Source organism: Staurois parvus, unplaced genomic scaffold (genome assembly GCF_062004578.1).
Source record: "Staurois parvus isolate SC_StPar_1 unplaced genomic scaffold, SC_StPar_1.0 ptg000132l, whole genome shotgun sequence".
NCBI lineage: Eukaryota > Metazoa > Chordata > Amphibia > Anura > Ranidae > Staurois > Staurois parvus.
Window position 1 is genome coordinate 2,657,579 of NW_028317928.1, and position 144,179 is coordinate 2,801,757.

Here is a 144,179-nt window from a genome sequence, read left to right on the forward strand (position 1 = left end):
ATCACCATGTACAATACATAAGGGGGGATATGATCTTCATGTACAATACATAAGGGGGGATATGATCTTCATGTACAATACATAAGGGGGGATATGATCTCCATGTATAATACATAAGGGGGATATGATCTCCATGTATAATACATAAGGGGGGATATGATCTCCATGTACAATACATAAGGGGGGATATGATCTCCATGTATAATACATAAGGGGGGATATGATCTCCATGTATAATACATAAGGGGGATATGATCACCATGTATAATACATAAGGGGGATATGATCACCATGTATAATACATAAGGGGGATATGATCACCATGTATAATACATAAGGGGGATATGATCTCCATGTATAATACATAAGGGGGGATATGATCTCCGTGTATAATACATAAGGGGGGATATGATCTCCATGTATAAATACATCAGTGGTTCATATAGTGAACTCAATGTAGAGTTATTCACCCTGAGGTCATCACAGAGGACAAGGGGGCGTTCTTTACGTCTGGAGGAAAAGAAATGTAATCTCCAAACACGGAAAGGTTTCTTCACAGTAAGAGCTCTGAAAATGTGGAATAGACTCCCTCAAGAGTTGGTTCTGGCCAGCTCAGTGGATTGCTGTAGGAAAGTCCTGGAATCTTTCTTGGATACACAGAATATAACTGGTAAAGTTGATCCAGGGAATATCTGATTGCCTCTCGGGGGATCAGGAAGGAATATTTTTCCCTGCAGGAACAAATTGGATCGTGCTTTGCTGGGTTTTTTGCCTTCCTCTGGATAAACTGTGGATGTAGGATTATATTTTTTTTTTTAATGGTTAAAGTGGATGGACTTTTGTCTTTTTTCATCCAGACTAACTATGTAATAAGTAAAGTACTGGCGGTGCTGGTTCACTCCCTCTCCCCATGCTGAAACAGTTTTTTTGGTGCTGGTGCTGTTGGTGGAAAGGGGGGGAGCAAGTACTTGCTTCCACTACTGCAATCCAATCCTCGATTAGGTGACTACGATGCCGCTTGACCTGCCCTCTCTTGCCACAGGTGACATGTCCCAGGAGGCAGCAGAACCAATCACAGAGCACCATGTGGGCTGGTGGCAGTGGTGAGCTGGCTCCCATATCCAAGATGGCGGCACCGGGAACTTGCAACCAGCTGTGGAAGACAGTGCTGGACTCCAGGCACTGGTGATTATCTGTCAGCAGCTACATTGTTTGTGTAAAAAAAAAAAAAAGAAACCACGCCGCAAATCCGGCAAAGTATCTCTTGTAGTATTTTGCCGCACTGAGCCTCGCGCATGTTAACCTCTTGCCAACCGTCTCGTGTAGGAGTACAGCAGCAAAGCCGCCTCCCTGTGCCGGATCATGTATCTAATGTGTGATCCGGCTCTTCTGGGTAGTGGGCACGTGCGACCACATGCGTCCCGCCCCAGCTGCGCTCTGATTAGTTACAGCACAAGCCGATCAGTGGGTCCCAGCCAATGATTGATGGCCATTGAACCGCCGATTGTAAACAACACAGGGCTTTGTCCTGTCCTGGTTTTTGTTTCCTTGCAAAGCAGGAATGGACCCCCTGACTCAACAGTAGATCCCTTCCAACAACACTCGACCCCGCAACAATAGATCCCACACCAGCAACAATAGATCTCTCCAGCAGCAATAGACAGCCACATAAAATGGATGCCTTTCAGCAACAAGACATGCCCAGTAGCCAGCAACAGTAGCCCCTCAACAATAGATCCCTTCCAGCAACAATTTACCTCCCCCAGCAAATTCTCCCCTCCCCCCAGCAAACAATAGATGCCACCCACAGCAACAATAGACCCCTGGCAGCAACAGATTTCCCAGCAGCCAGCAACAGTAGACCCATAACTCAACATTAGATCCCTACCAGCAAGAAATGACTCTCCCAGCAACAATAGATCCTACTCCAGCAACAACAGATCTTTCCAGCAACAATAGACAGCCACACGAAACAGATGCCTTCCAGCAGCAACAGACCCCCAGCAGCTAGCAAACATAGACCCACATCAACAGTAGATCCCTTCCAGCAAAATAACCTCTCCCCCAGCAACAACAGATCCCCCACTGCAACAATAGACCCCTAGCAGAGACAGATTTCCCAGCAGCCAGCAACAATAGACCTCTAACTGAACAGTAGATCCTTTCCTGCAACAAATGACTCCCCCAGCAACAACAGATCTTTCCAGTTGACAACCGTACAACAATAGACCCTCAGCAGCCAGAAACAGTAGACCCCCCTCAACAGTAGATCCCTTCCAGCAACAATTGCCCCATCCAGCAAAATAACCTATCCCCCAGCAACAATAGATCCCCCATTGCAACAATAGACCCCTGGCAGAAACAGATTTCCCAGCAGCCAACATCTCTAGACTCTCCAGCAGCCAGAAACAATAGACCCCTAATGCAACAGTAGATCCTTACCGGCAACAAATGACTTCTCCCCCTCAGCAACAATAGATCCTACACCAGCAACAACAGATCTTTCCAGCAACAATAGACAGACGTACAAAATAGATGCCTTTCAGCAACAATGGACCCCCGGCATACAGCAACAGTAGAACCCCCTTAATAGTAGATCCCTTCCAGCAAAAATTGCCCCCCCTCCAGCAAAATAACACCTCCCCACTGCAACAATAGATCCTCCACTGCAACAATAGACGCCTGGCAGAAACAGATTTCCCAGCGGCCAGCATCAATAGACTCTCCAACAGCCAGCAACAATGGACCCCTAACTCAACAGTAGATTCCTTCCAGAAACAAATGAATCCCCCCCAATAAACAATAGATCCAACACCAGCAATAATAGACAGCCGCACAAAACAGATGCCTTCCAGCAACAATAGACCCCCAGCATCCAGCAACAGTAGACCCCCCTCAACAATAGATCCCCACTGCAACAATAGACCCCTGGCAGAAACAGATTTCCCAGCAGCCAGCATCAATAGACTCTCCAGCAGCCAGCAACAATAGACCCCTAACCCAACAGTAGATCCCTTCCAAAAACAAATGACTCCTCACAGAAACAATAGATCCCACACCAGCAACAATAGACAGCCGCAAAAAACAGATGCCTTCCACCAATAATAGACCCCCAGCAGCTAGCAACAGCAGACCCCCTCAACATTAGATCCCTTCCAGCAACAATTGACCCCCCCAGCAAAAGAACTCATCCCCCCAGCAACAATAGACCCTGGTAGCAACAGATTTCGCAGCAGCCAGCATCAATAGACTCTCCAGCAGCCAGCAACAATAGACCTCTAATGCAACAGTAGATCCCTACCAGCAAGAAATGACTCTCCCAGAAAAAGTAGATGCCTTCCAGCAACAATAGACCCTCAGCAGCCAGCAACAGTAGACCCTCCTCAACAGTAGATCCATTCCAGCAACAATTGAGCCCCCCCCCCGCAAAATAACCCCTCCCCCAGCAACAATAGACCCTTGGCAGCAACAGATTTCCCAGCAGCCAGCAAGAATAGACTTTCCAGCAGCCAGCAACAATAGACCCCTAACTCAACAGTAGATCCCTTCCAGCAAGAAATGATTCCCCCCAGAAACAATAGATCCCACACCAGCATCAACAGATCTTTCCAGCAACTATAGACAGCCACACAAAATAGATGCCTTCCAGCAACAAAAGACCCTCAGCCGCCAGCAACAGTAGACCCCCCCTCAACAGTAGATTCCCTTCCAGAAACAATTGACCCCCTCCCCAGCAAAATAACCTCTCCCCCAGCAACAGTAGATTCTACCCCCAGCAACAATAGACCCCTGGCAGCAACAGAATTCCCAGCAGCCAGCATCAATAGACTCTCCAGCAGCCAGCAACAATAGACCCCTAACTCAATAGTAGATCCCTTCCAAAAACAAATGACTCCCCCCAACAAAATAAGCCCTCCCACCAGCAACAATAGATACTCTCCAGCAACAATAGAATACCCAGCAGCCAGCATTAACAGATCTTCCAGCACCCCTTGCCATTACATACATTCAGTGCTGGAGGTGCTGGAACCTCGTTCCCACTGAAAAAATGCCCTGGTTTTATCGCGGAAAGTAAAAAAATATATTTTTCCCCAAAATTTTCAGTTTTTTTTCATTTATATAATAAAAAAAATTCAAATAAACACCAGCAGGGATCAAATGCCACCAAGAGATAGCTCTATTTGTGTGAAAAAACGATATGCATTTTGTTAGGGTACAGCGTCGCATGACCGCACAATTGCCAGGTAAAGTAGCGCAGTGCCAAATAGCGAAAAAAATGGCCATAGTCACGAAGGGAGTAAAACATCAACACTTGATCCCATAACTCCCTGGGCTGCCCCACCTCCACTATATGTACTCCCAATTCTATAGGTAGGGGGGCACACCCAGACCCCACCTTCCTCTGCCCCCCCCACCTCATGAATATTCATCAGTTCCTATTAAAATACGGCAGAAGGAAAGCTCCGACCTGCGCCCTCTGCTGGCCAGAGACCGCTCACTGCAAGTTCTGGCTGCCTACAGAACGTCTGCCTTGGTTGGTACCAAAGAGGACCCGTAGCAGAGTAAGCGGCCATTTTCTTGTAGCACAGAAGGCAAGGGCAGGAAGTAGAGCAGACGCCATTTTGTTGTGGCTCAATTGGAATTTTTAGAGAATTGATAGAAGGGCGCAGGTGCCAGATTCCCCTGCTCTGTCCATTGTGTACTTACTGTCACAGTGCAAGCTGGGACAGGTAGGTTGGTTCAATGTATATAGTCCTGATATTATTAATATTAGTTTAATCTGGGCAATATGGGGACTGAAATGGAGTGATGTTGGGGTGTATAGAAAGTGCAGCAGTGCAAAATATAAAATGCATGGCGTTGTGTATTCTCTACTAGGAACCCAAAATTCACACAAATTTTGCATTACAGAAAAACAGAGGGGGGTGCTCCCCTAATGGCATACACATACGATCATCGAATCTTAAGAGCTGAGAGCCCTATGTAACGTCCAATGAATGTATCCGGTTCGGTGCGTAGAATTCACCTTCAGCTATTGCGCTCTGTAGACGCTGGGCCTTTTTCAACAAGGTAACTTGCTCAACTTTGACCAATTCAATACCGGGCACCCCCTTCCTGCCCAGGCCAATTTTCAGCTGTCGCACTTTGAATGACAATTGCACGGTCATGAAACACTGTACCAAAATTAAATTCTTTTTTTTTTTTTTTTTTTTTTTTTTGAGACAGTTTTCTTTTGGTGGTATTTAATCACCACTGGGGTTTTTAATTTTTTGCTTACTGTGGTAGTAAACCACAACTTAAAGTGTTACTAAACCCCAGGGGCGGACTGATAACTCATGGGGCCCCCGGGCAATAGGGGATCATGGGGCCCCTGTGTCCTTGCCCAAACTCAAAAAAGCCTTTGAAAAAGGTACCAGGGGCATCTCATGGGGCTCCCTACTGACCCCGGGCCCTCGGGAAGTGCCGAGTTTCCAAATGGTCAGTCTGCCCCTGCTAAACACAACAGTACAATCAGTCTGTAGATGCAGTAAAGCATGCTTGTTATACTCACTGTGGAACCTAAGGGGTTAATCCTCTGCATTGTGTGAAAAGGCTGTTTAATCCTGGCTTCTCTGCCCCTCCTCTTGTTGAAATGACCACCTGATACAGAACGAGCCCGTGGTCACATGCACATGCCCAATTCAGTGTGTATTGCTAGAGAGGTTGTTTTTTTTTTTCTTAGGAGGGTGCATGTAATCAGCGCAGGATCAATCAACACTGTCCAAACTGAGGTCAGGGGTTCTGCATCCTCCTAAAAGAGAAAGAAAACTCCTACAAGCTTCAACCAGTGCTCAGCTGAAATCACAAGACTGCTATATACTGCTGATGAGAAAAGGTATTTAGCAGTTTATATTTACTAAAATAATTGCATTTCCATGTTGTGTGTACTATGGGAGACCAGATATAGTGAATGCAGGGTCCAGGGAGAGCGGATATAGTGAATGCAGGGTCCAGGGACACCAGATATAGTGAATGCGGGGTCCGGGGAGAGCGGATATAGTGAATGCAGGGTTCGGGGAGAGCGGATATAGTGAATGCAGGGTCCGGGGAGAGTGGATGTAGTGAATGCAGGGTCCAGGGAGACCAGATATAGTGAACGCGGGGTCCGGGGAGAGTGGATGTAGTGAATGCAGGGTCCGGGGAGACCAGATATAGTGAATGCGGGGTCCAGGGAGAGTGGATATAGTGAATGCAGGGTCCGGGGAGAGGGGATATAGTGAATGCGGGGTCCGGGGAGACCGGATGTAGTGAATGCAGGGTCCAGGGATACCAGATATAGTGAATGCGGGGTCCGGGGAGAGTGGATATAATGAATGCAGGGTCCGGGGAGAGCGGATATAATGAATGCAGGGTCCGGGGAGAGCGGATATAGTGAATGCAGGGTCCGGGGAGAGCGGATATAGTGAATGCAGGGTCCGGGGAGAGCGGATATAGTGAATGCAGGGTCCGGGGAGAGCGGATATAGTGAATGCAGGGTACGGGGAGAGCGGATATAGTGAATGCAGGGTCCGGGGAGAGCGGATGTAGTGAATGCAGGGTCCAGGGAGACCGGATATAGTGATTGCAGGGTCCAGGGAGACCAGATATAGTGAATGCAGGGTCCGGGGAGAGCGGATATAGTGAACGCAGGGTCCAGGGAGACCAGATATAGTGAATGCGGGGTCCAGGGAGAGTGGATATAGTGAATGCGGGGTCCAGGGAGAACGGATATAGTGAATGCGGGGTCCAGGGAGAGCGGATATAGTGAATGCGGGGTCCAGGGAGAGCGGATATAGTGAATGCGGGGTCCGGAAAGAGCGGATATAGTGAATGCGGGGTCCGGAGAGAGCGGATATAGTGAATGCAGGGTCCTGGGTTTAGGAACAATTTAAAAAAAATCCTCTGCAAGGTAATGTCATATTCTGCATCGCGTACTAGCACATTATGAAGGACTTACCTTAGAAGGAAGCCCTCCAGCGGCACGCTGTCTCCACTGCAGAGGCTTCCATCTTCACCCGGTCTTCCTTCTGGGTTTGTGAGCTCCGGCCATCTGACTGGCTGAGACGCGATGACGTCACTCTCCCACAAGCGCGTGGGAGTCCCTGGCCAGTGCACAGTGCTCTGAAGGAACGGTACGGGTATGCTATTCTTTCAGAGTGCATGTGCCGAATATCAAAAAGAGAGTATCCCCTAAACGGTGCATTATTATAAGCTTACCTGAAGGTAAAAGTATTAAAAAAGAGTTTACTACCACTTTAACAAACAAAAAAGACCAAAAATTTGGGAAAAAAAGTTTTTCTTAGTTTCTGTTATAAAATTTTGCAAATAAGTAATTATTCTCCTTCCCTGATGACGCTGCACTAATGACCACTGATAGGCAGCACTGATGGGCTATGATGAGGAGGCACTGATAGGCTGCACTGATGGGCACTAATAGGCGGCACTGATGACCACATAGGAGGCACTGATAGGCGGCACTGATGAGCACATAGGAGGCACTGATGGGCACTAATAGGGGCACTGATGGGCACATATGAGAAGGCACTGATGGGCACTAATAGGTGGCACTGATAGGCACATATGAGGAGGCACAATAGGCGGCACATATGAGGAGTTATTGATGGGCTATGATGAGGAGACACTGATGGGCACATATGAGAAGGCACTGATGGGCACATATGAGAAGGCACTGATAGGTGGCACTGATGGGCACTAATAGGTGGCACTGATGGGCACATATGAGAAGGCACTGATAGGTGGCACTGGTGGGCACTAATAGGTGGCACTGATGGGCACATATGAGGAGGCACTGATAGGTGGCACTGATGGGCACTAATAGGTGGCACTGATGGGCACATATGAGGAGGCACTGATGGGCTATTATGAGGAGGCAATGATGGGCACATATGAGGAGTTCTCGATGGGCTATGATGAGGAGACACTGATGGGCACATATGAGAAGGCACTGATGGGCACATATGAGGAGGCACTGATGGCATGTATGAGAGGACATTGATGGGCTATTAGGCACTGATGGGGCTGCACTTATTATCAGGGCACTGATTATCAGTGTAAACATCTGCTGTTTGAATTGGAGGCACTGATAGGCGGCACTGATGAGCACATAGGAGGCACTGATGGGCACTAATAGGGGCACTGATGGGCACATATGAGAAGGCACTGATGGGCACTAATAGGTGGCACTGATGGGCACATATGAGAAGGCACTGATGGGCACTAATAGGTGGCACTGATAGACACATATGAGGAGGCACAATAGGCGGCACATATGAGGAGTTATCGATGGGCTATGATGAGGAGACACTGATGGGCACATATGAGAAGGCACTGATGGGCACATATGAGAAGGCACTGATAGGTGGCACTGATGGGCACTAATAGGTGGCACTGATGGGCGCATATGAGAAGGCACTGATAGGTGGCACTGGTGGGCACTAATAGGTGGCACTGATGGGCACATATGAGGAGGCACTGATAGGTACTAATAGGTGGCACTGATGGGCACATATGAGGAGGCACTGATGGCACATATGAAAAGACATTGATGGGCTATTATGAGGAGGCAATGATGGGCACATATGAGGAGTTCTCGATGGGCTATGATGAGGAGACACTGATGGGCACATATGAGAAGGCACTGATGGGCACATATGAGGAGGCACTGATGGCACATATGAGAGGACATTGATGGGCTATTAGGAGGCACTGATGGGCACTGATGAGGAGGCACTGATTATCAGTGTAAACATCTGCTGTTTGAATTGTCGGGTTACGGGCTCTCCTCTCCTCAAGCTGTGACAGTGCGTGAGGAAAAGACTGCCGATAACCTGTGGTTGGGTACAGCTGATCACTTGGTAAAGGGCCATTGTGATTGGCCCTTTACCGCAATCCGTGATCAGCTGTGTCTGAAGAACAGAGCACTCTGGGTGCACGCCCCAGGGTGTGGTTCTGTTAGTCACTTAGAAGATTGTCCTTTACTTTGATGACTGGATGGCAGAATGTTCCGCTTACAGACGGCCAAAAAGATATTCGGTGTCTTTGGTTACCTCCTGAGAGTTGAGAAGAAAAGCTCCATTGAACCCACTCTGATGGTCCTGCCATGTGATATCGATCCCAGAACAGTGCAGTCACCAACAGGGGGGAGATCACTTCATCACTGCTCAGTGAACCCCCAGTAATCTTTGGAGGGACCATAGGATTCCATGGAACCCTGGCGGGGAAAGGCTGCTCTAGAGCTGTCAATAGGATCTCTGGGTCCAAGGAAAGTTCTTACTGCAAGAGGAACGTGCTTGTGTCTGAGATGTATGGAGGACTGTGACTGACCAGAATTTCACCCTTATTAATTAAAGTATTTTTTTTTTAAGTTTACTGCATTACAAAGTTCCCTGCTGAAATCTCATTGGAAGGCTCTTCCATGTGAACCAGACATAATTTCTTCAGTCATGACTGATCCACATGATACGGATAAAGAGAGGAAGAAGACGACCCAGAGGATCTTAAACCTCACCCTTGAGGTCATGTACCTGCTGACTAGAGAGGTGAGGAGGATTCTGGGAGGTCACATGACATCACTCTTATCTCTAATAATAAAACACAGACCTGACCGGAGAGGTGAGGAGGATTCTGGGAGGTCACATGACAGCACTCTGATCTCTATTAATAAACACAGACCTGACCGGAGAGGTGAGGAGGATTCTGGGAGGTCACATGACATCACTCTGATCTCTATTAATAAAACACAGACATCACCGGAGAGGTGAGGAGGATTCTGGGAGGTCACATGACATCATTCATCTCTAATGATAAAACACAGACCTGACCGGAGAGGTGAGGAGGATTCTGGGAGGTCACATAACATTACTCTTATCTCTTAATAAAACACAGACCTGAACAGATAGGTGAGGATGATTCTGGGAGGCCACATGACATCACTCTGATCTCTATTAATAAAACACAGATCTGACCGGAGAGGTGAGGCGGATTCTGGGAGGTCACATGACATCACTCCTATCTCTATTAAAACACAGACCTGACCGGAGAGGTGAGGAGGATTCTGGGAGGTCACATGACATCACTCTCATCTCTATTAATAAAACACAGACCTGACCGGAGAGGTGAGGAGGATTCTGGTAGGTCACATGACATCACTCCTATCTCTATTAATAAAACGCAGACCTGACCAGAGAGGTGAGGCAGATTCTGGGAGGTCACATGAGGTTAGTATAACTTGTACTAAGTAGAGATGATTGGAGAGCTGAGGGAATCTAAGTTGCACTATTTATCTATATTGAGGAAGCTAGGTGGGAGACATGAAGGATTCTGGGAATGTCACATATGTCAGGGTTACCTTTATTAATAGAACAGAGACGTGAACTATTAGGTAAGGGTTTTTTGTCACGAGCACACAGATTTAATGCCAGATCTGGTAATACAATATATATTCCTTAATACACAGGATTACATGTTAGTGAAGAAGACATCTGGTGACCATGTGACACCCAACCTTAATATGGATCCTCCAAGTCCCTCCATGATACCTGACCAAATCAATGTCAAGAGAATTCTGGATGTCACATATGAGATCATTGAGCTGCTAACTGGAGAGGTGAGCTGTGCCAGGAAATAATGGACAGTATTCAGTAACCAAAGGGATGTGTCTGGATGGTGACGGTATCATTGTGTGTGTAGGTATCACTGTCTGTTTCTCCATGTAGGAGTGGGAGTATTTGGAGGGACACAAAGATATATACGAGGACATCATGATGGAGAACCAATCGCCCCTCACATCACCGGGTAAGAGGAGACTTTCATTTCTTGTATTGAGGATCCACCTAGATACACACATCCTCTGATATAAAGACATAGAAACAATAGATTCAGTCAGTGTGTGTGTTTCCTACAGATGGATCCAGTAATGGGAACCCACAAGAGAGATGTCCCCGTCCTCTGTATTCCCGGGACTCCACACAGGAACATCAGGAGATCCCTCAGGAGGATCAGGAGATCCCTCTGGAGGACCAGGTAGATTAGACTGATGTTCTTCATCAATTCCATGTTAAATTGCACACAATCTTGTTGGATGAAAAGGCTGTAATGTGTTTTGCAAAGTCTTGATTATAATGGTATTATCCATTTTTCTATTATTCAGGATGATGATCTAATTGCTATTAAGGTTGAAGTTAAAGAAGAATCAGAAGAGGCATATGTGAAGGATGATGAAACATGTAAAGAAGGAGGTCCTCCACAAATCGGCACAGGTGAGTAATAAACACTAAATCCAGAGAAGAGTCCCAGATCCCAGTGCCAAAAAAGCTACTTTTGGTACCAAACGCGTTGCGTCCTTCAAGTGTGCATGCAACCTTAACCCAGAGAAGAGTCCCAGATCCCCCTTGTTAAGTCATTACAACAATCTCTTCTCCTTCCCCCTCCTCTGTCAGTAGACAGTAATGGGTGGACAGTATGTGCCCAATGGGGGAGTCAGGAGCCATCAGCCGCTATTAGACTCTGGCTCTCCTCCTCACATCATGTCATTGTGTGTTGATGATTATGTATGCCACTATGCTTGCATGTCCTCCTTACTGGACAAAGTAGTGATTTCAGGAGTCGTGGTGTGCAGCGAGGGGCCAGGCATCTAATGCTGGATAATTCTTCAGCAGGCTTAGCTCTTCAAGAGAGCAAAACTTGGCCATAAGACAGGTAATGAATAATTCTTCTCTTTATAGGGAGACTTGACTCAATTTAATTGCTGGCTGCATCATCAATATGGTGGCCCTCAAAGAGCCTGTTGCATCCGTAAGACTAGATGTCCAGAGCACCCCATCCCCCCTTACATCAGATGTCATGAGCCTCCTCACCATCAGAAGTCTAGAGTTCCCAACCCTCCCTTACATTACAGTGCAACCCCTATAACCTGGTGCTGCTGCCTGGAAATAGGGAAGCTGAAAGTGCAGGGCCTGGAAGAGGTCCAGAGGAGACTGGAGTTGGCTGCTGGAGACTGCTGAATGCTAAGACCAGGCGAGGCAGAGACAAGGGGGTGCTGCTGCTGCACAGAGAGGTGCAGGATCTGTCGGAGAAGTTTTGTCTTCCTCACTGCTGAGTTGGGGGCGGAGACAAGGGGGTGCCGCAGCTGCTTGAAAGGTGTAAGGGCAAAATGGTGGGCCAGATTTGCCCCGAGGTCCTTGTGTTCGACACATGTGCCTTAAAAGAAGTGTGGGCAATGCTTTCTTTAGCCATACTTCTCTTGTGGGTCACAGGAGTGTACTTTCTTTTGCTCTCCTGTGACCCGCATATCACAGAGCTGCTCCAGGGTCTGGAAGGATCCTGACAATATTGTCAGGATCCACCCAGCTGACAGATTAACAGCTACCTCTGATTCTCAGTGTGCCGATGAGAACCAAAGCGAGCTGCACCATCCCCTCTCCAACCTGGCTCTCTAGTGAGCACTGGAGGGGCAAAGCGGAGAACGGTGACTGACAGTCACCACTCCCCACTCTGAGAAGACCAAGAACTGAGCAATCAGTGGTCATCTGATCGCTCAGTTCTCGGCTTAGAGCTGTTGGGGGCAAATCTGCAGCATCAGACTAATGCTGCAGGACAGTAGTGAATATACAGTATTTGTTTGTTTTTTTTATCAACCCCATACATCTCCTTTAGATTCATGCAAGACAAAATTCTTCTCACATTTTATTCTTGTTTTACTCAGATGGCCGACCCAGCAGGAAAAACTCAGAGAAATGTCCCATTATCTCTACATATGGTGAAATAGAACATGATGACATCACATCCTGTTCCTCAAAAGAAAACCCCATTGCTTCAGATCTTGATCCTGTACTTCATAGTTCAGATGTATTGGCTGATCTCTCTACACAAAGGGGGAGTTTTGATGATCGTTCACCTTCCATCTCCCATCGGATAGCTCATGCCGGATGTGAATTGTTTGCATGTGCTGAATGTCTCACAAAGAGAGCTGAACTTAGCACACACCAGAGATCTCACACTAGGGAGAAACCTTTTTCATGTTTAAAGTGCGGGAAATGTTTTCCTTGGAAATCACATCTCACCGCACATGAAAAAATCCACACAGGGGAGAAGTCCTATTCCTGTTCTGAATGTGGAAAGTGTTTTTCCTGGAGAAGAAACCTCACCATACATAAACGAGTTCACACAGGAGAACGGCCGTATGCATGTTCTGCGTGCGGAAAATGCTTTAGACAGAAGTCAGTTCTCGACATCCACGAACGAACTCATAGGCCAGAAAAGCCGTTCTCCTGTTCTGAGTGCGGGAAATGTTTTACTCAGAAAGGACAACTTGTTTCCCATCAGAAGACTCACACGGGAGAGAAGCCGTTCTCGTGTTCTGAATGCAGCAAGTGCTTCGGCTCAAAGTCAGATCTTATACGACATCAGAGAAGCCACACGGGGGAGAAGCCATTTTCGTGTCCCGAATGTGGGAAGTGTTTTTCTTACAGAGCCAATCTGGTTCAGCACCAGAGAGGCCACACGGGCATTAAACCCTATCCATGTCCCGAGTGCGGGAGAGGTTTTAAACGAAAGTCCCATCTGAACGAGCACCGAAAGATTCACAGCAGCGAGCGCCCCTTCTCATGTTTGGAGTGCAGGAGAGAGTTTGCCAATAGAGCTGCTCTGGCTAGGCACGAGAGACTCCACACTGGCGATTGTCCATATTTCTGTTCAGAGTGTGATAGAGGCTTTAATAATAAATCAGACTTGGTAATACACGAGAGAGTCCACTCCGGCGATCGCCCCTATTCGTGTTCAGCATGCGGGAGAAGCTTCTCCAGCAAATCGGCGCTGGGTAGACATGAGAGAGCTCACACTGGTGATCACCCGTATTTGTGTATTGAGTGTGGACAACAGTTTTCACATAAATCCTCCCTTATGTCACATCTCAGTTCCCATGAAAGACAAGAGGTTCCTGTGCCAAGAGGCAGCAGCTGAGTAACTTAAAGCTTGCATAAATGGGTACTGAGTGGGCAGTCACCCATACTCAGTAGAGCGGGAATGAAAGTCTCAACTGACCACTACCCTCTTTTTCCTGACGGGCTTTGTAGTCAGCCAACTGAACCTCCAGTTGCCTGTCCTATGTTGCCTTGTCTTGCTGGCTTCCAGTCCTGCCTTGCCCTATCTTGTCTGCTTTTAGTCTGCTCTGCAGGCTTCCAGTGCTCTCCTGCTATGCCATGCTTGCTGCCTTATTCTATCCTGCTGGCTTCCAGTCTTGACTTGCCCTACATTGCCGACCCGACTTCCAGCCATGCTCTGCTCTGCAGGCTCCTAGTGCTCTCCTGCTATGTCCTGCTCACTGCCTTACTCTATCTTGCTGGCTTCCAGTCTTGTCTTGCCATACCTTACCAACTTTCAGTCATTCTCTGCTGGCTCCCAGTGCTCTCTTGCTATGCCCTGCTTGCTGCCTTACTCTATCATGCTGGCTTCAAGTCTTGACTTGTCCTAACTTGCTGACTTCCAGCCATGCTCTTCTGACTCCCAGCGCTCTCTTGCCATGTCCTGCTCACTGCCTTACTCTATCCTCCTGGCTTCAAGTCCTGTCTTGCCATACCTTACCGACTTCCAGTCTTGCTCTGCTGGCTTCCAGTGCTCTCTTGCTATGTCCTGCTCACTGCCTTACTCTATTGTGCTGGCTTCAAGTCTTGACTTGCACTATCTTGCTGGCTTCCAGTCCCGACTTACCCTACCTTACTGACTTCCAGCCATGCTCTGCTCTGTAGGCTCCTAGTGCTCTCCTACTATGTCCTGCTCGCTGCCTTACTCTATCCTCCTGGCTTCAAGTCCTGTCTTGCCATACCTTACCGACTTCCAGTCATGCTCTGCTCTGCTGGCTGCCAGTGCTCTCTTGCTATGCCCTGCTCACTGCCGTACACTATCCTGCTGGCTTCAAGTCTTGGCTTGCCCTACCTTGCTGGCTTCCAGTCCTGTCTTGCCCTATCTTGCTGACTTCCAGCCATGCTCTGCTCTGCTGGCTCCTAGTGCTCTCCTGCTATGTCCTGCTTACTGCCTTACTCTATCTTCCTGGCTTCCAGACCTGTCTTGCCCTACCTTACCAACTTCCAGTCATGCTCTGCTCTGCTGGCTGCCAGTGCTCTCTTGCTATGCCCTGCTCACTGCCATACGCTATCCTGCTGGCTTCCAGTCCTGTCTTGCCCTTTCTTGCTGACTTCCAGCCATGCTCTGCTCTGCAGGCTCCTAGTGCTCTCCTGCCAAGTCCTGCTCACTGCCTTATTCTATCCTCCTGGCTTCCAATCCCATCTTGCCCTACCTTGCCGACTTCCAGTCATGCTCTGCTGGCTCCCTTGCTATGCCCTGTTTGCTGCCTTAGTCTATCCTGCTGGCTTCAAGTCTTGACTTGCCTACCTTGCTGGCTTCCAGTTCTGTCTTGCCCTACCTTGCTGACTTCCAGCCATGCTCTGCTCTGCAGGCTACTAGTGCTCTCTTGCTATGTCCTGCTCACTGCCTTACTTTATTTTGCTGGCTTCCAGTCCTATCATGCCCTACCTTGCCAACTTCCAGTCTTGCGCTGCTCTGCAGGCTCCCAGTGCTCTCTTGCTATGTCCTGCTCACTGCCTTACTTTATCTTGCTGGCTTCCAGTCCTATTGTGCCCTGCCTTACCGACTTCCAGTCCTGCTCTGCTCTGCTGGCTCCCAGTGCTCTCTTGCCGTGCCCTGCTTGCTGCCTTACTCTATCCTTCAGACTTCCAGTCTTGCCTTGTGCTGTTTTGCTCTCTCCCAAGCCTGTCTTTCCATGTCTTTCTACCTCTCTGTCTTGCCATGCTAGTAGTTTCTACTTCTTTCTTCTTTTGCTCTGCAAGTATTTAATCCAGGTTTGGCCTTCCTTGCTAGTTCCTAATCCTACCTGTGGTGTGTCTAAATTGCTCTTGCACTTAAAGGGTCAGTTGCCTTTTCTGGTTTACTTGTATTAGTGTCATTATAGCAGAACTAAACCCCCACAATTTATTTCCCAAAACATATACATTTAACGCAGGCCGTGAATGATGATTGTTGCTGCTTTTGTTAGCTCTCAACTGAACTTTCAAGTCATCCAATGGCTGGTGTCACACATGAAACACTATGGCAACTGTAGATCAAACAGAGACTAAGATGGCAGCTTCCTTGGCTTGGAGAGTTTAGTTCCTCTTTAAGCTGATCGTTATTGTTATTTGTCCACTTGCTCACCATTATTGCACATTTTTTTCCCCGCAATAAAATATTTTATTCATCCTGGAGTCATTGTTTCACTTTGGTAGTTTACCATTGTGGTTACATCGTTCTTACAGGAATCCCACATAGGTAGCCTGACATACGAGATGTAACAATTTTATTCCTGGAATTCGGTGGCGTAGCACTGGTGTTGGTGAGTCACACAGTCATTCGCACTCGAGCGTGTTCTATGTTCTAACATGCACTCTCCTGGGTCGCAGACCAGTTGACTTTACAGAGTAGTAGAAGATATAATGTGTGTGTGTGTGTTGGCAGAATATAAGTGACAGGAATCTGGAGTAGCAGATTAACATCTAATTTCACATGAAAATTGGTAAAGGTGCAAGCAAAACTTGAGCTCAGTTATAACAGGGTTATGGTGAACATTCCATGAAGAAATCAAGTGTTTTTGAATGGCGTAGGCGGTTTAAGGAGGAGCAGGAAGAGGTCCATGATGACACAAGTGGGCAGCCAAAAACGCAAAGGAGAGACAGTGTAGACAGAGTGTGAAACCTTATACACTCATGTTGGTGTTTTGTTTTTTTCATCACTAGGGGATAGTTTACTACAAGTCCATAGAACATGGTACAATGGTCAACCAACATTGTTACTTGGAAAATCTGAAAAAGTTTATGGGAAACTATTTGGAGAAAAAAACGGAAACTCTGGCCTGACAATTAAATTGTCACACTGTACTAAGGCCCAATAGACAAGGTGATGTATTGGAGAACACAACTGTTTATCCTGCCTCTACTGAACACTGCTGCAGTGGCTCTATGCCCTGACACATCCAAAATGCAGACATGGAAGACCCACATTCTAAGTCTGCTCCAAAAGATGCACACCATGAGTTAGCTTCAGAAGACCCACACCCTGAGCTTGCTTCAGAAGACCCACACCCTGAGCAAGCTCCAGAATATCTACACTCTGAGTTTGCTCCAGAAGACCCACAACCTGAGTCTGCTCCAGAAGACCCACAACCTGAGTCTGCTCCAGAAGACCCACACCATGAGTTTGCTGCAAAGAACCCGCACCCTGAGTTTGCTCCAAAAGACCCGCATCCAGAGTTTGCTCCAAAAGACGCACACCCTGAGTTTGCTCCAAAAGACCCGCACCTAGAGTTTGCTCCAGAAGACCCACACCCTGAGTTTGCTCCAGAAGACCCACACCCTGAGGTTTCTGCAGAAGACCCATACCCTGAGTTTGCTCCAGAAGACCCACATCCTCATTCTGCCTCAGAAGACCCACAACCTGAGTCTGCTTCAGAAGACTCACAACCTGAGTTTGCTCCATAAGTCCTGCATCCTGAGTTTGCTCCAGAATACATTCACTTTGAGTCCATTCAAAAGTTGTCTACTGACCAGATCTGATGGTAACTTCATGATGCCAGTCTCACCAAAGATTCATAGTGTTGCCACTCTAAAAAATACTCTTATATTTAAGTTATCAGTCTCCCTAGATACTGCCTGAGTTGCTTGTCTCACTTAAGAAAAACCCATTGGTCATATCTCTTGCCCATGATAATCCTCTCTTTGTTGCTGGTCCCACTCAAGACTATTCTATCAGAATTGCCAGCCTCTCTGAAAACTATGCAGAGTAGTCAATGTCAGGATGATCTGGTCACAGTTGCATGTCTTGCCTAAGCTGCCTATACCCTTTGAGACAACCTTGCCAGAGCTTCTAGACTCTATAGAGACTGACCAAATTAAAAAAGACTATGTGAATAGAATATATGTTTGAGCTATCAGTCTGTCCTGAGATTGTCTTGCCTAAACCACCATATTCTCCTGTGAAATATCTTGACTGAGTTGCCTTTCTTTCCTGACACTGTCCTGTGTGAACCAACTCACTCTCTAGACTGTCCTGTATGAGCCTTCTACAGTATATCTCCCCCATCTGTCCTGGCTAAGCTGAAGGGTTTCTGAGGTGCCAATTGTCTTTAAAGGCAGGGAATTTTATTTTCTCAGACACTGGTAGTTGGGTACCCAGCCTTCTGCCAGACACGTGTGGTGAAGTACCCAATTTTTGCCAGACCTTCTGGCTGAATCTTATTTCTAGGAGGCATTACTTTCCTACCTTTCCCAAAGGTGACATCTTAGAAGTCTGTTTTACCATGTAGTGTTGGCTACCTGGTATCTCAGTGCTATCCTGTTTTGTTAGTTCCTAGTCCTGTCCTAACCAGTCAGTCCTAAGCCTTGTCCTGCTCTTCTAGTTCTTGGTCCTGTACTGCCCAGTCAATCCTCAGCCTTGTCCTGCTCTGCTAGTTCTTGGTCCTGTACTGCCCAGTCAAGCCTCAGCCTTGTCCTGCTCTGCTAGTTCTTGGTTCTGTATTGCCCAGTCAATCCTCAGTCTTGTCCTGCTCTGCTAGTTCTTGGTCCTGTACTGTCCAGTCAATCCTCAGCCTCGTCCTGCTCTGCTAGTTCTTGGTCCTGTACTGCCCAGTCAAGCCTCAGCCTCGTCCTGCTCTGCTAGTTCTTGGTCCTGTACTGCCCAGTCAATCCTCAGCCTTGTCCTGCTTTGCTAGTTCTTAATCCTGTATTGCCCAGTCAATCCTCAGCCTTGCCCTGCCACTTACCAATCTTGTCCTGCCCACTCATCATTAGTCTAGTCCTGTCCAGTCAGCCCCAAATCCTGTCCTGTTGAGGAAAGTGGAAAGATAGTGCAGGATCTGTAGGGCTACCTGGTTTTGACAGGTACCATCTCCCACTTCCGGCAACAAACTGAGCTGGAAGTTCAGCCCCCTCCTTCTCCCTGCAGCCCTCTGGGATTCTTCACAGATCCCAGAAGACTGCGGCCCATTCACAAAGCACAGTGCTCTTCACGTATTCACAGCAGGAAACTGACTGTGAAGCCACAACGCTTCACTGCTGGTTTCCCTTAGTCAAGATGGCCGTGCCTACACCCCGGAGGATCTCCAGTCTCCTTGGCTTGTAGTGTAATGTAAAGACAATGGAAATTGAAGTGCCACAACACTGTTAAGAAGTCCAGATACAACTTTATTCCATTAAATGTCAGGGGTACAATCTAAAAAGTAGAGAATGTGTTTCAGGGGCCCCCTTCATCAGGGCTTGACTGACTACAAAGTGACCACACCAGAAGTGAACTGGACCTTCAATAGTATTTTTTCCAGTATGACTTTTTCAGCGTTTGGTCTTTTCAGCATCTTGTTTGGCAGCCATGCCCTGATGAAAGGGGGCGTTTGGACCCCTGAAACGCGTTTGATACTTTTTGGATTGTTCCCCTATCTTGTAATGGAATAAAGTTGTATCTGGACCTCTTAATAGTGGTGTGGCTCTTCAGCTCCTAATCCTGTCCTGCTTGTCTCTAGTCCTGGCTTGCCCAGTCCCTCCCCAATCCTTGCCTTCCTAGTTACCAGTATTGTTTTCCTTAATCCTGTCCTGCCAGTTCCCAATCAGTCTCCAGTCCTGACCTGCCCAGTCAATCCTTAGTCCTTTTTTTGTCAATACTTAGTCCTTTTCAGCCCAATCAGTTTTCAGTCCTACCTTTCTCTGTCCTCACTAATAAAGAGTGTATATATTATACTCTTACACTGCCTAATAGTCTGGTCTGCTTGAACTAGTGTTGGTATTTCTGCATCTCATAGTGTCTCAATTGTTGCTTTGATATATGTTTGTATTTTGCATGACCACGCAATTGTCAGTTGCATTAAAGCAGCGCCGTATCGTAAAAAAAATGGTCAGGAAGGGGGTTAATCCACAGGAGGGCGAGGGGTTAAAGTGTATTTTTTGCATAAAAATTGCGTTTGAAAAAAAAAAAACGATGCACAAATACTGCGTGACATCATTTTAACGACCGCCATTTTATTCCCTAGGGATTCTGCTAAACAAATATATAATATAAGACAGGTGGACAGAAGTCCATACCATAGAGATCAATAGACACACAAAAAAACAATGGACAAGGAAAATACATAGAAGACCGAATCCTTTCTTTTAACAATTGTTTGCCCTTTCACTGGTTCATTGTTTTCATATTATTCCAATGTCTTCTTTGTGACATCTGAGGAGAGGAGAACCAGAAAACTGAAATGACAGTGCTAGAGATGGTGGGTGTTCTGTAGTGTCACATGGATTGCAGGCATATCATGGAAGCTGCTATCAAGCGGGGCTGATGTGTACTTGGCTATACTAGACATACCGCACAATGCAAACATGCGGTCACATAGTAGACATAAGGCTCAGCTCACTGCAGGGAAATATCCATATATCACTCTGTGCAGTATAACCCATATACAACTTTCTATATAACAGCAGTTGCTTTCAGATCGTCTCTCTCTAATTGACACTGTATAGAGGCATGGACAGTGTATATAGGGGAAGGATACTCTAACCCATCTGGCCCTTGGGGCACTTATCCTTCCACTGATACCAACGATGGAGCACTGAACTAACACTGACCCCAATGATGGGGCACTATTCCCCCCTTTGACACCAATGATAGGCACTATTCCTCCCTCTTAAACCAACGATGAGGCACTATATCTCCTACTGACAACAATAATGGGGCACTATTCCTCGCACTGACACCAATAATGGGGCACTATTCCTTCCACTGACACCAATGATGGGACACTATTCCTCCCACTGACACCAATGATGGGACATTATTCCTCCCACTGACGCCAATGATGAGACACTATACCTCCCACTGACACCAATGATGAGACACTATACCTCCCACTGACACCAATGATGAGGCACTATACACCCATTGACACCAGTGATGGGACACTATTCCTCCCCTGCTACCAATGATGGGGCACTATTCCTCCCACTGACACCAATGATGGGGCACTATTCCTCCCCCTTACACCAACGATGGGGCACTATACCTCCTACTGACACCAATAATGGGGCACTATTCCCCCCACTGACACCAAAAATGGGGCACTGTTTCTCCCACTGACATCAATGATGGGACACTATTCCGATACTGTCCCATAATAGTGCCCCACTGACACCAATGATGGGACACTATTCCTCCCACTGATACCAATAATGGGGTACTATTCCTCCCCCTTACACCAATGATGGGACACTATTCCTCCTACCGACACCAATAATGGGGCACTATTCCTCCAACTGACACCAATAAAGGGGCACTATTCCTCCAACTGACACCAATAAAGGGGCACTATTCCTCCAACTGACACCAATAATGGGGCACTATTCCTCCCCCTGCCACCAATGATGGGACAGTATTCCTCCCCTTAATACCAAATATCCCACTAGCACCAGGCCACAGTCCAGCCCCCCTAAAGTCTGAAGGCCAGTAAACTGGCCCTTTGTTTAGAAAGTGTGGAGACCCCTGCTCTAACCGCAGGCCTGCATACATCCTACAGAACAGATTATATGATGTAGCACAGCACACTAAATGTGCACCGTCTATCTCCATTGATATGTTCTCCCCTCCATATGACAACTAAGGGCCGGTTTACACCACGACCTGCAGAAAGTACAGCCGGCACGACTTTTCGAATCGCTGCACACCAAACTTTTTGTTGCTGCACTACCACGCAATTCTTCGGGCAAAAATGAATGAACATTTCCTAGATGCATTGCGGTGTCATTAGCAATTAATAGCACCCCGTGTGCATCAAAAGTGGGGAGCGTGTTCCTGAGCAGTTCGGGAACCGAGCACAGAAACGTGTAGCCCCCACACCGCAGATGGTGTGAATGGGGCCCGACGACAGCACCCTGCAATAAATCATATATACTTTTTTTTTTTAACATGCATTTTTTTCCCTTCATCTGCACTACAAACTGGTACACTTTTGCATTGACTCCTTTGCAGTAAATCCTTAAAGTGATATTAACCCCTTCCAGTCCGGACACTTTTACCCCCTTCCTGCCCAGGCCAATTTTCAGCTTTCAGTGCTATCACACTTTGAATGACAATTGCGCGGTCATGCAACACTGTACCCATATGAATTTTTTAGCATTTTTTTGAGACAGATAAAGCTTTATTTTGGTGGTGTTTATTCACCACTCGGATTTTTTTTTTTTTTTTGCAATGTAAATGAAAAAGTCCAAAAATTTTGAAAAAAAAGTGTTTTTCTTATAAAATTTTGTAAATAAATAATATTTCATCATAAATCTTGGCCAAAATTTATTTTTGTAAAAAAAAAAAACAAATTAGTTTATAACTAAAAATTATAATTTTTAAAAAATGTTTTTACATTTTTATTTTATTTTTTTATATTATTATTTATGGGTTTTTTTACATACTGTCACCCTAGCAGTACAGTGTCACCATGGTGACACTGTACTACTTGTAGGGGGTGATGAAGACACCTATAAAGGCTGTAAAAGCAATCATTTATCCTCTCTGGCTGCATTCTTGCAGCCATTGAGAAATACTGTGTGAGCTGTGATTGGTCACAGCTTGTCACATGGTACGAGACTGTTGTGAATAGCCCTGTACCATGTGAACTCTATGATCATTCACAGATTTCACACGTAGTAAGCAATGATGTCAGAAGTGACATCTTGCTTACTACTCTGCATGTGATCACTGATTGGCCAATCGGTGATCACATGATCGGGACCTCGCACAGAGGTCCTGTCCGACGATCTTCCGGACACAGCAGGCACTGGATCGCGGTGCTGCGCGCTCCAAGGGAGCGCGCACAAGCAGGGGGCGGGGAGGCCGTTTATAAACAGCCACCTGACCCTGCACTGCCACCGTCCAGCCGTTTATATACAACTGCCGGATGGGAGGTGGTTAAAGGCCACATTTTTATTTCTTAAAAACAGAAAATATTTCATATAATGGTGTTGCACAGAGCAGCCCCAGTCCTCCGCTTCTCAGTTCCCCTGCCAGCTCTACTGGCCCCTCCCCCCGCTCAGTACCCCCATAGTGCTATGGGCACTCGTGCATGCTCGCTCCTGAGCCCCGCTCTGTGTATCCACTGACACATAAAATGGGGCTCAGCCCCCGCCCACTCCCTCCTCACTATGATTGACAGCAGCGGGAGCCAATGCGAGGTGGCCGCTGCTCCTGTGGGCATCGCTGGATCGAGATCGGGCTCAGGTATTAGGCAGCAGGAACATGGAGGACGTAGTTCCAGCACCTCCAGCACTAAATGTGTGTAAAGGCAAGGGGGGCTGAAAGGTCTATTGATGTTGGCTGATGGGTGTATCTAATGTCACTGGAGGGGATCTATTTTTGCATGGTGGTCTTCTGTTTCAGGGAGGGGGTCTGTTGTTGCTGGCCCTTGAATTGTTGTTGAATGGGATCTACTGTTGAGGGAGGGGTCTATTGGATGCAGAAGCCCTGACCTCTGTCTGCACAGTGCTGTTTGGCCCTGTGCTGATCACGTGCACTCTCCCAGAAAAAAAAGCAGATGGATTGGGGACAGTAGAAGAAAGGGAGGATCAGAGAAGCCAGGATCAAACAGCCTTTTGAAAAAAAAACCTCCCAAGCAATACACACCAAACTGAGCATGTGCAGAGTGTCTCCACACGATATGTCTTATCGGGAGATAAGAGGGGGACACTGGAAGAAGGGGAGGATCAAAGAAGACAGGATCAAATGGCATTTTTACACAATGCAGAGGATTAACCCATTAGGTTCCACAGTGAGTATAACAAGCATGCTTTACAGACTGATTGCACTGTTGTGGGTTTAGGGATACTTTAAGGTCAGTTGGGAAGCTTTTGATGAAAAAAAGGGCAGGGGTAGCTAAGCACTGCTAAGGGGAACATGTCCTAATGATTAAAAGATTTTTTTGAAAAATTGTCCTGTGGGAAGAGGGACTTTTAATGCGGTTTAAAGGGCAACGTAAAAATGACACAATTTCTTTTAATAACATGCTTGGGGGATGACTTAGTCCTGCATGTAAAGTGCAAAAGTGACATAAAAAAGAAAACCTACTGCTGCTAAATAGCAGCTCAGACAGTTCAGAGTTCCACCTGTGTCCAATTACAGCTAATCACATTGTATACAGACTTACCGGTTATCAGCAGTCATTTCCTCACACGCTGTCACAGCTTGAGGAGAGGAGATCCTGAGAATTCTGACAAAGGGACATTTATGGTGATAATCAGGGCACTGATCATCATTATCAGTGCAGCCTATTAGTGCCCATCAGTGCAGCCCCATCATTGCAGCCTATCAGTGCCCATCAGTGCAGCCTATCACTGCCCATCAGTGCAGCCTCGTCAGTGCAGCCTATCACTGCCCATCAGTGCATCCTCGTCAGTGTACATCAGTGAAGGAGAAAAATTACTCATTTGCAAAATTTTATACCCAAAAATATTTTTTTTTCATGATTTTCGTTCTCTTTTAATTTGTTTAGCAAAAAATAAAAACCGCAGTGGTAATAAAATACCACCAAAAGAAAGTTCCATCTCTCTCAATTAATGAAAGCCTTCATGGAATGAAATTGCATACTGAAAATTATCTTGTAAAATTATTTGTATTCAAATCAGTGGGGTCTAGTTAACCCTCCTCCTGCTGCGATCTGCCATATTGTCAGCCTGATATAAATGATCTAGAATAATTTGTTACAGGGCTCGACAAATCCCAGGCTCCAGGTCGCCATGCCATGGTGATTAGAAATGACATCCTCGTGCCTGGGTTCATACACTGCCTCCCATTGACTTTAATGGGAAGTCGCACCCCATAGACTTCAATGGGAAGTCGCACCCCATAGACTTCAATGGGAAGTCGTGCCCCATAGACTTTAATGGGAAGTCGCTCCTCATAGATTTCAACGGGAAGTTGTGCTCCACAGACCTCAACTAGTTAACCCTCCTCCTGCTGCAATCTGCCATTTTGTCAGCCTGATATAAATGATCTAGAATAATTTGTTACAGGGCTCAACAAATCCCAGGCGCAAGGTCGCCATGGTGATTAAAAATTACGTCCTAGCAACTAGGTTCACACACTGCCTCCCATTGACTTCAATGGGAAGTCGTGCTCCACAGACTTCAACGGGAAGTCGCGCCCCATAGACTTCAATGGGAAGTCACACCCCATAAACTTCAATGGGAAGTCACGCTCCATAGACTTTAATACTAAAATGCCTCCCATTGACTTCAATGGGAAGTCGCGACCCATAGACTTTAACAGGAAGTCGCTCCTCATAGACTTCAATGGGAAGTTGACCCATAGACTTCAGTGGGAAGTCACGGCCCATAAACTTCAATGGGAAGTCACGCTCCATAGACTTTAACGGGAAGTCACTCCTCATAGACTTCAATGGGAAGTCGCGCCCCATAGACTTCAATGGGAAGTCAAGCCCCATAAACTTCAATGGGAAGTCACGCTCCATAGACTTTAATGCTAAAATGCCTCCCATAGACTTCAATGGGAAGTCATGCCCCATAGACTTTAACGGGAAGTCACTCCTCATAGACTTCAATGGGAAGTCGCGCACCATAGACTTCAATGGGAAGTCAAGCCCCTAAACTTCAATGGGAAGTCAAGCTCCTTAGACTTTAATGCTAAAATGCCTCCCATAGACTTCAATGCAAAAACGCCTCCAATAGACTTCAATGTGAAAACGCATCTCATAGACTTCAATGCAAAACCTGCAATAGATTTTAATGCAAAATTGTCTCCCATAGACTTCAATGCAAAACCTCCTGTCCATAGCAATCCTATGTGAACACTTATCTCCGCATGCCACTCTACTCTATCACTTGCGAGTCTGGAACGCACAGGTACAAACTCTCACAGGTCCCTTTTTCATAAGGGCACTCAAAACACAATACGTGTGGACCGCATCTGTGTGAACCACCTCAATAGTAACACAAAATATCTAGCCTGTCATGCGATTCTGTGAGTTTCAAAACAAATCCCATACTTGTGAACCAGGGTGGCTCCATTCACACCCGGGCATTTTGGGATTGCGGGTTCGCCAAACACAGGTTCAGGTGCCATTATTTTTCAATGAAGAAACACAAGGCCCTCGGGCCGAATTCCACCTGAATGAAAAGTACTGCAGTTGTGGTGGTTGATAGACATCCCTGTATTACAAAGAAAGATATCCAAACACAACAAAATGTAATAAACAAAATAATAATGTCTACATTTTAACATGCATGTACTTAAATAGTTAGTCTGGCTGAAAAAAGACAGTTCAACCATAAAAAAAAAAAGTTATAATCCTACACCCACAGTTGATCCAGAGGAAGGCAAAAAAAAACACAGCTTGATAAAAAAAAATAATCATTGCCTGTAATTTAGCATTTTATCAGGTATATATTAAAGGTTTCCTCTGAAAATGTCATAATTACCACTTTCAGTCAGCAGGTGGCACTCTCTAAGCCATTGCTTGTCAACTTATAAGCAAATGTAGCCAATACCACCACAAAAGGGCCGCACACAATGTTCAATATACAGTATGTAATGCTTGAGAGGACTGTACAAAACTGCAGACCTAATAGAGGAAATGAGGGTCAGAGACCGGGCCGCTGATAAGGGGGTACCACCGGGCCTCCTGTAGGGGGGTCACAGAATGGGGGGGCCCAGATAGCAGCTTCAGGCTTCATGTAGGGTCATGTGTACAGTCAGTGCATACATACTGTTCCCCTGTGTACATGACTCCTGGGCAGGGGCGGACTGACCAATCGGGAACTTGGGCACTGCTTGAGGGCCCAGGGTCAGGACAGGGGCCCCATGAGATGCCCCTGGTATTTTTCTTAGGCTTTTTTGGGTGTGGTTTGAGTGTGGGTGAGGACACAGGGGCCCCATGATCCCCTATTGCCCGGGGGAACCATGAGTTGTTAGTCCGCCCCTGCTCCTGGGTGGTGGTCACATTATTCCCGGGCTGGGGGGGGCCCATCAGTTCACCCCGGGGGGGTCTAGGGATTTTTTTTTCTTTTTTGGGTACCTGCGGACTTCCACTATCCTGTACCAGTGGGGGAATTGAGCGATTTTTATAAAATTTGCATCATGTATGGCCTGCCTATAACAGGCTGGGGAAAGATAACAAAGCTGCATTTTTTTTTTTTTAATTGGGTAAGCAGGGTCAGGGGGGTGGGGTTTTGAGGGCCCCATCAGGTAGGCTGTATGGGGCCCCATGATTTCTAACAGCAGCCCCGGTCAGAGATTGTGGACAAGATACATTGTTGCTGGGGATATGCTGCAGATGATACAAAACTGGGAACATATTACATTAGAGATCAATGCCATTACCCTTATCAAGGTTTCTACTACGGACTGCCGCTCAGGTCCGAGCGCCACATACAGTATATACCAAAGGGCCACATGTGGCCCTCCGGCCGCAGAGGTCTAAGCAATTCCAGCTGCATTTGCAGGCTCATAGTACAACCATTGCACAAAGAAAAACCATTGCTTCTGCATAATCTGATCTCCCCTGCTCTCCCTCCCGCAAGCAATATTGACCTCCTTTCTTAACCACAGTACAAAGTAGCGTGCTTACAGTAGAAAGGGAATATCCGATTACCTCTCGGGGGATCAGGAAGGAATTTTTTCCCCTGCAGGAGTAAATTGGATCATGCTTTGCTGTTTTTTTTTGCCTACCTCTGGATCAACTGTGGGTGTAGGATTATAACTTTTTTTTTTTTGATGGTTGAACTGAATGGACTTTTGTCTTTTTTCAGCCAGATTAACTATGTAACTATGAAAGCATACACAGTTTACTGTGAAACCGCACACAGTTAACCCTTCGATCGCCCCAAATGTTAACCCATCCTGATCAGTGTGCTTACAGTGAAGCACACACCCCTGCCCCCTAGTAAAACACTTTTTACACAGTTAACCCCTTGTTCGCCCCTCACATTAACCCCTTCCTGCCCAGTGTCTCTAGTACAGTGTCAGTGTTTTTTATTAGCACTGATCACTGTATTGGTGTCACTGGGGATGTCAGTGACACCAAGTCAGTTCCCCCCAGTGTATGAATGCCCGTCGCAGTCCCGCTATAAGTCGCTGATCGCTGCCATTACTAGTAAAGGGGAAAAAAAAATCCCATTATCTATACCGCCATTTGTAGACGCTATAACTTTCACGTAAACCCATTAATTTACATGTATTGGGATTTATTTTTTTAGCGAAGACACGGAGCAGAATACATTTTGGCCTAATTTATGACGAAATTAGATTTTTTACATTTTCTTTTACTGGACATGTTTAATAGCAAAAAGTTCAAAATATTGTTTTTTTCTCAAAATTGTTTTTTTTTTTTTGTTTATAGCACAAAAAATAAAAAACGCAGAAGCGATCAAATACCACCGAAAGAAAGCTGTATTTGTGGGAAAAAAAGGACGTAAATTTCATTTGGGAGCAGTGTTGCATGACCATGCAATTGTCAGTTAAAGTGACACAGCACCGTATCCCAAAAAATGGCCTGGTCAGGAAGGGGGATAAATCCTCTGGAGGGCGAGGGGTTAATATGATTTTTGAATCTTCTGCAGAAGAGCAGGGGAGACTACACTTCAGGAGGGTCCTGTTTCAGAAATGCCATACTCCCTGCACCTATATCCTCAAGGCAGTGTTTCTCAATTCCAGTCCTCATGGACCCCCAACAGGTCATGTTTTCAGGATTTCCATTATTTTGCACAGGTGATTTGATCAGTTTCACTGCCTTAGTAATTACCACAGCTGTTTCATCTGAGGGAAATCCTGAAAACATGACCTGTTGGGGGTCCATGAGGACTGGAGTTGAGAAACACTTCCTCAAGGGGATAAACCAGACAGAATATCAATAATCTTCAAGAGTTTGTGTGGGAACTGTGATGTCTTAAAAGATGGCCCCTCTGTGAAAAACATTTCCCACACTCAGAACAGGAATACGGCTTCTCCCCTGTGTGAGTCCTCCGGTGTATATCAAGATCTGGTTTCCGCACAAAACATTTCCCGCACTCAGGGCAGGAATGTGGCTTCTCTGCTGCATGATATTTTTGATGTATGAGAAGCGTGGATTTTTGTGAATAACATTTCCCACATTCGGGGCAGGAATACGGCTTCTCACCCGTGTGGCAGATCTGATGCTGAGAAAGATGGGCCTTCCGTGAAAAACATTTCCCGCACTTAGGACAGGAATAAGGCTTTTCCCCTTGGTGAGATTTTTGGTGTGTAAAAAATTCTGTTTTCGACTGATAACACTTCCCGCACTCAGCGCAGAAAAATGGCATCTTGCGCTTGTGGTTCCTTTGATGTCTTAAAAGTTGGGATTTCCACAAAAAACCCTCCCCGCACTCCGGGCAGAAATATGGCTTCTCGCCCATGTGAGAATTCTGATGTTTGGTAAGATTGGACTTATCCAAGAAACATTTCCCGCACTCCAGGCAGAAATAAGGTTTCTCACCCGCGTGGCCGCTTTGATGTCCATCCAAATGGAGTTTTGAGATAAAAAATTTCTCACACTCGGGACAGAAATACAACCGTTGGCCCATGTGAGATCTTCTATGGACATGACCACCAGTACAGGAACACCTCTTATCTGTGTGAAGGACAGCACCGCCCGTTACATTCAGAGGTTCCTCAGGATGGGAGTTTGGGGAAGCGGGGTTTTCTCCTAGACAATACTGTGTGATGTCCTCATCTTCTGATTTACAGTCTGGAGTCAAAATGAGGCAGTCCTCTGAGGTTCTCTTGTAGCCCCGCCCATGCACTGAAAAAATAAAGATTATTATTTGACATGAAAAGGTTGATTCACCTAAGCCGGGACTTAAGCAGACCATAGATTATCTACTTCCGGACCAGAGACGTACCCGTACGTCGCTGGACTTCCAGTGGTTATACTGGAGTGATGCCTGCAGTGACAGTGTAAAAATAAAAAAAATACAGCGGGGAAAATAATGATTTTTTTTTTTTTATATTTTTTTGGCCCAACAGTTTTTTTTTTTTTTTTTTTTAATTTAAATATTTATTAATTTTTCATATTATTACAAATTTCACCAAGAAGAAAAACAATAGCACAGATAAATATCCGAAACATTTCTACATTACTCCCTATAAAAACTGTTTCCTCTCCCCACCCCTCTGCATGTTAAACCACTCTTTCCTCTTTAAAGCAAGGAGACATTTTCTATTATCCTAACTTATACTTTCCTATATTTCTCTTTCATTTCAGATTTTTCCCATTTTTCCCATATCGTATAGTAAATCCTCAAATTGTCTTCATGTATATGGTAAAGTTTTTCCATCCTACCAGTCTGGTTCACTCTATTAACCCAATCCTCCTCCTTCGGCACCTCTGTTTTCTGCCAGAACTTGGGTATCAAACCTTTAGCAGCATTTAAATAGTACCATATACCTGTTTCTTTATATTTAATTACTGATAACTCGATATTATGTAAGAGGCATATCGTTGGGTCTAACCCTGTGTCAATCCCAGTTATTATCTCAATCAGTTTAACTATTGACTTCCAAAAAGCCTGAATTTTCGGACACTCCCACCACATGTGAAAAACTGTGCCAATCTCTCCACATCCCCTCCAACACCACATTGAATTCTCACCACTCATCTTATGCTCAACACTCGGTGTAATGTGCCATCTTGTCAAACACTTATAATTTAATTCCACCTCTCTCATACTTACATTTTCGTGAATCAGTCTAAACATCTTTTTCTGTTTATCCTCATCTAAGACCTCACCCATATCATTTTCCCATTTTGTTATAAAAATTAACTTTGTGTTCGTGTCTAATTCAGTGAGTATTCTATATACTTTGGCAATACCGTGCTTCCCATCCCTTCGTGTCTCCAGCAACCTCTCAAACAATCCTTTTTTAATCTCAGTGGTTTCGGGAGATTCCCAATGAAACGTTTCAATTGATGATATTTCCACTCATCTATCCTAGTAAAATAATGATTTGATCCCCTACAGATTTCGTAAGTTGGCCCGCTTACAAAGAAATGAAGGTTCTATCATTTTTATCATCAGTGTATTTTAAATGATAGGGACAGAATATCAACCAAAAATCCAGAAAAAAAAAAACATGATACAAATGTTATAAATGGAGTTGCTGAACAACAAAACTACCTGCAAATGGGTCCTCTGAATCATCCAACATTCTACCCCTCCCCCATATAAATTAACCGCTTGCAGAGTGGGCCAATGGGTGGCACAGTGGCTTAGTGGTTAGCACATCTGCCTTGCAGTAAATGGGTCATGGGTTCGATTACCGACCATGGCGCCTCCTGCATACAGTTTGCATGTTCTGCCTTAGTCTGTGTGGGTTTTCTCCCACACTCCAAAGACATGCTGGTAGGTTAATTGTATTCTGTCTAAATTTTCCCTGTGTATGTATGAATGTGAGTTAGGATCCTTAGATTGTACACCCCTTGAGGGTTAGGGACTGATGTGAATGTACAATATATATGTAAAGCGCTGCGTAAATTGACAGCGATATATAAGTACCTGAAATAAAGAAATAATGTTGACACTCCTCTTATACATGTAAAAATCAGTATTTTATTTTGCTAGAAAAATTCTTAGAACCCTAAAATATGATAATTTTTTTAGCAGAGGCTCTAGAGAATAAAATGGTGGTCGTTGCAATTTTTTATGTCACACCGGTATTTGCGCAACGTTTTTTTGCAAACGAAATTTAAAAAAAAAAACTTTATTGAATTTTAATGCAAAAAACCCACCATATATAATGATGATGTCACGCCGCTTAAATAGATACCTAACATGTCATGCTTTAAAATTGCGCATGCTTGCGGGATGGCCACAAACTATGATGCTTCAAAGTCTCCATATGCCATGCTTTCAACATTTTTACCATAGTTACCAGTTTAGAATTACAAAGGAGGTCTACAGCTAGAATTTTTGCTCTCGCTATAACGTTTGTGGCGATACCTCACATGTGTGATGCAAACACCACACAGCACAGGGGGACAGGGGCGCTTTAACCCCTTCCCGCCGGCGCCTCCTGGCCCTTTAAGAGTTTCAGAAGCTGGGAGGCAGGGTGGGGTTTAGGGTCATGTGACCGGTGTGACACGCCGTCACGGCGGTCACATGATCGGGAAAGGTCCCGATCGAAAGAGGAGATCGGGACCTTTCTGTGAGTACCGGACGTGTGCTGGGAGCGGGCAGGGCGTGCACTCTCAGCACATATGTCCGTTTTTAATAGAACGCAAATGTGCGGCCGCTCAGCGTCTAGGCATAGATGCCGAGAGGCCGCACATTTGCGTTCGGCCGGCATGAAGAGGTTACATTTTTTTTTTATTATTCTATTCAATTTTTTTTCATACTGTCCATTTAATTTTTTTAATCACTTTTATTGCTATCACAAGAAATGTACAACATCAATAAAGCATGGCAGATCCCTACAGCTCTCCTCTACCATTGAAAGTATAAGATACGATGGCATGTATGAAGGACCTTTTTCTTGAATTTGGCATCATAAGAGGCTTTGACATCGATCTGGTACAGGAGTAGGCAACCTGCGACTCTCCAGCTGTTGCAGGACTACAAGTTCCATCATGCCTCTGCAAGTCATAGCTGTAACTGTCAGTTTTGTAATGTTGCAATGCCTCATGGGAAATGTAGTTCCACAACAGCTAGAGAGCCAAAGGTTGCCTACCCCTGATTCTGGTAGAACTTACAGAATGTTTCAGGACAAGTAACACAGTTCAGGAAAGTGATCATTGCCAGCTTATGACAGGACATTTGTTCTCAGTATCCCCCACAAACTCTAGACCACGTGTCAAACATAAGGACCGCGGGCCAAATCTGGCTGCTAGGCCATTTCATGTGGCCCTAGAACCTCTGTTGCAGCTGCGGCACCCCTCGTCTCCAGTCAGTCGCAGCGAGGAGGACAGAACTCCTCCTACAGACCCTGCACCTCTCTGTGCTGCCGTAGCACCCCCTCAGAGGACCAGAGGATGACTGGAGTCTGTTGAATGCTGAGACCAGGGGAGGTAGATACCTCCCCTGGTCTCAGCATTCAGCAGACTCCAGCCCTCCTCTGGTCCTCCTCCAGACCCTGAACTTTCTGCCTCCCAGCTCCATCCCCAGCAGCAGCACAAGGTAAGGGGCGTACACTGTGATGTAAGGGAAGGTGGGGGACTCTTGACTTTTGATGAGAAGGGGGCTGTTGACATCTGATGAGGGTGAGAGGGATTAGGTAATCTGGACATCTAGTCTTACAGATACAACAGGCCCTCAGAGGGCAACCATAATGCTGATGTGGCTCGTGATAAAATTCAATTTGACACCCCTGTCTAGACCAATCAGTGAGTAGTATTTGTTTAAATGGTTGAACTGGATGGACTTTTGTCTTTTTTTCAGCCAGACTAACTATGTAACTATAGTATGAAGAGAGGAATGTATGTAATGTTTCTGACCCACCTGTGCTGATCTCTATAGGAGTGTCCTCCTCTATAAATGTCCCTGTAATTCCATCCTCCTTCATAGACCGCTGATCATCCTTTACATACGTCCCGTCTTCTTCTGCCTTAATCTCAACCTTTGTATCTCTCAGATCTTCACCCTAAACCAACAAAATGGTTGGAAAATACAAGATTTAAAAATGTGAGACCACATATAAATTATCACCGTGTGGGGTCTTGCATTGCTGAGTCGTTTCTTCGGCTTAGGTGCTCCATTCCACCAACCTGATCATGGTGTGTAGAATTGTGATCTTTTTGGGTGCAATCCTGTGAATTCAGAGGACGGGGACATCTCTCTCGTGTGTTTCTGGTACTGCATGGCTCCATCTTAACGTGGAGATCCTTGGACTCCTCCATCACACCATCTTCATTATACTCCTCTTTTACCCCTTCCTTCACAATAAAATGACCATAGTTCAGGTTTCCTTTCTGAATAAATAACAAAAAGATATTTAAAGTGTAAAATGGAACCAATGCAGTGGTGGAACTACCAGGGTCGCAAAGGTCGCACTTGCAACCGGGCCCTGCCGTTTTGCCACTGTGGAAGGAACGGACACTTTCTCACACCACTGTTCCCAAGAAGGAAAGAATCGTGTGGAAGGAAAGGCCACTTTCCCACACCACTCTTCCCAAGAAGGAAAAAATCCTGCTGCCGGAGTTAAAGGTTCCAGGATCAGTGGAAGCTCTACTTCTAATTGCCAAATAGGATTGCTGAGAACAGCACATGCAGCCTTTGCAGAGCCCCCTCCATTCAGACCCTCCTCAGTTCAGAACCCCCTTACCATAGTTTAGGTTTCCTTTCTGAATAAATAACAAAAAGATATTTAAAGTGTAAAATGGAACCAATGCAGTGGCGGAACTACCAGGGTCGCAAAGGTCACACTTGCGACCGGGCCCTGACGTTTTGCCACTGTGGAAAGAAAGGCTACTTTCCCACACCACTGTTCCCAAGAAGGAAAGAATCCTGCTGCCGGAGTTAAGGGTTCCAAGATCAGTGGAAGCTCCCCTGCTAATTGCCGAATAGGATTGCTGAGAACAGCACATGCAGCCTTTGCAGAGCCCCCTCCGTGCAGACCCTCCTCCGTGCAGAACCCCCTTATCATAGTTTAGGTTTCCTTTCTGAATAAATAACAAAAAGATATTTAAAGTGTAAAATGGAACCAATGCAGTGGTGGAACTACCAGGGTCGCAAAGGTCGCACTTGCGACCGGGCCCTGACATTCTGCCACTGTGGAAAGAAAAGTCACTTTCCCACACCACTGTTCCCAAGAAAGAAAGAATCCTGCTGCCGTAGTTAAGGGTTCCAGGATCAGTGGAGGCTCTCGGTGGAGGCGAGCCCTGTGTGTGATATTAGTGGAGGCTCTCGGTGGAGGAGAGCCCTGTGTGTGAGATCAGTGGAGGCTCTCGGTGGAGGCGAGTCTTGTGTGTGAGATCAGTGGAGGCTCTCGGTGGAGGTGACCCCTGTGTGTGTGCGATCATTGGAGGTGAGACAGTGGCGGAACTACCAGGTCACAAGGGTCATACTTGCAACCAGGCCCTGATGTTTCACAATCTGTGGAGGGTCCAAGACAGCAGGAAAGGGTCCCACTGCAAGAGTATTGGGCCATGGAATCATTGGGAAGGGCCCAGGGACCGATGGAAAGGGCCCAGTGGGTCAGGGGAGCCCTTAATGGTTTCTTGCATCAGGGCCCTGAAGGTTCTAGTTACACCTCTGAACCAATGTACAGAATAGGATATACTGTAGCTACCATTAATTGTTAATGATTTACCTGATTATGAGGAGGGATTATGAGATTGTCACATCTCCCTGGCTGGTTCCTGTTATTAGATGGCTCTATTGTGACATCCTTGTGTCTTTCTGAAAACTCGCTCATAGCACCGAACTTCTCATCCTGCTCTTTATATTCTTCTTTACCAAAAATATTATAATTCCCGCTCTGAATATATAATAAAACATTTTAGGTATGAAACAAGCTCGTCTGTAAATGTCCCAGAATTCCCAGCATGCTCACCTCTCTCATAAGCAATTTAATGATCTTGTTAGTGACTCCTAAGATCTTCTGCATGTTGTCCTTCTCAAGTTTTAGGGTGTCACATGGAGGCACTGTGATGGTCACATGATCCTCTGATTTCACAGGACGAAAACTCTGTTAAAAACAATAGTAATATCATGTTAGAATGACAGAATCCTCCTCACCTCTCCAGTCAGGTCTGTTTTATTAATAGAGAGGAGTGGTGTCATGTGACCTCCCAGAATCCTCCTCACCTCTCCGGTCAGGTCTGTGTTTTATTACGAGATGAGAGTGATGTCATGTGACCTCCCAGAATCCTCCTCACCTCTCCGGACAGGTCTGTATTTTATTAATAGAGATGAGAGTGATGTCATGTGACCTCCCAGAATCCTCCTCACCTCTCCCGTCAGGTCTGTATTTTATTAATAGAGATGAGAGGGATGTCATGTGACCTCCCAGAATCCTCCTCACCTCTCCGGTCAGGTCTGTGTTTTATTAAAAGAGATGAGAGGGATGTCATGTGACCTGCCAGAATCCTCCTCACCTCTCCGGTCAGGTCTGTGTTTTATTAATAGAGATAAGACTGATGTCATGTGATCTCCCAGAATCCTCCTCACCTCTCCGGTCAGGTCTGTGTTTTATTAATAGAGATAAGAGTGATGTCATGTGACTTCCCAGAATCCTCCTCACCTCTCCGGTCAGGTCAGTGTTTTATTAATAGAGATAAGACTGATGTCATGTGATCTCCCAGAATCCTTCTCACCTCTCCGGTCAGGTCTGTGTTTCATTAGTAGAGATAGGAGTGATGTCATGTGACCTCCCAGAATCCTCCTCACCTCTCTGGTCAGGTCTGTTTTATTAATAGAGATAAGAGGGATGTCATCTGACTTCCCAGAATCCTCCTCACCTCTCTGGTCAGGTCTGTGTTTTATTAATAGAGATAAGAGTATGTCATGTGATCTCCCAGAATCCTCACCTCTCCGGTCAGGTCTGTATTTTATTAATAGAGATGAGAGGGATGTCATGTGACCTCCCAGAATCCTCCTCACCTCTCCGGTCAGATCTGTGTTTTATTAATAGCGATAAGAGTGATGTCATGTGACCTCCCATAATCCTTCTCACCTCTCCGGTCAGGTTTGAGTTTTATTAATAGAGATAAGAGTGATGTCATGTGACCTCCCAGAATCCTCCTCACCTCTCCGGTCAGCTTTGTGTTTTATTAATAGAGATAAGAGTGATGTCATGTGACCTCCCAGAATCCTCCTCACCTCTCCGGTCAGGTCTGTTTTATTAATAGAGATAAGTGATGTCATTTGACCTCCCAGAATCCTCCTCACCTCTCCGGTCAGGTCTGTGTTTTAATAATAGAGATAAGACTGATGTCATGTAACTTCTCAGAATCCTCCTCACCTCTCCGGTCAGGTCTGTGTTTTATTAATAGAGATAGGAGTGATGTCATGTGACCTCCCAGAATCCTCCTCACCTCTCTGGTCAGGTCTGTGTTTTATTGACAGAGATAAGACTGATGTCATGTGATCTCCCAGAATCCTCCTCACCTCTCCGGTCAGGTCTGTGTTTTATTAATAGAGATAAGAGTGATGTCATGTGACTTCCCAGAATCCTTCTCACCTCTCCGGTCAGGTCTGTGTTTCATTAGTAGAGATAGGAGTGATGTCATGTGACCTCCCAGAATCCTCCTCACCTCTCTGGTCAGGTCTGTTTTATTAATAGAGATAAGAGGGATGTCATCTGACTTCCCAGAATCCTCCTCACCTCTCTGGTCAGGTCTGTGTTTTATTAATAGAGATAAGAGTATGTCATGTAATCTCCCAGAATCCTCCTCACCTATCTGGTCAGGTCTGTATTTTATTAATAGAGATGAGAGGGATGTCATGTGACCTCCCAGAATCCTCCTCACCTCTCCGGTCAGATCTGTGTTTTATTAATAGCGATAAGAGTGATGTCATGTGACCTCCCAGAATCCTTCTCACCTCTTTGGTCAGGTTTGAGTTTTATTAATAGAGATAAGAGTGATGTCATGTGACCTCCCAGAATCCTCCTCACCTCTCCGGTCAGGTCTGTTTTATTAATAGAGATAAGTGATGTCATGTGACCTCCCAGAATCCTCCTCACCTCTCCGGTCAGCTTTGTGTTTTATTAATAGAGATAAGAGTGATGTCATGTGACCTCTCAGAATCCTCCTCACCTCTCCGGTCAGGTCTGTTTTATTAATAGAGATAAGTGTGGTGTCATGTAACCTCCCAGAATCCTCCTCACCTCTCCGGTCAGGTCTGTTTTATTAATAGAGATAAGTGTGGTGTCATGTGACCTCCCAGAATCCTCCTCACCTCTCTGGTCAGGTCTGTGTTTTATTGACAGAGATAAGAGGGATGTCATGTGACCTCCCAGAATCCTCCTCACCTCTCCGGTCAGGTCTGTGTTTTATTAATAGAGATAAGAGTGATGTCATGTGACTTCCCAGAATCCTCCTCACCTCTCCGGTCAGGTCTGTGTTTTATTAATAGAGATAAGACTGATGTCATGTGATCTCCCAGAATCCTTCTCACCTCTCCGGTCAGGTCTGTGTTTTATTAGTAGAGATAGGAGTGATGTCATGTGACCTCCCAGAATCCTCCTCACCTCTCTGGTCAGGTCTGTTTTATTAATAGAGATAAGAGGGATGTCATCTGACTTCCCAGAATCCTCCTCACCTCTCTGGTCAGGTCTGTGTTTTATTAATAGAGATAAGAGTATGTCATGTGATCTCCCAGAATCCTCCTCACCTCTCCGGTCAGGTCTGTATTTTATTAATAGAGATGAGAGGGATGTCATGTGACCTCCCAGAATCCTCCTCACCTCTCCGGTCAGATCTGTGTTTTATTAATAGCGATAAGAGTGATGTCATGTGACCTCCCATAATCCTTCTCACCTCTCCGGTCAGGTTTGAGTTTTATTAATAGAGATAAGAGTGATGTCATGTGACCTCCCAGAATCCTCCTCACCTCTCCGGTCAGGTCTGTGTTTTAATAATAGAGATAAGACTGATGTCATGTAACTTCTCAGAATCCTCCTCACCTCTCCGGTCAGGTCTGTGTTTTATTAATAGAGATAGGAGTGATGTCATGTGACCTCCCAGAATCCTCCTCCCCTCTCCGGTCAGGTCTGTGTTTTATTAATAGAGATAGGAGTGATGTCATGTGACCTCCCAGAATCCTCCTCACCTCTCTGGTCAGGTCTGTTTTATTAATAGAGATAAGAGGGATGTCATCTGACTTCCCAGAATCCTCCTCACCTCTCTGGTCAGGTCTGTGTTTTATTAATAGAGATAAGAGTATGTCATGTAATCTCCCAGAATCCTCCTCACCTATCTGGTCAGGTCTGTGTTTTATTAATAGAGATAAGAGTATGTCATGTGATCTCCCAGAATCCTCCTCACCTCTCCGGTCAGATCTGTATTTTATTAATAGAGATGAGAGGGATGTCATGTGACCTCCCAGAATCCTCCTCACCTCTCCGGTCAGATCTGTGTTTTATTAATAGCAATAAGAGTGATGTCATGTGACCTCCCAGAATCCTTCTCACCTCTTTGGTCAGGTTTGAGTTTTATTAATAGAGATAAGAGTGATGTCATGTGACCTTCCAGAATCCTCCTCACCTCTCCGGTCAGGTCTGTTTTATTAATAGAGATAAGTGATGTCATGTGAGCTCCCAGAATCCTCCTCACCTCTCCGGTCAGCTTTGTGTTTTATTAATAGAGATAAGAGTGATGTCATGTGACCCCTCAGAATCCTCCTCACCTCTCCGGTCAGGTCTGTTTTATTAATAGAGATAAGTGTGGTGTCATGTAACCTCCCAGAATCCTCCTCACCTCTCTGGTCAGGTCTGTGTTTTATTGACAGAGATAAGAGGGATGTCATGTGACCTCCCAGAAGCCTCCTCACCTCTCCAGTCAGCAGGTACATGATCTCCAGGGTAAATCCTAATATCTTCTCAGTCATGTGTCTTGGATCCCCCTCCATCTTCATTCATGCAGTCACGTCATCTGTGATAGTTTCTGTGTAGACAGACAACATTGATAACAGAGAATTATTTGGTTTGTATTATTTGTAAGAAGTAGGGAGGGTAATATGAAGGTCCCCAGTGAGAACACATCATCTGGACTGCTTAGTGTTTGCTATGATTCTTGGGGTCAGGGAATCTCCTACCCTTTGGCCTCCTGGATCACAAGATCCATTTTCCATGTTGGGTGTGTTGTGTCTCAGGACTCATTTGGTTTAGTATTAGATTATCGGACAGGAAAAAATAACAAGGATTCCTCCTTTGGCTTCTTAAATGGATTTGCTCTTGGATACAGCTGTGAGGTAATTGTGATGTCATTGGTCACCCTGATTCTGGATGGAGGAGAAGATCTGAAGAGCATTGGAAATCTTCAGGGTCACTTATGGGGCATTTTCACTTTTCAACCAATGACCTCTGAAAGAGATTAAAAGAGAAGAGAAATTATACTTACCTAGGTGGATGCAGTAGTCCGATGCTGCATCTGTTCCTTGCCAGCTCAAAGTGTGAAAATGCAGCGATCGCATGACCTCTGAGTTCTCATCGCTGCTCTGAGATGAGAGTGGTGACTGTCAGTCACCGCTCTCTGCTCTGCACTCACTGGAGTGCTGGGCTGTGGAGGAGGAGGGAGCGGCTGGTTTAGGTTCTCAGTGACTCCCTGAGAGGCTCAGCCAGGTGCAGCTCCAGACTCTGTTGTGGATTCCAATCCTCGATCCTGGACCAGCTGAGTGATGTCAGCTAGAATTGTGTCGTGGGAGTGCAGAACGAACTGCCCTCCTGTGATCCACGGGAGAAGTACAGCTAAAAGAGCTTAGTCCATACTTCTCCTTCAAGCCTTAGCAGTCTATCCTAATGGATTAGACAGCTTTTATTGGGTTTCAACAGATGTTAGATTCGTTTACATGTGGATCGGAATATACATGTCTTATTGTTATAAACGTAGATTAGGGAGAGCATAAAAAACTATGACACCTTATACAGTTGTGTTCAAAATAATAGCAGTGTGTTCAAAAAAGTGAATAAAGCTCAAAATCCTTCTAATAGCTTTTATTTCCATACACACAAATGCATTGGGAACACTACACATTCTATTCCAAATCAAAACATGAAGAAAAATAGATCAAATTTGTGTTGTTTCTCTAAAAAAATTGAAGAAAAGTGAATATTAGACTGTTCAAAAAAATAGCAGTGTTTGTATTCTTCTTTACAAACTCAAACATTCACTATATAGACTGAAAAATGTTTGAAGATTTTGCTTTCCTTTGAATCACTTAATGAATATTTAGTTGTATAAGCACTGTTTCTGAGAACTGCTGTACATCTGTGTTGCATGGAGTCAACCAACTTCTGGCACCTGTGAACAGGTATTCCAGCCCAGGATGATTGGACTACATTCCACAGTTCTCTATTTCTTGGTTTTGCTTTAGAAACTGCATTTTTGATGTCACCCAACAAGTTTTCTATTGGATTAAGATCCGAGGATTGGGCTGGCCACTCCATAACGTCAATCTTGTTGGTCTGGAGCCAAGATGTTGCACGTTTACTGGTGTGTTTGGGGTCGTTGTCTTGTTGGAACACCCATTTCAAGGGCATTTCCTCTTCAGCATAAGGCAGCATGACCTCTTCAAGTATTCTGATGTATTCAAACTGATCCATGATCCCTGGTATGCGATAAATAGGCCCAACACCGTAGTATGAGAAACATCCCCATATCATGATGCTTGCACCACCATGCTTCACTGTCTTCACAGTGTACTGTGGCTTGAATTCAGTGTTTGGGGGTCGTCTGACAAACTGTTTCTGGCCACTAGACCCAAAAAGAACAATCTTACTTTCATCAGTCCACAAAATGTTGCGCCATTTCTCTTTAGGCCAGTCAATGTGCTCTTTGGCAAATTGTAACCTCTTCAGCACGTCTTTTTTTCAACAGTGGGACTTTGGGGGGGCTTCTTGCAGATAGCTTGGCTTCACATAGGCGTCTTCTAATTGTAACAGTACTCACAGGTAACTTTACACCTTCTTTGATCTTCCTGGAGCTGATTGCTGGCTGAGTCCTTGCCATTTTGGCTATTCTTCTATCCATTCGAATGGTAGTTTTTTGCTTTCTTCCACGTCTTTCAGGTTTTGGTTGCCATTTTAAAGCATTTGCGATCATTTTAGCTGAGCAGCCTATCATTTTCTGCACTTCTTTACATGTTTTCCACTCTCCAATCAACTTTTTAATCAAGGTAATGCACTGTAACCAGCATGTACAACATTTGCTGCCTTCCTTCCTTAAATAAGGGCAATAATTGCCACCTGTTTTTCAAAGAATGAATGACCTCACTGATAGAACTCCACACTGCTATTATTTTGAACATGCCCCTTTCAATTAGTGATTCAATGACACAGAATCAGCAGCATGCATGTCATGACTGTTGGGTCTGTTGGATTTCTATTACTCTACTACACCTGCTAGTAAATTATTTGCCATGTAGAAATATCATTTCTACCAAAAACAGTGATTGATCAGGTTAGTGATGTCTGACTGCTATTATTTTGAACACTACTGTATATGTGTATCTGCTCCCCCGAGATGTGTCCCTTGTGCTGATGTGTCCGCTTTTAGGAGGAACCTGCTCCCCCGAGATGTGCCCCTTGTGCTGATGTGTCCGCTTTTAGCAGAAACATGCTCCCCCAAGATGTGTCCCTTGTGCTGATGTGTCCGCTTTTAGCAGAAACATGTCCCCCCCCCCAGATGTGTCCCTTGTGCTGATGTGTCCGCTTTTAGCAGAAACATGTCCCCCCCCCAGATGTGTCCCTTGTGCTGATGTGTCTGCTTTTAGGCAAAACCTATCCCCCCCCCCCCGAGATGTGTCCCTTGTGCTGATGTGTCCGCTTTTAGCAGAAACCTATAACCCCAAGATGTGTCCCTTGTGCTGATGTGTCCACTTTTAGCAGAATCCTGGCCCCCCCCCCCCCCCCGAGATGTGTCCCTTGTGCTGATGTGTCCACTTTTAGCAGAAACCTGCCCCCTGAGATGTGTCCGCTTTTAGCAGAAACCTGCCCCCCCTGGAGATGTGTCCCTTGTGCTGATGTGACCACTTTTAGCAGAAACATGCCTCCCCCCCCAGATGTGTCCCTTGTGCTGATGTGTCCGCTTTTAGCAAAAACCTGCTTCCCGATGCCCCTCCCACTGTAATCTTCTGGTGTGGCAAGGGTTAACAGAAGTAAGCAGCTGTCATCAAGAGTGCCCAACTACGCACTCCCTTTCTGCTCAGCTCCTCCATTAATGGCTGTAGCATGTAAACTATGAATGTAGGATGCACAGATGGTTGAAATGTCTGCCTCATCCATTGAAAGATGTTACATTCATCGAGGCTGTAGTATGACTTCTATGAATGGAGGAGATGGGTGGAATAAGTGGGAATAGCCAGGCACTCTTGATGACAACCTGTCACTGCTCCCTCAGTTCCATTAATCCCCACTGCAGGGGAAGATTGCAGGGGGGACATCGAAGGAGGAAGATCTCTGCTAAAGGAGGACACAGCAGCACAAGGGACACATCACAATGAAAATAAGTAATGTCCCTTATGCCTATTCTTTTTGTAAAAAACTAAACTAACGCCGGCCACACACGGGTCAAACTCCAAAAGAATATTCTTTTGAAAATCTTTTCTAAGAATTTTTGTTCAAATTTCACACTATTAATGGGCCATGGTAACGGCCAATTTTCAAGCGACCATCGAATCTGAGTGATCGGACATGTTGGAAATTTTTTGAAAAATGAATGCATTTCTAATCCATGATGGGAGAATCATGCGAGAAATGCAATGAAAAAAGAAATGAGAATGCGCTGACTTGGAAAGAAAATAAAATTCTTGGCCATGAAAATTCTTTTCTGTAGCAACATGACGTGAAATTAAAGGCTTGGTTGGTCAAATTTTGAAATCCATGCTGGCAGCATCAGATTACAAAATGCACAAAATTTCGAAATTCATTGTGACGGCATCGGATTACAAAATGCATGAAATTTCTGATTTTCTAAAGAAAATTTGTTTGGAATTTGACCCGTGTATGGCCTGCATAAGGCTTTAACCACTAGTCTACAGGGCACTTCTAGCCCCTTCCTGCCCAGGCCAATTTCCAGCTTTCAGCGCTGTTGCACTTTGAATGACAATTGCACTGTCATACCACACTGTACCCATATGAAATTTTTATCATTTTTTTGTAACATATAGAGCTTTATTTTAGTGGTATTTTTGGCTGAGTTTTTTTCTTTTTTCTTAAACAAAAAAAAACAGTGAAAATTTTGAAAAAAAAAGTTTTTTTTTCTTAGTTTTTGTTGCGCTAATGAGGCTGCACTGATGGACACTGATGAGGAGGCACTGGTAGGTGGCACTGATGGGCATTGACAGGTAGGTGGCACTTATGAGCATTGACAGGCATCACTGATGGGCACTGAAAGGCAGCACTCATATATGGCACTGCTAGGTGGCACTGCCTGGCACTGTTAGGCAGCACTGATTCGCACTGATAGGCAGCACTGACTGGCACTGATAGGGGGCACTGACTGGCATTGATAGGTGGCACTGACACTGAAAGGCAGCTCAGATGGGCACTGATATGTGACATTGATGTGGCACTGATGGGCAATGGCAGGTGGCATGGACGAGCACTGAGAGCTGGCACTGATGGACACTGACAGGTGGCGCTGCTGGGGCTACACAGATCATCAGGGCACACTGATCATCAGTGCTCTGATGATCTGTGTACATGTCCCCTCCGAGGAATGCCGATTACCGGCTCTCCTCTCCTCTGTCAGCGTGACAGCTTGTGGAGATAGAAATGCCGATAACCGGCATTTCCCTGTTTACATGCGATCAGCTGTGATTGGACACAGCTGATCACATGACCGAGTCGACATCTTCGGCTCTTTCCGTGGATCGATGATCCGCTGTGTCCGAGGGACACAGCGCACCGCCGATCGCCGCGCACTCCGGGAGCCGTGCATGCGCGGTTAGAATTGGGAGAATGTCATATGACATCCTCCCAGAACGAGAGAACCGCCTTGCGTCTTTCATAATACTATATGGCGGGCGGGAGGCGGTTAAGGACAGCACAGTGACTATGGAGGACAACAACAACCAACAACCATGCCACGTTCAAAGTCACTTAAACATCCTTTCTTCCCCATTCTGATGGTCAGTTTGAACTTTAGCAAGTCGTCTTCACCACGTCCAGATACCTAAATGCAGTTGCTGCCATGTGATTGGCTGATTAGCAATTTGTGTTACGAGGCAATTGAACAGAACAGGTGTACCTAATAAAGTGGCAGGTGAGTGTAAGTTGGGCTAATGGAAGCCAGTGAAGGGATTGGCAGAGTTGAGCAGCAGCCACGGACTAGTTAGTAAGGTAGATGAGCCTGGCGGGTCCCATTCACATCTGAGCGACGCTACTGCATCCCATTTTTTGTAGCACGGCTATTCATTTGAATAGGCTCCACTCCAAAAACATGACAAAGAATCGTATGTACTATATTTTGGCGCTGAGCCAAGTGCGTTTTGCGACATCCATTTTTCTGCTACCCGCCTATGGGGTGCCATTAACCACTTCCAGTCTGGACATTTTTAACCCCTTCCTGTCCAGGCCAATTTTCAGATTTCAGTGCTGTCACACTTTGAATGACAATTGCGTGGTCATGCAACACTGTACCCATATGAATTTTTTTAGCATTTTTTTGAGACAGATAAAGCTTTATTTTGGTGGTATTTATTCACCACTGGGATTTTTATTTTTTTTTGCTATGTAAATTAAAATGTCCAAAAATTTTGAAAAAAAGTGTTTTTCTTATAAAATTTTGCAAATAAATAGTATTTCATCATAAATCTTGGCCAAAATGTATTCCGTTATATTTTTAGTAAAAAAAAGAAAAAAATCCTGCAGCCATTAAGAACTCGTACAGAGGTCCTGTCCGACGATTGGTGTTCCACTGTGTACGGAGGACACAGCGGGTACCGGATAGCGGTGCTGCGCGCTCCCAGGGAGCGTGCACAAGCAGGGTGCGGGGAGGCCGTTTATAAACGGCCACCCGACCCTGCACTGCCACCGTCCGGCCATTTATATACAACGGCCGGACGGGAGGTGGTTAAATAACGTTGGCACTGCAAAGGCATTGTGCATTTTTTTTTTGCATGTTTGTGCCCGCGTTTGCACATCAGCCAAATGTGAACGAGGCTGCAGCGGCATTCATGATGGACCGAAGGGTGGATATCCTGTATAGATTCATGCCAGAAAGAAGAGGGTTGCAGTAGTCAAGGCCAGAGATAACCAAGGCATGAATGAAGTCTCATTACCTCCTCTGATAACAGTTCCAGCAATGTCTCCTCTCTACTTCCTCCTGGCTCGCCTCTCACCTGGAACTTCCTGTCTACAATTTACACCACTTCCTGTCTACACCCTACATCACTTCCTGTCTACGTCCTACATCTCTTCCTGTCTACACCCTACGTCTCTGTCTACACTTTACATCACTTCCTGTCTACACGCTACATCACTTCCTTTCTACACCCTACAATGACTTCCTGTCTATACTTTACATCACTTCTTGTCTACACCCTACATGACTTCCTATCTACACTTACATCACTTCCTGTCTACACCCTACATGACTTCCTATCTACCCTTACATCACTTCCTGTTACACCCTACATCCCTTCCTGTCTACACCTTACATTACTTCCTGTCTGTAGAGGCTGCACAGACATCTACATCCTGTCCAACTATATTCCATATTACCACCATGTGCATTTTAGTAGAAATGCCCCTCTGAGAAACATTTTATAACATGAACATGAAAGCCGATCTCCATGTCTCCTGTATATGCTCTCCTACTAACGGTTATCCGACTGCTAGATTATAAAACTGACAGACGAAGTGCTGTTTCATTCCAAAACTGAATTTACTTCTGTGAATAGTTCTGTAAAACGGCAATACAATCACATGAACTGAAGTTACAATATGCTCGTATACGTCTCTTAATACAATGAACACATTTCTTGCAAACAGCTACCTACAAATCACATTGAATGCATTGAAATACGATCTAGATATACAGTGGGTATAGAAAAGAATCCCCCCCCTTTAACCTCTTTGCGCCAGCCGCAGGAAAAAGTGTGGCCTCCCAGCGTCTGGGCCTTGACACCGAGTAGCCGCACATTTGCTTGCAATTAAGAAAAACGTGCTGAGAGCGTGCGCCCTTCGTGCACCCAGCATACATGTCTAGTACTCACGGAAAGGACCTGGTCTCTTTCGATCGGGACCTTTCCCGATCATGTAGCGGCGAATCACGGTGGTCACATAACCCTAAAACCCCACCTCCCAAAACCCTTAAAGGGCTGGGAGGCACCAGCACCAAGGGGTTAAAATAATCACATTTCGTTGCTTTTGCAGCCTGAAATGAAGACACCATTTTTGTTTTATCTAGCTGTATTTACTACTTACAACATCCAAGTGAAGAATAGAACATCAACATAGCAGAAAGAAAATAAAATTGAAAAAAAAAAAATGACTGAGTTGGAAAAGGTTTAACCCCCCATTGTGTCAGTATTTTCTCGAACCCCCTTTGGCTTGAATTCCAGCCTTAAATCTGTTGGGATGTCTCTACTATCTTTGCATATCTAGACTTTGTGATATTTGCCCGCTCTTCTTTGCAGAGCTGCTCAGGTTCAGTTACATTTGATGGTGACTGTGGACTGCCGGCTTCAGGTCATTCCACAGATTTTCAATGGGGTTGAAGTCTGAGCTCTGAATAGGCCATGTATGGACATTCACCTTTTTCTCGTCCAACCACTAGGGGCACTCATTGTCGCCGTGTGCTTTGGGTCATTGTCATGTTGGAAGGTAAACTTTCTTCCCATTGGCAACTTTCTGGCAGAGGGCAGCAGATTGTCCCCATCCATTCTTTTCCTTTGCTAATGTAAGTGCATCTTTTAACCCTTTTATTGTTTTTAATGAAGTCTACACTTAGATGGTGGCGCTCCTTGTTCCTTTTGTTTTCACTTTTAATTTTTTCTTGCACATGGAAATAAAAATCATTTTAAGGCCTTAAAGCGATTCCAAGGGTTCTTTTTTTTTTTTTTCTATAACAAACATTATACTTACCTGCTGTGTGTAGTGGTTTTGCACAGAGCAGCCTGGATCTTCCTCTTCTCAGGTTCCCCGCATTTGTGCTAGGAGGGAGGATTTGTAGGGGGTTGTGCTAGGGGGGATTGAGGGGAATTTGTTTTGAGGGGGGAAGGATTGTGCAAGAAGGAAGGTGTGGGAATTAGGACAAAAAGGGGGGATTGGGAGGAATGTATGTGCTGAGGGGTTTTTACTAAGGGGGTATTGGGGGAGATTTATGCTAGGAGGGGGGGCTGGGGGGATTTAGGTAGGGAGGGAGGATTTGACCTGGGAAGGTTCATTTGGAGGGATTGTGCTAGGGGGAGGAACTGGGGAGAATTTGTTCTAGATGGGGGGAACTTTTTGTGCTGGGAGGTTGTGGTAAGATGGGGGGATTGGCGGGGGCGGGATTTTTGCTAGGAGGGGGGATTTGTCCTGGGAAAGGTAATTTGTAAGGGGTTGTGCTAGATGAAGGGATTGGTGGGAACTGGGGGGGTGTTGTGCAAGAAGGGGAGGGGGATTTGGGCTAAAAGAAGGGATGGTGGGATGATATGTGCTAGGAGGGGGTTTGGGGGAATTGAGCCAGAAGGGTTTGGGAGAAATCTTTGCTCAGGGGGTTTGTACTAAATGGGTATTGGAGAGGATTTGTGCTATTGGGAGGGATTGGGGAGAATGTGTTCTAGAAGGGGGGATTGGGGGGAAAGTATTTGTGCTGTGATGGGGGGACCTTTGTGCCAGGAGGGGGTGGGGGAATTTGGGCTAATAGGGGTGACTGGGGGGGGATTTATGATAGGAGGGGGGAATTTGCGGGAGATGATTTGTACTAGGATGGGAAATTTGAGAAGAAAGAAAATGTGTACTAGGAGGGGTGATTTTTGGGGGTGATGGAGATTTGTGCTAGGAGGGGGAAATTGGTGTGAGATTTGAGCTGGAAGGCAGGATTGGAGGGCAATTGTACTGGGAGGGTGGATTTGAACCTGAGAGGAGGGGGATTTTAGCATGTTTTGGGTGAAAGAATTTTAGCTTGCAGATGGAATTAATGCTTAGGGGGAGAGTCTACTAATTAGTGCAGTCTTTTTTTTTTTGATGGTTAGGAATTTATGCTAAGACAGGATGTTCACACTTCACAGGAGCAGTTTGTCGTCTTCACTCTAGGCGCTAGGTGACCTTGTCCAAGCATTGCCTGAACTACACACCGGGCACTCAACACATCTCCTCCACCCCACACAGTACATAACTTAGATCGGATCCCTTACAGATATAGCCTCAATCTGCACAGTGTATAGCTGACTGTTATGTTGCAGTTCTGACCTGTGAAATTCCCAGATCTGAATGGCAGCACAGCTGCAGTAGCCAGCTACACACTGCACATCTAGGCTATGTCTGTAAGGGAATCCGATCCGAGCTGTGTCCTGTGTGGGGAGGAAGAGATTGGCTGAGTGCCCAGGCTATGTGCAGTGTGGGGATGGGAGTAGAAGCTCTGCAAAGTGATCTGCCACCAGTAAACCCAATCCTCTTCTCTGCTGACCCGTCTTCTGCCCTGATAACACCTCAATCCTGCTGACCCCTGTCTTCTACCTTGATAACACCTATTCTCCATCCTGCTGACCTCTGTCATTTGCTCTGTTGACCCGTTCTCTGCCCTGCTGACCCCTGTCCTACAGACCACCTGTACACTGCCCTTTTGTACACTCCGCTGCTGACCTCTGTCCACTGCCCTTCTAAATTCGTGCACTGCCTTGATAACCCACTGTACACTGCCCTTCAAACTAATGGTCTCTGTACTCTGTCCTAAAAACTGCTGACCCTATTTTCTGCCCTGCTGACCCCTGTACACTGACTTCAATATCCTGCCCTGCTGACGTCACATCCTCTGCCCCCCTGACATTTTTTACTGCACCCCCACATCGGACAGGCTAGATCTGGCTGATTCAGAGTATGAATCATTAACCACTACTCTCTGAATACCATCTTTTAGCCAGTTTTCAATCCATTTACATACAAATTTTTCCACGCCCATAGACTGTACCTTACACATTAGCTGTGTGTGGGAAACTGTGTCAAATGCTTTTGCAAAATCCAAGTATACCACTTCCACCGCCACCCCTCTGTCCAAGTATACCACGTCCACCGCCAGCCCTCCGTCAAAGTATACCACGTCCACCGCCAGCCCTCCATCCAAGTATACCACGTCCAACGCAACCCCTCTGTCCAAGTATACCACCGCCACCCCCTCCGTCCATGTATAACACTTCCACCGCCACCTCTCCGTCCAAGTATACCACTTCCACCCCCACCCCTCCGCCCAAGTATACCATGTTCACCACCACCTCTCCGTCCAAGTATACCACTTCCACCACCACCTCTCCGTCCAAGTATACCACTTCCACCGTCACCCCTCTGTCCAAGTATACCACGTCCACCTTCACCCCTCTGTCCAAGTATACCACGTCCACCGTCACCCCTCTGTCCAAGTATACCACGTCCACCGCCATCCCTCTGTCCAAGTATACCATGTCCACCGCCACCCCTCCGTCCAAGTATACCACGTCCACCGCCACCCCTCTGTCCAAGGTTTTGCTCACCTCCTCATAAAAAGAAATCAGATTTGTTTAACAACTTCTGTCTTTCATGAATCCATGCTGTCTGTTGCTTAAAATACTTTTTTTTGAAGCAAGAACTCATCTATGTGGTCTTTTATTAAACATTCCAGTATCTTCCCAACTATAGAGGTTACACTAACAGGTCTGTAATTAGTTGGTAAAGATTTTGACCCCTTTTTAAATACTGGCCCCACGTTGGCCTTATACCAATCCAGTGGAACTATGCCAGTCATTAAAGAGTCCCTAAAAATTAGAAACAATGGCTTTGAAATGACAGAGCTCAATTCTTTAAGGCCCCGTGGGTGTATGCCATCCGGTCCAGGCGCTTTATTCACCTTTATTCTGTCTAATTATTTTTGGATCATATCAATTGTGAGCCAATGTGGATCATCTGGAGCTGTGTCAGTACCACGCCCATTATGGACAAGAGCTCCCCCATGCTCATTTGTATATACAGAGCTGAAGAAAGTATTAAATAAATTTGCCTTCTCTTTGTCCCCAGTCACCCCCTCTAGATTTTTTTGTAAAGGGCCTACATGCTCGGACCGGACCTTTTTACTATTAACATATTTGAAGAATTTTTTTGGGTTGGTCCTGCTATCTTTTGCAATCTGTCGTTCATTTTCTATTTTTGCGCCTTTATTTCCTTTTTGCATATTCTCTTATAATCTTTGTAATGTTTAAACAATGATAATGTTCCTAAATTTTTATATTGAATAAAAGCTCTTTTCTTATTATCTATAACCTTATTAACTTTGGCCATAAGCCACATAGGTTTGATTTTTACCCTTTTAAACTTGTTGCCCATGGGCATATATTTTGCAGTGTGTTCACATACAGTCTTTTTGAAGAACTCCCATTTCTGTGTTGTGTTCATCGATGCCAATATTCCCTCCCAGTCTAAGTCTTGGAGAGCGGCTCTCAGCCTTAGAAAATTATCTCTCTTAAAATTTTTATTTTTCCTGTATGTGCTCACTGTTTACAGCTAACAATAATTGAAATCATGTTATGGTCACTGTTACCCAGATGTTATTTTATGTGGACATTCGTAATAAGCTCTGCATGGTTTGAGATTACCAGGTCCAGCAGAGCATCATTCCTAGTTGGGGCCTCTATAAACTGTACCATAAAATTGTCCTGTAGTAGGTTTAAAAATGTTTGCCCTTCAACTGTTCCTGCAATACAAAATAATAAAATGAGAATGCAGCGCTAAGATGTACAGATAAAAATGCATAAATAAGTAGAAGTCTTAAAGGTAATAATCAAAAAGGTGCAATGTGATAATCGTGGTTCACTAGATGGCTGTTGAGTTATCGTGACTTCCGTGGCTTGGGAAGAATGAGTATACAATGCACTAACCAGATAGCACAAAGTTATGTGCGTTGGAGTAAATAAGACCTACTCCAAAGGGCCCTGTGAAAATGTGTTATTACACGAAACGCGTCAGAGAGACTCCCCTGTCAATGGATTACTGACTTGCCATACTCTGCTTTATTCATGGATGTAAGTGTCCGTTTTTTACTGTGTTTTTTGATTGTTACTCCCCATATTTAATAAATACTACACTATTGGAGCTTTTTCTCTTTTCTGGGCTCATTTTTTGGGATACTCTGAGCCCCCCTTCCTTCAAGGTGCACCATAGTAGGCGACTCACACTTAAGTGTATCATTCCCCCGGTGGCTGAAATCGGTACTACAAGATGCATCCAATCTGATGAATATACATTATACTGGAAAGAGGAAATCTGCCCTGGTCTGATGACATCTAGCGACTCAACTCCACCTGACAACTTCACCTGTTTTCAGAGTTCCCGCTTCCAGAGCACCTTGGAGTAGGTCTTATTTACTCCAACGCACATAATTTTGTGCTATCTGGTTAGTGCATTGTATACTCATTCTTCACAAGCCACGGAAGTCACGATAACTCAACAGCCATCTAGTGAACCACGATTATCACATTGCACCTTTTTGATTATTACCTTTAAGACTTCTACTTATTTATGCATTTTTATCTGTACATCTTAGCGCTGCATTCTCATTTGATTATTTTGTATATTATTGGAGGATTCAATGTATTCCCTCTTTTTTTGCTGGCTGCTTATTTTGCTTGATGTTTTACACTATACTCAGCGCTCGCATATCACTGTTTCACATTGTTCCTGCAATACCATTACTCTAGTCAATTTCCGGGTAGTTAAAATCTCCCATTATTATCACTGTCACAGCCCTTGCAGCCCTCCTGTGCAAGGATCTGAGTCTCCGCCTCCTCATTAACACTGGGAGGCCTATAACAAACTCCAATGAATACCTTTGTAGCACGCACCCCCATGTGCAGTTTCACCCATAATGCTTCAGGCTCATCACACTCTCCATCAACTATGTCCTCTTTCACACTTGCTCTGAGATCACTTCTCACATAAAGACAAACACCACCACCTTTCCTATTTACTCTGTCTCTCCGAAAGAGAACATAGCCAGTCATGTGAAGAATGAAGCCACGATTCAGAAATACCAATTCAATCATAGTTTTCTTCATGCACCAAAACTTCCAACGCACCTACTTTGCTTGGCAGACTTCTGGCATTGGTGAACAAACACTTTAATTCATTGACACCTTGTTCACACGTAGTTTTCATATTTTTTATTTTCATACAAATGGTACCAATACCACTGGTTGTTTGTAACATGGGAACCTTCTTATCATCTGCCATAGCCCTCCCCCCATCTTTCCCCATTCCACCCACCAATAAATACTGACCTCTGTCTGATCTAACTACCCCATTATAGTCTAATTCTCCCTCCCCCCTCGATCCTAGTTTAAATACTTCTCCAGCCTCCCCATAAACCTCTCCCCCAGCACAGCAGATCCCCTTCCATTTAGGTGCAGACCATCTCTAGCACCCCAATGAAAAGTCAGCCCAGTGCTCTAGAAACCCAAATACTTCCCTCTTACACCAGGTCTTCAGCCATGCATTGAGTTCTCTAATCTCCCCCTGTCTTTCCTGAGTTGAGCATGGCACAGGTAATATTTCAGAGAATATCACCTTGGAGCTCCTTACCTTCAACTTGCAGCCTAGTTCTTTAAATTGATTCTTAAGGAGCCTCCACCTTCCATGTAGTCTGTCATTGGTTCCAACATGAACCAAGACAGCTGGGTCATGCCCAGTCCCTCCCAGTAATTTATCAACCTGGTCCACCACATGCCGAACCCTGGCACCAGGGAGACAGCAAACCATTCGGATGAGGCAATCCTGGCGACAAATTATTCTGTCTAGGCCTTCCTGCACTATCCTCACCACCCCTTCCAGATAGACTGCCCTCCTGACTGTTAGGGATAGCAGTGACATCCAGGGCTGCCATACATACACACACACACATTATATATATATATATATATATATATATATATATATACACACACACACATACAGTATCTCCCAGAAGTGAGCCCACCCCTCACATTTTTGTAAATATTTGATTCTCTCTTTTCATGTGACAACACTGAAGAAATGACACTTTGCTACAATGTGACGTAGTCAGTGTACAGCTTGTATAACATGTAAATTTGCTGTCTCCTCAAAATAACTCAACACACCGCCATTAATGTCTAAACCGCTGGCAACAAAAGTGAGTTCATCCCTAAGTGACAAGGTCTAAATTGGGCCCAATTTGCTATTTTCCCTCCCGGGTGTCATGTGACTCGTTAGTGTTACAAGGTCTCAGGTGTGAATGGGGAGCGGGTGTGTTACATTTGGTGTTATCGCTCTCACTCTCTCATACTGGTCACTGGAAGTTCAACATGGCACCTCATGGCAAAGAACACTCTGAGGATCTGAAAAAAAGAATTGTTACTCTACATAAAGATGGCCTAGGCTATAAAAAGATTGCCAAGATCCTGAAACTGAGCTGCAGCACAGTGGCCAAGACCATACAGCGGTTTAACAGGACAGGTACCACTCAGAACAGGCCTCGCCATGGTCCACCAAAGAAGTGAAGTGCACGTGCTCAGCGTCATATCCAGAGGTTGTCTTTGGGAAATAGAAATATGAGTGCTGCCAGCATTGCTGCAGAGGTTGAAGGGGTGGGGGGTCAGCCTGTCAGTGCTCAGACCATACGCCGCACACTTCCGTTAGTGTTAGCGCCCCTCCCAGATAGTGCCAGATTGCCCGCTAATACACCAGTAATCCCGTCTAACCACCCCTTGATCACCCCCCCCTGAGTTGACCCCTTCACTGCCCTGTCACCAGTGTCACTGATCAGTGAACCAATTTTTACTGATCACTGTATCAGTGTCGCTGGCGACTTCCAATAGTGTTAGCGCCCCTCCCAGATAGCGCCAGTTTGCCCGCCAGTACATCAGTAATCCCATTTAACCCCTTGATCGCCCCCCCCAGTTAACCCCTTCACTGCCTTGTCACCAGTGTCATTGATTACAGTGAACAGATTTTTACTGATCACTGTATTAGTGCCATTGGTGACTTCCGATAGTTTTAGCGCCCCTCCCAGATAGCGCCAGTTTGCCCGCTAGTACACAAATAATCACATTTGACCCCCTGATTGCCAGGAACACGCTTACATTTTGGCTTAAATTTATGACTAACTTTGAGTTTACGATATATTTTTTATAGCTGAAAGTAGAAAATATTGGTTTTTTTTCAACATTTTCGTGTTTTTTTTGTTTATAGCGCAGAAAATAAAAAGCACACAGGTGATCAAATACCACCAAAAGAAAGCTCTATTTGTGTGAAAAAAAGGACGTAAATTTCGTTTGGGTACAGCATTGCATGACCGCGCAATTATCATTTGAATTAGTGCAGCGCTGTATAGCAAAAAAAGGCATAAATTACAGTATCTATACCATAGTTTGTAGACGCTATAACTTTCACACAAAGCAATCACTATACACTTATTGGGATTTTTTTTACCAAAAACATGTAGCAGAATACATTTTGGCTTAAATTTATGACTAACTTTGAGTTTACGATATATTTTTTATAGCTGAAAGTAGAAAATATTGTTTTTTTTCAAAATTTTCGTGTTTTTTTTGTTTATAGCGCAGAAAATAAAAAGTGCACAGGTGATCAAATACCACCAAAAGAAAGCTCTATTTGTATGAAAAAAAGGACGTAAATTTTGTTTGGGTACAGCATTGCATGACCGCGCAATTATCATTTGAATTAGTGCAGCGCCAAACAGCAAAAAAAGGCCTGGTCATTAAGCGATAGCATCTACAAATGGCGGTATAGATACTTGAATTTTTTTTTTATACTAGTAATGGCATTCTGACTTTGGGGGGGAACTGTCACTGACATCCCCAGTGACACCGATACAGTGATCAGTGCTAATAAAAAGCACTGACACTGTACTAATGGCACTGGGCAGGAAGGGGTTAACATCTGGGGGGGGGGGGGGGTGTTTCAAAGGGTTAACTGTGTGTGCTTTACTGTGTAAGCATGCTGCTTTGTATTGCTCTGCTATGCTATGCGGGGAATCACCAGCCAGGACCCGGTGATCAATAGCTGAAGCTGCAAATGGCAATGCGGGTAGGGCGTCCCCTACCTGGAAATGAAAAATCACGTATAAATACGTGATTTTGCGCAGCCCTGCCGCCCTGTAGCAGTATTTCTGCTATAGAGAAGCGGGAAAGTGGTTAATTAGTCTTTTGATGCAATAGCAGCTCACAAGGGTTTGGCAACTTTAACCGAAGGGATTTTAACAGGCTGAAAGCTCTGGGCCAAGGACTACCAGTGCTGGGTTTCCAGGGCCGAAAACCACAGTGCCCTGACATGGTGACACCTCAGCTGGGTGCGTATTTACATGTTTAATAAGGTCTGCTTTATTCCTGTAACATTTTCCACATTCCGAACAAGAATGGGGTTTTTCGGCCGTATGAGTCCTCCAGTGCATGGTGAGATCCGATTTCTGTATAAAACTTTTCCCGCATTCTGAGCAAGAAAATGGTTTCTCCCCCGTGTGAACTTTTTCATGGGTGAGCAAAGATGATTTCGAGTAAAAACATTTGCCACATTCGGAGCAGGAGAACGGCTTCACCCCGGTGTGGCTTCTCTGGTGTAAAGTAAGGTGGGTTCTCTGGGTAAAAGATTTCCCACATTCCGGACACAGAAATGGTTTCTCTCCCGTATGAATCCTCCGATGCCTCATAAAAGCTTCTCCCCTTGAGAAATTTTTTCCGCATTCGGAGCATGAATATGGCTTCTCACCAGTGTGGATTCTCCGGTGCCTAATGAAGGCTTCCCTCCTGGCAAAACATTTCCCGCAATCTGAACAGGAATACGGCTTTTCATTGGTGTGAATCCTCTGATGTATGTTGAGCTGGCTCTTCCTAGAGAAGCATTTGTCGCACTCTGAACAAGGATATATGTTCTCCCCCGTGTGAGTTCTCTTATGCTCGGCAAGGCCTGATTTGTGCCTAAAACATTTCCCACATTCCGAGCAAGAAAACGGCTTTTCGCCAGTGTGGATCCTCTGGTGTGCGAGAAGATTAACCTTCCCAGACAGACATTTGCCACATTCAGAACATGTATATGGCTTCTCAGGCACATGTGACTGCTGACGAAAAGCAAGTCCTGCTTCCTGAGTAATACCTTCCCCAGACACTGGATATGGGGATGTCTCATTGCCTCCATGAGCTGCCTGATGAGTGACAGGATGGGGGTGACCATGGAAATCAAAAGAGAGATGCATTTCCTCTAAATAATTGGTTGTTATGTCATCATCCTCTATTTCACCAACTGAAGAGAGCATGGAAAGCTTGTCCTTATTGCCCCCTCTGTACGGTTCATCTGGGGGAAAAAAGAAAGTAAAGAATCTTTGATTAACTCCTGTCTATTAAAACAGCAAGATACTATATTACCCAATTTAAAAAATCTGTATTTTTTGCTAGAAAATGACTTACAACCCCCAAACATTATATATTTTTCTAAAGCAGGGGCCTTAGAGAATAAAATGGTGGGTGTTGGCATCAGGACAGGGATGCTTTAACTGGTTCTGTGCCACCCTAGAACAGAAATACTGTTACAGGGTGGCAAGGTGCGCAAAATCACGTATATATACATGTGATTTTGCAGTTCCGGGTAGTCAATCACCGCGACCCGGGTCCTGGACAGTGAATACGCGCCGGCACCCAATGATCGCCAAGTATGTCCGACGGGGGAGAGGCCTGTGTATAAGCAACACAGATCTATTCCCTGTCAGCTCCTGCACACTGCTTTGTATTGGACAGTGCTGTTGTTTGTGATGTGCCTTTGACATTTATGTCAATTGTGAGTACGATACCTATTTTTTATTATTTCAATAAATGTTTTTTACGATAATGCACTAGGCTGGTGCACCCTCTGTTTGTTTTCTTTATATACACTGCTTTGTATGGCTCTGCATAGCACAGCTATGCAAAGCAGTGTGCTTACAGTGGAAAGCAGACACAGCACACAGTTAACCCTTTGATCGCCCCACATGTTAACCCCTTCCTACGCAGTGCCATTAGTACAGTGTCAGTGCTTTTTATTAGCACTGATCACTGTATTGGTGTCACTGGGGATGTCAGTGACACCAAGTCAGTTCCCCCACAGTGTCAAAATGCCCACCGCAGTCCTGCTATAAGGTCGCTGATCGCTGCCATTACTAGTAAAAAAAAAAATTCTAGTATATATACCGCCATTTTGTAAATGCTATAACTTTCACGTAAACCAATTAATTTACACGTATTGGGATTTTATTTTACCGCAGACATAGAGCAGAATACATTTTGACCTAAATCTATGCTGAAATTTGATTTTTAAAATTTTTTTACTGGACATGTTTAAGAGCAAAAAGTCAAAAATTGTTTTTTTTCTTAAAATTGTCGGTCTTTTTTTGTTTATAGCACAAAAAATAAAAACCGCACAGGCGATCAAATACCACTGAAAGAAAGCTCTATTTGGGGGAAAAAAAGGACGTAAATTTTATTTGGGTGCAGAATTGCATGACTGCGCAATTGCCAGTTAAAGTAATGCAGCGCCGTATCACAAAAAATGGCCTGGTCAGGAAGGGGGGAGGGAATCCTCTGTAGGTCAAGTGGTTAATTTGTTTTTTATACTTTTTGTTTTTTAATTATCACAGAGAATATAAATATCCCCTGTGATACTGTCACGGTATAGGGGCCCCTGCCAATTATTGATTTTGCCTAATCCCCTTATTAATTTCCTGTACCAAACATCCCTCAGAATCAATCACTGTATGTCCTCTGTGTCACCCTGCCAAATGGCCAAATTCGATTACTTCCCCCCTCCCTGCCAGTTTGCTACATGTCCCCAAATTGCATTAAATAATTTCCTGCACCAGGTCCTTCTGATGTCACCAGGGGGCCCAGTGTCATCCTGGCCCCCCTCACTGTGTCCCCTGTCTCCAAGCATGATTTCTCCCTGTTGTCCATTGACCCCCCTCTACTTCTCATCCTGCTGCAGATGGACAGGAGGTGCGGCTTTCATCACCCCTGCCACTATCTTCTCCCCCTCCGACTTGGCCGGAAAGGAGAAGGTGGCGAGGTTCACACCTCTCCGTGGAGAAGAGCAAACCTCCTGCAGGGATGTTCCTGGCTGCGGAGTCTCACTGATGCCACCCCAGCCCTGTCATCCGCAGTGCGGGCACGGGAAGTTCCCTGGACAAAGGTCGTGCTCATGAGAAGCGCGGCCCGTGTCCAGGGGGCGTGCCTCGTTGAACTCCAGCCCGCCCCGGTTACCAAGATGACCAGGGAGCGTCCTGCATCAGCTTAAGAAGCTGATTCCGGGCGCTCCGGTTATCTTCTCCATCTTCTCCGCTGCGCAGCCAAAGGAGGGAGCCCAGCTGCGGCGGGACCCTCGTGGTTAGACTCTGCCAAGACCCCCAGCCAAGGGGGGGGGGAACCACACCCAAGCCTGCCGGAGACCCCAATCCAGAAGATTGCCTGCCAGTGCCTGAGACCCCCAGTCCAGGGGGATTGCCTACCAATGCCTGAAACCCCAGTCCAAGGGGATTGCCTTCCAGCTTCCTATACAGTTAGGTCCATATATATTTGGACCAAGGCACAATTTTAGTTTTTTTCAGGTATACAAAACATATTCAAGCTATAGTTCTATAATGGATATGGGCGGACACTGTGCACTCTCAGGTGTAATTTGAGGGTAAGTACATCCAAATTAGAGGAAGGGTTTAGGAATTACAGCTCTTAAGAGTAGCCACCCCCCCTTTTTCAAGGAACCAAAAGTAATTGGACAATTGAATCAAAAACTGTTTCATGGCCAGGTGTGGGCTACTCCATTATTTCTTCATCAATTAAGCAGATAAAAGGTCTGGAGTTGATTCTAATTGTGGTATTTGCATTTGGAATCTATTGCTGTGAACCATCATGCATTCAAAAGAAGCTGTCCATGCAAGTGAAACAGGCCATTGTAAGGCTTCAAAAATTAAACAAATCCATCAGAGATCGCAGAAACATTAGAAGTAGCCAAATCAACAGTTTGGTACATTCTGAGGAAAGAAGAACGCACTGGTGAGCTCAGCAACATAAAAAGGCATGGATGTCCATGGGAGACAACAGTGGTGGATGAACACAGGATCCTCTCTATGGTAAAAAAAACAAAACATTCACAACATCCAGACAAGTGAAGGACACCCTCCAGGAGGTGGTCGTATCATTGTCAAAGTCTACAATCAAGAGAAGACTTCATGAGAGCAAATACAGAGGGTTCACCACAAGGTGCAAACCATTTATAAGCCTGAAGAATAGAAAAGCCAGATTTGACTTTGCCGAAAAATATCTAAAAAAGCCAGACCAGTTCTGGAAAAGCATTCTTTGGGCGGATGAAACTAAGATGAATCTGTACCAGAATGATGGGAAGAAAAAAGTGTGGAGAAGGCTTGGAACAGCTCATGATCCAAAGCACACAACGTCCTCTTTAAAACATGGTGGAGGCAGTATGATGGCATGGGCATGCATGGCTTCCAGTGGCACTGGGTCATTGGTGTTTATTGATGATGTGACAGAAGACAGAAGCAGCCGGATGAATTCTGCCGTGTTTACGGTTACTATTAGCCCAGATTCAGCCAAATGCAGCAAAGGTGATTAGATGGTGCTTCACAATACAGATGGACAATGATCCAAAACACACTGCAAAAGCAACCCAGGAGTGGAATATTCTGCAATGGCCGAGTCAGTCACCTGATCTCAACCCAATTGAGCATGCATTTCACTTGCTGAAGGCAAGACTAAAGGCAGAAAGACCCACAAACAAAGAACAACTGAAGACAGCTGCAGTTAGAGCTTGGCAAAGCATCAGAAAGGAGGAAACCCAGTATTTGGTCATGTCCATGGGTTCCAGACTTCAGGCAAAGCATCAGAAAGGAGGAATCCTAGTCTTTGGTAATGTCCATGGGTTCCAGACTTCAGGCAAAGCATCAGAAAGGAGGAAACCCAGTCTTTGGTAATGTCCATGGGTTCCAGACTTCAGGCAAAGCATCAGAAAGGAGGAAACCCAGTCTTTGGTAATGACATGGATTCCAGACTTCAGGCAAAGCATCAGAAAGGAGGAAACCCAGTCTTTGGTCATGTCCATGGGTTCCAGATTTCAGGCAGTCATTGCCAGTAAAGGATTCTCAACAAGATATTAAAAATGAACATTTTATTTATGGATTATAATCATTTGTCCAATTACATTTGAGCCCCTGAAAATTGAGGGTCTGTGTATAAAAATGGTTGCAGTTCCTAAATTTGTACTTGATATTTATGTTCAACCCCTTGAATTAAAGCTGAAAGTCTGCACTTCAGATTCATTTGGATTGTTTTGTTTTAATTTATTCTGGTGGCATACAGAGCCAAAAGTATGAAAATTGTGCCTGTGTCCAAATATATATGGACCTAACTGTACCAGAAAAGGTGTTTGGAGCAATTCTGATCCCTGGTTATCTCTATGGTCATCCGGCGGAAGCACCGGCTGGTCGTTTGGGTCTCCTGGTGGGATGGGAGAGCCCAAAAAAGCCAGGGGACGTCTCCTCCCACTGCTTGAAAAAGTAGTCCAGCGGCTAATTAGCCGCTAGGGTTGCTTTTACGAGAACGCTGAACATCAGCTCTAAGAAACAATACCGTTATGATGCCTGCAGCATCCCGAGTACAGGTAGGCCTGCTTGCCTTATAGGAACGGGGGCTGCTATAGGTGAAGAACACAGAGCCAGGGTTAGTGACCATCAATGCTAGGGATAGGCATGACAGTACAAATTATCAGCACCAAACCCCTTAGAAGCTTCCTATTCCTGCCACTGCCATCTCCTACAGCTCTGTTGCTCATATCAACAGAATCAGGAGTCACTGTTCTGCATAATACCCTTCTGTAGAGTGTCAGTGCCATTATCCTCCATTGGCAGCAATTTGGCATGCTATTCAACAAACCTTGATGTCCACAGAAGCCAACTCAAAAATGCAGCATCCCAAGAATTCTTGTCTCGAATGAGCCATTGCAGCAGTGACTCATCCTAAATCAGAATGCTTACTAGAAGATTTTCGTCAGACAAAGAAAGCTGTGACACAATCTTTGCCTGATGTACTGTTTCTTTGGTTTGTCTCTTTGGCTAACCCATTGTGCCCTGGGAATCCTTTGGCATGTATTATCTGTTTATTTGAAAAACAAAAACTGTTTATTCAGTACAAATAGATATAAAACGAAAGTTTAAACATTGAAAAAAAAACAAACAACAACTATAATAAGGGTCTGAAAAACACTACTTCAAAACTGTGACCTCTCAATACGTTCTGCTGTACTGGTAAAATGTTCACCAGACTAGGAACAAAGAACTGCTTCACCATCTCTACCAGCTGAGTGATGGATGACAGTAAGAGAATATTCAGGAAAACACCTTTCCACCTGATGATAGCTACGGATGAAGATTTTGAGTACCAGAGTTTTCTTCTGATGGATTGGATGTCATGTCCTTCTCTTCTGTTTTACCATCTGGAGATACTGAGGGACATTTGTCCGTATTATATTGCCTGTATCGTCCATCTAGAGCAGAAGAACAATTCAATGGAAATGGAGATGATTAAAGAGACTGTTGCTAATATCAAAGTGCTAATAAAGTTTGTTTTCTGATCTATACACATCAAAAACCTAAAATAGATTTGAAATCTAGGGAGATCATGCAACCGCAATTTGTGCCGCTGACGCAAATCTACAGCCGAAATGTGAACATGTGAAATATTCTGTCTGCCAAAAAAGTTTGTTACTCTTACACCTTTTGAGACCCCTGATCCTCTCTAGGGTTTGCATCTCTCCGTCAGGCAATTTAATTCACCTAAGGCACACAGTCAGTGCTCTGTAACCCGAGGGGCAGACAGGTCATGTCTGTTGGAGCTAAAGGTTGGTGCAAACTGCAAAACATTGGGGTTTATTTGCTAAAACTGGAGAGGATTGAAGGATCAGGCATTTCGGTGACCAAACAAGGACCATGTGAGACTCTTTTCTGGATTTAGTGTTTATTACTGACCTCTGCTGATCTCTATAGAAATATCCTCCTCTTTAATCCTCATATGTCTTTCTTCCTTCTCCTCAGCTTTGACTTTTCCCCAAATGGGTCTGGTGTCTCCTGGGTCTGTGAATAAAGATGATAGTGAAGCCCCCTGTACTGAGATATATGACAGACCCCAGAGAGTGTGTGTGGGGGGAGACTGGTCACATCTCAATGACATTATTATTATTATAATACAGTATTTATAAAGCACCAACAGTTCACTCAGTGCTGTACATTACAATGGGGGACAGAACATGCGACAGTACAGTAACAATACAATGCAATACACGAGGGGTTCGAGGGCCCTGCTTTTTCGAGTTTACAATCTAGGAGGGAGGGGATAGTGGTACAGGAGGAGATAGCTGTGGGGGATGGAGTGGTAGGAAGAGTGGAGGAGGTCGGCAAATTAGCAGGGGGTGGGGTAGGCTTCCCTGAAGAGGTGGGTTTTCAGGGTACACCTAAAGGAGAGGAGAGTAGGTGATGACATGATGTGAGGAGGAGAGCTGGAGTCTAATAGAGGCTGATGGCTCCTGACCCCCGACCCCCCCACTGGGCACATACTGTCCCCCCATTACTGTCTACTGACAGAGGAGGAGGGCAGAAGAAGAGATTGTTGTAGTGACGGAACAAGGAGGATGGGACTCTTCTCTGGATATCGTGTTTATTCCTCACCTGGGCTGATCTCTGGAGGATCTTCCTCCTCCTTACACAGATCATCACCGCTCAAATATGACTCTTCTGCCTCCTCTTTAACTTCAATTTTTATTACATTTTTGTCCTGAATAACAAAGAAAGATACAGAGTGAATATTCTCATTCTCAAAGAACTGCTGACCCCCTTCCTTTTAGTTCCTCCAGAGTCATGCAACTATTTCCCACCCCACCTCCATGATCTCTAGGGCCATAGTTTGTGGTATAGGCCCGATGACTAACGATGTCTACTTACAGCAGCCTGGTATAACTGTAGCCATTTAAGCCCCTCATTCAGATCTACATGTGATCAGTTTCCTGCCATTCTGTAGGGAAGCAGGAGAGACAGCAGCTTCTTTGACTGGCTTGATAAAGGATTGCGGATGGTCTGAAATGCGTAGCCAAGTTTTATCCTGCTGCTGTGACATCATCTCTACCAGTGTGTGTTCCAACGTGGTTTCTGGAAATGTTTGAGGTGCCACCTTTCCACCACCTATCTGGATATACAAGGCCAGCCAGTACACAGAGGGATGTAGACATCTATTGATGAGACTGTTGACTTTTAACAATGTGAGTTGCCACATTTGGCATTCCTTATGCTACACGCAGTAGGAGCTTCCTTCTCTCCCTTCTTTAATTAGAGACTGCTTCTGCTCTGGGGACAGCTGCCACAAGTGTTATGGACTATTGCCAGATCATTTTATGGACTCATTTATAATATATGTTCAAGGAGTCAGCTAGATTGGATTGGGCACCTTTTGTTTCCTTTTATTACATGCCTTCCCTGCATGCTGTAATTTAACAGAAAAGTCACATGACACAGAAGCCCAGAGGAATCCATCTGCGGTGTCACAATCAGGGGTCAGGCTCGGAGACTGGTAGCTATAGCAATAGAGAGGCTCTTACCCACCAGCTGGATAAGTACAAAAGCAGGTCACAAGCAAGACGCAGGCTCACCAGAGGTGTGAAGTCTAGGTCTAACCAGTCTTCACCAGAGCTCCTGATGGTGGAGAGGGGTTTTGCTGCATTTTTGTACCAGGTTGTGGTCTTCAGGATCTCCCCACTATGAGGTGAGAGATCTGGAGTCCAGTAGCAGTTATACCAAGTGGGGATCAAGCAGAAGCATAGTCAGTAAACAAGCTAAAGGTCAGTAACAAGTGGTTGCAGGTTGGGACCAAGCAGAAACGTAGTTGAGGAAGAAGCCAAAGGTTGGTAACAAGTGGTTGCAGGTTGGGACCAAGCAGAAATGTAGTTGAGGAACAAGCCAAAAGTCAGTAACAAGTGGTTGCAGGTTGGGACCAAGCAGAAACGTAGTTGAGGAACAAGCCAAAGGTCAGTAACACGTGGTTGCAGGTTGGGACCAAGCAGAAACGTAGTTGAGGAACAAGCTAAAGGTCAGTAACAAGTGGTTGCAGGTTGTAACCAAGCTGAAACGTAGTTGAGGAAGAAGCCAAAGGTTGGTAAGAAGTAGTAGTAGACATAAGGACAACTGCAGATACGCAAATAAGCAAGATATTGGCTGGAGAGAGTTCATGGGAGGAGCAAAGAGTTCGACTTTCATCAGAAACAAGAGACAAGGCATGAAAGTGCAAAGGATCATAGAGTGAACTGTCCAGCATCTCAAGTGCCTCAGCAAGAAGAGCAACTGCCAAATGCAGCAGAGGTTGTGGGTTAAGATCCTGGTCCTAACATGCAGCTTGTCAGTAGGGCTCCCAGTGCAGCTGATCACCCAGCTGAAGGGAAGATCCCAGAGGGGGAGCTGAAAAAGAGGATGTGCTGGTCACCAGGGAAGTTGTCCTATTTGCCACTACAGTCTAGATATGTCCAACTCTGAACTAATCTACTACTATGATAGGCTTTTGTGTATTTACACTGATTTGCCGTACAAATATACAAAGATTCGCTTGGGAGATTTACATGAACAGCGTGTCACAAATTTCCCATCCCTGATGATGCAAGAAAAAAGAAAGCCACATGTGAAAATTTGTAGAAAACTCCTAGTTCCATCTACCTGATTATCACTTGGGATCCTGTGATGTTCCTGTGTGGAGTCCCTGGAATACAGAGGACGGGGACATCTCTCTGGGGTATTTCTGGATCCATCTGTAGGAAACACAAATGGTCACATAAGTAGTACATATATATGTATGTATATACAGTGGATAGCACTTCCACCTGGCAACACTACGGTCGTTGGTTCAAATCACAACCATGGCACTACTGGCACAGAGTTTGCATGTTCCCCCTGTGCCTGTATGGGTTTCCTACAGGTACTCCAGTTTCCTCCAACACTCCAAAGACATGCTGGTAGGTTAATTGGCTCCTGTCTAAATTGTCCCTAGTATGTATGAACGTGAGTTAGGGACCTTAGACTGTACACCCCTTGAGGGTTAGGGACTGATATGAATGTACAATATACTGTATAAGTAAAGCACTGCATATATTGATGGTGCTATAGAAGTACCTGTATTAAAAAAAATATATATATATATATACATACACACACACTGTGAGAGCAGCTCTGGGTTGTTAATAATAATTGGGAATCAATCACAATGGCCTGTGATGCCTTTTTTTACATGTGAATAAGGGAGATGCTGGTAAAAACATCTGTTCTTTCATAGTTCTCAATCATGTGATTTCTATATTGGTTATGGTACATCTGTGTACTGGCTATGGTACGTCTCTATGTTGGTTATGGTACGTCTGTGTACTGGCTATGGTACGTCTGTGTACTGGCTATGGTACGTCTCTGTATCGGTTATGGTACGTCTCTGTATCAGTTATGGTACGTCCCTGTATCAGATATAGTACATCACTGTAATGGCTATGGTACAACTCTGTATTGGCTATGGTACATCTCTATATTGGCTACGGTACCTCTCTGTATTGGCTACAGTACCTCTCTGTATTGGCCACGGTACCTCTCTGTATTGGCCACGGTACCTCTCTGTTTTAGCTATGGTACATCTCTGTATTGGCTATGGTACAACTCTGTATTGGCTATGGTACATCTCTGTATTGGCTATGGTACATCTCTATACTGGCTATGGTACATCTCTATATTGGCTATGGTACAACTCTATATTGGCTATGGTACATCTCTATATTGGTTATGGTACATCTGTGTATTGGTTATGGTACATCTGTGTATTGGTTTTGGTACATCTGTGTATTGGCTATAGTACATCTCTGTATTGGTTATGGTACATCTGTGTATTAGCTATGGTACATCTCTGTATTGGTTATGGTACATCTGTGTATTGGCTATGGTACATCTCTATATTGGCACAGTGGTACAGTGATCCCACACTTTGAAGGCCTTATTTAGACAGATATAGTTTTAGCCTGCAAAGAGCCACTGTAGTCTGTGGACACCCCTGGTTAACACTACAATTAAGATAATTATAGTATTAAAAAAGAAGAAGATACATAAAAAAAATAGCTTGCCGCCCATGGTAATTTTCAACATTTTCACATACATGTTAAAATCAGCATTTTTTTCCTTAGAAAACTACTTAGAATCCCCAAATAGTATATATTTTCTGAAAGCAGAGATCCTGGAGAATAAAATGGTGGCTGTTGTAAATTTTTCTATGTTCCACAATATTTGCGCAGCCGTTTATCAAACACAAATTTGCAGTAAAAATACATTTAAATGAATATTAGTGCACAAAAACACAATATAATACCCAATTTAAAAAAATACATATAAATGATGATGTTGTGTCAAGTAAATAGATGCCAAATATGTCAAAATTTTACATTGTGCATGCCTATGAAATGGTGACAAACTACGATATCCAAAATTTTCCATAGGAGACGCTTTAAAAACCTTTACAGTTAAACGTGAGCTCTGGTGCTACAATGATTGCTCTCACTCCGATACCTCACACTGGAGATACCGCACATGTGTGGTGAGCTCACCACTTACATATGCATCTAAGTGCGTGTTTGCCAATCTGTAAAAATAATAAAATACAGTCTCATGGCTGCAGCTATGATCCTGGTATAACCACTTGCCACCCAGGCCTTTTATATACATTTAGGTCCATATATATTTGGACACAGGCACAATTTTCATACTTTTGGCTCTGTATGCCACCAGAATAAATTAAAACGAAACAATCCAAATGAATTTGAAGTGAAGACTTTCATCTTTAATTCAAGGGGTTGAACATAAATATCAAGTACAAATTTAGGAACTCCAACCATTTTTACACACAGTCCCACCATTTTCAGGGGCTCAAATGTAAATGGACAAATGAATATAATCATAAATAAAATGTTCATTTTTAATATTTTGTTGAGAATCCTTTACTGGCAATGACTGCCTGAAGTCTGGAACCCATGGACATGACCAAAGACTGGGTTTCCTTCTTTCTGATGCTTTGCCTGAAGTCTGGAACCCATGGACATGACCAAAGACTGGGTTTCCTCTTTTCTGATGCTTTGCCTGAAGTCCGGAACCCATGGACATGACCAAAGACTAGGTTTCCTCCTTTCTGATGCTTTTCCAGGCTCTAATTGCAGCTGTCTTCAGTTGTTCTTTGTTTGTGATTCTTTCTGCCTTTAGTCTTGCCTTCGGCAAGTGAAATGCATGCTCAATTGCGCTGAGATCAGGTTAATGTCTCAGCCATTGCAGAATATTCTATTTCTTTTCCTTCAAAAGCTCCTGGGTTGCTTTTGCAGTGTGTTTTGGATCATTGTCCATCTGTATTGTGAAGCACCATCTAATCAACTTTGCTGCATTTGGCTGAATCTGGGCTGACAGTATATCTGTAAACACTGCAGAATTCATCCGGCTGCTTCTGTCTTCTGTCACATCATCAATAAACACCAATAACGCAGTGCCACTGGAAGCCATGCATGCCCATGCCATCACACTGTCTCCACCATGTTTTACAGATGACATTGTGTGCTTTGGATCATGAGCTGTTCCAAGCCTTCTCCACACTTTTTTCTTCCCATCATTCTGGTACAGATTCATCTTAGTTTCATCCGTCCAAAAAATGCTTTTCCAGAACTGGTCCGGCTTTTTTAGATGTTTTTTGGCAAAGTCTAATCTGGCTTTTTCATTCTTCAGGCTTATGAATGGTTTTCACCTTGTGGTGAACCCTCTGTATTTGCTCTCGTGAAGTCTTCTCTTGATTGTAGACTTTGACAATGATACGCCCACCTCCTGGAGAGTGTCCTTCACTTGTCTGGATGTTGTGAATGGGTTTTTCTTTACCATAGAGAGGATCCTGCGATCACCCACCATTGTTGTCTTCCATGGACGTCCATGCCTTTTTCTGTTGCTGAGCTCACCAGTGCGTTCTTTCCTCAGAATGTACCAAACTGTTGATTTGGCCACTCCTAATATTGCTGCGATCTCTCTGATGGATTTGTTTAATTTTTGAAGCCTTACAATGGCCTGTTTCACTTGCATGGACAGCTCTTTTGAACGCATGATGTAGGTTCACAGCAATAGATTCCAAATGCAAATACCACACTTAGAATCAACTCCAGACCTGCTTAATGATAAAGAAATAACAAAGGAGTAGCCCACACCTTGCCATGAAACAGCTTTTGATTCAATTGTCCAATAAATTTTGATCCCTTGAAAAAGGGGGGGGGTGGCTACTCTTAAGAACTGTAGTTCCTAAACCCATCCTCCAATTTGGATGTACATACCCTCAAATTAAACCTGAGGGTGTGTACTTTCAGCCCATATCCATTATATAATTATAGCTTGAATATGTTTTGGTAAATACCTGAAAATAAAACTAAAATTGTGCCTGTGTCCAAATATATATGGACCTAACTGTATATACCCTGCACGGTAAGTGGTAAATAAACAATTTACTTGGGCAATCTAGTTAGAAAGTTTTAGTCAAGTTAACAGAAGCATAATGACACTGCTAAATTTGGCCAGGGCACCCAAGCACCAATTTACCTGCGCTGATCTCTGTATTATCTTCCTCCTTTTTAATCCTCATATGGCCTTCTTCTTCCATCGCGACACTGATGCTTCTCTGAGAGGCTCCAGTTTCTTTGGCATCTGTTAATAAAGAAAAAACTTAAGCCCCCTGTACTGATTTGTATTCAAGACACCATTGGTATCTCCAATATACATTGGGGTCTGGGATATGAATTATTAAAGAGATTTGTGGCCTGGGATCACCACTGATGATCACTGTTTCCTAAAAAAAAAAAAACCTGCATTACAATATGCAAAAAAAGTTACTTTGGCCATCTCCTAATACTGCTTACCTCCGTTAAGTGGCCAGGCAGCTGCAGATGGCATGTGTACCGCATGCTTTTGAGCCCACACTGGCCGACTTTCCCATCTAAAACTTTCATGGCCAGTGGAGCACAATCCAGTAACGAGCAAACGTGTCCCTTGAACTACTTTCTGGAGGACAAGAGTCTTCTCTCCACAAGCACAAGGCACTTGCTTGAGAATGTTGTCCAAGCAAGACTCGAACACGATAAATTTCCGTTCAGAAACCAGTCCTTTGGGTCTCTGGGCCCTTTCCTCTGCTGTAAGAGTGTTGCAGTTCGATGATTCGTCAGACGTATAGTTAGGATCGCTTCCATAAGCAGGATTTCGGTAGGAGGTGCTCATAATCTCACCAAACCGGCCTTGCATATGTAATGGCTTTGAACAGATAACTTGATTCAGAATCGTTGAAGACCTTCGAGGGTAAACGTTATCTCCTCGGACTTTCCAAGGTTCACTACCATAGTGATCTGGAAACTGACTTGATTTGTCCAAACTGAAAGGGGCATCAATACTACTCCAAGATACATCTTCATTATCTCCAAATACCGCCCTTGCTTTTTTAGGAGGAGGTGGCGGGTTCATGTCTCTGTCTGGGAATATGGTAGGCAAGGCATTGTCCCTTAGGATTTTTCTCGACAAGTTTGCAACGTAACAGTCTGGTGTAAAGTGCTCGGAGCAAATTCTGTAGGTATTGTTTTTCTTGCCATCAAAGACTTTCTGGGCAAATGTGTCAAGATTTCCAAAGTCTTGTTCTATTTGCTGCAGCCAATATTTTATTCTGTCGATGCTGCAAGGGAAAGAGTGTAAAATAATCCCTTTGCAATAGGTGGTTCTGTTGGCCTTGCTGGAGCAGCCCGAGACAATGCAATATGGCATAGCTGATTCCTAAAAGGATAATATAAATGCGTGAGAAAAACCAGATCAGTGGTTGACAAGAGGCACATCAACATAGGAAAAACAAAGTATTGCATCATAAAAAATGATCCCCCGATCCCCCACTCATGACCTTACCATTAAGATCAACAGCACAACCATTGGTCCTTCCGCTCATGCCAGGGTGCTAGGCGTAATCCTAGACTCTGACCTCTCCTTTGAGGCCCACATCCACTCACTGGCTAAATCCTGCCGCCTCAACCTCCGGAACATTTCCAAAATCCGCCCCTTCCTGACCAATGACACCACAATACAACTTATCCATGCCTTGGTTATATCCCGTCTCAATTACTGCAACTCCCTCCTCACTGGTCTACTGTTACACAGCCTATCCCCCCTTCAGTCTATTATGAATGAGGCTGCTAGACTCATACGCCTGACCAACCGATCAGCGACTGCTGCCCCTCTCTGCCAATCCCTCCACTGGCTTCCACTAACCCAGCGTATAAAATTCAAAATACTAACCACAGCTTACAAAGCCATCCACAACACTGCCCCTAGGTACATCACCAACCTTATCTACAGATACCGCCCAAATCGCCCACTCCGCTCCTCCCATGATATCCTCCTCTCTAGCTCCCTCATCACCTCCTCCCACGCTCGCCTCGAGGACTTCTCCAGAGCCTCTCCCATCCTCTGGAATTCCCTACCACAGCATGTCTGGTCAGCCCCCACCCTGTTTGCCTTTAGGCGATCTTTGAAAACTCACTTCTTCAGGGAAGCCTACTCCACCTCCACCTAAGAACTGTACTTGAATCACCTCCGTTAGATCATCCCCCGCAGCTATCACGTTTTGTATCACCTCCCTCTTCCTTTAGATTGTAAGCTCCACGAGCCGGGCCCTCCTATTCCTTCTGTACTGAAATGTATTGTAATTGTACTGTCTCCCATTATATTTTAAAGCGCTGCGCAAACTGTTGGCGCTATATAAATCCTGTATAATAATAATAATAATAAAAAAATGGATATAGTAATGATTTTTCTTTTTCCCTTTGGAAGAAGTCACAGAAAGTGATGAAATGCGTCAGCACAGGGCTATCACGCTATGAGGAAGGAGTTCGTACATGGATACGAGGGCTTGGTGATCTTATTTTAAAGGGGATGTCACACTGTTTTACAGCGATCTGCTTCTTAAAGTGGCGCACTACTGTCTGTTAGTGCACAGGCTTTGCGTTTGTATTTTACATTGGTCTGATAAACGTTTATGGTGCTTTTAAATGGTGAAACACTATGTGCAGTTATTTAACCCCTTGCCTACCGGGATCTGTCACCCCCTTCCTGCCCAGGCCAATTTTCAGCTTTAAGCGCTGTCGCACTTTGAATGACAATTGCAGGATTTAATGATGTAGCGCAGCACTTGGTTTTTAATACAGATGGATAGTTTGCAATAAGCCAGCCTTTTAGGAAGGCTACCTGTAGCAGCTATAATTATTTGGTCCGTTAACCACGCATATTCGTAATGCAAGGTAAGAGAAGCAACGGGAAGCTGGTTTGGCTATGAAAGGGAGTTATATGTCTGCCACTGAGAGTAACAGTCAGTGATCTGTTTAACTGTTACTAAACCCCCAACAGTACAATCAGTCTGTAGATGCAGTAAAGCATGCTTGTTATACTCACTGTAGAACCTAAGGGGTTAATAACTGCATCGTGTAAAAAGGCTGTTTTCTCTTATCCTCCCCTTCTTCTACTGACCCCAATCCATCTGCTGATAGTACAGAGCCCTAGGAGGCACTCTGAACATGCTCAGTTTGGTGTGTCTTGTGAGAGTTTTTTTTTTGGGGGGGAGAGTGCATGTGATCAGCACAGGGCCAATCAGAAATGTCCAGACAGAGGTCAGGGGTCCTGCAGCCTCATAGGGGAGAATGACAACTCCTCTTACAAGCTTTAACCAGTGCTCTGCTGGACACTGATAGAAGTCACAAGACTGCTATATACTGCTGATGAGAAAAGGGATTTAGCCGTTTATATTTACTAAAATAATTGCATTTCCATGTTGTGTGTACTGTGGGAGGCCAGATATAGTGAACGCAGGGTCCGGGGAGAGCGGATATAATGAACGCCGGGTCTGGGGAGAGCAGGTATAGTGAACGCCGGGTCCGGGGAGAGCGGATATAGTGAACGCAGGGTCCGGGGACAGCGGATATAGTGAACGCAGGGTCCGGGGAGAGCGGATATAGTGAACGCAGGGTCCGGGGAGAGCGGATATAGTGAACGCAGGGTCCGGGGAGAGCGGATATAGTGAACGCAGGGTCCGGGGAGAGCGGATATAGTGAACGCAGGGTCCGGGGAGAGCGGATATAGTGAACGCCGGGTCCGGGGAGAGCGGATATAGTGAACGCCGGGTCCGGGGAGAGCGGATATAGTGAACGCCGGGTCCGGGGAGAGCGGATATAGTGAACGCCGGGTCCGGGGAGAGCGGATATAGTGAACGCCGGGTCCGGGGAGAGCGGATATAGTGAACGCCGAGTCCGGGGAGAGCGGATATAGTGAACGTCGGGTCCGGGGAGAACGGATATAGTGAACGCCGGGTCCGGGGAGAGCGGATATAGTGAACGCCGGGTCCGGGGAGAGCGGATATAGTGAACGCCGGGTCCGGGGAGAGCGGATATAGTAAACGCCGGGTCCGGGGAGAGCGGATATAGTGAAGGCGGGGTCCGGGGAGAACGGATATAGTGAAGGCGGGGTCCGGGGAGAGCGGATATAGTGAAGGCGAGGTCCGGGGAGAGCGGATATAGTGAACGTGTGGTTCGGGGAGAGCGGATATAGTGAACACGGGGTCCGGGGAGAGCGGATATAGAGCGCGGGGTCCGGGAGAGCGGATATAGGGAATGCGGGGTCCGGGGACACCGGATACAGCGAATGCAGGGTCTGGGGAGGCCGGATACAGCGAATGCAGGGTCTGGGGAGACTGGATATAGCAAATGCAGGGTCCGGGGAGAGCAGATATAGTGAATGCAGGGTCCGGGATTTAGTAGACCAAAAACCAAATAATAATGGGTACTGTGCGAAAGCCGCTACCTGGTATCTCAGCCAATGTTTGCAGGTTATGGTTCGGTTGAGTATTGACTCGTCAGAAATATCCAGGACTACAACAAAATGGCACCCAACCGCACACTGCTTCAGCAGATAGTGAACTCCTCTTAGTTAAAAATGGTTTATATTTACTAAAATAATTGCATTTCCATGTTGTGTGTACTGTGGGAGGCCAGATATAGTGAACGCAGGGTCCGGGGAGAGTGGATATAATGAACGCCGGGTTCGGTGAGAGCGGATATAGTGAATGCGGGGTCCGGGGAGAGCGGATATAGTGAACGCGGGGTCAGAGGAGAGCGGATATAGTGAACGCGGGGTCCAAGGAGAGCGGATATAGTGAACACGGGGTCCGAGGAGAGCGGATATAGTGAACGCGGGGTCCGGGGAGAGCGGATATAGTGAACGCGGGGTCCGAGGAGAGCGGATATAGTGAACGCGGGGTCTGGGGAGAGCGGATATAGTGAACGCGGGGTCTGGGGAGAGCGGATATAGTGAATGCGGGGTCCGAGGAGAGCGGATATAGTGAAGGCGGGGTCCGGGGAGAGCGGATATAGTGAAGGCGGGGTCCGGGGAGAGCGGATATAGTGAAGGCAGGGTCCGAGTAGAGCGGATATAGTGAAGGCGGGGTCCGGGGAGAGCGGATATAGTGAAGGCGGGGTCCGGGGAGAGCGGATATAGTGAAGGCGGGGTCCGGGGAAAGCGGATATAGTGAAGGCGGGGTCCGGGGAGAGGGGATATAGTGAAGGCGGGGTCCGGTGAGAGCGGATATACGGAAGGCGGGGTCCGGGGAGAGCAGATATAGTGAACGCGGGGTCCGGGGAGAGGGGATATAGTGAACGCGGGGTCCGGGGAGAGCGGATATAGGGAATGCGGGGTCCGGGGAGACCAGATACAGCGAATGCGGGGTCTGGGGAGACCGGATACAGCGAATGCAGGGTCTGGGGAGACCGGATACAGCGAATGCAGGGTCTGGGGAGACCAGATATAGCGAATGCAGGGTCCGGGGAGAGCGGATATAGCGAATGCAGGGTCCGGGGAGAGCGGATATAGTGAATGCAGGGTCCAGGATTTAGTAGACCAAAAACCAAATATTAATGGTTACTGTGCGAAAGCCGATACCTGGTATCTCAGCCAATGTTTGCAGGTTATGGTTCGGTTGAGTATTGACTCGTCAGCCATATCCAGGACTACAACAAAATGCCAACCGCACACTGCTTCAGCAGATAGTGAACTCCTCTTAGTTAAAAATGGTTTCCGTTTGGTCTCCTACCCATGGAAAAAAAAACCCTATAAAGGTCCTCCCATAGGAAGGAGACCAAGCTGAAGCCATTTTTAACTAAGAGGAGTTCACTATCCGCCGAAGCAGTGTGCAGACGGGCGCCATTTCGTTGTAGTCTGCTGCGCAGCAGTGGAACCAAACCCTCCTATCCTTAACAGCCAAGGAAGCCACCATCTTAGCTTCTGTTACCATTGCCATGGTGCTGCAGATGTGACCAGTAATGGCACCAGCCATTGGATGGTTTGACAGTTTGGTTGAGAGCACAAGCAAATGTGACGGTTGGCTCCCAGCATGCCGGGAATGTAAATGTTGTTTGAAACCGTTAAACGGATAGGTGTAGTTCCCCTTTAACTGCAAATCTGTGTGTGATGTCCTTCTTCATTGACAGCCATATTACTATACGATGGGGGTTGTGGCTTTCCAAATAATAAGCCCCCCCCCTAATATTCTACACATCTGAAGAATTAAAGGTAACATGGTCACCCCACCCCCATCCAGTCCACACACAGTGCTGGGACCCCCTTCTCTCATAATAAGAAGACATTATTACCTTCTCACTGGGATCACACTCTCCAGCCACAGAACACAGGACAACAGAAGAAAATCTTGGTAGATTTTTCTTTTTTTTCCTAGGCGTCCCACTTGAGCTACAACAAAATGGCCGCGGGCCTTCTTGATTAACTATTCCTTCACGCCGCGCACGTCTCCATGGTAGCAACACACAGCTGGAAAGCGCACAGGAGCCACAGAGCTAAACGAGTGGCTGCCTCTCGCGCTGGCCGCTTGTAAACCCCGCCCACTGATGTAAACGCTAGAGGTCGGTCTTTCGCAGGAGAGTTCCTTCGCGGCCATTTTCCTGTAGACCAAAGCCAGTTTTTTTTTTATTACCATAATCGGTTTCCTTATAACAAACTGCTGTTGTCGTTTTTATGTGTTTTTATTTTATATTTATGTATTATTTTAACATGCCATACAGCATGAACTCGTCCTGCAGCTATTATTTGAGCTCTCCCTTGCGAAGTCACAGGAAAGTTTTCTATCAGAATAGGCCTAAAGATTACATAAAACCCCCAAAACATTATATATTTTCTTAATCCCTCACCCTTCGGAGGATTCTCCCCCCCCCCCTTCCTGACCAGGCCCTTTTTTGCGATATGGCGTTGCCTTACTTTGACAATTGCGCGGTAATGCAATGCCGCACCCAAATTAAATTTATGTCCCTTTTTCCCACAAATTGAGCTTTCTATCGGTGGTATTTGATCGCCTGTGCGTCTTTTAATTTTTGCGCTATAAACAAAAAAAAACGACAATTTTGAGAAAAAAAACTATATTTTTTTACTTTTTGCTATTAAACAGGTCCAGTAAAAAAAATCAAAAAATTTCTTTACAAATTTAAGCCAAAATGTATTCTGCTCCGTGTCTTTGCTGAAAAAAAATCACAATACGTGGAAATTAATTGGTTTATGTGAAAGTTATAGCGTTTACAAATGGCGGTATAGATACTGGGATTTTTATTTATTTTTATACTAGTAATGGCGGCGATCAGCGACCAGGGGTGGACTGACAACTCATGGGGCCCTCGGGCAATAGGGGATCATGGGACCCCTGTATCCTTGCCCAAACTCAAAAAAGCCTATGAAAAAGGTACCAGGGGCATCTCATGGGGCCCCCTACTGACCCCAGGCCCTCAGGCAGTGCCCGAGTTTCCAAATGGTCAGTCCATCCCTGCTTCTAGTGAACGGTCCTTCTGGAAAACTTCCATTCGATAAGTGCCTACAGCCAATCCGCTGCAGCCACTGATCAGTGTATTCTCAGAGCAGCCAGAATACAATGACACATTGGGGAGGATAGCCCCATCCACATTGAATGTGTGGATGGAGTAATCAAGTCAGTTTTTTTCATTCAACAGATTGGTTGAACAATAAAACAACAAAAAACTGACTAATGTACAGGCAGCTTAAAGTGTTACTAAACCCCCAACAGTACAATCAGTCTGTAGATGCAGTAAAGCATGCTTGTTATACTCACTGTGGGATCTAAGGGGTTAAACATCCATATTGTGGAAAACCGCTGTTTGATCTTGTCTTCTCTGATCCTCCACTTCTTCCAGTGTCCTCCTTTTATTCCGATAAGACATATCACGTGGAGTCACTGTGCACATGCTCAGAGGTTGTTTTTTTCATGGGAGAGTGCATGTGATCAGCACAGGGCCAATCAGCACTGTCCAGACAGAGGTCAGGGATCCTGCATCCTCCTAGAGCAGAATGAAAACTCCTCCTACAAGCTTTAACCAGTGCTCAGCTGGACACTGATAAAAGTCACAAGACTGCTATATACTGCTGATGAGAAAAGGGATTTAGCAGTTTATATTTACTAAAATATTTGCACTTCCATGTTCTGTGTACTGTGGGAGACCGGATATAGTGAATGCAGGGTCTGGGGAGACCGGATATAGTGAATGCAGGGTCCGGGGAGACCGGACATCGTGAATAAAGGGTCCAGGGAGACCGGTTATGGTGAATGCAGGGTCCGGGGAGACCGGATATAATGAATGCAGGGTTCGGGGAGACCAGATATAGTAAATTCAGGGTCCGGGGAGACCAGATATAGTGAATGCAGGGTCCGGGGAGACCAGATATACTGAATGCAGAGTCGGGGGAGAGCAGATATAGTAAATTCAGGGTCCGGGGAGACCAGATATAGTGAATTCAGGGTCCGGGGAGACCAGATATAGTGAATTTAGTGTCCGGGGCACCCAGATATAGTGAATGCGGGGTCCGGGGAGAGCGGATATAGCAAATTCAGGGTCCGGGGGAGCGGATATAGTGAATTCAGGGTCCGGGGAGCCCAGATATAGTGAATGCAGGGTCCGGGGAGAGCGGATATAGTGAATTCAGGGTCCGGGGAGCCCAGATATAGTGAATGCGGGGTCCGGGAAGAGCAGATACAGTGAATGCAGGGTCTAGTGAGAGCGGATTTAGTGAATGCAGAGTATGGGATTTAGGAAGACTTTAAGTCTAGCCATAGATACCTCATTTTTTGGATCAACCAGAGGGCTGATCAGAAAAAACCCCAAACCGATTCCCTTTTCCACACAAACAAGCTGGATGGAGGAATCCTCCCCGTATTCTGACACCTGGGACTCCTCTGCTGTCAGAATACAGTGATCAGCAGCGGCAGCCGGCTGATCAACAAAGGTTTTCCAACAAACCCGTTCAACAATAGTCAAGTGTTAGATTGTTTTCTGTCGAGCAGGAACTGCCATAGACAGATAAAAATGCAGCTGGTCCCTTCTGAATCAGCTAATTTCAATCCAATTTATGACCAGCTTTACTATCACAGATGTAGTGGACCCCCTGTAGTTGATTTAGTAAAGGCAAACAGGCCTTCATGCATGAGGTGAACTCCTCCAATCATTCCATGATCCAATTATGTACAAGAAAAAATATTGTTTTGATAATGTTCCTTGCACGTGATTGGGAATTTTTTTTACAATAACTGTCCTAAGGGAAAATTCCCTTGCAAAGTGAACAGCCTAGTTGCCTTTAGTAAATCAATCCCAGAGGTCAACAGGCAAAAGCAGGCCCTCAGCGGGCCAAGGCACAGGGTCCAACAATAGCCTGCCATATACGAGGCTGACGGCTCTCAGAATACCACAGCAGGCAGGGGAGGTTCTAAACACATGGACAGCAAAAGACCTAGGGCAGCATTCTGGCGAGTTCAAAAACACAGATGAACAAGAATCAACCGGGTGCAAAACAACAGACTGATCCTGCAAGAGCTGCAACATGAACATCTACGGATAGTGACACAAGTTGTTTTGGAGACAATGAACTATGTGTGTTACCTCAGCTATAGGTGATTTTTTCAGACCTTACTTTGACAAGATTGTATCCCGTTTCTCAAAAGTACTGGTTTTCCTTTTGGTGCCTTGGTTGGTATGCTAAAACCAAATGTACATTATCCATAAGACTGTCCCTTGGTCTTCAGGGGGCAGCTGAATAGGAGGAGGACAGTTAATAGACTGTGCATCTCCATGGGGTCATTTGGCTTTGGTATGCTAGACTGACAGTTTATCCAAATGTCCAGGTATGATGGCAAATAGATTTAGACTTACCAAGGTACACTTGCTACAGATGTCATGACTCAGAATAACGATGAGAGATAGTAAATTATATTGGATAGTCATCACATCAAAAATGGTTTGAATTCCATCCAATCACTTTCTTGAGAAAGATATTATTGTGCAGTTTGGGCCAACCAGATTCCTCAATGATTTCGGATAGAAGGAACTAGGATAAAAAAAAATAAAGACATCCAGAAGACCTGGGTAAAAGGAAGGATGTTTCATAACACTAAAGAAGGTCTGTGCCATAGGGGGCACCATAACTCCCAGAGGACATGGGTAGAAGGAAGGAGACTCCATTAAACCAAAGGTTTGTGCCAGAGAGGGCTCCAAAACACCTAAAAGACATGGGTAGAAGGAAGGATGCGCCATAACATCAAGGAAGGTTTGTGCCAGACGGGGCTCCATAACACCTAGAAGACATGGGTAGAAGGAAGGATGCTCCATAACATCAAGGAAGGTTTGTGCCAGAGAGGGCTCCATAACACGTAGAAGACATAGGTAGAAGGAAGAAGGCTCAATAATACCAAAGCAAATCTGTGCCAGAAAGGGCTCCGCTATCCATTTCACCAAGAAGACCTGTGTAAAAGGAAGGAAGCTCCATAACACCAAAGAAGATCTTAGCCAGAGGGGGCTCCATAACACTGTGAAGACCTGGGTAGAAGGAAGGAGGCTCCAAAACACCAAGGAACGTTTGTGCCAGTAGGGGCTCCATAACACCAAGAAGACCTGTGTGTAAGGAAGGAGGCTCCATAACATCAAAGAAGGTCTGTGCCAGAGGGGGCTCCATAACACCGAAGAGACCTGGGTAGAAGGAAGCAGGCTTCATAACACCAAGGAAGGTCTGTGCCAGAGAGCTATCCATTCACCAAGAAGACCTGGGTAAAAGGAAGGAGGCTCCATAACATCAAGGAAGATATTAGCCAGAGGGGGCTCAATAACACTGTGAAGACCTGGGTAGAAGGAAGGAGGCTCCAAAACACCAAGGTACGTTTGTGCCAGTAGGGGCTCCATAACACCTAGGAACGTTTGTGCCAGTAGGGGCTCCATAACACCAAGATGACCTGTGTGTAAGGAAGGAGGCTCCATAACATCAAAGAAGGTCTGTGCCAGAGGGAGCTCGAGAACACCGAGGAGACCTGGGTAGAAGGAAGGAGACTCCATAACATCAAGGAAGATCTATGCCAGAGGGGACTTCACAAGACCAAAAGAAGGGACTTCACCTGGGGATGACACTAAATCTACACTATGAGAGCACCTGGTTTCCTGCAATTACTTGAGTGGCCTAGAGTTTTGTTTGTTACAGAAATAAAGCTAAGTAACTTTTTCGTGTAACCCTGTCACATACAGACCATTGTCAATGCCCATTTGCTAGGAAGGTTAAGTAGCGTGTGCATGTGTGTTGTATGCAGATTTGTAATGCTCTGTATGCCTTGTGTTGTTTACATACAATTGTAAGTATTTTGTATGTACAGCATTCTTGTGTCGTAAAAGCACATTAATACACTATAGAGGTTTCTGCTTCCTTGCTTTGCCACAAAGTGGCCTAAAAGGTACAAGCAAAACATTATGACACTTGCATTGTAAAAAGGAGCATTTAAGCACAACCACTATGTACTGCTACAAAGCAGAGGGCAAAACATATATATGTATGAGCACATATGGCTACCCTTAGTTACATACACAATTACAAATGATACAAGGTTTTAAAAACATTAAAACTTTTTATAGGTTGTATATATTAAGCCAATCTCTTTAACATGTAAAAAAAACCAAAAACAAATAGACATCTCCTTTATTGTTTCTCATGACAGCATTTTTCACATTTGGAACGTGCATACGGTTTCTCTCCTCTGTGAATTCTACCATGAGCTGTTAAAGATGATCTCCGGGTAAAACATTTCCCGCATTCAGAACAGGAATAAGGCTTCACCCCCGTGTGAATCCTCTGATGGCAAGTGAGGTGTGATAACTGAGCAAAGCACTTCCCACATTCCGAACAGGAAAATGGCTTCTCCCCCGTATGGACTCGCTGGTGCCTCACGAGCACCTCCTTCCAAGTAAAACATTTGCCGCATTCCAAGCAGGAGTACGGCCTCTCCAATGTGTGAATTCTATGGTGGATGGCAAGTTTGTATTTTGTGAAAAAAACTTTGCCGCATTCTGAACACGTGTACGTGGGTTCAATTTTTTGGGTTAAAGAGTTGTTCTCCGAACCCTGCAATATTTTATTCCCTTCATAAGGAGTGAGATGGGGGTGGTCAGGCAAACTCCTACCAAGTGTAGAGGGATCAGTATGGGCACTGTGAAGTGAATGGAGAAGATTTGGGCTAATGCGGTTTTCCTCTGAAGAACCAGATGTGATGTTATCTTCTACTTCACCCTCTGGAGAGATAGGAAGAGGTCTCTTTATCTGGTACCTTCTATACTGTCCATCTGTAAGACATGAACAAGAGCAGGAATTATTAATGAACTTCAGTATAATGATTCAGCAGGCAACCCATCCAGAGCTGATTAACCACTTGCTGCCCAGCCTATGGTCAAATGATGACCGGGCAAACACTATGTCCCTTCAGGAGAGCGTCATATGACGTCCTTCCCGGATTGCGCTTTGCGCGTGCCCGCAGTGCCACGCTGTAGCGAGATCTGCCACCGACCATGTACCTCGGACACGGCCGATGACAGATCTGTTTACCAGCCCCGTTGCCAGTACCATGTGACCTGCTGTGACCGATCACAGCAGGTCACGACAGTTGTATACAATGGATGGCTTCCTTTCATGCCATCCATTGCATACTAGTGTGTCTAGCTGTGAATGTTCACAGCAATCACATGCACAGGCTGGGCCAATCACAGCCCATCTGTATCATGTGATTAGCCGTGGCCAATCACAGCTAATTACAACCAAAAAACCCTGAATGTATCAATTTCATTCAGTTAAATGGTTGCTTAAATGCTTGCTTATAGTTAAGAAATTGTTTGCTATAAGCAATCAATGAAACAAAATACTGATCACTTCCCCAAAGTAGTACAATGTTACTATTGTAACATTATACTACTTTGGGCATAGTGCAATATGAAAAAAAAAATCTTAAAAAATGTAATAAAAAAAATAATAAAAAAAATTAAAAAAAATTGAAAAACAATATATATTTTTTTTTCATACTGTCACCAGTCAGTGTTCCTCATCACTGCCACACCAGTTATATGATAATGCTGTACTGCACTGGTGACAGTAAAAAAAAAAAAATTGAAAAAAAAAAATTGTGAAAATAATTTTTTTTAATTTCTTCATTTTCCGACAAATTATGAGAAAAAAATTACAAAAATTAAAAAAACTCACCATGCTTCTTGTGAAATACGTCGGACTGTCTACTTTGCAAAAAGGGGTCATTTGGGGGATATCTGTCCTGACATTTGGGGGATATCTATACTGTTCTGACATTTGTGGGATATCTGTACTGTTCTGACATTTGGGGGGGATATCTGTCCTGTCCTGACATTTGGGGGATATCTGTACCGTTCTGACATTTGGGGGATATCTGTACTGTACTGACATTTGGGGGATATCTGTACTGTCCTGATATTTGGGGGATATCTGTACCGTTCTGCCATTTGGGGGATATCTGTACTGTCCTGCCATTTGGGGGATATCTGTCCTGCCATTTGGGGGATATCTGTCCTGTCCTGCCATTTGGGGGATATCTGTACTGTCCTGCCATTTGGGGGATATCTGTACTGTGCTGACATTTGGGGGATATCTGTACTGTTCTGACATTAGGGGGGATATGTGTACTGTTCTGACATTTGGGGGATATCTGTACTGTCCTGACATGTGGGGGATATCTGTACTGTACTGCCATTTGGGGGATATCTGTACTGTACTGCCATTTGGGGGATATCTGTACCGTTCTGACATTTTTGGGCCTCAAGAAATTAGATTGGCTGTCAGTACTTCAGGATTGATCAATTTTCAGATATATCCCATAGTTTTCTATAACTTTCCTACAGACTAAATAATAAACACTGATTTGGGTTATTTTCACCAAAGACATGTAGCAGAATACATCTAAGCCTAAATTTATGAAAAACAATTATTTATTTGCAAACTTTTATAACAAAAACAAAGAAAAACTTGTTTTTTTTTCAAAATGTTCTGTCTTTTTTTGTTAATTTAGCAAAACATAAAAACCCCAGCGGTGATTAAATACCACCAAAAGAAAGCTCTAGTTGTGTGAACAAAATGATAAAATTTTAGTTTGTGTACAGTGTTGCATGACCACGCAATTGTTATTTAAAGTGTGAGAGCGCTGAAGCCTGAAAATTTGCCTGGGCAGGAAGGGGGTAAAAGTGCCCGGTATGGAAGGGGTTAAAAAGGATGGTGGCTAGAACAGTTATGCCTATGAGTTTTGAGACACCTGACCTTCACATCTATGTGAGCTTGCTGGACATCCTATTCCGAAACCATGGGTATGAATATAGAGTAGGGAATGTAAATAGGTTTAGTACATATTTTGTCTTTATTATGGCCAAGGCTATAATAACAAATTGAAAAAAAAACATATTAATGTACTATCTGGTTGTGGGCATTCCATTCCAAAACCATGGGAGTGCCCTGAGAATATATGCCAGTGAAGGCACCCAAGGGCTGGATTCTGGGGAATCCTGCTATTCCGGGACAGAAGTGTAGCTGTGTGGTTTTGCTAAGGAAACTGCAGACCTTTTTTAATTTTTTTTAACTCTTGTTTACCTGTAAAAGAGTTTTTATTTTGTTAAACTAAAGTGTACTAAAGTGTGTCAAATAGTCCCCTCCTGAAGAGGAAAGACCTCCTCACTGCCCCCCCCCCCCCCCCCGGGAAGCAGGACTGCAGATGGGGATAAAGCACACTCAGGTCCAGGCCCGGTCTGGGACAAAAAAAATAGGTCTTGGCATTTTAGACTGAGCAGACTAGTTTTTTTCATTATCATGACTTGCTAGAGAGGTTACTGCACATCCTTACCGCTCACTGACTAGTTGCTAGAGGTTACTGCACATACTTAACAGAGGATAACAGTAGGTAAAGTGAAGGCAGCATGCCAGCATCAGACATAGAGCTCTTTATCAGCACGCCAAAGAGTTGAAAAATTCACAAATTGTCTTTTTTCTAACAGCAGTCTGGCACTCGCTTTTTCTCGTCAGCTCCTGGTGTCTGCGACAGGCAGCAGCAATGACACCAATCCCCGACCACAGGCCATGGGGTCTCCTCCCCCTTCATGGTCACGGGTCAGCAGACCTGTAGATTCCACCCCCCGGCCCTGACAGCTGAACTGAATGGGTGGCCAGCCAGCCACAGAGAGACTGGCTCAAGGAGCAGCCCAGCTACCCCTGCTGCTTTGAGCTCCGAGGACATGTGACCTGGCAGCCCCAGCACACCTGGCAAATGCCCAGTGTGCCCTATGGCCAGTCTGGGCCTGCTCAGGTCCACCTAGCCAAAAGGCTCTTTGGACCCACTCCTCATGATCAGCTAAAGCAAACTAATGAGCACTGGGTGGGGGACTCTCCCAAAAAGAGACCCCTCAAGGCAGGGGAAGAAGGAACCACACATTGGCCACACATACTCCCCCTAGACTTCAGGGTATACCCGAAACGCCACACCCTACAATTCTTGAGTGAAAGGTGACAGAAAAAAAAAACGACGACAGCGAGAAAAATAAAGTGCCAAAGTTAAATACTATGATCAGGCCTTGTGGCCTAGTAACAAAAATTGGCCCAGTCTCAGCCAAAAGGCCTAGGCCATGAGGTGATGAGTAGAAAAAAATCTTAGATGTCATGGTCTAGGGCTTTTTCACACGGCGGGGTCCCAAACCCACAGTGCCCACAGTACTCACAGAATACCACTCGAAGGGGACAGTTGACACCTCACGCTCACTGCCTTCCCTTCCCATAGCCAGACAAGGTAGCACAGTTCAAATCAGGAGGCACTGGGCCCCCCAGAACCATTCACATTAGGGAAATACTTGCGATCCTCACCTTGCCCAGTGAACACTTAATTCAGTTTCCTTTCCCATGAGGAAGATCCCTCAGGGACCCCATTATACCAGCAAGGATACTATACAGCCAGCCATCCCAGCAAGAAGGCCAGAATGATGGCAGAGCACCCCACTGGACACCGATAAGAAGAGATATAATGATCTTAGCCAAAAGGCTGTGATCTGTAAAATAGCTTTGCTCATAACAAGCAAGATTGTTTATTTGTGGCAAAATTAAAAGGTAGCTAAAGACAACAGTAATCCAGCTGGTTAGTTAAATCTGACATTGGTGGACATCACACAAAGTTTTTTCCTTTATTTCTTATAAATGTGGGTGAAACCTGCAAAGCCTTCCTTGAATTTAATGTTTATTACTCACCTGTGCTGATCTCTATAGGAATGTCCTCTTCTTTGATTTTCACTTCAGTTATTTCCTCCTCCTCTGTGCTGATGTTTCTCTGAGTGTCTCCGGGGTCTGTGAATAAAGAGGAGAGTGAAGCCCCCTGTACTGAGTTGTATGAGAGACCCCAGAGAGTGTCTGTGGGGGGAGACTGGTCACGTCTCAATGACATGATGTGAGGAGGAGAGCCAGAGTCTAATAGAGGCTGATGGCTCCTGACCCCCCCACTGGGCACATACTGTCCCTCCATTACTGTCTACTGACAGAGGAGGGGGGAGAAGAAGAGATTGTTGTAGTGACTGAACAAGGAGGATCCGGGACTCTTCTCTGGATTTAGTGTTTATTACTCACCTGTGCTGATCTCTAGAGGGATCTCCTCCTCCTCACATGGATCATCACACATCACATATGGTTCTTCTTCATCCTCAGTTTTAACTATAATGTTAATTCCATCTTCATTCTGGAAACACAATATATCATCGTATTTCACCATTTTGCTAGATACACTAAGACTCTACAGCTCATACAGAATAGATTTCTATACTTTTTGATAAGACCCACAATCTTCTCTACCTGATCCTCTTGAGGGATCTCCTGATGTTCCTGTGTGGAGTCCCGGGAATACAGAGGACGGGGACATCTCTCTGGTGGGTTCCCATTACTGGATCCATCTGTAGGAAACACACACACTGACTGAATCCAATGTTTCTATGTCTTTCTATCAGAGGATGTGTGTATCTAGGTGGATTCTCAATACAAGAAATTAAAGTCTCCTCTTACCCGGTGATGTGAGGGGCAGCCGGTTCTCCATCATGATGCTCTTGTGTCCTTCTAAATGCTCCCATTCCTACTAGAAGAAATAGTGACATTCCGACACACACAATGATACACTACACCATCCCCATTCCTTATGTCACAATAAATGTCCCAGAATTCCCAGCACCACTCACCTCTCCAGTCAGCAGCTCAGAAATCTTGTTGGTGACCTGTAATATCTTCTTCTTGTTTCTCTCAGGAATGAGGCAGTAAAATGGCTGTATGATGGGGTTCTTGCTCAAACTGTAACTTCCTGACGCATGTAAATGGTTGCAGGATGTAACATGACTAGTAGATATCTTCTTCACTACTGTGTAATCCTGTGCATTAAAAAATACATACATTTACCTTTAACAGTGGCAAAAGTATATCTGTCAGTGGTTTAATTTAACATTGATGTCATGTGATCTCCCAGAATCCTCCTCATCTTTCCGGTCAGGTCTGGGTTTTATTAATAGAGATAAGAGGGATGTCATGTGATTTCCCAGAATCCTCCTCACCTCTCTGGTCAGGCCTGTGTTTATTACCAGAAATAAAAGTGATGTCACGTGACCTCCCAGAATCCCCCTTACCTTTCCGGTCTGGTCTGTGTTTTATCATTAGAGAGAAGAGTCATGATATTGGACTTCACAGAATCCTCCTCACCTCTGGCCAGGTCTGTGTTTTATTAATAGAGATAAGAGTCATGTCATGTGACCTCCCAGAATCCTCCTCACCTCTCAGGTTAGGTCTGTGTTTTATTACTAGAGATAGGAGTGATGTCATGTGATCTCCCAAAATGCTCCTCACCTCTATGGCCAGGTCTGTGTTTTATTAATAGAGATAAGAGTGATGTCATGTGACCTCCCAGAATCCTCCTCACCTCTCCAGTCAGCTCTGTTTTATTAATAGAGATAGGAGTGATGTCATGGGACCTCCCATATTCCTCCTCACCTCTCCAGTCAGGTCCGTGTTTTATTAATAGAGATAAGAGGGATGTCATGTGACCTCCCAGAATCCTCCTCACCTCTCCGGTCAGGTCTGTGTTTTATTAATAGAGATAAGAGGGATGTCATGTGACCTCCCAGAATCCTCCTCACCTCTCCGGTCAGCTCTGTGTTTTATTAATAGAGATAAGAATGATGTCATGTGACCTCCCAGAATCCTCCTCACCTCTCCGGTCAGGTCTGTGTTTTATTAATAGAGATAAGAGGGATGTCATGTGACCTCCCAGAATCCTCCTCACCTCTCCGGTCAGCTCTGTGTTTTATTAATAGAGATAAGAATGATGTCATGTGACCTCCCAGAATCCTCCTCACCTCTCCGGTCAGGTCTGTGTTTTATTAATAGAGATAAGAGGGATGTCATGTGACCTCCCAGAATCCTCCTCACCTCTCCGGTCAGCTCTGTGTTTTATTAATAGAGATAAGAATGATGTCATGTGACCTCCCAGAATCCTCCTCACCTCTCCGGTCAGGTCTGTGTTTTATTAATAGAGATAAGAGGAATGTCATGTGACCTCCCAGAATCCTCCTCACCTCTCCGATCAGCTCTGTGTTTTATTAATAGAGATAAGAATGATGCCTTATAACCTCCCAGAATCCTCCTCACCTCCCCGGTCAGTAGGTAGATGATCTCCAAGGTGAGGTCCAATATCCTTTCTGCTATTCTCTTCCTTCCCCATGGTTCAGTCATGACTGGTTAAAAAAGACTCTGTCTCTTGCCAAAACACCTTCCAATGAGCGGATTTACTTAGCGATCCTGTAATATAGAATATACAACCACAAATGAAAAGTCCTTTACCTATAAATAAAAATATCCAGTTGTGTAGGAGCTCTAATTCTCCATTCCTCTCTGTAGACTGGCAAGAGACAAGCCAGCACCAAATGTAATGGAAAGGGGATCACTAATGTGTATTATCCAATAATTGTGCCTTGTCAAGAGTTTCTCGTAATTCCTAATGGAACTATCAGAATCATCTGCATAAAGGCAGTTCACAGCTTGCAAACACAAATGCTGAAGGACTGAAAATATGGACTGTAAATATCAACATTTTCAATAGTTTTTATGATTGGCCAAGACATAAGATAACGTAAAGTACAATTCCGTGCTAAACCTAACTAGTCTTAAAAAATGATCCCTCCCCCCTCCTAATACCCATGCTGACTAACCTGTGCAAGAAAGATTGATATACTTACCTTCAGCCTGCTCAGGTTCGGTCATATGATCCCCAGCCAGTGATGGTTTCAGGGGGACAGAAGAGAGCACTGGACAATGGCTAGTAATGCAATGACTCACCCATGGGACTGTGACATTATTAAGTGTTCTTGCATGGCAAGACCACTTATTGTTAACTCACATATATATTCTTATTATAGCCAAATTTACCACCCTAACTCCTCCCACAGTTTTTACACTACATAGACATGTAATAAACCAAAACGTGCGGACTGTTCCTGATTGGTGTGCTATTACTTTGTGGAATGTTTCGCCGAATGGTTCACGAAATATCGCCATTTTTGTGGTGAAATTGGTCCCATAGGAATGAATGGCGGAATGTTCAAAACTAGAGTGGGAGCTGACAAAAGCTAGAGTGTGAGCTGAAAAATCAGGACATGATTTCTAAACTGCCATCACTCCCTCATTTTCAAGCCCACCTACACAAATCTTATATCAAAACGTTCAGCTATCCCTGCTGCCACTAAAAAGGTCCACGGCTAAGCCATAGTCCTGATAGTTTTCACAATATGACCATTTGCTTGCAACTCACGCCGCCCATTGACATTCATTGAAAATCCACTCTAGACACCTGAAATTTGAAGGGCAATTTCTAAACTGCGACTATGCCTTCATTTTTAATATTTCAGAGACATGCTATGCATCAAAATGTAGGTCTGGGTATTGTGATTCTCACAATATAAAGCTCTTCAATGTAGGATTTACAGTTTTCAAACTACAACCGTTTGAAGATGGCAACCGCCAGTGAAGTAAGCAACTTGGAGCAGTTTGTTTTTAACTGCTCCTCTGCTCTTGTGAGTTGCCATAGGAACCCAGGTGTGTGAGCAGGCAGCAGAGTGACAAAAGCTACTCTGCCCACTCCAGTTGTAGACTACTGGTGGAGGCAAGAACACTTCACACAATTTCCCCAGAAATTTTAGCATTTCTAGTTATTATTATACAGTATTTATAAAGCACCAACAGTTCGCTCAGCGCTGTACATTACAATGGGAGACAGAACATCCGACAGTACAATAACTATACAATGCAATACACGAGGGGTTCGAGGGCCCTGCTCCTTGGAGCTTACAATCTAGGAGGGAGGAGATGGTGGCACAGGAGGAAATAGCTGTGGGGGATGGAGTGGTAGGAAGAGTGGAGGAGGTCGGTCAAGTTAGCAGGGGGCGGGGTAGGCTTCCCTAAAGAGATGGGTTTTCAGGGTGCGCCTAAAGGAGAGGAGAGTAGGTGATAGTCTGATGGATTGAGGTAGGGAGTTCCAGAGTATGGGTGACGCCCTGGAGAAGTCCTGGAGGCGGGCATGGGAGTAAGAGACTAGGGAACTAGAGAGAAGGAGGTCTTGTGAGAAGCGGAGAGTGCGTGTTGGGTGGTATTTGGATATTAGGTCGGTGATGTAGTTTGGGGCAGTATGATGGACAGCTTTGTACGTCAGTGTTAGGGAGTTGCAGTAATCGAGTCGTGATATGATTAATGAGTAGATGAGCTGTTTATTGGTTATTGGGTATGGGCGTATTTTGGCGATGTCGCGGAGGTGGAGTCTGCATGAGTTTGTTAGTGATTGGACTTGGGGCTGGAAGGATAGATTGGAGTCACGAATGACACCAAGTACTCTGGCCTGCGGGGTGGGCCTGATGGTGGCAGTGTTGGATGTGATGAAGAAGTCAGTAGGGGGGGGTGCGCGGGCTGGGGGGAAGACTAGGAGCCCGGTTTTGGAGAGGTTCAGTTTAAGGAAGTGGAGCGACATCCAATCTGATATGTCGTTCAGTAGGCTTGTGATTCGGGCGGAGACTGAGGGGGTGAGGCGAGGGGTCGAGAGATATATTTGCGTGTCATCGGCATAGAGGTGGTAGTTGAAGCCGTGGGAGTGTATGGGTTGGCCAAGGGAAGAGGTGTAGATGGAGAAGAGAAGGGGCCCAAGGACAGAGCCTTGAGGGACCCCAACAAAGAGGGGGAGTGAGGGGGAGGTGGTAGCCTTATAGGTATTGCTGAAGGAGCTTTGTAATAGGTAGGGCGAGAGCCAGGAGAGAGCGGAATCTCTGAGGTCAAGGGATTGTAGTTTTTTGAGGAGGAGTTTTTCGACTGTGTCGAAAGCCGCGGAGAGGTCGAGAAGTAGGAGCACTGAATAGTGGCCATTAGCTTTGGCGGTTAGCAGGTCGTTGGAGAGTTTGAGTAAGGCGGTTTCAGTGGAGTGTAGGGGATGGAAGCCGGACTGTAGGGGATCGAGGAGGTTGTTGTCGTTGAGGTGGGAGCTTAGGCGAATGTAGACTAAGCGCTCGAGGAGTTCGGATGTGAATGGCAGCAGGGAGATGGGTCTGAGGACCCATCACCCATAGGAGCGGTGACGTCACGAATAGGACATCACCCATAGGAGTAGTGATATCACACATAGGAGCAGGGACGTCATCCACAGGAATGGTGAGGTCACATATAGGACACCACCCATAGGACATCACCCATAGGAGCGGTGACATCACCCATAGGTTAACCCACTGGCTGACACAGAAGAGTTGGGTCAGGTTCAGCCCGCTGCGGGGGCAGCAGGACATAAGGGGGGCAACAGGACAGGAGGGGGCAGGGAGACAGGTGGTGGAAGTGTCATGGGAGGGGGACAGTGGGACAGGTGGAGGGCAGCGTCATAGGAGGGGGGTAGCGGGACAGGTGGAGGGCAGCCTCACAGGATGGGGGCAGCGGGACAGGTGGAGGGCAGCAGGATAGGTGGGAGGGGCAGCATTACAGGAGGGGGGCAGCGGGACAGGTGGAGGGCAGCAGGACAGGCGGAGGGGCCAGCATCACAGGAGGGGGGTAGTGGGACAGGTGGGGGGCAGCAGGACAGGCGGGGGGGCAGAATCACAGGAGGGAGGTAGCGGGACAGGTGGGGGGCAGCAGGACAGGCGGAGGGCCAGCATCACAGGAAGGGGGTAGCAGGACAGGTGGGGGGGCAGCAGGACAGGCGGGGAGCCAGCATCACAGGAGGGGGGTAGCAGGACAGGTGGGGGGGCAACATCACAGGAGGGGGGCAGCGGGACAGGTGGAGGGCAGCATCACAGGAGGGGGGTAGCGGGACATGTGGAGGGCAGCAGGACAGGTGGGGGGCAGCATCACAGGAGGGGGGCAGCATCACAGGAGGGTGGGTAGCGGGACAGGTGGGGGGCAGCGGGACAGCTCTCAGTTGTTTAGCAGTGGCTCCTCCAGATGGTGCCAGTGGAGAGGATCTGGTGCCAGAAGGGGTAACCGAGCCTGTGTCCACCTGATTATTGTTGTCGGTGGGGGAGTTGGTGCAGTACTGGAGGTGGGGCTGTCCGCTGTCACACAGGTGGTGGAACTTGGTGGCCCCAGCGACTCCGATCTGCACGAGGTGCTCCCCAAGTGGGGAGCTGCATATGTTGATGACCACCACTGTTGATGGGGCGGTCACTGCGGGGGGTGCGCCCTCTACTCCATGGGCTCTCCTGGGTTGGGGTGGTTTTAAGGGGTGGCTGTGTGGTGGGTGACGAGCATGCAGTGTCCTCCTGTGGGCGGCTTTGGTGGGGCTGTGCAGGGAATTTGGGAGGAGAGGTGTGCACCAAGGAGCTCCACCTGGATGGGGAGGGATAGGGAAGAGGGTAGGGGAGCACAGGGCAGTGTGGGCTGGTGGAGGCCCAGGCGACCTGGCGCCTGGGATTTGTCGAGCCCTGCTTTTGAGCAAAAGGAGTATGTCTCCCCTTCCTCCTAGGATGCAGCAATCAAGCCCCAAGCGGCCAATCACCAGACATGAACAGTCATGTGGTGGAGGGAAGGAGGTCACTATCCCCATGAAACATAGACCGACAAGGAACGTACGAAAGAAGAAGAAGATGGTACAGAAAAGGTAAGAATCAGCAGGTGGTACATCAAGGGAACCTATTACAGGTGATCTATAAATACATTGATTGCAGTCATCACGAAACATTCACCCAATCTGGCAAGCCTGGGCAAAGAGCTTAAAAGCATGGGTCACCTTCACCAAAAAACTGCCTATGCAGATAAGGGATACCTGTAGATAAATGCATACAAACTTGAAAAATGCCCTTACTATAGCCGTAGGCCTTGTTGCTAGGACGTTGCTAAGAGACTCCTGTTTACCTCCACCATCCCAGGAGTGAGCGCTCAAATACAGAGCTCAGAGCTACTATATCAGGAGAGTGAAGGAGCATGTGAGGGGGTTTGAATCAGAGGAAGAACTCACTCCTGTGATGGTGAAGGTGAGCAGTAAGAGCTGGGAGTGTTTTAGCAACGTCTTAGCAACAAGGCAGGACTGGATAATGCCTTCTGTGGGAGTTTTTCAGGCAGGTTTCAGGAAGTACATAAACGGCCTACACCTATAGCAAGGATATTAGTCAACTTCGGTCAAAGCCGCTCAGTTTGTCTTTACCTGAAGAATCGGCTCGGGTGAGGACACCGCTGGATCCCTGGACAGGTAAGTGCCCTAATATTAAAAATCAGCAGCTACAGAATTTTATTTATTACATTTTTTTTTGGGGGGGCGGAAGTCCGCTTTAATCATTATGGGGCAGAGTTGATGTTGGGGAGGTCTGCAGATCCCCCCCAATGGATAAAACATTCACACCCAGCTTAGGCTGACCTACACATCTGCAGATCCTTAGTAATAATGTACATTGCGCCGGATCATACTTGCATGCCCAGTCGCCACATCGTGTCATTTTACACCATACAATCATTTTAGTGGCTGGACAAAAAGTCTAGTCTTCTTTCAGTAATGACAGCTATGGAGGAAAGAGGGGCAGAGGATTCTGGTCATCAATCAGGGACTGCTGGTGGGGGGGTCTTCTAGTGTGCCCCACCCACTACATTCCAGCCATGACATTATTATTAGAAGTGACAACACTATGAATTAGATCTACCTGTTCCAGGAGGTTCTCCTCAGTCTGGTCACACAGAAGTAAACACAACCTGTACATGAACTAAGCTCTCATTTTAAAAAAAAATTCCCTACAGACCACAACAAAATGGCCGCTGCTTTCCCCGTAGGACACTATTTGGGCTACAACAAAATGGCCACTAAGCTCTACTGGTTTCACCCAATCACAGCGCCGTTGTGTAACATTGTGAGAGCTTGTGAATGTAACACCAGCAGGGGGCGCAGTTAGGCGCTTTCCTCCAGCTGCAGTTGGTTCAGTGAGTACCCGGAAGTGATAGAAAGCAACATTGACCTTCGTGTGTGGGAGGGGTTTGTAGGCGGAAGTGAGGTTGTTTTCTATAAAAAAAAAGGGTTCCTAACTAATAATTAAAGGTGAATAATTAATAAAACTAATAAAAAATACAAAGAGGGATGGGGTGGGATAATAATATTGTCTTCTTATTATGAGAGAAGGGGGTCTCATTAATTATGCGCAAAAAGTTGCGGAAAAGAAGCCCATGAAGGTTTTCCAAATATGCACTGCACCATGCGATTTGGCGTGGGCGTTTGCAGATGCACGGGGAGACATTAAAGGCATCCCTGTGTGTTTGCAATTATTGTTATACAGTATTTATATGGCGCCAACAGTGCGCAGCGCTTTACAACGCGAGGGCGGACGGTACAGTTCCAATACAATTCAATACAGGAGGAATCAGAGGGTCCTGTGCATCGGAGCTTACAATCTAAAAAGGGGAATGCGTTTCTTTCACCGCCTGACCTCCAGGCCTTTTTCTGACACTTTTGTTTACATGTACAAATCAATATTTTTTTGCTAGAAAATTAGTTATTTTAACAGCTTTAGGACCGCCCTATAGCATACATATATATATCTGCTATATATATATATAAATCACGTATATAAGTCATTCTGCATTTCCGGGTAGGGGGCGCACGCAAGCCTTACCCTCACCGCCATTTGCGGCCGCGGATGTCAATCACTGGGTCCAGGATGGTAATTACCCACCAGCACCCGGTGATTACCAAGCATCTCCGACGGGGAGGAAGATTGTATTGTTTACAAACAATCTTCCTCTCTGTCAGCTCGAGCACACTGCGCACTGTACAGCCATCCCGATCAGTGTGCTTACAGTGAAGCACACGCCCCCTAGTAAAACACTCCCAGAACACAGTTAACCCTTTGATCGCCCCTTGCAATAACCCCTTCCTGCCCAGTGCCATTAGTACAGTGGCAGTGCTTTTTTTTAGCACGGATCACTGTATTGGTGTCACTGGGGATGTCAATGACACCAAGTTAGTTCCACCCCAGTGTCAGATTGTCCATAGCTTATAGCACAAAAAATAAAAGACGCACAGGCAATAAAATACCACAAAAAGAAAGCTCAATTCATGGGAAAAAAAGGACGTAAATTTAATTTGGGTGCAGCATTGCATGACCGCATGTCGCTGATCGCCGCCATTACTAGTAGAAAAAAAAATCCCATTATCTGACGTCATTTGTAAACGCTACAACTTTCATGTAAACCAATTAATTTACAAGTATTGGGATTTTTTTCTTAGCAAAGACATGGAGGAGAATATATTTTGGCCTAAATTTATAAGGAAATTTGATTTTTTACATTTTTTTACTGGACATGTTTAATAGTAAAAAGTCAAAAATATAGTTTTCTTTCTCAAAATTGTTGATCTTTTTTTTTGCTCATAGAGCAAAAAAATAAAACAAATCTGAGGCGATCAAATACCACCGAAAGAAAGATCATTTGTGGGAAAAAAGGACGTAAATTTAATCTGGGTGCAGCGTTGCATGACCGCGCAATTGTCCGTTAAAGTAACACAAAAAATGGCCTGGTCAGGAAGGGAGGAGCTCTAGGTGGATCCTCAATACAAGAAATTAAAGTCTCCTGTTACCCGGTGATGTGAGGGGCAGCCGGTTCTCCATCATGGCGTCCTTGTAGAGGTCCTTGTGTCCTTCTAAATACTCCCACTCCTCCATGGAGAAATAGACAGTGACATCCTGACACCTTATAGGAACCTGAAACACACAATGATACAGTCACCATCCAGACACATCCCTTGTCTGTTACTGGATAATGTCCCAGAATTCCCGGCACCGCTCACCTCTTCTGTCAGCAGCTCAATGATCTTGTTGGTGACCTCTAGTATCTTCTTGTCAATTTTGTTCTCAGTTGTCATGGAGGGCAGTAAAGGTTCCATCATGGGGCTCTGGCTGCATCTTTTTGACAAACAGGAATGGTTGTTTGGTGTAAAATTATCCCCAGTTTTTTTCTTTAATATTGTGTATTCTTGGAGTTTAACAAATATATACATCTTACCTTTACAAAAAAATTATTTTAAAATGACATCCAAGGTCCACTTTATCAGAGTTAAAGTGTTATTAAACCCACAACAGTAAAATCAGCCTATATATGCAGGAAAGCATGCTTGTTATACTCACTGTGGAACCTAAGGGTTTAATCATCTGCATTGTGTAAAAAGGCTGTTTGATCCTGTCTACTCTGATCCTCCCCTTCTTCTACTGTCCCCAATTCATCTGCTGATAGAACAGAGCATTGGGGGCAAGCTGCACATGCTCAGTTTGGTATATATTACTAGAGAGTTTTTTTTTTTTCGTGGGAGAGTGCATGTGATCAGCACAGGACCAATCAGCGCTATCCAGACAGAGGGTCAGGGTTTATGCAGCCTCATAAAATAATCAGGGGAGATTAAAAAGTCCTTCTACAAAATTAACCAGTACTCTGCTGGACACTGATAGAAATCACAGGACTGCTCTAACTGCTGATTAGAAAAGGTATTTAGCAGTTTATATTTACTAAAATAATTGCATTTCCATGTTCTGTGTACTGTGGGAGACCGAATATAATGAATGCAGGGTCCGAGGAGACCAGATATAGTGAATGCAAGGTCTGGGGAGACCAGATAAAGTGAATGCAAGGTCTGGGCAGAGCAGATATAGTGAATGCAGGGTCTGGGGAGACCGGATATAGTGAATGCAGGGTCCGGGGAGAGTGGATATTGTGAATGCAGGGTCCGGGGAGAGCGGATATAGTGAATGCAGGGTCTGGGTTTAATAACAATTTAAGAGTGATGTGATGTGACCTCCCAGAATCCTCCTCACCTCTACGGTCAGGTCTATGTTTATTAATAGAGATAAGTGATGTCATGTGACCTCCCAAAATCATCCTCATCTCTCCACTCAAGGCTTTTATTAATACAGATAAGTGATGTCATGTGACCTCCCAGAATACTCCAAACCTCTCCACTCAGGGCTATGTTTTATTAATAGAGATGAGTGATGTCATGAGACCTCCCAGAATCCTCCCCACCTCTCCGGTCACCAAGTAGATGATCTCCAGTGTAAGGCTCAATATCCTCTCAGTCATCCTTTCATCCTTCCTTTTCTAAGGAATGTCCGTTAATTGAGGAACAAGAATCTGGTTCTCCTGAAAGTGTTACACACGACCAACCAATTCCCATCCATAATTCCTCTATTCCATCTCTAAAGCTACAAAAATGGTTGAGGAGTCAGAATAAGAAGACCAAGCATGGGCCAAGTTTTTACTCAATATACAAAGTTCATAAGTATTCTTTGGCTAATATGACCATGAATAATCACAACAGATATCCTCCAAGTGGTGTAAACTTGATTTGTCGAGTATGGAAAATTAGTGTGAAGGTGTACTGTTTGAACTGTAGATCTGGGACCATGAGGATGATACAAAGTGGAGACACCAAGCCCTAGGACATGATAATCTAGCACCCAGGGCAAAGATGCCAAACTGCGCCCCCTCACGTTCCTGATGTGCAAGGAATCTGCTTAGAGGGTGCGCAATCAACACCTCCAAGGGCAGGTCTGAGAGGAGAAGTGATGTAGCTGTCACTACTCTTGTCACCTTGCAACAGAAGGTCCAGCACAGGGTACCCCCATCCTCGCAATGAACCACTGCGTCCAGGGCAGCTGTCCCTCCTACCCACCCCTTGTCCCAGTCCTGGAGACACCCCAAGATGATGACCTCCAATGAGGCTGATGGTGACCTCTGATGAGGCTGAAGGTGAGCTCCTTTGGGGCTGATGGAGAGCTCCAATGGGGCTTATGGTGACCTCCGATAAGGCTGAAGGTGAACTACTTGGGCTGATGGAGAGCTCCTCTGGGGCTGATGGGGAGCTACTCTGAGGCTGATGGGGAGCTCCTCTGAGGCTGACGTTAAGCTCCTCTGGTCCTAATGGTGAGCTCCTCTGAGGCTGATGGTGAGCTCCTCTGGGTCTGATGGGGCACTCCACTTGGGCTGATGGGGAGCTACTCTGTTGTTGATGGTGAGTTCCTCTCAGGCTGATGGCGAGCTCCTCTGAGGCCTATGGTGATCTCCTCTGGGGCTGATGGTGAGTTCCTCTGGTGCGAAGGTGAGCTCCTCTTAGGCTGATGGGGGAGCTCCTCTGGGGCTGATGGTGATCTCCTCTGTTGCTGATGGGGAGCTCTGCTGGGGCTGATGGTGAGCTCCTCTGAGACTTATAGTGATCTCCTCTGGGGTTGATAGTGAACTCCTCTGAGGATGATGGTGAGCTCCTCTGGGGATGATAGTGCGCTCTTCCAAAGATGATGGTGAGCTCCTCTGGGGTTGATAGTGAACTCCTCTGAGGATGATGGTGAGCTCCTCTGGGGATGATAGTGCGCTCTTCCAAAGATGATGGTGAGCTCCTCTGGGGTTGATAGTGCGCTCTTCTGAGGATGATTTTGATGAGTTCTTATGAGGATCATGGTGAGCTCCTCTGGGGTTGATAGTGAGCTCTTCTGAGGATGATGGTGAGCTCTTCTGGGGTTGATAGTGAGCTCCTCTGGGGTTGATAGTGAGCTCCTCTGGGGTTGATAGCATGCTCTTCTGAGGATGATAGTGAGCTCCTCTGGGGATGATGGTGAGCTCCTCTGGGGTTGATAGAGAGTTCTGAGGATGATGGTGAGCTCTTATGAGGATGATGGTGAGCTCTTATGAGGACGATGGTGAGGTCCTCTGGGGTTGATAGTGAGCTCCTCTGGGGCTGATGGTGAACTCCTCTGGGGTGGATAGTGAGCTCCTCTGGGGTTGATGGTGAACTCCTCTGGGGTGGATAGTGAGCTCCTCTGTGGTTGATAGTGAGCTCCTCTGGGGCTGATGGCGAACTCCTCTGGGGTTGATAATGAGCTCCTCTGGGGCTGATGGGGTTCTACTTTAAGCATGTAATCCCTATGCTGGGGCCAAGCAGCATGGCAGGAAAATAGTACCATGTGCACCTGGGTCACTGAATGTACTATCAGGCCTGGCAGAGCTCCCCATGTAATGTCCTACATATCAGTGGCTCTGTGGTCAGCACTTCAGCCTTGCAGCACTGGGGTCCTCCATAAGATCTGAGAATCAGGGACCTTAGATTGTAAGCTCTTGGGGGCAGAGGCTGTTGTGTAAATGGTCAGCTGTATATAAATGTCTCTTCTAAATAATCAGAGGAGTTGCAGGAAGATGAGGATGTGTGGAGGTGACATGATCCCCTCATGCAGCCCACACACAGTGCTGGGACCCCCTTCTCTCATAATAAGAAGATATTACTAACTCCTCCTCACTCCAGCTGCAAACAAATGGCTGTTCTACTCCCTGGCCAAAAAAAAAAAAAAATTCACCACAGAAACCAGGAAGCAGCTGGGCTGCCGTGGAACGCACAGGTAACCACAGGGCGGAAGCAGCTGTATCCTAGTAACGAACTGTTATGGCCGGAGAGGCCACTGGATGGCAGCAGAGAGCAGTATTTCTAAATCCTTCCTATTACAGAGATTTACCAAACTCATTGTCATTGTTTGTATCCGATGTCATACATTGTTATCAATATACAAGGGTACATATTGATACATGTACAGATTGAGATTGTCCCCAGTGCTGGAGGACCGGCGGCCATTTTATTGTAGACTTGGAGGAGGCTCTCCAGCAATGTGAGAATCCTCCTGGAGAGTGTGTGTCCAGGGAGGAGGAGGTAATAATGTCTTCTTATTATGAGAGAAGGGGGTCCCAGCACTGTGTGTGGACTGGATGGGGGGATCATGTCACCTCCACACATCCTCATCTTCCTGCAACTCCTCTGATAGGGGGAACATTGGATGGGAGCTCTTCTGGAGCTGATGGTGAGCTCCTCTGAGGATGATGGTGAGCTCCTCTGAGAATGATGGTGAGCTCCTCTGGGGATGATGGTGAGCTCTCCTAGGGCTACTGAAACCAAAACAGAAGGGGATCCCAGCACTATGTGTGGGCTGGATGAGGGGATCATGTCACCTCCACACATCCTCATCTTCCTGCAACTCCTCTGATGGTTGGAACATTGGATGGGGGGGCTCTGTTGGGAGATGGTGAGCTCTTCTGGGGCTGATGGTGAGCTCCTCTGAGGATGATGGTGAACTCTTCTAAGGCTGATGGTGAGCTCCTCTGGGGCTGGTGGTGAGCTCCTCTGAGGATGATATGGAGCTCCTCTGAGGATGATGGTGAGCTCCTCTGAGAATGCTGGTGAACTTCTCTAGGGCTGATGGTGAGCTCTTCTGGGGCTGATGGTGATTCCTTCTGGGGCTGATGGTGAGCTCCTCTGAGAAGGATGAAGAACTCCTCTGAGGATGATGGTGAGCTCCTCTGAGGATGATGGTGAGCTCTTCTGGGGCTGATGGTGAGCTCCTCTGAGGATGATGGTGAGCTCCTTTGGGGCTGATGATGAGCTCCTTTGGGGCTGATGGTGAGCTCCTCTGAGGATGATGGTGAGCTCTTCTAAAGGCTGATGGTGAGCTCCTCTGGGGCTGGTGGTGAGCTCCTCTGAGGATGATGGTGAGCTCCTCTGAGAATGCTGGTGAGCTTCTCTAGGGCTGATGGTGAGCTCTTCTGGGGCTGATGGTGATTCCTTCTGGGGCTGATGGTGAGCTCCTCTGAGAAGGATGAAGAGCTCCTCTGAGAATAATGGTGAGCTCTTCTGGGACTGATGGTGAGCTCCAATGGGGTTGATGGTGAGCTCCAATGGGGCTGATGGTGAGCTCCTCTGGGGCTGATGGTGAGCTCCTCTGAGGCTGATGGTGAGCTCTTCTGGGACTGATGGTGAGCTCCAATGGGGCTGATGGTGAGCTCCAGTGGGGCTGATGGTGAGCTCCTCTGACTATGATGGTGAGCTCCTCTGAGGATGATGGTGAGTTCCTCTGGGGCTGATTATGAGCTCCTCTGAGGATGATGGTGAGCTCTTCTGGGACTGATGGTGAGCTCCTCTGGGGATGATGGTGAGCTCCTCTGGGGATGATGGTGAGCTCCTCTGGAGATGATGGTGAGCTTCTCTAGGGCTGATGGTGAGCTCTTCTGGGCATGATGGTGAGCTCCTCTGAGAAGGATGAAGAGCTGCTCTGGGGCTGATGGTGAGCTCCTCTGAGAATGATGGTGAACTCTTCTGGGACTGATGGTGAGCTCCAATGGGGCTGATGGTGAGCTCCTCTGAGGATGATGGTGAGCTCCTCTGAGAATGCTGGTGAGCTTCTCTAGGACTGATGGTGAGCTCTTCTGGGGCTGATGGTGAGCTCCTCTGAGAAGGATGAAGAGCTCCTCTGGGGCTGATGGTGAGCTCCTCTGAGAATGATGGTGAGCTCTTCTGGGACTGATGGTGAGTTCCAATGGGGCTGATGGTGAGCTCCTCTGAGGATGATTGTGAGCTCCTCTGAGGATGATTGTGAGCTCCTCTGAGGATGATGGTGAGCTCCTCTGAGGATGATGGTGAGCTCCTCTGAGGACCTGTACGACCCAAGGGTGTGAAGTGGTAAAGGCAGATTTCTATGACATTTACATGGCACCAAACATCTTAGCTGCCATTATTTTAATACTATTTTCCATGTTACTCAGTTTGTTCATGGAGCTGTTGTCAAAAAGACGGAAGTGTACATAAAACCAAGGTTGATTTGTGTATAGGATTTATTTCACGAGCTGCAATTTTTTAAAATGTTCTTAAAATATATTGCAGTGTGAGCTTTATGGAACAGCGCATATTCCAATCACAAAGTGAGAAATACAGAGGAGTAGGAGTATACAGAAGGACTCAAGGATCTGTTGAAGAACATCATGATGGAGCACCGGCCGCCCCTCACATCACCAGGTAAGAGGAGACTTTCATTTCTTGTATTGAGGATCTACCTAGATACACACATCCTCTAATATAAGAACATAGTATGTCAGGTTCCTATAAGGTGTCAGGACGTCACTTTATATTTCTTCATGGGTGGGAATATTTAGAAGAACACAAGGATCTGCTGTAGAAGGACGTCATGATGGAGAACTGGCTGCCTCTCACATCACCGGGTAAGAGGAGACTTTCATTTCTTGTATTGAGGATCCACCTAGATACACACATCCTCTGATATAAAGACATAGAAACACTAGAGGAGTGGGAGTATATAGAAGGACACAAGGATCTCTACAAGGACGTCATGATGGAGAACCGACCGCCCCTCACATCACCGGGTAAGAGGAGACTTTCATTTCTTGTATTGAGGATCCACCTAGATACACACATCCTCTGATATATAGACATAGAAACACTAGAGGAGTGGGAGTATATAGAAGGACACAAGGATCTCTACAAGGACGTCATGATGGAGAACCGACCGCCCCTCACATCACCGGGTAAGAGGAGACTTTCATTTCTTGTATTGAGGATCCACTTAGATACACACATCCTCTGATATAAAGACATAGAAACAATGTATTCAGTCAGTGTGTGTTTCCTACAGATGGATCCAGTAATGGGAACCCACCAGAGAGATGTCCTCGTCCTCTGTATTCCTGGGATTCCACACTGGAAGATCACAAGATCCCCGAGGAGGATCAGGTAGATGGGAATGAAATAGACATGTGCTGTTCGTTTTGTCCCAATTTGAAATTCGGACAACTTGTTTGTTATTCGGAAATTTGGATGTATCCGAATTTCCAAATTACTATAGTAATGAATCCGAAATGACGAGAGGAAATTTGAATTATATTCCACTTGAATTAGAATCAAATTTAACTTCAAATTTGAATACAAATAGAATAGAACATAAAAGAATAGAATAGGTTAGAATAGAAAAAAACAATAGAATAGATTGGAGTAGAAAAAAACAACAAAATATAATAAAATAGAATATAACTGTCTTCCTAAATTTGAATTTCGAATAGAATAAATGTGAGTTTGAATAGAAAATAATAGTAAAGAATGGAAAAAGAACAAGAGAATAGAAAATAATAGAATAGAGCAGAAAAAACAACAGAATAGAATATAACTGTCTTCCTAAATTTGAATTTAGAATAGAATACATTTGAGTTTGAATAGAAAAGAATAGAAAAAAACAATAGAATAGAAAATAATAGAGTAGAAAAAACAACAGAATATAATAAAATAGAATATAACTGTCTTCCGAAATTTGAATTTAGAATAGAATAAATTTGAGTTTGAACAGAATAGAAATAACAATAGAATAGATTGTAGTAAAAAAAACCCAACAGGATAGAATAAAATAGAATATAACTGTCTTCCAAAATTTGAATTTCAAATAGAATAAATTTGAATAGAATAGACTAGAGTAGAATAGAAAAGAATGGAGTATAAAAAAAGCAATAGAATAGGCTAAAATAGAAAGAATATGACTGTCTTCCGAAATTTGAATTTCGAATAGAATAAATTCGAAATTTGAACAAAATAGATTCGAAAAAAAACAGGAAAGAATTCAGTAGAACAGAATAAAAAGGAATATAACCATCTTCTGAAATTCGAATTTCAAATAGAATAAATTCAAATGGCTTAGAATAGAATAGAAAATAAGAGACTATATTAGGATAGAATAGAAAAAAACAATAAAATAGAATATAACCATCTTCCGAAATTCAAATTTCAATAGAATAAATGTGAATTCGAATGCCAATTTGAATTTTCTAAATTCAGTCGAATTGAATTTGAAAACAAAACAAATTCCTGTGATCAGTGATCAAGCCCCGGTGGGTGGGGCGAAATGCATCAGAGGGTGTGGTCGGCGTGACAGCTGAGACCATCCTACAGATTGGGCATCACGGGTGTTTAGAGCGGCGTCCTTTCTTCCTTTTTCGGCACCAAATTCCAAAAACGAATTAAACGAAATTAATGAAACAAAATTATTTAAATAAATTGAAATGAAACAAATTTTTTCGTGTTGCACATGTCTGGAATTAAGTAAAACTAAATGCAAAACTTTTTTTAAAATTTTGGATCGAGTAAGGAACTCTTATAACCCCGGTCAGTTTTTTTTTGCCATTTGTGTCCTCATTGGGGAGATTTCCCTTCACTTCCCATCCTATAGCTAAAAAAAAGAAGTTAGAGGAAGTTCCCTAGAGTGAGAGATTTCCTGGCTGTCACCAGAACTAGTGTCCGAATTGGAAGATTTCTCATCTATTCCTGTTCTGGTGACAATTCCGAATTCTGGATTTTCCTTTTACTTTCACTTTTGATGATAATGGTGAATAGGACCAATAGGGAATTTCCCTAATGGGGGACTGCAGACAGCAATAAAACCTGAAAGGTGTTCCAATCCATCCCCGCTCTGTCCACAAATGTAAAAAAAAAAGTTTTGCCTTTAGTGATACTTTAACCGCTTCCCGACCACCCTATAGCAGAACTACTGCTACAAGGCTGCGCAAAATCACGTATATATATATATTGCATTTCCAGGTAGGGGGAGCGTGCTGTCCTACCCAGGCTACCATTGGCAGCTACAGCTGTCGATCACCGGGTCCCAGCCGGAGATTCCCCGCCGGCACCTGGCAATCGCAGAGGAACACTGACGGCGAGAGGTCTGTATGTAAACAATACAGATCTCTTCCCTGTCAGCAACAACATGCTGCTCTGTATGGCTCTGCATAGCATGCTTACTCAGTAAAACACACACAGCACACAGTTAACCCTTTGATCGTCCCAGATGTTAACCCCTTCCTGCCCAGTGCCATTAGTACAGTGTCAGTGCTTTTTATTAGCACTAATCACTGTATTGGAGTCACTAGGGATATCAGTGACACCAAGTCAGCCCCCCCCCCCCCAGTGTTAGAATGCCCGCTGCAGTCCCGCTATAATTCGCTGATCGCCGCCATTACTATTATCAAAACAAATTTAAATTTCAGTATCTATACCGCCATTTGTAGACACTATAACGTTCACGTAAACCAATTAATTAATATGTATTTGGATTTTTTTTCCAGCAAAGACATGGAGCAGAATACATTTTGGCTGAGATTTATGACGAAATTAGATTTTTTTAACATTTTTTTTACTGGACATGTTTAATAGCAAAAAGTCAAAGATATTGTTTTTTTTTTCTCAAAATTGTCGGTCTTTTTTTTGTTTATAGCACAAAAAATAAAAACCACACAGGCGATCAAATACCACCGAAAGAAAGCTCTATTCATGGGAAAAAAGAACGTAAATTTAATTTGGGTGCGGCGTTTCATGACCGCGCAATTGTCAGTTAAAGTAAAGCAGTGCCGTATCGCAAACAATGGCCTGGTCAGGAAGGGGGGGGGGGGGGAATCCTCTGGAGGTTGAGGAGTTAATAAAAAATTCTATTATTATATTTTGATTTTAAATTGTAAAACATTTAATGTTGCAAAGAACTTTGTGTTATCCAGGATGAAGACCTAAATATTGTTAAAGTTGAAGATGACGAAGATTTGAGTGATGAAGATCCATATAAGGAGGAGGAAGGTCCTCCAGAGATCAGCCCAGGTGAGGAATAAACACTAAATCCAGAGAAAAGTCCCAGATCCTCCTTGTTCAGTCAGTACAACAATCTCTTCTTCGCCCCCCTCCTCTGTCAGTAGACAGTAATGGGGGGACAGTATGTGCCCAGTGGGGGGGTCAGGAGCCATCAGCCTCTATTAGACTCCGGCTCTCCTCCTCACATCATGTCATTGAGACGTGACCAGTCTCCTCCCACACACACTCTCTGGGGTCTCTCATACATCTCAGTACAGGGGGCTTCACTCTCATCTTTATTCACAGACCCCAGAGACATCAGAGAGACTCAGAGAGACATCAAACCTGAGGAGGAGGAAGAAGGACATGCAAGGATTAAAATGGATGAGATCCCTCTAGAGATCAGCACAGGTGAGAAAAAAATTCAATTCAGCACAGCTTCAAAGACCATCTACATTTGGAGGACACTTTTCAGCAGCTATTTAGTTCTGTCGATCTCCCCTCTAGTTAGTGTCACAATTACACGTAGGTATGTTTCTGCTTCCTACAGATGGATCCAGTAATGGGAACCCACCAGAGAGATGTCCCCGTCCTCTGTATTCCCGAAATTCCACACAGAAACATCAGGAGATCCCTCAGGAACCTCAGGAGATCCCTCAGGAGGATCAGGTATCTAAAGTGACGAGTCTGAACATTCAGTGGGGTGAATGAGAAAAAACAGGGATATATTGTATTTATTAGGGATGCACCGATACCGTTTTTTTTACCGGCGGGTACGAGCACTGATACTTTTGTTCAAGTACTCACCTATACCGGGTACCAATACTTTTGTGGCGCGATTGGAGCCCATACAAAATAAATGGGCTGAAATCGCACAAACCATCCTCTCGTGACCTCCTGCTCTCAAGCTCCCTTGTTTCCTCTTCCCATGCTTGTCTCCAGGACTTCGCCGGAGCCTCTCCCATCCCCTGGAACTCTCTACCTCAATTTGTCTTGCTTTCCCCTACTCTGACTGCCTTTAGGCGATCCCTGAAAACTCATCTCTTCAGGGAAGCCTATAGCGCCTCTAACTAGACATTTAGCACTTCCACTGCTCATTCCCCACAGTTATAACCCTTAGTATCACGTGCCCCACCCTATTAGATTGTAAGCTCTTATGAGCAGGACCCTCTTAACGTTCTTGAATTTTATTGTAATATCTTTTATATTGTAAAGCGCTGTGCAAACTGTTGGCGCTATATATATATCCTGTATAATAATAACAAATCGCACTGCAAAGAAACCACTCCTGTGTGATCCCAGTATACAAATACAGGCAAGTGCCATCTAAGAAGTGCAGCAACGGGCAAACAAACCGTTTATTAATGGTATGACAACTCACATGTTAAAAGTACAGAATACACTGCTCAAAAAATGAAAGGAAGACTTTGTAATCAGAGTTTAGCATCAAGTCAGTGAAACTCCTGGGATATTGATCTGGTCAGGTAAGTAGCAGAGGGGGTTATTAATCAGTTTCAGCTGCTTTGGTGTTAATGAAATTAACAACAGGTGCACTAGATGGGCAACAATGAGACGACCCCCTAAACAGGAATAGTTTTACAGGTGGAGGCCACTGACATTTTTTCCCTACTAATTTTTTCTGACTGTTTTCACTAGTTTTGCATTTGGCTAGGGTCAGTGTCACTACTGGTAGCACGAGGCCATACCTGGACCCTACAGAGGTTGCACAGGCAGTCCAATTCCTCCAGGATGGCACATCAATACCTGCCATTGCCTGAAGGTTTGCTGTGTCTCCCAGCACATTCTCAAGAGTATGGGGGAGATTCCAGGAGACAGGCAGTTACTCTAGGAGAGCTGAACAGGGCTGTAAAAGGTCCTTAACCCATCAGCAGAACCGGTATCTTCCCTTTTATGCAAGGAGGAACAGGATGAGCACTGCCAGAGCCCTACAAAATGACCTCCAGCAGGCTACTGGTGTGAATGTCTCTGACCAAACAATCAAACAGACTTCATAAGGGTGGCCTGAGGGCCCAACATCCTCTATTGGGCCCTGTGCTCACTGCCCGGCACCATAGAGCTCGATTGGCATTTGCAATTGAACACCAGAATTGGCAGGTCCACAACTGGCGCCCAGTGCTTTTTTACAGATGAGAGCAGGTTCCCCCTGAGCACATGTGACAGACGTGAAAGGGTCTGGAGAAGCCGTGGAGAACGTTCTGCTGCCTGTAACATGGTTCAGCATGACCGTTTTGGTGGGTCAGTGATGGTCTGTGAGGCATATCCATGGAGGGATGCACAGATCTCTACAAGCTAGGCATTGGCACCCTGACTACCATTAGGTATCGGGATGAAATCCTTGAACCCATCGTCAGACCCTACGCTGGTGCAGTGGGTTCTGGGTTCCTCCTGGTGCACGACAATGCCCGGCCTCATGTGGCAAGAGTATGCAGGCAGTTCCTGGAGGATGAAGGAATTGATACCATTGAATGGCCCTCACGGCTGACTTAAATCCAATAGAACACCTCTGGGATGTCATGTTTCGGTCCGTCCGACGCCGCCAGGTTGCACCTCAGACTGTTCAGGAGCTCAGTGATGCCCTGGTCCAGATCTGGGAGGAAATCCCCCAGGACGCCATCCATGGTCTCATTAGGAGCATTGCCCCGACATTGTCAGGCATGCATACAAGCACGTGGGGGCCATACAAACTAGAGGACCATTTTGAATTCCTGAAATGAAATTTCAGTAAAATAGACTCGCCTACTGCACCATTTTTTCACTTTGATTTTGGGGTGTCTTTGAATTCAGTCCTCTGTAGGTCCATCATTTGCATTTCCATCAAACGATGGGGCATCCCTATGTTCCTAACACATTACCCCGTCCATGTCAGTATAGAGATCCAGCAGGAGATTCTTCCCCATTGAGATCTAATGGGTTTTCAAAGTCTTCCTTTTAACTATTTTGAGCAGTGTATATCTTGCCTGTCAAATCCAAAATCACGGCCACTTGCACACTCACAGGGCTGGAGGTAATGCAGGATGTTCCGGGACCCCTGTGGGTATGGGGCGGAAGTGATGTCAGCTTGGGGGGCAGTCTGCCTATACATCTCCTCCAGCCCTGTGAGCACCGCAAGCGGCCGTAGTTTTGGATTGGACATGCAAGATTTATTATGTACTTTTAATATGTGAGTTGTTATACCATTATTAAACTGGTTGCCCATTGCTGCACTTAGATGGCGCTTTCCTGTCTTTCTATACGCCACACAGGAGCAGACGGGGAAACCACATGCGATTTGGACAGGAATCGTACCACATTCCTGTTCTGGGCTCAAATTCTACCGCAATTGGTTTCGGGTATCAGAAGCATTTACACCAGTACTCTTGCAAATATTCTGTATCGGTGCAACCTTGGTATTGTTTAGACTCTGATCCATTGGAAATGTTGACTACAGTGTTATATGAGGGCTGTACAGAAAGCACTGCTAAAATGGCCAAAACTTTTTTATTAACCACTTGACCTCCAGAGGATTTACCCCCCTTAGTGACCAGGCCTCTTTTTGCTACTTGGCGCTGCACTAATTCAACTGATAATTGCGAGGTCATGCAATGCTGCACCCAAACGAAATTTACGTCCTTTTTTTCACACAAATAGAGCTTTCTTTTGGTGGTATTTGATCACCTGTGCGCTTTTTATTTTTCACGCTATAAACAAAAAAAGGACAAAAATTTGGAAGAAAAACAATATTTTTTACTTTTCAGCTATAAAAAATATATAGTAAACTCAAAGTTGGTTATAAATTTAGGCCAAAATGTATTCTGCTACATGTTTTTGGTAAAAAAAATCCCAATAAGTGTATATTGATTGCTTTGTGTGAAAGTTATAGCGTCTACAAACTATGGTATAGATACTGAAATTTACGCCATTTTTTTGCTATACAGCGCTGCGCTAGTTTAACGGACAATTGCGCGGTCATGCAATATGGTACATAAATGAAATTTACATTCTTTTTTTTCCCACAAATTGTGCTTTCTTTTGGTGGTATTTGATCGCCTGTGCGGTTTTTATTTTTTGCGCTATAAAAAAAAAGGCTGACAATTTTGAGGAAAAAAAACAATATTTTGGACTTTTTGCTATAAAACATGTCCAGTAAAAAAAAATTTAAAAATCAAATTTAGTCATAAATTTCTGCCAAAATGTATTCTGCTCCATGTCTTTGCTAAAAAAAAAAAACCCAATACGTGTAAATTAATTGGTTTACGTGAAAGTTATAGCGTTTACAAATGACGGGAAAGATACTGGGATTTTTAGGTTTTTTTTTATACTAATAATGGCGGCGATCAGCGACTTATGGCGGCGATCAGTGACTTATGGCGGCGATCAGCGACTTATGGCGGGACTGCAGCGGACATTCTGCCATTGGGGAGTACTGACTTGGGGTCACTGACATCCCCAGTGACACCAATACAGTGATCAGTGCAAAAAAAAAACACTGACACTGTACTAATGGCACTGGGGAGGAAGGGGTTAACTTTATTTATCAGGGAAGGGTTATCTGTGTGAGGGGGAGTGTTTTACTAGGGGGCAGGGGTGTGTGCTGGATGGGGACAGGCTGATCGGGAGAAAGAAACTCTTCTGTCCCAATCAGCTTGTCCTCGAGCTGTCAGGGAAGTGACAGAAAGCACAGCTACTGCAACTGTGCTCTCTGTCACTGATTGCCGCCGATCGCCGGGAGATAATCGGTAAGGACCGGCTGTGACCCGGCGACTGACATCCGCGGCTGTGATCGGCGGGACAGGTAGGGCGGTGGCGCTCCTCGCGCACGCCCCCTACCTGTTTACAAAACACACGTTTTAAAATGTGGTTTTGCCTGCCCGTGCCGCCCTGCCGCCGTATTTATACAGTGGCTGGGTGGCATGTGGTTAACTTGGGTAGGTCATTCAAATTTCATGTTGATAGAGTAACTCTTCCTCTATAGTCATTCTTCTTCTTTTTTCATTTCAGGTAAATAATGGATTCCAAGCAGAAGCAACATGCCACCATTGAGTTCTGGAGGAAGGAGGAAAATATGTCACCAGCACACCAGGAATTCTCCAAATGGGTGCAAAGCTTTATTCAGAATTCACATCATATTTACAAAGGCAACGTTTCGGAGCTGCGCTGTGCCCCTTCGTCAGGCAAGTGATGTCGCTTGCCTGATGAAGAGACCCTGTGTGGCTTCAAAATGTTGCCTTTGTAAATATGAATGCTGAATAAAGCTTTGCACCCATTTGGAGAATCCCTGGTGCACTGGTGACATATTTTCCGCTTTGAACGTCTGTGGTTTCGCTGAAACACCTACTGACATCTAACAGCCATTTTCAGGAATGTGTACATTGGGAATATTACAGTAATACCTGGATGAAGGAGGGGTGCAGGCTGTTCAACATCCGCAGGAGGCTACGGAGTGTTAAAGGAGATGACACCACTGAAAGCAGCAATGTCTTGTCATTGGTGACTCTTGTCAATTGTGTCATCTCTATAAACATTCTGTAGCCATCTGTAGATGTCAGACAACCTGCACTCCTCCTTCATCAAGAACTCAATGATGACACCTTGCTTCTGTTTAGAATCAATTATAAGGATATATTAGGCCAATGTCTTGTAATTGGTGACTCCTGTCAATAGTGTCATCTCTATAAACATTCTGTAACCTGTAGATATCAGACAGCCTGCACTCCTCATTCATCAACGCATTGCTTCTGTTTAGAATCAGTTATAAGGATATATGATAAGAGTGATATCTTGTCAATGGTGTCATCTCTATAAACATTATGTAGCCTTCTGTAGATGTCAGACAGTCTGCACTCCTCCTTCATCAAGAACTCAATGATGACACATTGCTTCTATTTAGAATCAATTATAGGGATATATATGGCCAATGTCTTGTAATTGGTGACTCCTGTTAATGGTGTCATCTCCATAAACATTCTGTAGTCTTCTGTGGATGCCAGACAGCCTGCACCCCTCCTTCATCAAGAACTCAATGATGACACCTTGCTTCTGTTTGGAATCAGTTATACGGATATATAAGGCCAATGTCTTGTAATTGGTGACTCCTGTCAATGGTGTCATCGCCATAAACATTCTGTAGCCTTCTGTAGCTTCATCAAGAACTCAATGATGACACATTGCTTCTGTTTAGAATCAATTATAGGGATATATGATAAGAGTGATATCTTGTCAATTGTGTCATCTCTATAAACATTCTGTAGCCTTCTGTAGATGTCAGATAGTCTGCTCTCTTCCTTCATCAAGAACTCAATGATGACACATTGCTTCTGTTTAGAATCAATTATAGGGATATATAAGGCCAATGTCTTGTCATTGGTGACTCCTGTCAATGGTGTCATCTCCATAAACATTCTGTAGTCTTCTGTGGATGTCAGACAGCCTGCACTCCATAACCTGGTATGGGTTATGACTAAGGCTTGTCAAGCCCAAACGCCATACCAGTGATGTTTTTCCAATGGTCGATTTAATAAAATGTCGATTTTAGAACAATGGCGGTAGTGCGGATCGATTTCATTTAATTCTGGAACGGAAAAACAACTGTGGATCAGGCACCTGCCTAGTTCCTGGGATGAGCATTGGATGGGTAGTAGCACCTTCTTGTCTTTTCAATCCATGTAATGAGCCCAACAGATGCTGTTTTACTTTAGTTCAAATAATTTATTTTTACTGTTTTCTGTTATTTAGGATGAGAATCTCATTAAAATTGAAGTAAAAGTGGAAGCAGAAGAGCTCTATGAGAAAGGGGATGAGCCTTGTAAGAAGAAAATTCCCACAGAGATAGGCACAGGTAGTAAATTGTTTTGCTTGTTTTGTGATCCAGACTCCCCTACAAGACAGCACAGTCAGGTCCTGCACCTCCAGTAGAGTTAAGAGAGAAGTATGACATAAGCTTTTTTTTTTTTCAAAATAAATCTTAGAATAAGAATAAGCACTAATAGTGTAGTATGTGTAAGAAAACAATACCAGAGCTGCAGCAATCCCAATTTGTAAACGTTGCGGCCAGACGGCTGTGTAGTGTGGTGACGTAACGTAAAGCTCCACCAAGCGTCAGTTGACATCGTCAGGGGCATCTGGCCGGAACGTCTACACATCAGGATTGCTGCAGCTCTGGTATTGTTTTCTTGATGGCTATGCAATTCTTAACCATTGGGAGTATATTTGTCTAATATATTATTAATGGCTAATGGCAGTTCATGGCGCAGTCTCCTCGGCTCCACTCCAAGTCCGTATTACCGCCAATGAGTCATGCAAAGAATAAGTATTAATAGTGTAGTATGCCCAAAACTAAAACTTTACTATAAAATAAACAAATGCACTCACAATGGTTAAGAATTGCATAGTCATCAAGAAAACAATACCAGAGCTGCAGCAATCCCGATGTGTAGACATTCCAGCCAGACGCCCTTGACGACGTCAACTGATGACGAAACTCGCTGGGTGGAGCTTTATGTGGCGTCACCACGCCACACGGCCGACTGGCCGGAATATCTACACATCGGGATTGCTACAGCTCTGGTATTGTTTTCTTAGGCATACTACACTATTAGTGCTTATTCTTTGCATGACTCATTGGTGGTAATACGGAGTTGGAGTGGAGCCGAGGAGACTATCTCTGCACCATTACCCGGAGAATTGTGCGGGGTTAACCCCTAAAGCGCTGTTGGCATTTCTGATAAAAGAGCCCAATAGCTCTAGCAAGAGCTCTTGAATGTCTGTTGTTTTTCACGAAGATTAGAGAGGTGTTATCTTCCCCCCCTTTTTTTGATGCACTGAATGTGGTTGTAGTTGGACTTTTTTTTATGGACTTTTCACACCAATTAGCACTTTTTTGTATGAATTAATAAGCTTTTTTGGCCATAGTTCTCTTGTGGGTCTCAGGAGTACACTTTTGTTCTACTTTGACCCTGAGACAACTGATAATGGGATATTTCCCACTATCCGCTGACGAGGCAGAACCTTTTCAGGCTCTGGATGGATCCTGATAATATTGTCACTGCTCTCCACTCTGAGCGTGTGAAATCTCAGTTCTTGGTCTTAGAGCCAACGTGGGACAGCTGCACATCACACCGATGCTGTAGCATTGAGGTGACTATGGATGTTTTGTTTTTTTTATATAACCCTATAGTTCTCCTTTAAGCAGTACACCTTGGTCATGGGTCCATCCTCAGGCTGCTGATTGGACATTGATGAAGTCACCCCTCACTTTTCCTCTTGTGTAAAGGCAGCCATACAAGGATCAAAATTTATCAGGTTCAATTGGGAATGGCCGAAATGCGATCCATGTATGGACAGGCAGGTTGTACAGAAGTCAGTCTACCAACTAGCCTGTTGGGTTTTTCCTGAAGGATCCATGCCATCGACTATAGCCAGCAGCACTGATCAGTGGCTTCTGATGGTAGGAAAGGCTTCCCTCCATCAGGTCACAATACCACAGCAGGAGTGATTCCCCCATCTACATCGAATCTGTTCAAAGTCCAAATTTTATAGCTTTTGGAAAAAAGGGGACGGAGAGCTGAAATTACACTCTGCAGAGCACAGTGAGTAGAGCTAATTGGATGGAAGGGATACACCCCCTTCACACAGGAACATACAGTGAAAGAAATGCATATTTGATCCCCTGCTGATTTTGAATGTCCGCCCACTCACAAAGAAATGATCGGTCTAAAAATTGAATGTTTGGTGTATTGTAACACTGAGAGACAGAATAGCAACAAAAAATTAAGCAGAAATGCATGTCTAACAAATGATGCACTGATTTGCATGTTCATGAGGGAAATAAGTATTTGATCCCCTATCATTCAGCAGGATTTCTGGCTACCAGGTGTCTTTCATACAGGTAAAAGCTGAGATTAGAAGCAGTCTCTTAAAGGGAGTGCTGCTAATCTCATTTTGTTACCTATATAAAAGACACCTGTCCACAGGAGCAAACAATCAGATTCCAAACTCTCCACCATGGCAAAGACCTGTCCAAGGATGTCAGTGACAAGATTGTAGACCTACACAAGGTTGGACTGGGCTACCAAACTATCGCCGAGCAGCTTGTTGAGAAGGTGACAACAGTTGGTGCAATCATTCACAAATGGAAGAAACACAAAACAACTGTCAGTCTCCCTAGGTCTGGTGCACCATGCAAGATCTCACCTCGTGGAGTGTCAATGATCATGAGAACAGTGAGGAATCATCCCAGAACTACATGTGAGGATCTTGTCAATGATCTCCAGGCAGCTGGGACCACAGTCACCAAGAAAACAATTGGTAACACACTATGCCGACAAGGATTGAAATCCTGTAGTGCCCGCAAGGTCCCTCTGCTCAAGAAAGCACATGTCCAGGCCCGTCTGAGGTTTGCCACTGAACATCTGAATGATGCAGAGGAGGACTGGTTGAAAGTATTGTGGTCAGATGAGACCAAAATAGAGCTCTTTGGCATCAACTCAACTCGCCGTGTTTGGAGGAGGAGGAATGCTGCCTATGACCCCAAGAACACCATCCCAACTGTCAAACGTGCTGGTGGAAACATTCTGCTTTGGGGGTGTTTTTCTGCTAAGGGGACAGGACAACTGCACCTCATCAAAGGAACGATGGACGGGGCAATGTACCATCAAATCTTGGGTGAGAATCTTCTTCCCTCAGCCAGGGCATTAAAAATGGGTCGTGGATGGGTGTTCCAGCATGACAATGACCCAAAACACACGGCCAAGGCAAGGAGTGGCTCAAGAAGAAGCACATTAAGGTCCTGGAGTGGCCAGTCTCCAGACCTTAATTCGATTGAAGATTTGTGGAGGGAGCTGAAAGTTCAAGTTACCAAACGTCAACCACCAAACCTTAATGACTTGGAGAGGATCTGCCTAGAGGAGTGGGCCAAAATCCCTCCTGAGCTGTGTGCGAACCTGGTGGCCAACTCCAGGAAACGTCTGACCTCTGTGATTGCCAACAAGGGATTTGCCACCAAGTACTAAGTCATGTTTTGTGAAGGGAATCAAATACTTATTTCTCTCATGAACATGCAAATCAGTCATCATTTGTTAGACATGCATTTCTGCTGAATTTTTTGTTGCTATTCTGTCTCTGTGTTACAATACACCTACCATTCGATTTTTAGATCGATCATTTCTCTTTGAGTGGGCAAACATTCAACATCAGCAGGGAATCAAATACTTATTTCCTTCACTGTATATACGTGATTTTTCATTTCTGGGTAGGGGTCACACGCGCCGCCCTTGGCGGCTGTCGATCACCGGGTCCTCACCAAGGACAAAAAACAATGTTTAGCTATTAACAGTGTTTGTTATTTCTTATTCACCAGATGGACGATATAGAGCGTACAGAAAGCATCCTATGGTGTTGTCAGATGAAGACGTAGAAGATGATGTCACCTCTAGTTCTTCAGAAGAAGACCCCGTTACCCCAGATGTCCATCGAGCACTTCCTAGCAAGGATCCATCAAGTGATCCCAGTACACGTGTCTGCAGTTTTCCTAAATGCCCCATCGCTCGTCATACACCTCATGGAGGGAGGGATTCCTTCCAGAGTTCTAAGCCTGGCAAATGTTTTACCAAGAAAAGAGAACGGACCTCACCAAAGCCAGCTCGGTCTGAGGGGAAGACCTATTCCTGTTCTGTGTGTGGGAAACGTTTTAACAGAAAAGGAAATCTTATGTCCCATCAGAGAACTCACTCTGGAGAGAAGCCCTTCTCCTGCTCCGAATGTGGGAAATGTTTTGCTTGGAAGGTCCAGCTTGTCCGACACCAGACCACCCACCCGCTGGTGAATCCGCTCTCCTGTCCTGACTGCGGTGAATGTTTTACAGAAAGAGAAACCCTCATCTCACATAAGAAAACGCACACTATGGAGAAACCCTACTCTTGCCCTGAATGCGGCAAATGTTTTTCCTGGAAGGACCAACTCGTCAGGCACCTGAAAATCCACACAGGGGAAAAACCGTATTCCTGCTCTGAGTGTGGGAAGTGTTTTCCACGGATCTCGGCTCTTAATAGACATAAGAAAGTCCACACGGGCCAGAGACCATATTCTTGTTTGGACTGTGGAATGTCGTTTACGGAACGTTCGTACCTTGTCATTCACGAGAGGACCCACACGTCGGAGAAGCCATTTTCCTGCTCAGAATGTGGCAAAAGGTTTAACCGGACAGGCAATCTTTTTGCGCACCAGAGGACTCACACGGGGGTGAAACCCTATTCCTGCTCTGAATGCGGCGAACATTTTACTCAGAAGTCAACTCTTATCAGACATGAGAAGGTTCACACGGGAGAGAAGCCATATTCATGTTCGGAGTGCGGCAAATGTTTTGCTCAGAAGGGAACACTTGTATTACATGAAAGGACACACACTGGGGAATGCCCGTATGCCTGTTCCCAGTGCGGAAAGCGGTTTTCAAGGAGAGACTACCTCATTTCTCATCTTGTATTCCATGACAAAAACAGAATTAAAAATTGAAAGAACTTTTTTTTCCCAAAATACAATTTTTATACATCTTTAAAAGTTTCAATGAATTAGAAGTTTTAAGTTGAGTGGGGAAAAGTTAGAACAACTATTAGGTTTATATTGACTCCATTGTGCCTATGGAGGAGCTTTCCCCTCACTTCCTGTGCTGGTGACTCCAGAACAGGAAGTCAAGTTTACTGATGTCACCAAGTTGCAATAAATTCAAGAACTCTAACCTACCCTCTGTACTATAAAAAACTGGTTTTGCCTTCTGTCTCTGCCTTCAATTATTACAGAAGCAAAAAAAGAGAGGGCGCACAAGCCTTGCGTATTACCTAATAAATCAGGGGTCTCTAAACTTTTCACACAAAGGGCCATTTTATTGTCCTTCAGACTATCGAGGGCCAGATTGTGGCCAGTGGGGGTAGAAAATGTCCTGGGCACAGCATTGGTGGTCAGATGCAGTAGTGCCCCATAATTGGTATTAGTGGGATGAATAATGCCCCATCATTGGTGTATGCAGTGGTGTATTTAGGTTTTGTGCTGCCCTAGGCAACACAAAAATTGGCATCCCCCCCTCCCCCACAGAAAGAGCCTGACATTGACCAAGAACACCCCTGCCCTCCACCCGAGCCTTCCACTACCACTGCCCCCCCATACACCAGCCACCATGACGAGAGAGAGAGCAAGACACTTGCCTTCACAGCTCTGGACATCCCTGGGAACGAGAGTCGGGCTGTGCATACACCGTCATGAAACCCACAGCATCTCTCGGAACCCACCAGGTCCCCTTGCCATGTGTGTCCCTTCTTCCAAGGGGCAGTGCTGCCCCCCCTGAAAAATGCTGCCCTAGGCAAATGCCTTGTGGTAAATACACCTCAGGGTGTCAGGGAAGGAATTATGCCCCAATGTTGGTGCTAGAGGAACAGTGCCCCAAGGGCCAGATAAAGGCTAGCAAAGGGCCACATTCGGCTCTTGGGCCGCAGTTTGGAGACCACTGTAATAAACCATTTATTGATAAAGGCAAAATGGTTATTCCCCCCTTCATCAGAGCCTTTTTTTTGGCTCTGATGAAGAGGGGATTCCCTTTGAAATGCGTAAGCTGAATAGATCCAGGTTGATGTCTTCCCGAGATAAGTGCAATGGACCAAGCAATATGGTCTTTGCTAATTTTTTTTTCCATAATAAATTTTTATTGGGTTTTACAAATATAGTTACAACAACAAAAAAAAACAAAAATAGGACAGTGGAAAGCTACACAATATCACAGTATAGGTAAAGTTTAACAAAGAGAAAAAAGGAAATATTGAATAATTCCTAACAATCCTACTAGTTCTGTCTTTGATGATTTTGATGAGCTTGTGGTTCGCAGTTGTTTATGAGTATACATCCATTTGCTTTTATCAATAAATTGGTTTATTAACCACTTGCCCTCCGGACGATTTACCCCCCTTCATAACTGGGCCATTTATTGGTGTACAGTACTGCGCTATTTTGACAATTGCGCAGTCATGCAACGTTGTATATAAATGAAATTTTATATAATTTTTTTTCACACAAATAGAGCTTTCTTTTGGTGGTATTTGATCACCACTAGGTTTTTCATTTTTTTCATGCTATAAATTAACCACTTCCAGTCCGGACACTTCCCCCCCCCCCCCCTTCCTGTCCAGGCCAATTTTCAGCTTTCAGTGCTATCACACTTTGAATGACAATTGCGCAGTCATGCAACACTGTACCCATATGCATTTTTTAGCATGTTTTTGAGACAGATAAAGCTTTATTTTGGTGGTATTTATTCACCACTGGGATTTTTATTTTTTTTTCTATGTAAATGAAAAAGTCCAAAAATTTTGAAAAAATTCTGCTCCGTGTCTTTGGAAAAAAAAATCCCAATACGTGTAAATTAATTGGTTTACGTGAAAGTTATAGCATCTACAAATGGCGGTATAGATACTATGATTTAAATTTTTTTCTATAATAGTAATGGCGGCGATCAGCGACTTATAGCGGGACTGCGGTGGGCATTCTGACACTAGCTTTGTAAGCAAGCGTTAGACAGGCGTTTGGGAAGTGTTTTTAAAGCTTCTCAAACGCCTATGAAAATTCTGCACATGGCAGCACACAGTGCTGTTCACACTGAAGTGTTAGGTTCGCATCGCGGCAAAACTGATGTCTCTTGTCGAGTCAGGAGGAGTAGAAGCTTCCCATCCAAGTATGGTGCTACTCCTCAAACGCCTGGCTGGTGTTTGCAAGGAGTTTTTGGAGCGTTAACACCATTTAACTTCATTATAGGAGTTTGTGGTGCGGTTTTAACGCTTGGCAAACGCCTATCAACCGGCTCAAAACTGCACATATGGCATTTGGGGAGCGTTTGAGGATCGTTAAAAACACTTCCCAAACACCTGTCTAACGCTATAGGGGCGTTTGGCAAGAGTTAGACATAAAGTCAAGTGTGAACGAGCCCTAACTGTCACTGACATTCCCAGTGACACCAATACAGGAATCAGTGCTAATATAAAGCACTGACACTGTACTAATGGCACTGGGCAGGAAGGGTTAACATCTGGGGCGATCAAAGGGTTAACTGTGTGCTGTGTGTATTGTACTGTGTAAGCATGCTGTTATGCAGAGCAATACAAAGCAGCATGCTGGTGCTGACAGCGGAGAGATCTGTATTGTTTACACAGGGAAAAAAAAATCCCAGTAAGTGTATCTTAATTGGTTTGCGTGAAAGTTTTAGCGTCCACAAATGGTGGTATGTATACTGTAATACTTTTTTATGTATGTATTTTGTTACTAGTAATGGTGGCAATCATCACTTATAGCGGGACTGTGGCGGGAATTCTGACACTGGGGGGGAACTAACTACCACTGACATTTCCAGTGACACCAATACAGGGATCGGTGCTAATAAAAAGCACTGACACTACTAATGATACTGGGCAGGAAGGGGTTAACATCTGAGGCGATCAAAGGGATAACTGTGTGTTAGAGAGTGATTTAACTGCGTACTGTGTGGTGTTTTACTAGGGGACGTGCCGGTTTTTAGCTCCCTGGTTTGCAGAGAGATAAAAAGCAGCATGTCCTTTCTGACAGGAGAGAGATCTGTGTTATTTACACTCACAGATCTCTATCCCGTCAGCTGTCCAGGCCATGAATTGCTGTGATGGACAACTACAGGAGCCCAATGACAGCATAGGTAGGATGGGGCCTACCCGGAAATGCAGAATCACATATATTTATTATGTGATTCTTCGCAGAGCAGCAAGTGGTTAAAGTAATGCGTTAGGGTGGTGCGCCCTCTCTTTTTTTTGTTTTTGTAGTATTATGATATCGGGGTATCCCCACTCCTATGAAGGCAGCAAACTGTGGCGGAATTATTAAATATTTCCAAACTGTGGCGGTTGTTTTTTGGACGAGCAAGAAGCATTGGGGTCCGAACATCACGTTTTTGCTCAGGAAGTTGTTGCTACTTGTCTAGGGTGCCACCAGTTTCTAGTACAGGAAGGGAAGACAAACCCTTCCTATGAAGCACAGGCTGCACAGGCAGCAAATAAAAATCTTGTTAGGGGCTGTAACCATTTACTGTTCTACTAAATAAGTGTTTTTATTGCAGCCTGTGTCCCTGCAGACACCTTTCCCTTCACTTCTTGTTCTGCTGCTGCCAGGAACAGGAGTGAAAGAAACGTGCCCAACAGGGACACAGAGAAAAGTAAAAACACGACAGGGGTTCCAGCACCCCCTACAATATCCAGAATGGAAAAATAAATAACTTTTGGTGACCAAATGTTCACTGTTAAAGTAGAATTATAGGCAATCATAAATCATAGGCATACTCATAAATCATCAGTAGCACGGCACTATTTGTTTTCTCCCCGTTCTTTCACCTCCATTGAGGGACACAGGAAGCCATAGAGCAGGGGTGTCAAACTGGTGGCCCTCCAGTTGTTGCGAAACTACACGTTCCATCATGCCTCTGCCTTTGAGAGTCATGCTGGTACCTGTCAATCTTGCAATGCCTCATGGGACTTGTAGTTTGGCAACAGCTGTAGGGCCACCAGTTTGACACCCGTGCCATAGAGTGTTGTTGCTGCCACCTACAAGAAGATTGGACAATGAAAAACTGTGGGCCAGCTTGGGATAACCCCTCCTACTCCCAGCATGTTTTTCTTTCCGTTAGTGTCCTAGGAAGCTTGGACAGATTTTCTCCAGATTTGATTTTTTTTTTCTTGGTTTTCAATTGTGTATTCCACTTCCATTCACTTCGCTCAAGATTCCTCACTAATTGTTGAGGCGTTCCGTATGTAGCAGCTCTCCGAATCAGCATCTTCTCAGCCTTTGGAGGCTCTAGCCAGACCACACTGAACTAGACATGCAGGACTAGCCTGGAATGTGACCGTCAGGCACTGGGCTCTGCATTGTGGTTCTTTCCAGACCCGAGGGTACTGGTTACGCTAGCTGCAGAGCTGGGTCCTGGGTCCAGAGTCGTGGCACAGCCCCAGGTGTGACTTTGTGTCTGGAGACTCCGTGAGTAAAGCTGGTCAGCCTAAAGGACTGGGAGTCACCTCACTATTTTTACGATTGGGCACCTTTCTATATTTCCATGACGGCCAGTTTGACCATGGAAAGGGTTAGCCCTCAAGGACTGAGCATTGACACAGTCCGCTTGTTGGAGTATCACATATACGCGATCGACCCTTATTTTCTATCCATTCAGTTTAGAGAAAGCCCAGTTCCGCTGATGATTCTGCTCTGAAAAGCACCACAAGGAGCTCTGGTCTCCAGTCTGTTCTTGCTGCCAGCCATCCGATCCTCATCAGCACAAACTGGATGGTTTTGTAAAGCCGTGACTCACACTCTGGGCCTAGTTACGTATAAACAACATTTCTGTACATAGACACAGCGGGGACAGTCTCGCTGCCATGACTAAACCCAATTCATACTCTCACATCTGTTCTAGTGGCATCTATCATCAGTGGGACTGGGCTCCAACAAGTGGACCATGTCAACGCTCATTACTTGAGGGCTAACCCTTTCCATGGTAAAACTGGTGGTCATGGGAATATAGAAAGGTGCCCAATCGTGTAGGAACCCGACGCGTGCTATCTGGAATCCAGTGATCCTGTAGCCAAAGGTTCTACATCTTTCTTTATGCATATCCCTCTATGTAGATTAGTTAACACCCTGAAGTATCCTGGTCCCAATTTAAGAGGGTGCTGAAACTGTTCCCCTTTAAAGGGGAATTCAGTAAATATTAGTCTATACCTGCTGTAGATCCACCATTGACCCACCCTACAGGGAATCTACTAGACAGGTAGAGGGCGTGCTTACTGTATCTTTAAGGATTCTACTGTTCTACTGACAGGTAGTTGAAATCTCTGCTCAAATGCCAGTTTCCCCTGGCAGGTTCTACCCTCTGTCCTATATTGCTACAACCCTAGTCTGTGGAACCATTGCAGAAAAGGATAGATCTTTCAAAAAGGATTTTCCTACCGATGGGGTAGACCTCTTCCTAACTGAGCACATGGTACAGATGTCTTGAGCTTTAAGCTTCACCTTTGATGGCATATATCCTACATGAAAAACAAGAAAATAAATAACAAAACAATAAGAAACAATATTTTAAATCAAAATAAAATCCAGCAAAAATGAAAAAGTCCAAAAGTTCAAATAATCAATAATGTCCAAAATAATTCATCACCAAGTAAATCCACCACCAAAAATGTTTAAATAGAACTCACCAGAGTAATATGCTGATTGTTGAAAAACCAGCATATTGTACTTGTTATTCTGGAAGAAATTAATAATATGGTGACAACACTGAAGAAATGAGGGATGAACTCCAACAGATGATGTGCTGCAAAGTTGATTTAGTATCCAAACTGAGAGATGATCAGACCGTCACTCAAAAGAAAAAAGCGAACAATCATGGTGCAGTATGTTTTAAAAAGCATCAAACTTTAATAAAGAAATGCACTTACAAGCCTGACTGACACCAGTGTAAACAGCATGTGTAATGAATATAGGCGACTCAGACCCAGCCAAACATGCACATACAATGTGCAGACAAACCAGGAGTATTCTGAACCTCACATCCAAAGGCACCGCCCTAAGCTTTTCGTCATCGACGTCCTCACAGACCGCGGCATATTACTCTGGTGAGTTCTATTTAACCATTTTTGGTGGTGGATTTACTTGGTGATGAATTATTTTGGACATTATTGATTATTTGAACTTTTGGACTTTTTCATTTTTGCTGGATTTTATTTTGATTTAAAATATTGTTTCTTATTGTTTTGTTATTTATTTTCTTGTTATACTTTTGTATGTATTTAAGCGCAACATATTTTTTTGAAGTTTTGTATATCCTATAAGTTTATAGGCTAAGTTTTGCAGCTTACTGTTTTATATAATTTCCGTGGCGCTGGTTCTTTATTTATATATATATCCTACATGGTGATGTCCAGTCAAATGTGCAAATCACTATGGATAAAATGCTGGGATACTAATGTGACATCTGACTTGCTTGGCCTTTGAGGGACAACATCTCTTTGGCCCTATAGTCAATGAACACCGCTCCAGGTCGGTCCCATCTTCCACTACCACTCACACACAGCCTTGGGTGCTGGCCTTGTCATGTGACTAAGCACAGATGGAGCATGAAACGCGTTAGCTGGAGTACTGTGTTCCCCGATATGTTTTGTGGAAGTGTCTTATGAGAAGGAATTTGCAATAAAGGTGATTTTATTGGCTGGGTGGCCATTGGATATCTCTTTGTCTATGCTCAACAGAGGTTAATTCCTGGCTCCCTTCAGTTGCTCTCTCTTTTCTTCCCTGTGCTACCATACAGATTAATGCACCTGCCTTGGTTCCTTCAGGTGCTTTCACACCCGGACGCTATGTCAGCTCGGCCTATGCAGTTGGGCCCCGTCCGGGCAACTACTCTCTTCTACAAAGAACTGCCTTTCCCTTGGGGCATTATGAACTCCCCAGTGCCCCCCTCCAGAGGAATCATTTGACTTGCTAGGTCAGCTAAGGACCAGCTTTGACTGCTCCTCATCTGGATACAGAACAGTGTAGCAAGCGTACACACAGAGCTGGATGCGGCCCTCCATTTTGTTAATAATTCTCCATGTCTCCCCTCATTCTCCCCCTCCCTCTCTGAGAGCCACAGTGACATCTGGTCCATGTGGGTGTTGGAAGTGTCACAGGTAGGCCAGAGCCCAGCAGGGAGCCCAGATCTATACCACCTCTCTGAGTTGAGCGCCTGGCTGTCTAAGAAAGCTGTGCAATCTAGCACATCGTAAAAGATAACGCAAGCCTTCCCAGGAGTTCAAAGACATTCCAAAGGATCATGAACCAGATAACAGTTTTAAAATCCATTTTTCCCCCTATGTCTCATATCTTGGAATATAAGAGACTTACATAAAAAACAGGCCTATCTTCAGATTGCCCATGAGAAGACAAACAGTTTGATAGGTCACACTCCCTGACTGGAATACCTAGGAAAGCAGAAAATTACATCTCTTGAACCATTCAGTGTATAATTTCATATTTCATATCTAATCATTCCTCAGATGCGTCTGCATATTAATCTACCCGCGGGCAGAGTGTTACCTAGGGAAAGTTATGAGTCAAAATATGAGCTATGAAAGATTTTGGCTCTAGTTTAGGTCTATGCCCAGACCTTCTCTCCCTAAACGGGGCATTGGTCCTTGACTTCAGAGACACCCCCTGCTAGGGAACTACAAAATGGGCTGTCAGGCCTAAGAGAGTTAAGTTGAAGAATTCTTCATTTTAACATCAGCACCAACCTGGGAGACGTGCCCTTTTGCTTTGAAACTTGATCTGCAAACCCAAGGCTGATTGGCAAGTACTTTAACCCTTTAACCTCCTTTCTGTTACCTCTTTGCTGTGCTGTTGTTCTCTGTATATTTATATATATATATCGGTTACATCTTTTTTCTGTAAATATTTTTATTGCACCCTTTTGACCTTTTAGTAATAAATCTCTCTTTCTGAAAGAGAATAGTTGCTAAAGCTCCTTAATGCAATTTACGAATTTCTGCCTCTAAAAGAGCGCTACTGTGTTTGTTTAACCCTCTGTATAACCGGTCTATGGTGACAGTGCTATACAGACGATTATCTCAACCATCATAGTGTCATTGCTGAGATTGCGGAGTTTCCACTTTCTCTGTACAAAAAGGAGGTGGTGGCAATGTGAAGGGTTAATTGCATAATTAACCTGACCCAGTAACAATCCCTCTCAGGCTGCCATTACATCGATTGCGGTCCAATTAGCTGGAAAATCTTTGTGTAGGGTGCAGCTGGGCATGGCATTGTTATGCACGTGACATCACGGTTTTAGATTGGCTAGTCCTTCGGTCACGAGTTTGGTGAGAAGGTCAGGGGTCTGACGCCACGTTCGTCACAAACAACACCCTGAGTGTTGCTCATACACACCTGTTACCTCTTCATGCATCAACTCCTATATTTGGCTTAGTGCTGCTCCTGATAATCCCTATTGTGGGACACTAAGGCGACCTTTTATGATGAGAGTAGGCGTAGTTGATCCTGGTTTACAGTCATCAGCAGCGGTAACTGGACAATACGGTGGTGAGTCCCAGTCTTATTGGTACTGTATTCCCCACGTGAAATTCCCTGGGATCTTCTCCTTTCCTGCTGATAACCTCTGCTCATGAAGGAGAGGTCCGTTTGGTTATTTCTCTGACCCTGTACTGCAAGTCATTGAAGGAGGGATCAGGGTATCATTGGGCTGTTGGTGCTCATTGCCTTCTCAAGACTCTTGGCAGTTCTTCCCACCACCAAAACACTTCCTCCATGCATTTGGGACAGAACAAAGCTCCAGCCATGCAACATCAGGTTCCCTTTTTCTACCTCCACTACGCTGTCCATTTAAGTGTCAGGAGAAAGAGGGATAAGCTGCAGTGTGGCCATCAGAAATCCTAGGCTGTGCGACACCTGCTCTTTAAAATGGACCACCAACCAGGGCTACTTATAGCCAAGAGTTTATTCAGATCTTTACAAACTGTCCATTCACTTCAGTCCTCACCCCCAAGGAGCTTACAGTTTAAGATCCCTATCTCAAAAGCATGCATGCACTACGGCCAATTTAAAAAGAAGCCAATTAACCTACCATAAGCACAAGGAGGACATGCAGACTGCATAGAGATACTGTCCCAGGTGGGATTCAACCCAAGGATACCAGAACTGCAAGGCTGAAGTGTTAACCACTAAGCCACTGTGCTACCTATAGATTTACAGTTTATTTGTTTGTTATAAGATGTCTTCTTACCTGGCAAAATCCTGATTCCTTTGAAGAACATCAATGTGTTGTAGTGGCCAGGTCCAGTTGGCAAAAGGTGGGGAGACTGAGAGTGCACCAGTAGGAGGCTCCTATGGGTCCTGTTAACACAGGTGGGTGGCTCATACTGAAGAGATGAGGTATGGCTTAGCAATGTCGGTACACTGATGCCCGCCATCCCTCAACTCTTGGCTGTGATTTGACTAAAGGACACCAGTGCTACAAGATAGAAATTCTAACCACTAAGCCACTGTGCTACCCATAGAATTACAGTTCGTCATTGCTTTTCTATACAATGCCTTCTTATCTGGAAAATACTTGGTTCCTTTGAAGAACATCAATGTGTTCTACTGGCCAGGTCCAGGTGGTTGTAAATGGGGAGACCAGAAGGAGTCTCCTAGGGGCCCTGTTTACACAAGTAGGTGGTTCATACTAAAGAGATCAAATCTAGCTTAGCAAGGTCAGTTCACCGATACCCACTATCCTTCAACTCTATCTGTCATAAAAATAAGTGTCCTCAACCAGGGAATGCATAAAAATGGTGGACATATCCTGAATCCCGGAGAACCATGAAGAAGACTCAATAGAAACCAAAAATGTAGGTGCCCTTGGGAACACAGCATGCTTGTTGATAGGCCTAGAAATCAGTCAGTCTTCTTCATGGTTCTCTGGGATTCAGGATATGTCCACCATTTCTATGCATTGCCTGGATGAGGACATTTATTTTTATGACAGATAGAGTTGAGACCTGAATCCCGGAGAACCATGAAGAAGACTGTCTAATTTCTAGGCCTATCAACACCCATGCTGTGTTCCCAAGGGCACCTACATTTTTGGTTTCTATTGAGTACATGAACTAAAACTGCTGGAAGGTGGAACATCAAGCATGGGAGAACTCATGGGGACCTTCATCTTGAGCTATAGCACAAGGACAATGACTATGCAGACCAGGCACCACTGGTGAGGCTGAACATACAGAAGACAATTTGAACATTTTTCTTTTTGGATGAAGACATTTTTTTGAATACCAGCTCACATTTTACAACTCTCGGTCTTACCATACATATTAAACTGGAAAGGTACATTTTAAGAACTTTTAATTACAATATGGCTTGATGGTCCAAAGTATGATATGTTTCCTATTTGCATGTTTTGCCCCTTTATTGTGTACAATGGGCACCCCCGTTCTGTGTCCTAAACTATACGGCCCAGAAGACGCCTACTACCTGGATCTTATGACAATGCAGTATGCGCCTCAAAACCTCCTTTTTTTTTCTCTCCAAGCATTGAAGACCTTACAGAGGTTCTAACCCTTCTCCATACATCTATATCTCTCTATCTATCCATTTCAGTTGTATCCGACCCTTGGCGATTGCATGGACCGTCACTTGTAAGTGACTTTTTCCATGAATTCTCTTAGCAATTATTTTACAGGGTAGGTTGCCAGGTCTTTCCCCAACCCCTACCATGCAGGAGATCCCACATGGCCAGGGATGAAACTAGGACAATTTAAACAGGAGCCAATTAACCTACCAGCATGTCTTTGGATTGTGGGAGGAAACCCCTGCGAACACAGGGAGAACATGCAAACTCCATGCAGGAGGCACCATGGTTGGGAATTGAACCCATGACCCAATTACTGCAAGGCAGAAGTGCTAACCACTAAGCCACTGTGCTGCCCCCTCCATACATACAACATTGATAAAAGGTTTTGGCTGGAGTTAAGCTTTACATTGGTTGTAAACCCTGATATATACCCAGTGAAGTGACTGGCGATACACGAAGATGAAACAAATCCCCCTACATAAGTTGTACCTGTTTATCTACAGCTTCTTTCACCTACATCCATTAAAAGTGCAGAATTGACACAGGATCTCTCAGCTCTGAAAAGCAGGGGGCAGGGAGCTAAGGTAACACCAGTGAGGAGAGCTTTGAGAGCTAATTGGAGGGAAGGAACCCCCCCATCCCCTTCACACGGCACACAGGAACAGAGCTGAGGCTGACAAACATGGACTGAGCCCTCCCTGTGACAAATGCGTGTTGGACCACTGTCCTTTTCACCAACTTGTGACAAATGACTGGTCAACCTCACATTGCGCTGTCACTGATACGCAACAATGCCACACTCAGCCTCACAATGCACAAAGATTTTCCAGCTTGCGGGACCCCAATCTAAGTGCCAACAGGCTGAGACCGATCTTTACTGGGTTTAATTAGCTAAGCAATTAACTATTTAAGCTGAAACAAATACATTGTACCTGTTTATCTGCAGCACTCTCTTCTCTACAACCTTAAGCCCTGGTTCACACTGATGCAGTGCAGAATTTGCATCGAATTACGCACCGCATCAGAATCGCACCCCGTTCAAGCGAACTGCTGCGGGTGTGTATGTTGATTTAACAACACCCCGAAAGCGGTCTGGAAAATGCAGTGCGATCTGCAGAATCGGGTTGCATAGATGTGAATACCCATGTGATCCGATTCTAGTGCGGACCCAGAAAAGGGCCCTGCATGTTTTTGGTGTGGGTGCAGTGTGATTAGAGCCATACAAAATGTACGACTCCGACCGCACCGCACACAAATCACATGTGATTTGCACAGGAATGCGATGCGGTGCGGTTCCTGTGCGAATCACATGCGATATACCGCACCGCATATATGTGAACCCAGACTCAAAGTACTGAATTTTTGAGCTCCATAAGGCAGGGGACGGGAATCTGATGTCACACACTGCACTGCATAGAGCAGGGAGCTGAGTGAAATCTGAGACCTGAGTGGAGGGAGAGTACACCCCCCCTTTACACAGTCTCATAGAGAAACATGCACAACTGAGGATGTCAATCACCTGCTGTGTGCTGGAGGGGAGGGGGCACAAGGATTTCCTGGTGTCAGCACAGATTGTCAGAAATGACTCATGCAGATAGCAGATGAAGGACACAGCAGACAGAAATCACACTTGGTGCTTGGACTGAGGCAAGTGCACACTATAGAAGGATATATTGTATTCATTTTTCATTTCACAGGTTTGCAACCACTTTAACAGACATAAAGTTGCCTTTTAAGAGAATATAGTTACAGATGATTGCACCAACTGTTGTCACCTTCTCACCAAGCTGCTTGGAGATAGTTTTGTAGCCCAGTCCAGCCTTGTGTAGGTCTACAATCTTGTCCCTGACATCCTTGGACAGCTCTTTGGTCTTTGCCATGGTGGAGAGTTTGGAATCAGATTGTTTGATTGCTCCTGTGGACAGGTGTCTTTTATACAGGTAACAAAATGAGATTAGCAGCACTCCCTTTAAGAGACTGCTTCTAATCTCAGCTTGTTACCTGTATGAAAGACACCTGGTAGCCAGAAATCCTGCTGAATGATAGGGGATCAAATACTTATTTCCCTCATGAACATGGAAATCAGTCATCATTTGTTAGACATGCATTTCTGCTGAATTTTTTGTTGCTATTCTGTCTCTCAGTGTTACAATACACCGAACATTCGATTTTTAGACTGATCATTTCTTTGTGAGTGGGCAAACATTCAAAATCAGCAGGGGTTCAAATACGCATTTCCTTCACTGTATAAGCCTCAGATCGATAGGAAAATGTACAAAAATTAAATAAAAGGGGCCCAGACTAGCATTGCGTCCATTTCGTGTTTTACAAATTTTATTGACAATACAACAAAAAACGGAGATAATACTGATACATGTAAACCACCTAAGAGAAGTCCACAGAAATCAGATTCTGGGGTATAAATGGGGAAGAATATACAAAGTCGAGGAGGTTGGTAAACAACAGGGGCAGACTGACCATTTGGGAACTCGGGCACTGGCCGAGGGCCCGGGGTCAGTAGGGGGCCCCATGAGATGCCCCTGGTACCTTTCATAGGTTTTTTTTGGGTGTGGTTTGAGTGTGGGCCAGGACACAGGGGCCCCATGATCCCCTATTGCCCGGGGGCCCCATGAGTTGTCAGTCCACCCCTGGTAAGCAACACAAGTCTCAAGCATGCTGCAATGAAAGCTGAACTCCAGGGAGATATAAATATTTTTTGATGACCGGATATAAAAGACAGGAATGATGGCAAATTTCTACATGCAAGCAGTGTAAGTATCTACATTTCATCTAGTTTTAGCCCTTTGCTAGAGCAGAGCTCAGACTGCAAGAAGCAGAAGCAGCACAAAAAACAGTAAACTGCACTGCAGTACTCGTGTGCTGACGGGACATACTGACAGGAGGAGAGAGCAGAGTGACTGAGATATGAGCTCATAAGTTTGCTGCTTCTCCATTTGCTCCCCCAACCTGGAGGGAGGTAAAAGTCTGCTACCTAACTTCAGCAGAGAAAAATCAGGTCGGCTACCCTGCCAGACAGGGCTGTGCTGTGTTGCAGGGCTGAGTAATGAAGGCCATAGACGGGTCGAACATCTGCCAATTTTTGCGAACGATAAACGTTCGTTAAGCCGACGTTACCACCAATGATTCAAAAATCGGTCGACTAAATCATAAAGTTCACCCCATATAACAGCCAAACTTCTGTTACTTGCAGGTCATGCGCAAATTTTTTATCGTTTAAACGATCGTCCGATTTGGCCATCATTGCCAGGAAAATCGGCCATTTTTCCAAATTGCCCGCAAATTTTCCAACATGACCGATAATCTCAAAGTGCAAAAAATCCAAAAACCAGCCAACCAATTAACCCACTAATAGTGCGAAAATCAGCCGATTTTTCTTTTAGACGAAAAATCGGCCGATTTTCAAACCGTCTATGGCCGGCATTAGGCTGGCCATACACTATACAATTTTCTGTCCAATTTCCTTTAGATATACCGTCAACTGTGTAGTGCAAGGGCCTGCCCAATTGGATACAATTGAAAGTGTTGTTTGGGTTTGACCTCCTATTATATGGTTTTTACATAGTTACATAGTTAGTCTGGCTGAAAAAAGACAAAAGTCCATCCAATTCAACCACAGAAAAAAAAAAAGTTATAATCCATTTTGGTAAATCTAAAGCAAAAATCTCAAGAAAATTTTTTATAATGTATGGCCAGCCTTAATTTTAGGGCTAGATAGACAGAAATACAAATCCTCTGGTAATCAAAATAGCTCCCATGCATGTTTTATGTGCATTTAGGCGCTTGGCTGGAGTTCACATAGTTACATAGTTAGTCTGGCTGGAAAAAGACAAAAGTCCATCCAGTTCAACCATTAAAAAAAAAAGTTATAATCCTACATCCACAGTTGATCCAGAGGAAGGCAAAAAAAACCCCCAGCAAATCATGATCTAATTTGCTCCTGCAGGGAAAAAAATTCCTTCCTGATCCCCCGAGAGGCAATCAGATATTCCCTGGATCAACCTACTGAATAGCGAACTATATTGGGCTTGAGTCCATTTTTTTTCCCATTTTGTTATCTTCATAATATTTAATATTGTTACTTTAGTTTAATACCTTTATTCCACAAATTAAATACTTTACGAGGAGCACCCAGGTCACTGGCTTCATAAACCATTATGGGGATTCCAATAATGGATACAGCATAAGCTGTTTGCTTTCAGACTGACTACAATTTGTCCTAGAAAGAGGAACCCTTAAAGTGTTACTAAACCCTGGACCCTGCATTCACTATATCCGCTCTCCCCGGACCCTGCATTCACTATATCCGCTCTCCCTGGACCCTGCATTCACTATATCCGCTCTCCCCGGACCCTGCATTCACTATATCCGCTCTCCCCGGACCCTGCATTCACTATATCCGCTCTCCCCGGACCCTGCATTCACTATATCTGGTCTTCCCGGACCCTGCATTCACCATAGCCGCTCTCCCCGGACCCTGCATTCACTATATCCGCTCTCCCCGGACCCTGCATTCACTATATCCGCTCTCCCCGGACCCTGCATTCACTATATCCGCTCTCCCCGGACCCTGCATTCACTATATCCGCTCTCCCCGGACCCTGCATTCACTATATCCGCTCTCCCCGGACCCTGCATTCACTATATCTGCTCTCCCCGGACCCTGCATTCACTATATCCGCTCTCCCCGGACCCCGCATTCACTATATCCGCTCTCCCCGGACCCTGCATTCACTACATCCGGTCTCTCCGGACCCTGCATTCACTATATCCGCTCTCCCCGGACCCTGCATTCACTATATCTGGTCTCTCCGGACCCTGCATTCACTATATCCGCTCTTCCCGGACCCCGCATTCACTATATCCGCTCTCCCCGAACCCCGCATTCACTATATCCGCTCTCCCCGGACCCCGCATTCACTATATCTGGTCTCCCCGGATCCCGCATTCATTATATCCGCTCTCCCCGGACCTCGCATTTACTATATCTGGTCTCCCACAGTACACAGAACATGGAAATGCAATTATTTTAGTAAATATAAACTGCTAAATACCTTTTCTCATCAGCAGTATATAGCAGTCTTGTGACTTCTATCAGTGTCCAGCAGAGCACTGGTTAAAGCTTGTAGGAGTTTTCTTTCTGCTCTAGGAGGATGCAAATCCCCAGATCTCTGTCTGGACAGTGCTGATTGGCTCTGTGCTGATCACATGCACTCTCCCAAGAAGAAAAAAAAACCTCTCTAGCAATACATACCAAACTGAGCATGTGCAGAGTGTCTTCACATAATATGTCTTATCAGGAGACAAGAGGGGAGCACTGGAAAAAGGGGAGGATCAGAGAAGACAGGATCAAACAGTGTTTCTACACAATGCAGAGGATTAACCCCTTAGGTTTCACAGTGAGTATAACAAGCATGCTTTCCTGCATCTACAGACTGATTGTACTGCTGTGGGTTCTGTAACACTTTAAATAAACTTTCTGGTCTCCGGGACCCCCGGCTAAAAATGACATTACATACAACTCACCTGTGTGATGGTCAGTGGGAAGAATGCTCCGTACACTTGAGGTCATTGGGAAGACTTACCCTCCTAACAGATAGCTAAAGAGATCAATGGTGTTAGTGGGAAGTTATCTGAGAGATGGAAGTTGCTCATGGTTCAAGGAACCCCCGGCAACCTCTGGTGGTACCCTGGTTGAGAAACCCTGGTCTAAACAAAGAGGCAGGAATGATGGGGTCCCAGCAGTTTTAGTGTTTAATAAACGTCAGCAGCTACAAGAACTGTATCTGCTGACATGTAATAATCACACACTTACCTGTCCCGGGATCCAGCGATGTACTCACCCGCACCGTCCCTCTCCTCTTCTTCACAGCGCCGCCATCTCTACTGTGGGCACCAGGCTATGACAGCTTGTGTCCACTGTGCATGTGCGAGTCGCACTGCTCCTCCTGATTCAGGGATGTCAAATTCCATTTCATTGCGGGCCCTATCAGCATTATGGTGGCCCTCAACGGACCGGTTGTATCTGTAAGACTAAATGTCCAGAGCACCCCACCCCCATTACATCGGATGTCAAGAATCCCACACTATCCCTAACATTACCGTGCACCCCCTTTGGGGACAGAGCTGGAAATCAGAAAGTGTAGGGTCTGGAAGAGGACTGGAGGAGGACCAGAGGAGGAGTGAAGGAGGACCAGAGGAGGAGTGGAGGAGGACCAGAGGAGCAGGGGAGGAGGACCAGAGGAGGAGTGAAGGAGGACCAGAGGAGGAGTGGAGGAGGAGTGGAGGAGGACCAGAGGAGGACCGGAGGAGGACTGGAGGAGGACCAGAGGAGGAGTGGAGGAGGACCAGAGGAGGAGTGGAGGAGGACTGGAGGAGGACCAGAGGAGGACCGGAGGAGGAGTGGAGGAGGACCAGAGGAGGAGTGGAGGAGGACCAGAGGAGGAGTGGAGGAGGACCAGAGGAGGACTGGAGGAGGACCGGAAGAGGAGTGGAGGAGGACCAGAGGAGGACTGGAGGAGGACCGGAAGAGGAGTGGAGGAGGACCAGAGGAGGACCAGAGGAGGAGTGGAGGAGGACCAGAGGACTAGAGGAGGACCAGAGAAGGAGCGGAGGAGGACTGGAGGAGGACCACAGGAGGACTGGAAGATGACCAGAGGAAGAGTGGAGGAGGACCAGAGGAGGACTGGAGGAGGACCAGAGGAGGAGTGGAGGAGGACCAGAGGAGGAGTGGAGGAGGACCAGAGGAGGAGTGGAAGAGGACCAGAGGAGGACCAGAGGAGGAGTGGAGGAAGACCGGAGGAGGAGTGGAGGAGGACCAGAGGAGGCGTGGAGGAGGGCCAGAGGAGGACTGGAGGAGGACCAGAGAAGGAGTGGAGGAGGACCAGAGGAGGAGTGGAGTCAGTTACCAGGGTCTGCTGAGTGCTGAGACCAGGGGAGGCAGAGATGAGAGGGTGCTGCAGCTGCACTGTGCCACATGAAATGTCCTGGAGGGCCAGATTCAGCTCACGGACCTTGTGTTTGACACCGGTGTCCTAATTGGTCCAGCAGTCTTTTGGGACCTGTGAAAGTTCCCAGGACACTGCGGGAGGGAGGAGGGGCTGGAAGTGGGTACCTGTCAAAAACAGGTATCCGCTCCCCCCCCAAAAGGTGCCAAATATGGTAATGGAGGGGGGAGGAGGAGTGGAACTCCGCTTTAAGTCAATTCTCTAACTCATTCAAAAACATTTATAATCTGTGCTTCAGCTACTGAGCTCGGTAAACAACTTTTTTTTTTTCAGCAGAGCAGCTTACGTTAGCCATGTAAACAGTTGTACCTTGCGCTCCTTTGTAGAAGTGCAGGACGGAGCGCTCCCACAGTCCTGATGTAACAAACCTTTGTTCTATATAAAGGTTTCACATTTCCCATCACCTAGTGTGAACTTTTACATGTTTGACAAGAGTTGACTTTTGAGTAAAACATCTTCCACACTCCGTGCAAGAAAACGGCTTTTCCCCTGTGTGAAGTCTCTCGTGTCTCACGAGCGACGTTTTCTCGGTGAAACATTTTCCACATTCGGAACACGTAAACGGCTTCACTCCGGTGTGAGTCTTCTGATGGTTGGCGAGACGTGACCTATCCGTGAAACGTTTCCCGCACAGGGAACACAAATAGGGCTTCTCACCCGTGTGGACCTTTTCGTGTTTAATAAGAGTTGCTTTCTGGGCAAAACATTTCCCGCAACTAAAACACGAATACGGCTTCACCCCCGTGTGAGTCCTTTGGTGTGCGACGAGAGTGGTCCTCTCGGTAAAGCATTTCCCACACTCGGAACAGGAGAACGGCTTTATCCCGGTGTGGACTTTCTCATGTCTAATCAGAGTGGATTTCTGGGTGAAACATTCACCGCATTCGGAGCAGGAAAATGGCTTCTCCCCCGTGTGGGTCCGCTCGTGCTTAGCAAGGTTCGTCCTTTCGGAAAAAGATCTCCCGCACTCAGAACAGGAATACGGCTTGTCTCCCGTGTGGACCTTTTCATGCATTTTAAGAGAGCACTTCTGGAAAAAACGTTTCCCGCATTCGGAGCAAGAATACGGCATTTCCCCCGTGTGAACCCTCTGGTGGGAGATGAGCTTGGCCTTACAGACGAACAACTTCCCACACATGGAACAAGGCAACGTTTCCCCCGCTCTACCAGTCTCACGATGGTCCATGGGGTGAGGTGGACTAGATGATGGGTCTGCACATTGAGGTGCTGGATGAAGATCTGACCCATTGGTGGTCTCTTCTGAAGAACTAGACTTGACATCATGGTCTCCTTGACCATCTGGGGGGACAACTGGAGATCCTTCCTTGTTGTACCTTTTATATCGTCCATCTGGAGGAAATAGGTAAAAAAAAAAAAGAAATGGGTGTGCTTATAAACCTTCAGCCCAAATAAATTTTGCAAATAAATAATCTTTCTTCATAAATTTGGGCCAAAATGTATTAAGTTGTCTTTTTTAGTAAAATAAAAACACTGTACCCAAATTCATTTTTTAGCTTTTTTTTAGACAGATAAAATTTTATTTTGGTGGTATTTATTCACCACTGGGATTTTTTTTTTGCTATATAAATGAAAAATGTACAAACATTTTGAAAAAAAAATAAAGTTTTGCAAATAAATAATCTTTCTTCATAAATCTTGTCCAAAATGTATTCAGCTATCTTTTTAGTAAAAAAAAAAACACTGTACCCATATGAATTGTTTAGCATTTTTTTGAGACAGCTAAAACTTTATTTTGGTGGTATTTATTCACCATTGGAATGGTTTTTTTTTTGCTATATAAATGAAAAAAATCCAAAAATTTGGGGAAAAAAAGTGTTTTTCTTATAAAATTTTGCAAATAAATAATCTTTCTTCATAAATCTTGGCCAAAATGTATTCAGCTATTTTTTAGTAAAAAAAACACTGTACCCATATGAATTTTTTAGCATTTTTTATTTATTCACCACTGGGATTTATATTTTTATTTGCTATATAAATGAAAAAAGTCCAAACATTTTGAAAAAAATAAATAAATTTTGCAAATAAATACTCTTTCTTCATAATTCTTGGCCAGAATGTATTCATCTATCTTTTTAGTAAAAAAAAACCACTGTACCAATATGAATTTTTTTAGCATTTTTTTGAGACAGATAAAACTTTATTTTGGTGATATTTATTCACCACTGGGATTTTGTTTTTGTTTTTTGCTACATAAATGAAAATGTCCAAAAGTTTTGAAATAAGTGTTTTTCTTATAAAATTTTGCAAATAAATATTCTTTCTTCATAAATCTTGGCCAAAATGTATTCATCTATCCTTTTAGTAAAAAAAACCACTGTACCCAAATTAAATTTTTAGCATTTTTTTGAGACAGATAAAACTTTATTTTGGTGGTATTTATTCACCACTGGGATCATTTTTGTTTTCTTGCTATATAAATGAAAATGTCCAAAGGTTTTGAAATAAAAGTGTTTTTCTTATAAAATTTTGCACATAAATAATCTTTCTTCATAAATCTTGGCCAAAATATATTCATCTATCTTTTTAGTTAAAAAAACCCCCACTGTACCCAAATTAACTTTTTAGCATTTTTTTGAGACAGATAAAACTTTATTTTGGTGATATTTATTCACCACTGGGATTTTTATTTTTTTTTGCTATATAAATGAAAAAGTCCAAACATTTTGAAAAAAAGTGTTTTTCTCATAAACGTTTGCAAATAAATAATCTTTCTTCTTAAATCTTGGCCAAAATGTATTCGTCTATCTTTTTAGTAAAAACAAAAATAACCCAAATTAGTTTATAACCACAAATTATAATTTTTCATAAATTTTTTTAACATTTTTATTTAATTTTTTTATATTATTATTTATGGTTTTTTTTTTAACATACCGTGACCCTTGCAGTACAGTGCCACCATAGTGACACTGTACTACATGTCAGGGGTGTTGAAGATTTTTTTTTATTTTACACTGATTGCTTTTACGCCCATAAAGACTGTAAAAGCAATAATTTCTCCTTCTCTCTGGCTGCATTCTTGCAGCCATTGAGAAATACTGTGTGAGCTGTGTTTGGCACAGTTACAATACAATTGAATACAGGAGGAATCGGAGGGCCCTGTTCGTTAGAGCTTACAATCTAAAAGGGGAGGGTCAAGTGATAGAAAAGTTAATAACTGTGGGGGATTGGCTGATGGAGAAAATACATGTACAGTTAGGTGGATACAGGATAGGATTTTCTGAAGAGAAAAGTTTTCAGGGATCGCCTAAAAGTGGACAGAGTAGGAGATGGCCAAGATGGATTGGGGTAGGGAGTTCCACAGGATGGGAGAGGCTCGGGAGAAGTCCTGTGGGTGAGCATGGGAGGAGGTGACAAGGGAACTAGAGAGCAGGAATGAAGAGTGTGATTTGGTTGATATTTTGAGACTAGGTTGGTGATGTAACTGGGGGCAGAGTTGTGGATGGCTTTGTAAGTTGTTAGTATTTTTAATTTAATTTGTTGGGTGAGTGGCAGCCAATGGAGGGATTGGCAGAGAGGGATGGAGGACACTGAATGGGAAGCCAGTGGAGGGATTGGCAGAGAGGGATGGAGGACACTGAATGGAGGCCAGTGGAGGGATTGGCAGAGAGGGGTGGAGGACACTGAGTGGAGGCCAGTGGAGGGATTGGCAAAGAGGGATGGAGGACACTGAATGGGAAGCCAGTGGAGGGATTGGCAGAGAGGGGTGGAGGACACTGAATGGAGGCCAATGGAGGGATTGGCAGAGAGGGATGGAGGACACTGAATGGGAAGCCAGTGGAGGGATTGGCAGAGAGGGGTGGAGGACACTGAATGGAGGCCAATGGAGGGATTGGCAGAGAGGGATGGAGGACACTGAATGGGAAGCCAGTGGAGGGATTGGCAGAGAGGGGTGGAGGACACTGAATGGAGGCCAATGGAGGGATTGGCAGAGAGGGATGGAGGACACTGAATGGGAAGCCAGTGGAGGGATTGGCAGAGAGGGGTGGAGGACACTGAATGGAGGCCAATGGAGGGATTGGCAGAGAGGGATGGAGGACACTGAATGGGAAGCCAGTGGAGGGATTGGCAGAGAGGGGTGGAGGACACTGAATGGAGGCCAATGGAGGGATTGGCAGAGAGGGGTGGAGGACACTGAGTGGTTGGTAAGGTGGATGAGTCTGGCAGCAGCATTGTAATGGCATTTGTAGTCCAGTGACTTGGGTAAGTAATTGCCCTCCCACCACACCCATCACCCTCCCTGTTCACCATACATTTCCCTTGCCCCCCCTCCTCTGCAGTGCTTCCAGCTTCCCTCCTCTCCTTCCCAGCAACAGCTGCAAGCACACAATAGGATCCTTTAGGATGGAGAGTGCCATATGTGGCAGTGTCACATTTACCAGACCCTTTTCTTGAATGAACACAATGAGTGATCAGTAGCGCTCACTCACTGTATACATTCCTTTCTGAAGCATAGAAAACCATTTTTTTTTGGGGGGGGAGGGGGGCCCTGTCAGGTTGACTGTATGGGGCCCCGTTGTTTCCAATGGCAGCCCTGCCGTGAATGATAACTGTCACAGTTGGTCGTGTGCTTGTTCTTCATCTTGCATGGGAAGAGTAATGCAGTATAGGGGGCATCAGGCAGTCCCATGCTACTCCTCCTTTTTCCTGTCCAGGAGATACCAGGTAGGTTCCGGTATTCTTACACAGTGTCGGTTACAGAGTCATTTTGGGGTCTTTTATAACAGACCATTGGGGGGTGTTTACATAGATGCCTGAACCCGGGGTTACAAAACAATTTGAAAAATGCCGGTCCTAGTGTAGCCCAATGGGTGATTTTTTTTTTTCTCCCCCTTGAATCTACAAAATTTCACGGTTTGGCACCCACAAATAAAAGTCTTCTTACTTAAAACTTCTTTTGGTTATCTTTATATGAGCAGCACAAGTGTACCCAAGGGGCATGATCCATAGTTGGCCTTAACCCCTCCCCATCAGTGATTGTCGGTAATCTCTGGGTGCCGGTGGGTAATCACTGGCCTGGACCCGGTGAATGACATCCGCGGGTGCGAACGGCAGCGCGGGTAGGGAACGCGGATAGGGAGCGCCCCCTACCCGGAAATGCAAAATCATGTATATATACGTGATTTTGCGCACCCGTGCCACCGTGTACCAGTATACCTGCTATACGGCGGCGGGTAAGTGGTTAAAAAACATTTAGGGTGCTGCTCCAGGTCCCCAGTAGACTCCTGTGACTGACAAGGAGATGGTTCCAGCATAGAAAGAGCTCATCCTTGCTCAGTACACAGTCATGATCCAAATGCCACACACAAGACACAACCCGGCTCCAACCAGGCCATGCCCCCGACACATTTTATCCTGCCAACAGGGCTTAGTCATGGTGTTGACTACATTTGCCATTATATATATGAACTGGGATCGTTAGTATATTTTACCCCCTTATAAACATGTCTAGGCAGATCTATATCTGCCAGGATGCAAACATGGTATTTTAACCCCTTCACGCTGGCTCCTCCCGGCCCTTTAAGGGTTCCAGAAGCCGGGAGGCGGGGTGGGGTTTAGGGTCATGTGACCACCTTGACGCGACATCATGGCAGTCACATGATCGGGAAAGGTCCCGATCGAAAGAGGAGATCAGGACCTTTCCATGAGTACCGGACATGTGTGCTCGGCGCGTGCAGGGGCGCGCTCTTGGCAGATGTCCTTTTTTAATAGAACGCAAATGTGCGGCCGCTCGGCGTCTAGGTCCAGACGCCGGGAGGCCACACATTTGCGTTCGGCCGGCGTGAAGAGGTTAATAGATACAGTGGGTATGGAAAAGAATCATCCCCTTTAAAACAACCACATTTTGTTGCTTTGCAGCCTGAAATGAAGACAGAAACAGTTTTTGTTTTATCCAGCTGTATTTACTTTTAACATCCAAGATATAACAGTCAGGTGTAGCTAATCACCTTCTCATTGGCACCAAAAGCCAGCTGTGGTCATTTTGTTTAGCTCAGCATGAAAAGACCTTTCCTGGAGCATTTCAGTCCCTGGTAGTGCAACTGAAGCAAACAATCAACGGGGTGGCAAGGCACTGCCAAAAGATCTCCAGCAATAAGTTGTGGACAGTCACAAGTCAGGAGAAGGATCCATAAAAATGTCAAAGGCTTTATCAATGCCTAGAAGCAGAGAGAAGTCTATTATTAAGAAGTGGAAGATATTTTGGTACAACACAGACCCTCCCTGGATCAGGATGTCGCTCCAAACTGGATGAAAGAGCCAGGAGAAAACTGGTCAGAGACGCTACCAAGAGGCCTACGGCAAGAGTGGTCATTGTGTGCATGTGACAACAAGATCACAAATTCTCCACAAATGTGGCTTGTATGGGAGGGTTGCAAGAAAAAAGACACTACTCAAGAAAGGCCACATGCAGTCATGACTGAGCTTTGCCAAAACGCACCTTGAAGATTCAGAGGCCACATTTAATAAAGGTGTTCTGGTCAGATGAGAATAAAACTGACTTATCTGGCCTCAACACTAAACGATATGTCTGGAGGAAATCCAATCCAGCTCACCATCCAAATCCCACCATTCCTACAGTAAAGCATGTAGGTGGGAATATCCTGTTATGGGGGGTTCTCTGCAGCAGAATAGAAGGAAAAATGGACAGGGCAAAATACTGTCAAATTCTTAAAGAACATCTTCTGCCCTCTGCCAGAAAATTTTCAATGGGAAGAAGGTTTACCTTCCAACAATGACCCAAAGCACACAGCAACAATGAGCCCACAGTGGTTGGAGGAGAAAAAGGTGAATGTCCTTGCATGGCCTAGTCAGAGCCCAGACCTAAACCCCATTGAAAATCTGTGGAATGACTTGAAGCCTGCAGTCCACAAACGGCCACCATAAAATGTAACTGAACTTGAAAGAAGAGCAGGCAAATATCCCAACAGACTAACGGCTGGAATTAAGGCCAAAGGGGGTTCAACAAAATACTGACACAACGGGGTGACTCTTTTTCCAACTCAGTGATTCTGTTTTTTATTTTTTTATTTTTTTTTTACATGTTGGTGTTATATCTTTCACTTGGATGTTATAAGTTGCACTTGTAACTAGTAACTAGTTGATTGTTTGCTTCAGTTGCACTACCAAGGACTGAAATGCTCCAGGAAAGCTGAGCTAATTAAAAATGACCACAGCTGATCACAGTTGGCTTTGTGGGCCATTGAGAAGGTGATTGGCTACACCAGACTGAGTTTACAAGTCAGTTTTAGGAGGAGATGATCCTTTTTCCAACTCAGTGATTCTGTTTTTGATTTTCTTCTTTGACTTGTTGGTGTTATATCTTGAATGTTAAAAGTAAATACAGCTGGATAAAACAAAAACTGTGTCTGTCTTCATTCCAGGCTGCAAAGCAATGAAATGTAATTATTTTAAGGGGGCGATTCTTTTCCATACCCAGTGTATATTGTTACTGTTACAGCTACTATCTGGCTTTGATGTGGGAGCATGTGGGATGCATTTTGGTGATTGTTATTATTATTATACAGGATTTATTACTTGTAACATGAATATCTGCCATATTCTTATGTCGATACTATTTTATTTTAGATGGATTAATACGTAATAATTGTTTTAATGTATTTTTGCATACAGGCGTACCTCGGTTTACGAATTTAATGCGTTCTGCTGGACTTTTCATATTGCGACAAATTCGTAAACCGAAACATGGTTTCCCATAGGAATGCATTGAAAACCAATTAAGCCGTTCCGGAGGTCAGAAAAAAGTAAAAAAACGTCTTTTATCTGTTCAAAACTCTTTATAAAGTGCACTTTAACCCCTTCAAGTACGGACACTTTCACCCCCTTCCTGTCCAGGCCAATTTTCAGCAATCAGCGCTATCACACTTTGAATGACAATTGCGCGGTCATGCAACACTGTACCCATATGAATTGGTAGCATTTTTTTTAGACAGATACAGCTTTATTTTGGTGGTATGTATTCACCACTGGGATTTTTATTTTGTTTTGCTATGTAAATGAAAAAGGTAAAAAATTTTGAAAAAAAAGTGTTTTTCGTCTAAAATTTTGCAAACAAAACAAGATTTCACAAATCTTGGACAAAACTTATTCAGTTATCTTTTTAGAAAAAAAATAACCCAAATTAGTTTATAACCAAAAATTATATTTAAAAAATTTTTTTTTGAAATTTTTTTATATTATTTTTTTTTGTTTTTTACATACTGTCACCCTAGCAGTACAGTGTCACCATGGTGACACTGTACTACTTGTGGAGGGTTACGAATATTTTTTTTTTTTTACACGGATTGCTTTTACACCCATAAAGGCTGTAAATGCAATCATTTCTCCTCTCTGGCTGCATTCTTGCAGCCATTAAGAAATACCGTGGGAGCTGTGATTGGTCACAGCTTGTCACATAGTACAAGGCTGTTGTGAATGGCCCTGTACCATGTGATCTCTGTGATCATTCACAGATTTCACACGTAGTAAGCAATGATGTCAGAAGTGACATCTTGCTTACTACTCTTCATGTGATCACTGATTGGTCAATCAGTGATCACATGATCGGGACCTCGCACAGAGGTCCCATACAACGATCGGTGTTCCACTGTGTCCGGAGGACACAGTGGGCACCGGATCGCGGTGCTGCGCGCTCCCAGGGAGCACACACAAGCAGGGGGCGGGGAGGCCATTTATAAACAGCCACCCGACCCTGCACTGCCACCTTCTGGCCGTTTATATACATGGGCCGGACGGAAAGTGATTAAAGGCATAAATACTGTACAGGGACATAATAAAAAAAAATTCATAAATGCATTGAAAACCAATTAATCCATTTGTATTGCAAAAAAAATTTGTAGATCGAGGCGTTATTTTCAATGGATTTTCATTCGTAAACCGAAAATTCCGTTAACCAAGGCGTTCGTAAACTGAGGTACTCCTGTACATGGAATGTGGTGCCAAGTCCAATGTTGTATTGTGGTGTGCTGGATTAACATTTTCTAAATGTAGTGTTTATTCCTCACCTGTGCTGATCTCTATGGGAATTTCATCCAATTCAATCTTCACGTGTTCTTCTTCCTCCTCCTCAGCTTTGACATCTCTCTGAGTCTCTCTGGTGTCTCCAGGGTCTGTGAATAAAGATGAGAGTGAAGCCCCCTGTACTGAGATGTATGAGAGACCCCAGAGAGTGTGTGTGGGGGGAGACTGGTCACGTCTCAATGACATGATGTGAGGAGGAGAGCCGGAGTCTAATAGAGGCTGATGGCTCCTAACCCCCCCCCCCCTTCTCCTCTTTAATCCTCACATGTTCTTCTTCCTTCTCCTCAGCTTTGATGTCTCTCTGAGTGGCTCTGGCATCTGTGAATAAAGATGAGAGTGAAGCCCCCTGTACTGAGATGTATGAGAGACCCCAGAGAGTGTGTGTGGTCACGTCTCAATGACATGATGTGAGGAGGAGAGCCGGAGTTGAAGGCTAAGCATAGATGGGTTGTTTTTTGTATGATCACTCAGCAGGCTGATCCAAAAAAAAAAAAAAATGAACGGATTCCCCATCCACACAAGCATGGTGGATAGAGGAATGTCCTCCGCTGTGCCATTGTGTTCTGACAGCGGAGACTCCTCTGCTATTAGAATACA

General features: G+C 45.0%; 4 protein-coding genes across 7 annotated transcripts in view; 2 read left to right on the plus strand and 2 right to left on the minus strand.

Moving 5' to 3' along the window:
* Positions 1-4,598: 4,598 nt before the first annotated feature.
* LOC149466155 (uncharacterized) lies at positions 4,599-16,288 on the plus strand. The gene is made up of 9 exons (XM_089672783.1): positions 4,599-4,730; positions 4,912-5,070; positions 5,723-5,875; positions 9,405-9,578; positions 10,496-10,645; positions 10,755-10,833; positions 10,943-11,061; positions 11,189-11,297; positions 12,743-16,288. Exons 4-9 carry the CDS (start codon positions 9,483-9,485, stop codon positions 13,996-13,998), a joined length of 1,809 nt encoding a protein of 602 aa, XP_089528909.1. The 5' UTR covers positions 4,599-4,730; positions 4,912-5,070; positions 5,723-5,875; positions 9,405-9,482; the 3' UTR covers positions 13,999-16,288.
* Positions 16,289-26,242: 9,954 nt separating this feature from the next.
* LOC149466156 (uncharacterized) lies at positions 26,243-93,703 on the minus strand. Its single transcript, XM_089672704.1, has 18 exons — positions 93,598-93,703; positions 88,094-88,243; positions 86,638-86,823; positions 86,468-86,534; positions 86,261-86,358; positions 86,039-86,147; positions 85,667-85,762; positions 81,076-81,714; positions 79,806-80,082; positions 75,703-75,877; positions 69,895-70,792; positions 69,578-69,682; positions 65,651-65,742; positions 63,623-63,728; positions 62,927-63,031; positions 62,341-62,445; positions 56,236-57,219; positions 26,243-29,332 (listed from the first exon to the last, which is right to left on the minus strand). Exons 2-18 carry the CDS (start codon positions 88,175-88,177, stop codon positions 28,971-28,973), a joined length of 4,488 nt encoding a protein of 1,495 aa, XP_089528830.1. The 5' UTR covers positions 88,178-88,243; positions 93,598-93,703; the 3' UTR covers positions 26,243-28,970.
* A 5,795-nt stretch (positions 93,704-99,498) lies between these two features.
* Positions 99,499-116,864, plus strand: LOC149466157 (uncharacterized). 4 transcript variants are annotated; one of them, XM_089672799.1, is made up of 8 exons: positions 99,499-99,623; positions 101,625-101,756; positions 102,391-102,488; positions 105,287-105,383; positions 105,660-105,764; positions 105,904-106,022; positions 112,086-112,188; positions 115,708-116,864. In XM_089672799.1, exons 2-8 carry the CDS (start codon positions 101,723-101,725, stop codon positions 116,856-116,858), a joined length of 1,707 nt encoding a protein of 568 aa, XP_089528925.1. In that variant the 5' UTR covers positions 99,499-99,623; positions 101,625-101,722; the 3' UTR covers positions 116,859-116,864. The 4 variants fall into 4 exon arrangements, with proteins under 4 accessions (XP_089528925.1, XP_089528927.1, XP_089528928.1 ...); XM_089672801.1 differs by having other exon boundaries at positions 105,669-105,764; XM_089672800.1 differs by lacking the exon at positions 99,499-99,623 and adding an exon at positions 99,646-99,771.
* Positions 116,865-134,549: 17,685 nt separating this feature from the next.
* The window catches only part of LOC149466158 (uncharacterized), a 56,104-nt gene continuing 46,474 nt past the window's right edge, over positions 134,550-144,179 (minus strand). The window contains exon 7 of the mRNA XM_089672705.1: positions 134,550-135,688. Within this exon, the coding sequence (XP_089528831.1) occupies positions 134,926-135,688 (763 nt within the window). The 3' untranslated portion in view covers positions 134,550-134,925. The remainder of the gene's footprint in view (positions 135,689-144,179) is intronic.

Coding starts and splice junctions, on each gene's coding strand:
- LOC149466155 (XM_089672783.1), top strand. CDS start 9,483: ATGACTGATCCACATGATACGGATAAAGAGAGGAAGAAGACGACCCAG. Junction 11,062..11,188: donor AGATCCCTCTGGAGGACCAG/GTAGATTAGACT, acceptor TCTATTATTCAG/GATGATGATCTAATTGCTAT. Junction 11,298..12,742: donor TCCTCCACAAATCGGCACAG/GTGAGTAATAAA, acceptor TGTTTTACTCAG/ATGGCCGACCCAGCAGGAAA.
- LOC149466156 (XM_089672704.1), bottom strand. CDS start 88,177: ATGACTGAACCATGGGGAAGGAAGAGAATAGCAGAAAGGATATTGGAC. Junction 86,148..86,260: donor AGATCCCTCAAGAGGATCAG/GTAGAGAAGATT, acceptor TTGTGTTTCCAG/AATGAAGATGGAATTAACAT. Junction 62,446..62,926: donor TTCTATAGAGATCAGCAGAG/GTCAGTAATAAA, acceptor CTTCTGCTCTAG/ATGGACGATACAGGCAATAT.
- LOC149466157 (XM_089672799.1), top strand. CDS start 101,723: ATGATGGAGCACCGGCCGCCCCTCACATCACCAG. Junction 102,489..105,286: donor AGATCCCCGAGGAGGATCAG/GTAGATGGGAAT, acceptor TGTGTTATCCAG/GATGAAGACCTAAATATTGT. Junction 112,189..115,707: donor TCCCACAGAGATAGGCACAG/GTAGTAAATTGT, acceptor CTTATTCACCAG/ATGGACGATATAGAGCGTAC.